This window comes from Dipodomys merriami, unplaced genomic scaffold (genome assembly GCF_024711535.1).
Source record: "Dipodomys merriami isolate MVZ:Mamm:240054 unplaced genomic scaffold, mDipMer1.0.p SCAF_10, whole genome shotgun sequence".
In the NCBI taxonomy this organism is placed as follows: Eukaryota; Metazoa; Chordata; class Mammalia; order Rodentia; family Heteromyidae; genus Dipodomys; species Dipodomys merriami.
This window is the reverse complement of record NW_027202271.1, coordinates 21,149,532-21,266,843: the sequence shown is the minus strand read 5'-3', so window position 1 is coordinate 21,266,843 and position 117,312 is coordinate 21,149,532. Positions and strand designations below refer to the sequence as shown.

General features: G+C 46.7%; 6 protein-coding genes and 1 non-coding gene across 10 annotated transcripts; 6 read left to right on the top strand and 1 right to left on the bottom strand.

Annotated features, from left to right (window-relative positions):
• The first annotated feature begins 6,279 nt into the window (after positions 1 to 6,279).
• Myo1a (myosin IA) lies at positions 6,280 to 28,355 on the top strand. The gene is made up of 28 exons (XM_069987002.1): positions 6,280 to 6,502; positions 9,290 to 9,423; positions 9,932 to 10,047; positions 10,313 to 10,407; positions 10,630 to 10,734; positions 10,895 to 10,941; positions 11,056 to 11,119; positions 11,597 to 11,695; positions 14,240 to 14,343; positions 14,461 to 14,608; positions 15,055 to 15,173; positions 15,274 to 15,360; positions 17,584 to 17,649; positions 17,786 to 17,890; positions 19,806 to 19,868; positions 20,070 to 20,270; positions 20,423 to 20,649; positions 20,986 to 21,186; positions 21,301 to 21,394; positions 21,643 to 21,792; positions 21,887 to 21,955; positions 22,265 to 22,339; positions 25,474 to 25,608; positions 26,494 to 26,600; positions 26,896 to 27,028; positions 27,290 to 27,442; positions 27,622 to 27,749; positions 28,078 to 28,355. The coding sequence occupies exons 2-28, from the start codon at positions 9,310 to 9,312 to the stop codon at positions 28,199 to 28,201; spliced, it is 3,129 nt and encodes a 1,042-aa protein (XP_069843103.1). The 5' UTR covers positions 6,280 to 6,502; positions 9,290 to 9,309; the 3' UTR covers positions 28,202 to 28,355.
• A 6,759-nt stretch (positions 28,356 to 35,114) lies between these two features.
• Tac3 (tachykinin precursor 3) lies at positions 35,115 to 42,161 on the top strand. The gene is made up of 7 exons (XM_070036508.1): positions 35,115 to 35,245; positions 35,774 to 35,892; positions 38,203 to 38,308; positions 38,501 to 38,530; positions 39,179 to 39,232; positions 39,527 to 39,601; positions 41,911 to 42,161. The coding sequence occupies exons 2-6, from the start codon at positions 35,779 to 35,781 to the stop codon at positions 39,598 to 39,600; spliced, it is 378 nt and encodes a 125-aa protein (XP_069892609.1). The 5' UTR covers positions 35,115 to 35,245; positions 35,774 to 35,778; the 3' UTR covers position 39,601; positions 41,911 to 42,161.
• Positions 42,162 to 47,987: 5,826 nt separating this feature from the next.
• Positions 47,988 to 57,072, top strand: Zbtb39 (zinc finger and BTB domain containing 39). Its single transcript, XM_069986990.1, has 2 exons — positions 47,988 to 48,088; positions 50,420 to 57,072. The coding sequence occupies exon 2, from the start codon at positions 50,464 to 50,466 to the stop codon at positions 52,597 to 52,599; it is 2,136 nt and encodes a 711-aa protein (XP_069843091.1). The 5' UTR covers positions 47,988 to 48,088; positions 50,420 to 50,463; the 3' UTR covers positions 52,600 to 57,072.
• Positions 57,073 to 60,162: 3,090 nt separating this feature from the next.
• Positions 60,163 to 69,920, bottom strand: Gpr182 (G protein-coupled receptor 182). 3 transcript variants are annotated; one of them, XM_069986961.1, is made up of 4 exons: positions 69,757 to 69,920; positions 62,424 to 62,479; positions 62,093 to 62,260; positions 60,163 to 61,647 (listed from the first exon to the last, which is right to left on the bottom strand). In XM_069986961.1, the coding sequence occupies exon 4, from the start codon at positions 61,626 to 61,628 to the stop codon at positions 60,438 to 60,440; it is 1,191 nt and encodes a 396-aa protein (XP_069843062.1). In that variant the 5' UTR covers positions 61,629 to 61,647; positions 62,093 to 62,260; positions 62,424 to 62,479; positions 69,757 to 69,920; the 3' UTR covers positions 60,163 to 60,437. The 3 variants fall into 3 exon arrangements, with proteins under 3 accessions (XP_069843062.1, XP_069843048.1, XP_069843054.1); XM_069986947.1 differs by having other exon boundaries at positions 60,163 to 61,644; XM_069986953.1 differs by having other exon boundaries at positions 60,163 to 61,644; positions 62,093 to 62,228; positions 62,424 to 62,476.
• On the top strand, positions 65,931 to 78,773 carry Rdh16 (retinol dehydrogenase 16). Of its 2 annotated transcripts, none has more exons than XM_069986980.1 (5): positions 65,931 to 66,012; positions 68,816 to 68,904; positions 75,082 to 75,340; positions 76,550 to 76,713; positions 77,196 to 78,773. In XM_069986980.1, the coding sequence occupies exons 1-5, from the start codon at positions 65,960 to 65,962 to the stop codon at positions 77,408 to 77,410; spliced, it is 780 nt and encodes a 259-aa protein (XP_069843081.1). In that variant the 5' UTR covers positions 65,931 to 65,959; the 3' UTR covers positions 77,411 to 78,773. The 2 variants fall into 2 exon arrangements, with proteins under 2 accessions (XP_069843081.1, XP_069843075.1); XM_069986974.1 differs by lacking the exon at positions 65,931 to 66,012 and adding an exon at positions 70,388 to 70,744.
• Positions 78,774 to 92,033: 13,260 nt separating this feature from the next.
• Sdr9c7 (short chain dehydrogenase/reductase family 9C member 7) lies at positions 92,034 to 98,850 on the top strand. Its single transcript, XM_070036495.1, has 4 exons — positions 92,034 to 92,334; positions 94,252 to 94,510; positions 95,088 to 95,251; positions 98,633 to 98,850. The coding sequence occupies exons 1-4, from the start codon at positions 92,034 to 92,036 to the stop codon at positions 98,848 to 98,850; spliced, it is 942 nt and encodes a 313-aa protein (XP_069892596.1).
• A 17,828-nt stretch (positions 98,851 to 116,678) lies between these two features.
• On the top strand, positions 116,679 to 116,742 carry Trnaa-ugc (transfer RNA alanine (anticodon UGC)). Its single transcript has one exon. It is a non-coding gene; the product is annotated as a tRNA-Ala (tRNA).
• Positions 116,743 to 117,312: the final 570 nt, after the last annotated feature.

The window sequence follows — 117,312 nt, the reverse complement described above, 5'->3', positions numbered from 1 at the left end:
TTCCTCAAGCCTAGCACTCTACCACTTGAGCCACACCTCAATTTCTGGCTTTTGGGGGGTTTATCGGAGATAAGAGTATCATGGAGCCAGGTGCCAGTGGCTCATGCCTGTAAACCTAGCTACTCAGGAGGCTCAGATCTGAGGATCTCAATTCAAACCAGCCTGGACAGGAAAGTCCCCATAACATTCTTTAATCTTCAATTAGCCACTTGAAAAAAATGGAAGTGGCCAGGCACAGGTGGCTCAAGCCTGTAATTCTAGCTACTCTGGAGGCTGAGATCTGAGGATGGCAACTCAAAGCCAGCCTGGGCAGGAAAGTCCTTGAGACTCTTATCTCCAATAAACCACTCAGAAAACTGGAAGTGGCATTGTGGCCCAAGTGGTAGAGTGCTAGCATTGAGCTGAAGAGCTGAGGGACAGCGCCCAGGCCCAGAGTTCAAGCCCCATAACTGACAAAAAAAGGAAGTGGAGTGGTGGCTCAAATTGGTAGAGCGGGGCTGGGAAGGTGGCTCAGTGGTAGAGTGCTTAACTTGCATGCATGAGGCCCTGGGGTTTGATTCCTCAGCAGCACATAAGCAGAAGAAAAAAAAAACCTGGAAGTGGCGCTGTGGCTCAAATGGTAGAGTGCTAGCCTTAAGCTGAAGAGCTGAAGGACAGCTCCCAAGCCCAGAGTTCAGGCCCCACGACTGGACCCCCTACCCCCCCTAAAAAAGTGGTAGACCGCTAGTTTTGAGCAAAAGAGCTCAGGGACAGTGTCCAGGCTCTGAGTTCAACACCCCCCCCGCCCCCACCCCCCCCACAAAGGGTATTAGGGACTTTCCTGACTGGTCTGGCTCTGAATTATGATTCTCAGATCTCAGCCTCCTGAATAGTTAGAATTACAGGCATGAACCATAGTGTCCGGTTTTGTTGTCCTTTTTTTTTTTTTTTTTTTTTTTGTAGGTCGTGAGGCTTGAACTCTGGGCCTAGGTGGTGTCCCTCAGCTCTTCAAGGCTAGTGCTCTACCACTTGAGCCACAGCGCCACTTCCAGCTTTTTCTGTTTATGTGGTGCTAAGAAATCGAAACCAGGGCCTCATGCATGCTAGGCAAGCACTCTACCACTGAGCCACCTTCCCAGCTTCTATTGTTCATATTTTTAAAGACAAAATTAGTAAAATAAGAATTATACAATATGTAGACCATATGTAAATTTATGTAATTAATGTGCACTGGTGACATCTTTTCTCCCTTTTATAACTACTAGTAGATAATTAAGGAGGCATAGGTGATTGTTAATTGTTGAATTAAAACTTATTATTAGATGTGCTACATAGCAGGGTTTTAGGATAGAAAAAGATTAGGATGTGTAAAGCCATTCCCCCATTTTAACAGACATAGGAATTTTAACATTCTGGAGAATTTGTTTAAAATGTAGATTCTAACAGGACTCTAACCATTCTCACATGGTGAAACCAAAGAAGGTTACTTTTAGGGAAGGAACACAAAGTTGTAAAACCTATGTGCCTCTGATCATATAAAATAATATTTATTGAAATGAACTCCAGGAAATGCAAATGGAGTTTTTTTTCTTCGTTGTTGTTTTCTTTTTGTCTTAGGAGGGCAAGGGGAAACACAGAAATTGAGGGACAAATGGTGAGCAAATGCAGCAGTGGTATTCACGACACTATGTTGAACTATACCACTTGTGGGTAAGGACAGGAGGGCAAAATTTGGAGAGAGCAAGGGAAAAGGTGACATTGTCCAAAAAGAAATATATTCATAGCCGGGCGCTGGTGGCTCACGCCTGTAATCCTAGCTACTCAGGAGGCTGAGATCTGAGGATCGCGGTTCAAAGCCAGCCCGGGCAAGAAAGACCATGAGACTCCTATCTCCAATAAACCACCAGAAAACTGGAAGTGGCGCTGTAGCTCAAGTGGTAGAGCGCTCGCCTTGAGCTGAAGAGCTGAGGGACAGCGCCCAGGCCCAGAGTTCAAGCCCCACGACCGACAAAAAAAAAAAAAAAAAAGAAATATATTCATTTCTTGACTTACATAACTGTAACCCCTCTATATATTACTTTTTTTTTTGGTCAGTCATGGGGCTTAAACTCTGGACCGGGGTGCTATCCCTCAGCTCTTCAGCTCAAGGCTAGCACTCTACCAATTGAGCCACAGCACCACTTCTGGTTTTCTGAGTGGTTTATTGGAGATAAGAGTTTCCTGCCTGGGCTGGCTTTGAACCATGATCCTCAGCCTCCTGAATAGCTAGGGGTACAGGCCTGAGCCACTGATGCCCGGCCTTATATATTACTTTTATAATAACAATAAAAGAATATAAAAAATTATAGAGAATAAAAATATAGATCCTTTTTGTTTTTCTGGTCATGAAGCCTGAGCCCAACTCTCCCCTGTCTTTTTGCTGGTTATTTTTTTTTTGGGGGGGGGGGTCCGGTCGTGGGGCCTGAACTCTAGGCCTGAGCGCTGTCCCTCAGATCTTCAGCTCAAGGCTAGCGCTTTACCACTTGAACCACAGCACCACTTCCAGCTTTTTTCTTTTTTGCTTATGTGATGCTGAGGAATCGAACCCAGGGCCTCATGCCTGTAAGACAAGTGCTCTACCACTGAGCCACCTTCCCAGCCCTGCTGGTTATTTTAGAGATGTAGTCTCTTGAACTTTTCTGTACAGGCTGGCCTCAAACTGAGATCCTCTAGACCTCAGCCCCCTAATAGCCAGAAATATAGATGTGAGTCACCAGCACTCATCAGAATTTTGAATTTCTACTAGCCTTTGTTGATTTAGATGCTGCTGGTCTGTGGACTTCATTTTGAATAGCAGGGAGGTAAAGCACTTTACTAGTTGCCTGGCACATTATTTCAGGCTGACCTCAAACTTAGAATCCTCCTGACTTCTAAGTCTCCTGAGAGCTGGAATTATAGGCACGTACCACCATGCCCACCTTAACATGTAGCATCTTTTTGTTGTTGTTGGTTGTGGGGCTTGAATTCTGGGCCTGAGTACTGTCCCTGGGCTTTTCTGCTCAAGGCTAGTACTCTGCCACTTTGAGCCACAGCTCTATTTCCAGTTTTCTGGTGGCTAATTAGAGCTAAAGAGTGTGTATGTGTGTGTGTGTGTGGGGGGGGGGCTGGGAAGGTGGCTCAGTGGTAGAGCGCTTGCCTTGCATGCATGAGGCCCTGGGTTTGATTCCTCAGCACAACATAAGCAAAAAGCAAAAAGCCGGAAGAGGTGCTGTGGCTCAAGTGGTAGAGTGCTAGCCTTGAACTAAAGAGCTGAGGGACAGCGCCCAGGCCCAGAGTTCAGGCCCCACAACCCGACCCCCCCCCAAAAAAATATTGGGGCTGGGAAGGTGGCTCAGTGGTAGAGCACTTGCCTTGCATGCCTGAAGCCCTGGGTTCGATTCCTCAGCACCACATAAGCAAAAAGAAAAAAAGCCGGAAGTGGCGCTGTGGCTCAAGTGGTAGAGTGCTAGCCTTGAGCTGAAGAGCTGAGGGACAGTGCCCAGGCCCAGAGTTCAAGCCCCATGACAGAACCCCCCCCCAAAAAAAAAAAAAGAGTATCATGGACTTTCCTGCCCTGGTTGGCTTTGAACCACAATCCTCAGATCTTCTGAGTAGCTAGGATTACAGGCATGAGCCACCAGCGCCCGGCTCTAAAAGTTTTTTAAAAGTTAATATCTCTGGTAGTGAATTAATAATAAAAGTTAATAATAAAAGTTAATATCTCTGACTAGTGAATTGTTCAGACTTCTGCCCTCTCAATGTTACCAGAAATCAGTACCAACAAATTTGGAATTATCATTATTGTCTTTTTTGGTCAGATTTATTGAAGTGTAGTTTATATAATAAAATTTATCTACTTTAAGTGTATAGTTGTACTGAGTTTCAGAAAGTAAAGTCAGTTGTAAAACCACTACTACAATTTTGATAAACATTTCCCTCATCATAGAGCTCCCTCATCCCCACTGTATGGACTAAGCATCTCCCCGACACCCCTGGTTCTGGGGAATCACACCAAGGCCTTGCGCATGCTAGGACAAACACACTACCACTGACTACCCAATCAGTCCTGGACTAGCCATTTCATTTGTGGACTAAGAGGGTTATTTAGAAGTTGGTCAGAGAAATAAGTTAATAAGCTCTGGTTACTCTAGTTTTATGTGAAAAGCAGATTGTAATGCTGCGCTTTCCCATCATGCCTCCTCCCTACCTATGGTACATATGGTACTGAAGTTTGAACTCTGGATACAGCTTTCTGTGTGGCTCTACTGCGGAGCCATGCCTCCAATCCTCCCAGAGAGGCTTTGACATATCTTGAAATCCCACTTAACTTGGCTATGTATGTCATACCTTGTTAACTTAGTATGACCCCTTATTCAATTTTTCCCAGGACTTTGCTAGTTTCAACACTCAAATTCACATTTGGAAGTGGGTAGGAACCCACTATGGGTTATAGTTAGTAGCCAGAGCTTGATGTTCAGGACATTATTTTATGGCCTAAGGTTGCCATCTTGGTTTAGAGACTTCTATGAATAAATAGGAGGCAATCCCATGAATGAATTGTTAGGCACAGATAAAGCTTAAGTTGCTACAGATTCCTGGCCAAGAGAACATGAGATCTAGTTTCTGCCAGATTTTCAGTGGTATGACCACAGGTAAATTCTTTTTTCTCATTCTCATCCTCTGTAGTCACTCTGCATTTGATATGATGTTAAACTCAAAGCTTTGTGCTTTTGCTGGGATTTCTTTTCTTTTCCTTCCTTCCTTCCTTCCTTCCTCCCTTCCTTCCTTCCTTCCTTCCTTCCTTCCTTTCTTCCTTCCTTCCTTCCTTCCTTCTCTTTTTTCTTTTGTGCTGGTCCTGGGTCTTGAATTCAGGGCCTGGGCACTGTCCCTGAGCCTCTTTGTGCTCAAAGCTAGTTGAGCTACCACTTGTGAGCCACAGCACCACCTCTGGCTTTTTCTGAGTAATTTATTAGAGATAAGAGTCTAATGGACTTTTCTGTCCAGGCTGGCTTTGAACCGAGATCCTCAGATCTCAGCCTCCTGAGTAGCTAGGATTACAAGCTTGAGCCACTGGCACCAGGCTTGCTGGGATTTCTTTTGCTCATGGCCTGTGTTCTACCAATACAGCCACACCTCCAATCCTATAAGATTATATTTTGATGTTACTTGCACTCAGCTTTCTCTTTCTCTTTTCCTTGCTTTCCTCCCTTCAAATACATATAATAAATTATGTAAAGGCAGGTTGATAATGGAATTGCTGATGGACCAGGTTTATGCCAAGTGCTTCTGCTAGCGCAATAGAGCTTGGACCTTCAACCAAGCAGCAGTGGCTGAGAGCTGGAAAATTGCGTCTCTATCTTAGTTAAGTATCTGTAAATTACCTAATTTGTTCTTTGTGCATGGCTGGGAGAGAGGATGGTGAGCAGAGGGGTCCTGCTGTTCAGGAATTTTCCTGTCTAGATGAGGAGTATTTGGGAAATTGGATTTCATAAGCTATTTGTCTTATAAAAGAGAGATTTTTTTTTTCCTGCTGGGCTAATGCCTAGCAAACAGTATCTCAGGGTCTTATTCAGTATCCTAATACTGAAGGATTAAAATTAGAAACCTCAGACTTGGGCTACAATCTATGGCAAACTTAGGGTCAGGAAGCTGTATTCTGTTCCTAGTTCTGACATATGCTAGCTGTGGAAATAAGGGCATGTAACAACTGTAACAACTGAACCAGGTGTTTGCCTCTAATTTTCCCTTTGGATGGAGTATGTGCATTGCCTGCTCACAGGGAGGGGCTGCTCATTGAGACAGTACAAGGAGAAGCTCAAAGAAACTGGGACATCCATACAAATGGGAGGTATTATCACCACCAAGTCTAGTCTTTGGGTCTTTGTGACAAGCACTGATTGACGGGGGAAGAGCAGGGGACAGGATTTGGAAATTTTGCTTAGCTCTCCAAGTAATCTTATTATCCTCAGACTCCCAGTAAACTAGGAAAGGTAGGTTTAAGAGAGGTGCTGTCTCTTTCCTAGGAAGAAACCTTAGACTGCCTTCCTCCTTGGCAGAATTCCTGACCTTAGAAAAATCTTCCTTGGTGATAAATTCTATTCCTCCTGCTCTCATTTCCCAATTTTTTGGAGCAGTTAAAAAGCCAGCCACATACCCTTGACTTACCCAAAGGCAGACTGAGCATCTCAGATGTGTGAAGGGTTAAGTGAGCCACACCCTCAGCAGGAACAGCCCCGGACTTTGTGCTGAGCAGCCATCTCTCTGGTCTCCTGGCCTGACTTGGCACAGGCAGTCTGGGCTGGAGAAGGCAGCACAGAGGAAGGTCAGAGGAGTGGACACTGGCAAGAGGAGGGCAGCCTGGATTCCCCAAACACCATGGACAGCTCCCATTAACTAAGACCCTTCACCTTGGCATTGGGGATTTCTATGTCTCCTTCCTGTCAATTGGGATTTCATCTCCCATTCTCCAAGGGACGCTGAAGTTACATCCTTGTTCCAGTGTTTGGTAAGTCCTGCGTTGATCTGTCACTACTCTTTCATACTTCAAGGTGTCCCGTTTGGAAGTCTGTTTCTATTTCCCCTTCCCCTTTCCCAATTAATCCCATTCCCATTCTTCTCAAATCCAAATCCAAAGATGCCTTCTCCCAGCCAACTCTGACTTCTCTCCCTTCCCTGCTAAGTTGCTTCAAAGACTTGGTCTTTCAAAACTAATTCTGAAAAATGTGAGAGAACAGTAGTACCTATTTCATGGGAATACTGTAAGCATCAAATGAATTAGTATTTGCACAGGGTTTAGAGCCCTGGCTAATTGCTACATGATTTCTAGTGATTGCTATTATCAATATTCTTACTGCTTCCTTACAGGAAGTCATTGGAGCTTGGGAAAGGAGGCTGAGTGCGGGGAAGAAACCTTTTCCCACCTTCTTCCCTCATCTTCCAGTCTTGCTTCCTTCCCTCCCCTCCCCCACTGAGTTTTAAAGATGGAGGAGAGACTGTGTGTCTCTTTTATTCCTGCTTGGGAGTGGCAGTGACCATTGTACTAATGCTGCCCTGTACCCAGCCACCCTGCTTACTCAGATCCACTAGAAAGAACGGGGTGAGGGAGTGGGAGGGGGCTGGACTTCCTGCTCAGGAAACACTTGCTATGTGTGTCCTGAATGGGGCAAGCCTTTCAACCCCTTCTGCAGCCGTCCTTCTGACCCATTCCCACCAACTACTAAAAAACTGGGTGTGTACCTCTGGGCAAAGTCCACTCCTGAAGCATACGGGAATAGGTATAAGATCTGGAGGTAGAAAAACAAGGGCAGAGATGGTCAACATCCAGAGGCCCTGACAGTTGGGCAAACAAACTACACTTTTATTTCCTTTTTAAAAAATGTTCTTATTAGCATGTATTGTACCAAGGGGTTTTGTTATAATAGTTCCATGCATATATATATAATGTACTTTGATTACATTCATCTCCTCTGTTACTCTTTCTCACCCCACCCTACTTTTAAAAACAATTTTAATAGATTTCATTGTTCTATTTCATATATATGTATGTAAGTATAAATAAAAATATATGATTGTAGTAATCATATTCACAGCCCTTTTACCCTCTCTTTCTTCCCACTGGGTCAAACCCACAAGCATGAGAAAGAGATGGCCTTCCAAGTGCAAGAGGCTTTTTTTTTTTTTTTTTTTTTTGCTTTTGTACCACTGTTATGAGACTCTTGGAATACCTGTGAAGCAGCCTTTATTATCTCAGAAGATTGAAAACAAAATACTTCATAAGTATATAGGAATTATAAATGGTATAAGGATAAAATTTATTGCATTAAGATACATCATATAAGCTAGGTACCGGTGGCTCATGCCTGTAGTCCTAGCTACTCAGGAGGCTGAGATCTGAGGATCTTGGTTTGAAGCCAGCCTGGGCAGGAAAGTCCATGAGACTCTTATCTCCAATTAACCACCAGAAAACCAGAAGTGGTGCTGTGGTTCAAAGTGGTAGAGCGAAAGTTTTGACCAAAAGGAACAGTGTCCAGGTATAAGCCCCAGGACTGGCAAAAAGAAAATACATTATATAATCTGTATGTGCAAGTTTTTTTGTTTGTTTGTTTGTTTGTTTGTAACTCTACTGGTACAAAGGGAGTTTTAATGCTCCAGACATCCCACTTCCATTTTCTATGGGGATTTCAAATCTTTTTTTCTGTTTTCTTTTTGTTGGTTGTGAGACTTGAACTCTGGGCCTGTGCACTGTCCCTGAGCTTCAGCTCAAGAATAGCACTCTACCATTTGAACCACAATGCCACTTTCAGCTTTTTCTGTTTATGTGGTACTGAGGAATCGAACCCAGGGCTTCATGCATGCTAGGCAAACACTCTACCACTAAGTCACATTCCCCAGCCCTGCTCTGCTACTTTGAGCCACAGCTCCACTCTAAGTTTTTAGGTGGTTAATTGGAGGTCAGAGTCTCATAGACTTTCCTGCCCAGACTGGCTTCAAACCAAGACTCTCAGATCTCACCCTCCTGAGTAGCTAGCATTATAAGCATAAGCCACGGGCACCTGGCTGTTCTAATGTTTTATGGATGACTCTTGCTTTCTGACTTTTATGGATGACTGTGTTTTCAAATCCATTGCCTTGTTCAGTCTCCATTTTAAAAAAATGAAGCTTGCAAATTAACTATGTAACTTAAGAGTAAGGATAGGAGGGGGGAGTGGAGGAGAAAAGAAGGGGTGATGTTGACAAGAAGCATTGTACTCATAACCTGATTTGTGGAATTGGAACCCCTTTGTAAAACTACTTAAGAATAATAATATTAATAATAATAAAGAAAAAATAAAGCTAGAAATTAAAGGAAGAAAAGATCTCTGAAAGAGCTCCTGCTAGGGATAAGGGGGAGTAGGGGTTAGGTGACTGAAATAGAGGCTGTGGGAGGTAGAAGGTTGAACAGGAACACAAAGCAATCCGGGGAGTCTGGAAACTGGCCAGAGCCTCTGAACAGGAGGAAGGAAGCTTTCAATACCTGGCTGCTGCCTAAAGCTTGGCTCATACTTCCCTCCCAAGCTTGCTCTCTCCTTCAAGCCCATCTCCTTGCTGCCTACTGGTGTGGTCCTTCCCCAGATAGGCAGAGACAAGTGGTCCTATCCCACCCCATCCCACATTAGGGAGTGGAAGACTCCTCTACCTCCCTGTTGCTCTGGCTGGCCCAGAGGCTTTTGTAGGTAGGGGACTCCTCTTGGTCCTTCTGCCCTCCTCTGCTATGTTGAGCAGATGTTAGCAATTTATCTTCTTTTCTTCCTAGGATCTCCAACCCCTCTGGATATGCCGCTATTAGAAGATACTGTGGGAGTGGAGGACCTTGTCCTCCTGGAACCCTTGGAGGAGAAATCTCTACTTGAGAACCTTCAGCTTCGCTATGAAAACAAGGAAATTTATGTGAGTGTGATATGGGTGAGCAGGCTCTGGGCACGTCTAGAAAGCTCACATCTCCAAGCTGGGTGCTGGTGGCTCATGCCTGTAATCCTAGCTACTCAGGAGGCTGAGGTCTGAGGATTACAGTTCAAAGCCAGCCCAGGCGGGCATGTCCATGAGACTCCTACTTCCAATTAACCACCAGAAAACTGAAAGTGATGGCTCAAGTGGTAGAGCTCTAGTCTTGAGCTGAAGAGCTCAGAGACAGCACTCAGCCCCAGAGTTCAAGCCCTACAACTGACCAAAAAAAAAAAAAGAAGGAAGGAAGGAAGGGGAGGAAGGAAGGAAGGGAGGGAAGGAAGGAAGGAAGGAAGGAAGAAGGAAGAAGAAAAGAAAGAAAGAAAGAAGGAAAGAAAGAAAGAAGGAAAGAAAGAAAGAAGGAAAGAAAGAAAGAAGGAAAGAAAGTTCACACCTTCACCTTCACCGTTCATGTCCACCTCACTCATTTCCTTCACCCTCTTCCCCTTTCCAGACCTACATTGGGAACGTGATAATCTCAGTGAATCCCTATCAACAGCTACCCATCTATGGCCCAGAATTCATTGCCAAATACCAGAACTATACCTTCTATGAGCTGAAACCTCATATGTGAGTAAAGAAACCCAGGGAAGGCCGAGAAGGTCCCATCTTTGTGATGATGAAGCATTCCTGTTTCTCTTATCCCTTTTCCTAAAGAGAGCTCTCTAGCTGTGCCCCTATTCCCCTGGCCTTCTGGAGGCTCCTCACGAGGCCTAGCCCTTCTTGCCTAGTCTGTCCTGTGTGCAGAGGGTAGATGAACCCAGTGCTGGGGATTGAGTAAAAGGTGGTACTTGGCGCTGGCTCATGTTAATCATTGCCTACTCCTCCTTTCAAGCTATGCCTTGGCAAATATGGCATACCAGTCACTGAGGGATCAGGATCGAGACCAGTGTATCGTCATCACAGGCGAGAGTGGCTCTGGAAAGACTGGTGAGACACCTGGCTGGGGCAGTCATGAAGTCAACTCTGGAAAGCATCTGCTTGTGTCTGTTCCAAACCAGGCCTAGCCTTGTCCCAGGCATCAGCATTTGCTCCTTAGTTTTTCTGAGTTCTGAGGGTATGGTCTGAACTGCTGGGGTGCAGGGAATTGAGGAGGGAGGTGGATGGTGTGTGTCCGGCCTGGTTGGGGCTCCTTGAGTTTCTTGTGCACAGAGGCTAGCAAGCTGGTGATGTCCTACGTGGCTGCTGTCTGTGGGAAAGGGGAGCAGGTGAATTTGGTGAAGGAGCAGCTGCTCCAATCAAACCCAGTGCTGGAGGGTGAGCATTTTGACCTCTGCCCTCTCCACTCTTCCTGCCCCTGGTCCCCCAGAGTCTCTCAGTCCTAGACTCTCCCATTCAGCCTGCTTCCCATGACCTCCCTCCCCTAGAATCTTATGGTCTCCACAGCCACCTTACTTCCCCTTCCTGATCTCTGCAGCTTTTGGCAATGCCAAGACCATCCGCAATAACAACTCTTCTCGATTTGTAAGTGAACACATTTCCAGTCTTGGGGCAGGGCGGCTGGGAGGAGGAGTACAGAACTTCAGACAGGGAGATGAAAAGAGCTGGGAACAAATCCTTTCTCTGGTCTCTCTGAAGGGAAAATATATGGATATTGAGTTTGACTTCAAGGGATCCCCCCTCGGTGGTGTCATCACAAACTGTACGTGTCTCCTTCACATTCCTCACCAACTCTTGCTTGTTCTACCTGACCATGATTTCCCTTTCGGCTTATCTATTTTGTGTGTGTGTGTGTGTGTGTGTGTGTGTGTGTGTGTGTGCATGTGCATGCGTGCTGGTACTGGGGCTTGAACTCAGGGCCTGGGAACTGTAGTTTTTAATTTAAGCCTAGTGCTCTACCATTTGAGCCATACCACTTCTGGCTTTTTGGTGGTTAATTGGAAATAAGGATCTCAAAAACTTTCTTGCCTGCAGTCCTAAAACTGCAGTCCTAAAAATCTCAGCCTACTAAGTAGCTAGGATTATAGGCATGAGCCCCTGGAGCTCGCCACATCTACTTTTGAAAAAAGGAAGAGTATTAGGACTCCAGGAAGCTTCCCAGTAGAAACAACAAGGTTGAGGTGGAATTAGAAGGATCTGCCTGATGTCTCAGGGAAGTTATTTTCTAATTCTCTGTCAGATCTGCTTGAGAAATCCAGAGTGGTGAAGCAGCTCCAAGGAGAAAGGAACTTCCATATCTTCTATCAGCTGTTGGCTGGAGCAGACGCACAGCTGCTGAGTACGTGCCTGCCCTGGACATGTGAAAAGCATCCCCAAACTCCATTCCACCTACAGAAACCAGACCAATCTGAGGCCCTGCAGCCTCCTTCCTGAGGCCACCCAGACTTCTCTGTGCTTATATTCCCCATCAGGACCCTCACAACCCATTATTAGGTTTGAATCTCCCAAGTATTCTGTTCTTGTCCTTTGATGGGACTGACATCCAGGGACATACCTTTCTTGTTTTATTTATTTATTTAGTTAGTTATTTAGTTAGTTAGTTAGTGCTGGTACTGAGGCTTGAACTCAGGGCATGGGCACTGTCCCTTAGTGATTTTGCACAAGGCTAGTTCTCTACTACTTAAGCCACAGCTCCACTTCTGGCTTTTTGGTGGTTAATTGGAGATATGGATCTCATGGATTTTTCTTACGAGGATGGCTTCAGATCTCCATTCTAATCTCTCATCTTCCTGAGTTTCTAGTATTATATCACTAACCAGAACCTGCCTAGGGCTATGCCTTTCTTGTCTCCTTGCTGCTCTCATCTCCCTGTCCTGTCTGGATTTCTCTTTTGTCTGCTGGCTTCAAATATGGAATCAATCATCTGTCTTCCTTCCTACTTCCAGTTTGAGTGGCTATAATGAGAGTTCAGCGGGAAAGCAGGCAGGATGTTATAAAAGTGTTTAAGAACTTCCTAGGAACTCTAGTTGCAGCTATCCTGGACCTGTATCTTCCTTGCCGAGCACTATGTTCCTGGCTTTCTCTTCTTAAATAACTCTATGAACGTTTCATCCACTCATTTATTCATCCATATGCAGCTCTGATCAGTCATTGTGCTAGTCTGTTGGTACACAGAGTTGAGTAAGTCATGGATCCTGTCCTCTAAGAACTCAGATTTCTGGAAGAGCATTTCAATGCAAGTGTGATTAGTGCCAGTAGCCTGTGCAGGTGGCTAATGAGCAGAAGACATAGAAACCCTTACCTTATTCTGGAGAAGAGCCCAGGCCAGACTGGAAGCTGGACTGGCTAAAGGTAGCTCTCAGTGATGCTCACTACAGGAGTCCAGTGGGACTTAGGCCTTGCCAGAGTTTACAGTTCAATCTCCTCTCCAGCTGTGAAAATGGGTTTCTGGCCCCTAAGACTGTCCCTTTGGTTTGTTTTTGTTCTATGCTGAACCTATGTCTAACTACTTCCTTCCTGCTTGAGATCTGTGTGGGTCAAGAGTCCCCACAGGTCATCACCTTGACCTTGTTAGGTCAAAATGATGTTCAAGGTGATGCTCAATTTGTTGAAGTCATAGGTTCTAGAGTCTATCACCTGTCAGTTTAAGCCAAGTCTGAGGTTTCCTTGGTATTAATATCCAAAGGATTTCTGACTCATTTTCCCTTCAACTTAGCAGGCTCCTGTTTCAAGATTTGTGTGCTTAATCTGGGCATCTAATGTGTTTCATGCCTGTATTTCTACCTATTCAGGAGGCTGAGATCTAAGGCTTGAGCTTTAAAGCCAGCCAAGACAGGAAAGTCCATGAGACTCTTATCTCCAATTAACCACTAAAAAGCCAGAAGTGGGTCTATGGCTTAAGTGATAGAGCACTAGCCTTGATCAAAAAAAGCTCAGGGATAGCTCCTAGGCCCACTGTACAAGCCCCACAACTTGCACAAAAAATTTAAATAAATAAAAATAAGGTTTTAGTGCTAGAGGGAACTGCAGTTAAACTACAGTTTGAGATATATTCCATGATCTCAAGTAATTTGCCTAAGAGATAAATAATACCCTCAAACTCCAGGATTAGACCAGTTCTTCCTATCATAAACACTTCTGAATATTTCCTTGATGCATTTATTAAAATAAAAGATCCTGCTTGTTAGCCAGGCACGTGGATTATGGAGATGAGAAACAGTTCCAACTGACAACTTGCTCATTTGTGGGAGAGCTAGAAAAACCAAGCCCTAGCTCATGTGATAGGGGCTGGGATAAAGATTTACCACACAGGGGGATGCAAGACCAGTGATTGAGTTCAGTCCTTCAATATCAAAGGAAGCATTCCACAGGAGGTGTCAGGGCCAGGGAACAAACTATCTCTTATTTTGTTGGTACCTAATGAACAAACAATGAATCAACCCAGACTGAAAGTGAGTTAGGTGCTGAGGCTGACGTGGGTAGGAAGCACTGAAGTCTGAGCAGGATGAAGAAGGTTTTTTTTTTCTTTGTTTGTTTTACTGTTTACATTATTTAGAACCTGGAAGGTTCTATCTTTTTTCCACTTGGATCCTGGAGGGGTTCAATAAAGCTTTTCTTTCATAGTTGTTGTGGAGAAACTCCAAGCGTGAGTACCCAAACCCTAAACTACTTAAAATTGAGTCTATCATTGTAGAAATTATTATCTCCTAATCCAAAAAACAGGGGAAGGACTTAAACCAAAAATGGTTCCTTTGATTAAAAGAATGAAGCCACTCAGAGCAAGGCTGTTGAGGTGTGAAGGCTGGGGGGAGAAGGTGTGGAGAAGGGGGGCAGGCAGGGGAGAGCAGGTACTAACCTTCTTCCTCCATTTTGACCTTCCCAGAGGCCCTGAAGCTAGAGCAGGACATAAGTTGTTATACCTATCTGAACCCTGAAGTGTCCAGAATAGGTGGTATGGATGATGCCTCCAACTTCAGAGCTGTTCAGGTGGGTGCTCAGGGCAGGGCAGGCTTGGGTTCTTAGGCTCTTCCCCATGTCCAAGCTCTGGCTTTCAGCATTGGACTGGTACCACCAGCTCACTTGATATCTGCTTTCTTCCCTAAGAGGGCAATGACCGTGATTGGGTTCTCAGAGGAGGAAATTCGACAAGTGTTGGAGGTAACTGCTCTGGTGCTGAAGCTGGGGAACGTGGAGATGACTGACGAGTTCCAAGCCAATGGGATACCAGCAAGTGGCATCCGTAACGGGAAAGGTTTGTGGCACCCTGCCGAAGCTCCACCCTGAGTCTCCTATTTTGAGTTCTTGTACCATGTCTAGTGTAACCAGCCTCACTCTGATCATTCCCATGTGGCCCACTCCTGAGGTCTTCCCTTGGGAAGCATTCCTTGTGAAACATTTTGGAACAAGATTTTCAAATTTGATAGACCTAGGTCTGGGACTTCTCAGCCTCTCAGTTGACTCTTCTACAGTGGGGGGTAAGCACATTTATCAGGAGATTTAGAGAGTGTGTAGTAAGTGCCCAGATCTACCTACTCTGCAGCATACTTTCAGCCCCTGTTCCTCTAGGGCTGTCAATGTAGTCTGAATCAACTACAATGACTTCCCCACCAAGACCGGTGGCAGTTCCTTATCAGACTTTCTCTCCTACCAAGATAAGGACTTCTCTTGATACCTTGTTATATTTCCTCATCACCTCAGGTATTCAAGAGATTGGGGAGATGGTGGGTTTGAATTCTGAGGACCTAGAGAAAGCCTTGTGCTCAAGAACCATGGAAACAGCCAAAGAGAAGGTAGTCACTGTATTGAATGTCATCCAGGTAAGAGAGGTCCTGTCGGGACTGATTTTATCTGTTTTGTGACTGTCACAATAACTAGGTAACACATATCCCTCATCCTCCAACTGTGCCCCCCACTCAGGCTCAGTATGCACGGGACGCTCTCGCTAAGAATATCTACAACCGCCTCTTCAACTGGATAGTGAATCGAATCAACGAAAGCATCAAGGTGAGCCCTCTTTCTCTATTCTTTGACTTTCACCTTCTCACCCTGGCCATCAGCTCCTTCCTTGGTTTCTAAGATTAAACAGAGAGAGGAAGATGAGAGGGAAGGTGCCTTCTAGTAGTTCCTTCTGGTAGTAAGTTTGAAAATCTGATCCATTTATTTCTCAGCCATGTCATCATTCAGTTTCACAAAGATGCTGAGCCCCAGTTTCTTTCTTTCTTTCTTTTTTTTTGGGTCCGGTCGTGGGGCCTGAACTCTGGGCCTGGGCGCTGTCCCTCAGCTCTTCAGCTCAAGGCTAGCACGCTACCACTTGAGCCACAGCACCACTTCCGGCTTTTATCTTTTTGCTTATGTGGTGCTGAGGAATCGAACCCAGGGCCTCATGCATGCAAGGCAAGCACTCTACCACTGAGCCACCTTCCCAGCTCCTGAGCCCCAGTTTCTTGATAGACATGATCACTAAAACAAAAAACACTAAGGCTCACCTGCTTCCCAGAATTGACTACAGATCGGATTAAAATGATGCACACAGTTGCCTAGGTATACATCCAAGAGAACTGGAAAAAGGTATCTTCACAGAAACTTATATACAACTATTCATAGAAGTATTATTCATAATAGACCAAAAGTTAGGAACTACCCATGTGTCCATCAGATGAATAGGTAAGCAAACTGTGCTACAGAGTACTATTTGGCAATAAAAAAGGTCAAAGTTCTTATTTATGCTGCAGCACTGATGACTTGACAACATTATGGCTGTCACAAAAGACCACCTTTTATATAATGCTGTTCACATGAAATGTGAAGAGTCAGCAAATCTACAGAGCTAGGAAGTAGATCAATGATTGTTAGAAGCTTGGGGAGAAGGAAAGGAAGAATAGCTACTAATGGGGATAAGATTTCTTTGGTGGAGGGCTGGGAAGGTGGCTCAGTGGTAGAGCGCTTGCCTTGTATGCATAAGGCCCTGGGTTCAATTCCTTAGAACCACATGGCAGAAAAAAAAAAACCGGAAGTGGTGTTATGGCTCAAATGGTAGCATGCTAGCCTTGAGCTGAAGAGCTGAGGGATAGCGCCCAGGCCCAGAGTTCAGGCCCCATGACTGGACCCCCCGCCCCCACCAAAAAAAAAAAGGAAAAAAAAAAGATTTCTTTGGTGGAATGATGAAACTGCTCTGGAATCAGGTGGTGGTGAAGGTTATATAAACTTCCTGGTTAGTGTCATTCCTTTTACCCTCTCCTTCATCTCTCCCAGTTCCTCCCAGCTCCTCAGTTTTCCTAGTTTCATAGGCTGTGCATTCAATATTATGATTGCATTCTCCCTCTGCTTCCTCTCTTTATATAAACTTTTGGATAACTTAAAAAAACCCACTGAATTATACCTGGTATATAAGTTATATTCAATAAAGCTGTTATTTATTTATTTAAATTTTGTGGAATCCAACTCCAGGCTGCATGCCTGTGAAACATATGCTGTGCCACTGAGCCATCCCCCTAATTCCAATAAAGCTGTTAATAAGCAGTTATCTACAAGAAAATGGCATCTATTTCGAAGGTATCACTGAAAGGTTTCTGGATAAGATAGGGTCTGAATTGAAGATGAGGTAAATGCCTTTTCTTTCTGCAAGCTGATTATTTTTATCTGTACAATGGGAATAAATACCTTATAAAATTACGAGAAGCTTATTAAATGGCATGGATTTAAAAAAAATATGCTACAAATATTAGGAATGATTGTTATAGTTTCTTTTATTTTTCTGAGTACTGCGCCTTAAACTTTGGGTCTCATGCTCACGCTTGGCTTTTTCAATCAAAGCTGGCACTCTACAAGTTGAGCCACAGCTTCACTTCCTGCTTTATGCTGGTTAACTGGAGATGAGAGTTTCACGAACTTTCTTGCCCAAACTGTCTTTGAACTTCAGTCCTCAGATGTCAGTCTCCTGAGTTGCTAGGCTTACAGGCACGAGCCACTATTATCCCAAGAGGATTTTAATGTTTTCTAGCCTCAGACAATGGGAACACCATCCTGGAATCTATTTACATCTCTCCTTCCCTCCTTCCTTCTTGCTTGTCCTAGAAGAGGAAGAAGAGCAGACACTGTGGCTTCTTTTCAGCTCTGTCAAGCTCACGTTAGCTGTTTGCACCTCTTCTCACATCATCTTCCCAAGAGAACCCTTGCCAGGTGTGCCCAGGGAATCTGTTCTAAGATTTATCCTTTGATTTTATTTAGGTAGGCACTGGAGAGAAGAAGAAGGTTATGGGGGTCCTGGATATCTATGGCTTTGAAATACTGGAGGTGAGAGAGCCTTGCCAAATCTTACCAGCCTGCTCCCCTAGATTTTAGGGGATACAGGCTCACAAGTGGAGGTAAGAGAGGGGGCCATGAGGGGAGAGAGGTCTCAGGTGAGTTGGTCTCTCTCTTTGATCCTCAGGATAATAGCTTTGAGCAGTTTGTGATCAACTACTGCAATGAGAAGCTACAGCAGGTATTCATAGAACTGACCCTAAAGGAAGAGCAAGAGGAGTACAAGAGAGAGGTAAACCATGTCTTCTCCCTGCTCACCTTCTTAAACCACCCCCAGACGTATCCCAGGTCTTCCTTCCTCCTCCATCACAACTTCCTCTAAATTGTCCCCAGATGGAACACAAAGGACAAAGTTGCCATCGCACAGCTGAGCATTCAGCATTACTAAGTAGCCAGGACGTTCTGCTCCCCAGCCTCCCACTCTAGGCCAGGCCAAGCAGATGACAGATTGATAGAAGGGTGTGTGTGAGGAGAGTCCTGACAAGAGTGAAGTGACAGCTGTACTTGGCCTATGGCAGACTGTGAGCCAAATTTAGAAGGGATATTTCTCCTGGGCTTGGCACCCTACCACATCTCTGACTATGCCCTTCTCCAATATCTCAGAATCTTTTGCCTCCTCCAGGCACTAGCTGATGTTGCTGTCCCCTTTTATAGCACCCTGAATCCAGACTCCTTCACAGGAAGTGCCCTTGGCTCCAAATTTCCACACTCTTTCCCTGATTCAGTGCAAACTTCAGTTGTGTATGGCTAGGTGTTACTTAGAAAAGCTCTCTGATTGAGCTAATCCAACCGGAAGTGTTAGTGGCAGAGAGTCTTACTCATTAAAACCCTTCCAGGGATGTTCCCTCGTGTACTCTCAAGAATCTGTTATGGCAATATGGCCCCAATATTTTCACAATTTAAATTCTCAAATAGATAATACATTCCCATGTTCCAAGATTCAAAGAACTTACAAAAGTACACAGATAAAGGTCTCCCTCCTACCTCTGCCTTCAGCCTCCCAGTTCCCCTTCTCTTCCAAAGGCAACTAGACTGGGCCTTCTTCCCGAAGGTCTTTTGCAGGTGCACAAGCAAATATGTAAATAAATTTTTCTATAAAGTTTAGACAAAGGCCAGTACATGCTGTCTGTTAGGGACCTTATCATTCATCAGTTAACAAGAGCTCTCCCATATCAGTATATAAAGATCCTTTTCACAGCTACATTGTAAGGATATCATATTCATTTAACTGGTTGAGGTATTATGGGGATGAAGTGGGAGGGAAACTTTTTCTCTAAGGGTCAGTGAAGGAGAAAGAAAAGCAAAGTTTACACTTCCCAGTCACATTTGGGAATAGCCCCAGCCTGAGACACCTAGAACCTTGGGAGCAATGAGAAGCTATCCTGCCTGTGGACCTGGTGTTCAGTACGTTCTCAGAGCAGAGAGCAATTGTCTCTGGGTCAATTGTCATCTTTTGTACAAAGCTTTTTAAAAAATGATGTAATGCCAAAGTATGGTGTGAATCAGTGGTTCTTAAAATGTGGCCCTGGACCAGTGGTGTCAATATAATTTGGGAGCATATGAAAAATGTAATTTCCCCAGCACTATCCCAGAGCTGCTGAATTAGGAGGGTGAGGTAGGAAGGAAGACTCCCACCAATCTAGGTTACAGTGAGTGCATTGTGATGCATTCTTAAGCTTGAAAATCACTGATGTAGATAGAGCTCTGGAGACACATCAAATTGGCTAATTACTTGATGAGAAACTCTTTCATGCATTATAGTTTTATAGTTTATTATCAGAGTGGTCATCTGCTACATACACCTGGGTCCCTCCCCAGTCCCACACTAGTGTTCTGTCTGTGCCAACCTCCACTTGACACATTACATTTCTCTCTAGCTCTATTACACCTACAGAGCTTTCTGCATTGTCTCATCTTCATTCACAGGTGCCCTGGTTCCCCACACATGTCTATTTGCCCATGTCACAGAATTTCCACCCATTTTGGAGGAATGGATTTTGAGTAGAACCAAAACAAGGATCCTCTGAACTATGGGATTTTCTGATGGTTCTTTGTAGTGAAAGTGGCTAAAAGGAAGGCTGGGTCTGATGAAGTCTTTGGAGACTTGACTTGGACTTGCCCTTGCAACTGATGTCTCCCCTTACCAGGGCATAGCGTGGACAAAGGTGGACTACTTTGATAATGGCATCATCTGTAACCTCATTGAGCATGTGAGTGATCTTTCTCTTACCTCTGGGAATCTCCCTTTCCAGACTACCCAAACATCCTTCTTCTGTTTCCCTCCTCCCTGCCCCACTTGGTAAAGATGATAAAGGAGAAAAAGGGCAAGAGCAGGTTGATGAAGCAACAGCGAGAATGTGTACATCTTGAAAGACCAGATGTATGTTGCACTCATCTTGTTCTTGGCCTAGAACCAGCGAGGCATCCTGGCTATGCTGGATGAAGAATGCCTGCGCCCTGGAGTGGTCAGTGACTCCACTTTCCTAGCAAAGCTGAACCAGCTCTTCTCCAAGCATAGTCACTATGAGAGCAAAGTTACCCAGAATGCCCAGCGCCAGTACGACCATACCATGGGCCTCAGCTGCTTCCGTATCTGCCATTATGCAGGCAAGGTAATGTAGCAGGGCTCAGGGCAATGACTAGGGCCAGGGCACAAACTGAAGGCAGTGGGCAAGATGCTACTGAGGATACTTTAGAATGCAACTGGGAGGACCAAGCAGAACAGGACCATGGGGGTCTCCAAACCATAGATATTCCTCTACAGGTAACATACAATGTGACTGGCTTCATTGACAAGAACAATGACCTGCTCTTCCGAGACCTGTCCCAGGTCATGTGGAAGGCTCGCCATCCTCTCCTTCATTCCTTGTTTCCTGAGGGAAATCCCAAGGAAGCGTCTCTCAAGCGCCCTCTGACTGCTGGGGCCCAGTTTAAGAGTTCTGTGGCCATACTCATGAAGAACTTGTATTCCAAGAACCCGAACTATATCAGGTGACAAGCTGGGCACACAGGGGAACATGCTTCATGTCTGATGGCATGTGCAAGGTCTATGGGCTGTAGAACATGTCCAGAGGAGTAACTCTGGAAAAGGGTCTTGGAGGCCCATTCTTGGAGTCCAGTGAGGAGCTGAGTATCCCAAGGCTGGGAGGAGAAGCATTAGGGTAGTAAGTAAAATTGGGAAGGCCAAGGGGTGAGATTCTGCTCTGACTGAAAATTTCTAGTAAGGGAGCAACTGTGTACAGATTGGGGTATGGAGATCAGGATAGGGTCTACCAGCAAGGTATCCACTCCTGAGCCCCTAAGCCTTTCCCCCACACCCCTTCCTAGGTGCATAAAGCCCAATGAGAATCAACAGCATGGTCAGTTTTCTTCAGAGCTGGTAGTAGTCCAGACACGGTACTTGGGGTTGCTGGAGAATGTACGGGTGCGCCGAGCTGGCTATGCCTTCCGCCAGGGCTACAAGCCCTTCCTGGAAAGGTACCGACTGCTGAGCCCGTGCACTTGGCCTTACTGGAATGGGGGAGACAGGTAAGACCCAGTGGGCTGAAGCCCGTGGATGGATACTTAGGGAAATGAGAATTATGTTTCCAGGGCTGGAAGGACATAGGGGCTTTTCAGCAGCTTTCTCCCATCTGCCTGTAGGGAGGGGGTCGAGAAGGTCCTGGGGGAACTGAGTATATCTTCAGAGGAGCTAGCCTATGGAAAGACAAAGCTCTTCATCAAAAGCCCCAAGACTGTGAGTTGGGGAGAACACACGTGTGGGAATGGGAGGAGTCCAGGGCCCACATGGGGAAGAGGCCGGAGGGGAAGAGAGTATCTGGAATAGGGAGTGGATGGGAAATCTCTGCCCCTGGGAACTGAAGGCTTGTTTCCACTCTGCCTTCTTCAGCATCATCTAAGATGCTGGCTAAGAGAAACTGCAGCCCTGCGGGCTACAGGAAGAAAGAAGCTAGCTGTTTCTCTCCACGCTTCTTCCTTCCACAGCTTTTCTACCTGGAGGAGAAGAGGCACCTGAGACTCCAGCAACTGGCTATCCTCATCCAGAAGGTTTACCGAGGCTGGCGCTGCCGTACCCACTACCAGCTCATGCGGAAGAGTCAGATTCTCATCTCTGCTTGGTTTCGGGGTAACAAGGTGCAGTCAAAGTCCCATTCTGTTTACTCTTATTACAGTGGGAGAAATGGTTCGGGATGTGGATTTTTCTACCAGGCCCAATCTTTTCCTACAGCAAAAGAAACACTATGGGAAGATGAAGGCATCGGCATTGCTGATCCAAGCTTTTGTGAGAGGATGGAAGGTAATGAGGAGTAGCAGAGGAGTTTCCTGTCCACATATGACCCCTTGTGGGTTGTGCTTGCTACTGGGTGGGGGGGGGGGAGCCTAGAGGACTAAGACCTACCAACACCCTTCCTTGAGGATGGCCTGTGTGTGGGTGTGGGATGAGAAGACTTGTACATGTGCATGGGTGTGCCTGTGCCTGTGCTGTAGCTGCCCTCCTTTGGCATCTTGTCTGACTTTATGCCCTCCTTCTCAGTCTGTTTTAGGTATGGTTGAAAAAGTGGCAGAACCTCATCTAGAATCTGTCTTTTCTTTTTGTTCCTCCCAGGCTCGTAAGAATTATCGAAAATATTTCCGGTCAGGAGCTACCCTCACCTTGGCAAATTTCATCTACAGGAGCATAGTAAGTACTTGGGTTAGGATGAAAAATGGAGAGGTTGAGGTGGTTGGGACAGGTTTGGGAAAGGAAGAGGTGACCTGAAACTCCCTCTGAGAATTTCTCCAAACCTGAAAAGAGGGGATGAAGCAACAGTTTTGGGGGAGCAGACCCCGGAGTCCTTGGGGTCCAGCACAGACTAAGAGAGCATTTTAATTTGAGTGGACATTGCTAGCTGGCATCCTGAAGCAGGAAGGAGTCTTAGCACTCCCACCATCTTGGCCATGGGCAAATAGGCTGGAGGAGAGTTTGAGGCTGAGCATTTAACAGCTATCGGCAGAGGGATAACTGTCTAACCCTCCAAGATCCACTTTGGGATGGGTCTAGAGAAATCCTATCTTCCCTCTATTCCCTCTGAACCCACAGCAGGCCAAGGGAGGAAATTAATCAGGTAGGACTTCTCCCAATTCTAGAGGACTTAAAGTGAGAAGGAAGAAGCTAAGCCTGGGCTACACATTCAAACTGTGGGCAGCTTCTAGCGGAGGAAAAGAGAGTTAGAGTAGAATGAATGATTTCTGGAGATACCTATCAGCCAGTAAGGGTGCTTCCCAAGATACACTGGGGAGAGATCAGTGAGGCCTTAGGAAAGGGAAGGGAACAGAGGGAGGAGCAGGGCTCTGGCCAAAGGACTGCAGTAAGTTATAACTAACCCCCACTGATGGCATCTGACAGCTGATAAGACCCACCATATATGGGGCCACCATGAAGAGTCAATGTTCTTCTTCTTTTTTTTTTTTTTTGCTGGTCCTGGGGCTTGAACTCAGGACCTGGGCACTGTCCCTGAGCCTCTTTGTGCTCAAGGCTAGTACTCTACCACTTGAGCTGCAGCACCACTTTAGGCTTTTTTTTAGTAGTTTATTGGAGGTAAGAGTTTCACAGGAAATTTTTCTGCCCAAGCTGGCTTCAACCATGATCCTCAGATCTCAGCCTCCTGAGTAGCTAGAATTATAGGTGTGAGACACCAGCACCTGGCTATATGTTCATTCTTAAATTTTTATTTTAGTGTTTATTTATTTAGTGATGGTCCTGGGGCTTGCTCAAGGCTAACACTCTACCACTTAAGCCACAGCTTCACTTCTGTGTGTGCGTGCATATGCGTGCGTGCACTTAATGGAGGTGTCAAGGACTTTCCTGTCCTAGCTGGCTTTGAACTGTGATCCTCAGATCTGAGTAGCTAGGATTACACATGTAAAATTATCTTTAAATAGTTGTATAACATTTTGAGTACAATGCATCTTGAGGCACTTTCATTTGAGCCCTTGGTTGTCATCAGTAATGCTTGATCTTTCAGCTGACTTAAATGAATGGGAGGCCTAAAGCTGGGACCTCATTGCTTCCCAGTTTTTGCTTCCTCCTCGGTTCCCCAAGGCAAGTTCCTTCCTCCAAAACCTCCTCCTGTCCTGGCCTCCTGTCCCACTGGCTCCACTGTGTCTGCCATTGCAGTATACATGCTCTCTTGCTACATACCTGAGACCTCTAATCTGATTTTGTGCTTGACTCCTGACAAGCACCTGGATTTTATCAAGTAGCTGCTGAATATCAACGTAGGATCCCCATAGAAACATGCAGGGGGCTGGGCACAGATTTCTTCCTCCAGTACTTCTGACTAGTCCATAGTTTGCCAAAGCCTTGCCTATATCTGAGGCTAGGGCAGTTAGCTTTTCAACACTTTCTATGTGCTAAGTTGTTCTCATGTTTAACTTTTTTTTTCACCTGCCCTGGGGTTTAAACTCAGGGCCTGGTACTGGCCCTGAGCTTCTTTTGCTCAAGGCTAAAGCTCTTGAGCCACAGCTCCACTTTGGCTTTTTGGTAGTTTATTGGAGAAAAAAGTCTTAAAGACTTTCCTGCCCAGGCTAGCTTTGAACCACAATCTTCAGATCTCAGCATGAGTCACTAGCATCTGACTTCACATGCTTAATGCATAAGGCTTTCAACAACCCTGTGGCATAGGCCTTTTGCTTTCCCCATTTTATAGGTTAAGCAACTTGCCAAAGGTCCCACAGTTGGTAAATAGTAGAACTGGAATATGAAGTATGGGACTCAGAGCTTTTATCCATTGCTTAAGATTATACCAACTAAAAGGAGTCAGGGAAACTCATTATCCTAGGCAAGGAGAAAAAAAAAAACAAGCTAAAATAAAACCCTCAGGAAGACCTGTACTCCACACTAGTGGGAACAAAAAGTACTATGGGAGAAGCTTAGGAATATTTGTTGACTCACCTGGGCATCCAGAGAAGGCTTTGAGCTGCTCCTGCGAAGATGAGCAGTGTCTAGGTTGGTGGAGCTGTGCTAAGCACAGCATGAGTGGGTATGAGCTATGTGTAGGCCATGGCACGGAGCCTGTGTGGTTGGTGACTGGGAGTTCAGGGAATCCTGTGACTTGACCTTGGGATCCAAGTAGAGGACTTTGAATAGCAGGCTGAAGTGTTTGGCTCCACTGGTCAAAGAAGTGGGCAGATTTGGTAAACAAGCCAACAGTACCTAGCACCTCTAAGCACTTGAGAGCTGAGAGAATAGAAAGCTTCAGGAACAATTGGTTGAAACTTACTTTGATTAATATTTATTTATTTATTTATTTATTTATTTATTAGTGACCATCGGGTTTGAATTCAGGACCTGGGCACTGTCCCTGAGCTATTTTGTTCAAGGCAATTGCTCTACTACTTTGAGCCACAGATCCACTTCTGGTTTTCTGGTGGTAAATCAGAGATAAGAGTCTCACGACTTTCCTGCCCAGGCTGGCTTTAAACCTCTATCCTCATATCTAAGCCTCCTGAGTAGCTAGGATTACAGGCATGAGCACCAGTGCCTGGCATGAAACTTACTTTTATATTGGCTCATTCCACCTCACCAACCTGCTTGGCTGGCCTCTGGTTGGAGATAATCCTCTCCCATTCCTGCTCCTACCTCCCAGCCTCAGACCTATTCTGCCCATTGATAGAATGCCAGAGAAGACTCCCTTCCCTCTCTCCAGCTCTGCTCTGGCTTCTTTCTCACCAGGAGTGGCCTTCCCCATTGTCAGCGGCAGGATCTGGGCATGAGTCTGCCTGCCAGGAAATGGCTCTTATCATTCCCCCTCCAATCCCCTGCTTCCAACCCAGGCACAGAAATTCCTGCTTGGCCTGAGGAACAATTTGCCATCCACCAATGTCTTGGACAACAGGTGGCCAGCTGCCCCTTACAGTTGCTTTAACACAGCTAATCGGGAGCTGCAGCAGATCTTCCGCCAGTGGAAGGTGAGACCTCGCACCTCTCCCCTCCCTTCTGGCTTTCCTCCTCCCTCTCATTTCCCTCCTTCTTCTATTCTCCCCACTTTTATCTTTTACTGTGATAAACTATAATAATATTTATCATCAACCATTTTTTGGGGGGTCCGGTTGTGGGGCCTGAACTCTGGGCCTGGGTGCTGTCCCTCAGCTCTTCAGCTCAAGGCTAGCACTCTACCACTTGAGCCACAGCACCACTTCCGGCTTTTTTTTTTTTTTTTTGCTTATGTGGTGCTGAGGAATTGAACCCAGGGCCTCATGCATGCAAGGCAAGCGCTCTACCACTGAGCCACCTTCCCAGCCCCCCATCAACCATTTTTAAGTGTGCAGTTAGTGTTATTTAGTACATTCAGATTGTTGCATGATCATCACCACCATCCATCTCTGTACATTTTTTACTTCCCCCTCCAAACTGAAATGCACACCCATATACTACTCTGCCATGACTGTCCATGCCCCCACCTAACCACAAATCTATTTTCTGTGTCTATGTATTTGACCAATGTAGATATCAGCTATGATAAGTGGAAATTGTACAATATTTGTCTTTTTGTGCCTGACATATGTTACTCACAGTGTTCTTTCACATCTAGGAAATACTTGTGGAGCCCCTCTATAGGCTGGGCATATGCCCTCAGGGTACCTGCATTTGCTAGTTTCCATTCATCCCCCATACTTCTCAGTTCTCTTAGTCCTACTCACTCATCCTCCAGCTGGCCCCTGCCCTCTCCTGAAGTATCTAGTGCATTACTGTCTCTCTGTTCCCCTTGTGTCCTCTAGTTCCTATCTTTATTTCCCTCCTCAACCTTTCCCTCTTCCACCATGATCTTAACTCCTGTTCTTTGCTCTTCACAGTGCAAGAAGTTCAGAGATCAGCTGTCCCCAAAGCAGGTGCAGACACTGAAGGAAAAGCTCTGTGCCAGTGAACTGTTCAAAGGGAAGAAGGCTTCCTATCCCCAGAGGTAAAGGCCCCTAGACTACTACCCACACAGCCAGTTCCATCCAGTGGTCATTCTCAAGCTTGTGCTGCATCAGAAAATTGCCTGGCAGGATTGTGAACCCCAGATGCTGTGTCCCCTCCTGAGAGTCTGACTGAGTAGGTGGGGGGGGGGTCCATCCTGTGTGAGACTGATGGTGTTGCTCCTGGACCATGCCTGTGACTCCCTGAAACAGGAGGGAGCAGAGTACTAGGAGGGACACTTGGGAAAGGAGGAATAGGGCCTTGTTCCCCACTGTACACCTCCTGTGTGTCTTCAGTGTCCCAGTTCCATTCCGCGGTGACTACGTTGGGCTTCAGGGAAATCCCAAACTGCAGAAGCTGCAAGAGAGGGATGAAGGGCCTGTTCTGATGGCAGAGACTGTGAAGAAGGTCAACCGTGGCAATGGCAAGGTGAAGAATTACAGCTTAACCCCTCCCCACAGGGGTTTCCAGGCCTGGATGGGCAGCACTGTGTGTGTGTGTGTGTGTGTGTGTGTGTGTGTGTGTGTGTGTGTGTGTGTGTGTGTGTGTGTGCGTGTGTGTGCGCGTGCGTGCGTGCGCATGCACGCGCACATGTGCATGCGTGCTATACAATATACGGGGTACATAAGTGAGGATTAATTCTGACTGTCCCTCATTCTTTCTTCTTCCCACCATTCTCTTTTCTTGTAGACTTCTGCTCGGATTCTTCTTCTGACCAAGGGGCATGTGATTATCACAGACACCAAGAAATTCCAGGCCCAAACCATCATTGGGCTGGACAGTGTGGCTGAAGTGTCAGTCAGCAGCCTCCAGGATGGGCTTTTCAGCTTGCATCTGAATGAGGTAGCAGAATGGGGGGGTGCAGTGGGGCCTCTGCTGGAGAAGGAGATGGGCATCCCAGGGGTGGGGCAGACTAAAAGAGCTGGGACCAGACCTCTTACTCTGGGCCTTTGATGTCACTCTGGGTGCTTCTAAGGAGAAAATAAATGAATCTCTTTCCTACTGTTTTCCTTCTTCCTAAGATAACATCAGTGGGCTCCAAGGGAGACATCCTGTTGATCAGTGACCATGTGGTTGAATTACTGACGAAAATGTACCAGGCTGTTCTGGATGCCACACAGAGGCAGCTTTCTGTCACCGTGACTGAGAAGTAAGGCCATGAGCTGGTGGTGAGGGACAGATTGGGACAGATGACCGGGCTCATGGTCATTGTGACCGGGGAAATCATGCGATCAGAAAGTGAAGCATACTGTGTCAGGGCAGGGCTTGGAGGTGTTTCTTGGTCGCCACCCAAGTTCTCTGGGGCCTTGAGTCATCTGACAGGGTGGAGGGGTGGGGAGTGGGAGGATGGGGGTGGGGTGGGAGGATGTACCATGTGCTTGTTTCAGGGAGGAATAGGAATCCATTGTTGAAACTCTGGAATAGGAGTGAGAGGATGCAGATGTTAGCTTCAGTTCTTCAACTTGTTCTCCCTCTAGGTTTTCAGTGAGGTTCAAGGACAAAAGCGTGGCTGTCAAGGTTATCCAGGGCCCTGTAGGTGGTGGGAAGAACAAACTAATTTGCAAGAAGAAGGGGAGTCACCTGGAGGTCACTGTGCAGTGAGGGGCTGGCTGCTGCCCCACAGAGCTGCAGCATCTTTCTCCCGGACCAGCATGAACCCCCTCTGCCTGCCCCTCTGCCTGGGGTAGGGGTGGGGGGAAATCTCATGTCTAGCCCCTCTGATGGTAAGGTGAAATAAAGAGAACACTTAAAATGCCATGTTTCTCCCTGACCCTTCCAGAACTTTTCTTCAAATACAGTGGTCTCAGTCTGTTTGTCTACTAATAAAGATCATGTCATTCAGAAAGGTCTGGTCAGTGTGGGTGGGTCCCTGTTCCCCTGTCTCCTAACCCACTTGCATTTAGACCCTTCTTCTCCATGCCCTTTTCTGTCCCTCAGGCTCCTGGGAGCCAGCTAGTACAGATAATAAGGGAAAAGAAAGGAAATTGTCTCTGGGCTCCTTGACCGGCTGAGCTCTAGCTGGGTTTTGAGAGACCAGGATGGAGGGTAGGAGAGCGGGAGTCGGGGATAGGGCTCAGGTCGCAGGTGGCCAATGGGCTGATTCATTAAGTGTGTCCCTGGAGGGAAGAAGTGAGGATCCCTGCAATGGTGGAGACTGGGATTCTTTGAAGATTTAGCCTGAAAAGAGGCCCAAGACTGGAGGGCTCATGCATGCAAGCTGAGGTGAGCTGGGGAGTGTAGGGTCCCCTGTACCCAGGAGCTCCATCTCCCCTCCACTCAGCAGTGGGCTGCATCTCACCTGCCTCCTGAGCATTCCCTGGCTTTCCATGTACCTGAGATGCTCAGCTGCTGCCAACAGTTATCTGGCTAATCACAATTCCCCACCTGAGGCCTGTAGCTGGTGGCAGGCAACAGACTCCTCCACGCAGGCTCTGGCATTCCCTGTGACTCAACCCCTGTCTTCTGTCACTGTCATTTTGTTTCTCCGTCTCCAACTATCTCACACCATCTTATTGTCCCCCATTTGTGTGGGCTCTGAATAATATTAATATGTAATCATTTTTTTTCACTCTCCTCCAGAGCGATTTCCCCATAGACACTGCCTTGTCTCACCATCGCTCTCTCTACTTCGTGAGGGAACACACTGCTTCTACATCCGCAGTGAAATTTAGATCAGCTGTCTGTGAGGGCTTACAAAGGGCTGTCATTGTTACCGGTTCTGGAAGTCCCTTCCTCTTTTCATAATCACTCCACTTCTTCCCTGCCTCCTCTGCTGAGCTCTGAGCTCCGCTGTGTCTTAAGGCTGGGGTCTCCCTCACCTCGCTTCCGGCTTCCATCGGCAGGCAGCTCACGGCCCCAGGTAATCATGCTGGCTGGGAGACCTGATTAAACTTGCCTCCTGCCTGCAGATTAATCTCATTCTCTGAGCTCAAGCCCCCTGCTTCAGCATACCCTGCTCGGAGCTAAGATGGGACCCAGGCATGAGCTCTTCGTAGGTGGGCGAGGGACTAGAACTTGTTGTGAGGGGGGCCATCTAGAGGAAGAGTCGCTCAGATTCTGGCTAGCCTCCTTCCTGACAACTCCCCCATCCTCAGCTTCTCAGAATCAGGCCATGAAGATCCTGTCTGGCTAAGAGGCGGGTGGTGACCTGAGCCCAATCGCCCCCGCTCTCTGCCTCATCTCCTGCTCCCAGGGCCCAAATTGTCGTCACTTTCCGACTGAAGTGTCTGGTCATTTTCAGAAGCAATTTCAGGAGAAAATGCAGCTGCTGCTCCCTATCCTGCGTTTCTTTTTCCAGGGCTGAGGGCATTGCCAGCTCCCAGGGTAGGGGTGGGAGTAGGGAGAGAACCAAGTCTCCGGCCTTCCTACCTTGGCCATGTGGATGTATTCCTGCAGGAGGGGCTTCTTGCCTCCTTTACCCTTCTATCTCTACCTTCTTTCTCCTGATTGCCTTTTTTATTTCTTTCTGGAGTCTAAGAGTCTGAAGCCCATAGGGCTCAGTTTCCCTGCACATAACCGGGCTAAAATTAGCTTTCTCACCATGAGAGAGGAAGGAGGGAGTTCTGCCACTGGCTCTTCTCTTCAGGCTTTGAGGGGGCGCGGGCTGCCCTGGGCCCCTCAGCCTCCACAAGGAGCCATTCCTGGCACCTCACAGACTAATCCAGCTTTGGTGCGGTCCTCCTGCCTCAGTGGATCTCTTCCCCAGGCTCTGAGGGACTCTCCCCATTTCTTTTTTTTTTTTTTTTTTGTCGGTCGTGGGGCTTGAACTCTGGGCCTGGGCGCTGTCCCTCAGCTCTTCAGCTCAAGGCGAGTGCTCTACCACTTGAGCTACAGCGCCACTTCCGGTTTTCTGGTGGTTTATTGGAGATAGGAGTCTCACAGTCTCTCCTGCCCGGGCTGGCTTTGAACCGCGATCCTCAGATCTCAGCCTCCTGAGTAGCTAGGATTACAGGCGTGAGCCACCAGCGCCCGGCTTCTCCCCATTTCTTGTACTGTGAGTTGTTCTCAGCAGTTTCTTGGTTACAGGACATGGCTGGATCCAGAAACTGTCCTCCTTTATTCATCACTGGCATCCCTCTACCCAGTGTCATTTATGGCTTTCCCTCACCTCCAACAACTCTCCAGGGTATTGAGAGGGTCCACAAGTCAAACATGGGATGGATGTGTGCAGGTCATCTTTGTGTACACAGCAGGTGCTGGGTCAGCCTTCACCAATAGCCCCTAGAGAAGAGCTGCCTAACCTATCTCTCTCAGCAACTAAAAACACTTTTCTGGCATCACTCAAGAGGCCATGAGGGGAGCTGCGAGGGTCTCTGGATTCCAAGTACCTACTCCTCTTAGCATCTGGGATGTGGCTCAAGTATAGCATGGATGCTCAAAGAAAGAAACACCTTAAATGCTTCTGTAGCTGCAATGGCACTTTAGGTGTTATTTGCATATGATTTGTGGGCAAAAAGAAGCTGCCTGCTCAACTCTTCAAGGCCTCCACCTTGATCACCTCTCCAGCTTAGGTTAGCATCAGCTGTTTCAAGTCTTTGCTAATCCCAGAGATCAAGAGGCAAGCACTTCTGGCCATCCCTTTGCTCTCCAGAGCCTTGACTCCTGCCATCCTCTGTGAGCTGCCAGATCATCAAAGGACATTATTCATGGAGAGCCTTTGCTGAAGCCCTGCTTCCCTGGTGTCAAGGCTTGGAAGCAGGGATGGATAGGTGGGGGGGGGGGCGTAGTTGATGCAGAGTGGTCTCATACCTCCTGCATTCCTAACTCCCTCTGCCTGCCTCACTTAGACTTCCATTTCCAGATCAGTAGGAGGAGGAGAGAGGAGAAGGAAGACGAAGAAGATAGCTAAATGCCATTAAGAACCGCACCTGGGCTTCTCAAAAGAATGAACCTGTCAGGTCATTTGGGTGGAAACAGCCTTCGATTTCTATTCCTCATACCACCAAATGCTCCCAGTCCTGGGTCCTCGCCCATGTTCTTTGCCCACACAGTCCTGCAATTAGCTGGGTAATGAGAAGCTTTTAATGAGGCCTCATTAGCCTCTCACATAATAAAGAGGCCTTCATACCCAGCTGCTGCCCTCACTCCGGGGTGACCAAGGGCCCCGTGCAGTTAGGGCAACTTCTATGAGTATGGCCCAAGTCCCAGGGTGGCTGGCATGGGAAGAAGGTGTTTTAGGACCCTAGCAGTGCTTGAGAGGGTCCATGTTTGAGGCTAAGATAAAACAGAGAAGCTCTGGCTTCTCTTTTCATTTTACAAATACTTCCATTGAACATATAATATATGCCAAATACTATAAGATGAGGGATATTAACAGCAGACAATTTTTACCCCTGTGGCTCCTACATTCCTGGTGGAGCTGGGATGTTTGGTAAAGAGACAATAAGTAAATACCCTCTTGCTATAATAATGAATGCAGGAGAAAACCTGGAGGGGATGTAGAGTATTGGGATGGTTTTTGTTTTGTTTTGTTTTAATTTTTTGGTGCTGGTCCTGGGGCTTGAAGTCAGGACCTGGGTGTTGTCTCTGAGCTTCTTTGCTAAAGGCTAGCACTCTATCATGTGAGCCACAGCTCACCTTGAAGCTTTATTTATTTTTTATTTTCTATTTTTGGTAGTTAATTGAAGATCAGATCTCACGGGCTTTCCTGTCTGGGCTGACTTCAAACAATGATCCTCAGATCTCAGCCTCCTGAGTGGCTAAGATTATAGGAATCAGCCACCAGTGCCTGGCTTGGGGTGGTAATTTTAAATAGGTTGATCAGGAAAGCCCTGCTGAGCAGTGTCTGTAGCAAATAAGGGGATGTCTTCATTCTAAGAATGGAGGGTCCCAAACCTACCGTCTCAGCTGGGCCATCTTCTCCCTCAGGGAGTACTAACTGTTCTGTCTCAGGTCAGCCCACACAACAAGCAGTAAAAGGAATGGGAGATTTGGGATGAGGTGAACCTGAGTTTTTGGCTCTTCATCACGGATTGGAAACTATGTGTACTAGAGTGAGTGACTGACTCTCCTAGGCTTCAGTCCTCATAAAAAATTTTTTAAAAAGGTATTTTCCTATGTACATGTTGGAAATACAAAAGTCAAACAGATCCCTCTATGAAAGGGTATCTTCTGAACATCAAACCCAAGCCCAGCCCCACTGGGGGAACCCCTCAAAAGAACAAGCTGGTTTTCTTTTCTTTCCTTTTCTTTTTTGTCAGTCATGGGGCTTGAACTCTGGGCCTGGGCGCTGTCCCTGTGCTCTTCAGCTAAAGGTAAGTACTCCACCACTTGAGCCACAGCGCCACTTCCAGTTTTCTGGTGGTTAGATGAAGATAAGAGTCTCACGGTCTTTCCTGCCCAAGCTGGCTTTGAACCGTGATCCTCAGATCTCAGCCTCCTGAGTAGCTAGGATTACAGGCGTGAGCCACCAGTGCCCGGCCTAACAAGCTGGTTTTCGCTTTCTACCTCCCCTATCTCTTCAGCATCCTGTCTGTCTATCTATCTGTCACCTCTCTCTGGGTGTCTGATCTTGCCACGGTTTTGCCCCTGGGGCTCTTTCTCAGACAGAAAAAAAAGGGAAGCATTTAAGAAATCAATGTTGTAGGGGAGGGATGGAGAACAGCTCAGCCATCCTGTGTGGTCCTCCTCAGAGAGGAGGAATGGAAGGTAGAACTCTAGAAGGATGCAACTGGATCAGGCTGATTCGGGGTCAGGAAGGAGAACAGCAGGAGGCAGGTCTAGGGGAGAGGGCTTAGCACTGGTGGGGAGGAGGGGAGCTGACTGAGTTTTCTGCTCTCAGCAGTGGAGAAGCACTGACGCTGGATGTGAAGATAAGAATGGTAAAGCAGCTCAGTAGGAGGAGAGAATCCATATGCAATCCTTGTTTGTTTGTTTTTTGTCTTTTTGGTTTTGTTGTTGTTGTTGTTTTCCACACCAGTCCTGGGGCTTGAACTCCAGGCCTAGGCATTGTCCCTGAAATTCTTTTTGCTCAAAGCTAGCATTCTACCACTTGAGCTACACACTCCCAGCTTTTTCTGAGTAGTTTACTGGAGATAACAGTCTCAGAGAGTTTCCTGCCCAAGATGGCTTCAAACCAGGATCCTCAGATCTCAATTTCTTGAATAGCTAGGATTACAGGCCTGTGTTTGTTTTTTGTTTTTGTTTTTGGGTCCGGTTGTAGGGCCTGAACTCTGAGCCTGGGTGCTGTCCCTCAGCTCTTCAGCTGAAGGCTAGCGCTCTACCACTTGAGCCACAGTGCCACTTCCAGTTTTCTGGTGGTTCATTAGAGATAAGAGTCTCACGTACTTTTCCTGCCTGGGTGGACTTTGAACCACAATCTTCAGATCCCAGCCTCCTGAGTAAAGGATTACAGGCATAAGCCACTGGTACTGGGCTCTTGTTTTTTTTTTTTTTGTCGGTCGTGGGGCTTGAACTCTGGGCCTGAGCGCTGTCCCTCAGCTCTTCAGCTCAAGGCGAGCGCTCTACCACTTGAGCTACAGCGCCACTTCCGGTTTTCTGGTGGTTTATTGGAGATAGGAGTCTCACGGTCTCTCCTGCCCGGGCTGGCTTTGAACCGCGATCCTCAGATCTCAGCCTCCTGAGTAGCTAGGATTACAGGCGTGAGCCACCAGCGCCCGGCTGGGCTCTTGTTTTTTATACTGTTTTATTTGTTTGTTTGTTTTTTTTCTTTTGGGAGGGAATGGGATCAAACACAGGATGTTGCTCTTACTAGGCAAATGCTTTGCCACTGAGCTACATCTCAGCCCTCACCTACAGTCCTCTTTTTGGCAGGAGAACCTTAGCCAGGACTCTGGCAGTGGCAAAGAGGAACCTGCCTGAGCTTGAATTCAGGGCCTGGGTGCTGTCTGTGAGCATTTTTGCTCAAGGCTAGTGCTCTACCACTTGAGTCACGCTTCCACTTCCAGCTTTTTTGATAGTTAATTGAAGATAAGAGTCTCTCAGACTTGGGGGGGGGGTGAGTGGAAGGATTGGTGTGTGTGTGTGTGTGTGTGTGTGTGGCTTCAAACTATGGTCATTAGATCTCAGCCTCCTGAATATAGCTAGGATTACTGGTGTGAACCACTGGTTGCCGGCCAAGCCTAAAGGTTTAAAGGGTAGGGAGCTGATGAGTGAACATGGAAGGAAAGGCCCAGAGGACATACCTATTGATCTAGACCTGTATGGTAATTTTTGTGACATGCCATACACAATAACATACCTTAGAGTGCCTGCCTTACATACCTTTGGAAAGTAGGCTGTTGAACGACTCTAGTGCACTGCTGGGTCTGGAGAGAGAGAGAGAGAGAGAGAGAGAGAGAGAGAGAGAGAGAGAGAGAGAGAGAGAGAGAGAGAGAGAGAGAGAGAGAGAGAGAGAGAGCACGTGCCTATGAGTCTAGGTGCATAGCTGCAGCCCTCCCATTCCCCCAACTCAGTCTCCCCCTCCTTCCCTCCAGCCACCTTGGGATTGGTGATTCTCAGCCCCTCCCCTCAGCTCCCCATACCCTCCCAGAGCCTTTATCAGGGAGCTGGGACGGAGTTTCTGCCACCTTCCACATACCCTCCACTCTGTCTCTCTCATCACAGCAGCTTCAGCGTGTGGAGTGTGGGGAGTGCTCCCAGGCAGCTCCCGGATCCTGCCAGGCCAAGCTCAGAGCAGCTCCACAGGTAGGCTCAGGGGGTGAGGGACAATGCTTGATGGACGGAAGCTGGCACCAGGGTCAGGGGTCCCCGTTCGGAAGAACAGAGGAGATACAGCCCTTGGTAAGCAAGCAGCTTACTGGGTGAGTGTTTGGAGTCTGTAGCTGCAGACTGATTTTTTCCTCACCAGAAAGTTTTCCTCAAGTCTTGGGGTTATTTAGTTCTGGAAAGCAGCATCCAGGACCCCTCCTCAAGGCAACTAAAGAACAAGTGCCTGTGTTATAAATCTGTCATCTTCCTTATGAGCTACAGGCCCAGGAACCATTGCTCATTGCCGGGGGGCATATCCTGGGATCTATCTAATGGGAAAGAAGGGAAATTGAGCTCCAAGAATGGACCCCTTTTCTCAGAGATCCCTTCCATCCTCTGTAGAATAGGACTTGCCTAGGAGAGTTTAAGGCTAGAAAAGCAAGGTGGAACCTGGCTGCTGGTTAGGAGGGTCTACACTTCCACACGTTGTATCTTCCCCCACCTCCCTGGCCTTTGCCTTCCCAGGAAACATGAGGACTACCTTGCTGTTCGCAGCCATCCTGGCTCTCAGCCTGGCTCCAAGCTTTGGAGCTGTCTGTGAGGAATCACAGGAGCAGGTGGTACCCAGTGGGAGTCACAGCAAGGTAAGGCACCCACTGGCAGAGTCCTGGAACATCACAGGGACCTGGATTCTGCCTGTTTGGACAACTGTGGGGAAGAGGAGGGTGGATGGGGTTGGGTAGGTGGTCTAACCAAGGCATTTCATCTTTCGATGTCTCTTCCTCTCTGGTCTTCTCACATTTCCATCCTCTCCAGGGTATGTCTGAACTATCTCTGGCTCTCTGTGTGTCTTTGTACATAAAAGATGTCCTACATATGTTGTTGGGGTGGTTGATTGTTGGGTGATTTGGTTATTGGATGGTGCTGTGAAGGGGTAAGGTAGGGTGGTCTGAGGTTTACTACAGTCAGGTTCTGTCCCTTGGTGGGCAGGGGCCGAGGGGGGGAGTGCTCTCTACTCCCTGGATAATAAAAACACACAGTAAAAATTTTCTCTCCCAAGTGGTCATTTGCATGTTATTTCACCTATCAGTTATATGGGTTCTTTTCTTTTCAAGATGCAAATACATTCTCTTATCATCTGCGTATCCACTGTCTGTAACTTTAGGTGTATCTATGACTCTGAATCTTTATCCTTCTTCTCTTCTCTCCCTTACCTGACCCCCAGCCTTGTTTACTCAGAATGGCAAAACGAAAAGGAAAAAGAACAAGAAAAAAGTCAGGTTGAGCCCTGATTTTCAAAGTCCCTCTAAGAAAAAGAATAGGAATTGTCATGGTGTGTGCAGGAGGAGTGCAGGAAGGAAGTCTTTTCAGGGTTTTGAGATGACAGCAATTACATTGGTACAAATGCTTTTAAGATGATTACAGGTGGGACTTATTACAAATTCAGTGTGTGAAGTCTGACTGCTTCTCCACTTCCAATCTGTTTAGCATCTCATTACAGGAGGTAGGCAAAGTATTGGAACAATTTGGGAAGAGTGGCTGCCAGGAAACTGTGTGGTTGGCTCTGTGTGTGTGTGTGTGTGTGTGTGTGTGTGTGTGTGTGTGTGTGTGTGTGATCATCAGGGCAGCTTGCAGGTGGCAGAAGTTGCACCAGATCCAAATAACCAGTACCCATCCAGAAAGGCCTAGGGTGTGCCAAATACAGGCTGGACCTTGTGTGTGGAGCCATACAATTTCAGCCCAAGATGTCTGAACATCTGAGACAAATCTGCTACAGGACCTTGAACAATGAGATGGCCCCTCTGTCAGGTTGTGGTCACTGAAAGAGAGACCTGTTTCCTGTGAGGACAAGGAAAATCCATGCAGGAAGAGGGTAGGATGCCTGGGTGCCTAGGAATTGGGTTGGTGTGTATGGTACATTTTGGGTAAATGCATGTTTGTGCATGCACAGAAGCTCACGGACCCCCTGGGCTCTGGAAAGAGGCACTCTTAAAATTCCAGGTGAGATTCTCCAACATAATCACCAGCATTGTCTTTCTACAGCATTAATTTAGGTGTACACCCTGCTGTGGCCACAAGTTTCTAGGGGAAAAAAATCATGAGGACAATGCCAAGCCCCCTGTTTCATAGCTGCAGAATTTGGGGTGCTGATTGTGGGGGAGTTTATGTTATATTGAGCATGTATCTTCCTTGAAAGAAATTCTAGATCGAGGGCAGGAAGGGTGTGTGGGCGAAAGAGTAAAAACTAAGGCAAAAGGACATAGCGGGGAGAAAAAAGAAAGAGGGGGGGGGCAGGGAAGAAACATGCACAACATGGCACAGAGGAGGGGAGTCTCAGGTTTGCAGGTTGCCCTGGCTGCCTGCTGTCATCCAACCCTGGGACTTAATCCTGTCTGTGATTCCATCACAGCGTACAGACTAGAGGATACTTGCTCTTTTTGACGAGGCCTTCCTTGCTTTGGGGAAATTCATGACTCATCCATAGGTAGCATATTGGTTCATGATATGCCAGGGAGAAAAGAACCTATGGCCCTTGTCACAGAAAGATGACAGAAGCTGAATGGGGCCCTAGGGAACGATCGCCCTTGAGCTTGTGAGATAGGCAATAACTGTGTCAGTTTAAGAAAATTCTGGATTCCTGGAAGTCTTTCCAGTTCTGGCAATCAGGATGGTCAGCCAGCCTGCCTCCCCCACCCCCTCAAACCACACTGTCCAAGTGAATTAACTGTGAATGGGGTTCAAATGCAGGTTCTTGGGTAGAATCTGTGTTTCTAACAAGCTCCCTGCAGTGCTGGTCCACAAAACCACACTTTTGAGTATCCACTTGTAGAGCAGACAGAGGAAATCTTGGATGCAGCTGTGAGGGCTTCAGAAGAGAGTTTTATGTGGGAAGAGAGCAAGTGGGAGGGATGTTAGTTTCCCCCGCTCACCTCTCTGTTCCTCTCCCCTGCAAGGACTCAGACCTGTACCAGCTGCCTCCATCCCTGCTGCGGAGACTCTACGACAGCCGCTCAGTCTCTCTGGAGGAATTACTGAAAGTTCTGAGCAAGGCTAGCGTGGGTAGGGCCAGGCCCCGGGGAGAGGGGTGAGGGGAAGGATCCTGCAGATGAGATAGACTTCCACGGGCAGGGGGCAGGGGGACACCAGAAATGACTTAGTGAATCTATCAGGGTTAGTCATCTGAACTGCCCTTGAATGATCAAATCATCACTTCCCACCATCCATTTCTCAATTTTTTTTTTATTTTTCCAGATTCAAAGGAATCATCCCTTCCCCAGAAACGTGAGTAGCTTCTTCTCCCTCCCTATCTTTGCTGACCACTTGCCCAGAGCTCCATGGGCATGGGGCCCATAGGCCATTTTGGCTGGCTCTATCTCAGCTGGTACAGACAATATGCCAGCTGCAACTGGTTGGCCAGTGTTTCTGAGTAGGAAAGGCCACCAGGGCACAGGAAGGAGGCAGGTGTGAGGGGTATGGGAGATTTCCTCTACTGGTGAGTCATTGAAAACCAAGAGATTTACAATGGCACTGGAGATTCAAAGCCAAGGCACCTGCTGTAGAGAACTCTTGAAATGGAGGGGGCGGGATGGGACAAGAGTACATGCCTAATAATGGTGGGTTATCTTTGTATCTTGCTGGGGCAAGATACAAAGACTAGATAGGCATGGTTCCTGCAGCAGGAGAATCATAAGTTCCCAGGGCTACATAGGAAGATCTTATGGGGGGGGGGGGAGAGGGAAGGAAAGAGGAAGACAGAGAGAGAGAGAGAGAGAGAGAGAGAGAGAGAGAGAGAGAGAGAGAGAGAGAGAGAGAGAGAGAGAGAGAGAGAGAGAGAGAGAGAGAGAGTGGAGAAACCATCTCAGAAGTTGTAACACTGTATGTGGAAAGCATCTCGAGCTCTCCTGTTGACAGTGTTGACCTTTTCTGCAGGTGACATGCATGATTTCTTTGTGGGACTTATGGGCAAGAGGAACAGCCAACCAGGTAGGAGTGGGGGGAGGGGGTTCAATGGAAAGTCTTAGAGTGCTGGTGGTTTTAACAAATGCTTCTTGGCCTCTTCTTCCCAAGCAGCTTGGGTTTACAGTTGAGTCCTCCTGGAACTCAGAGTAGGGCAACTTTCTAAAATAGCCCTGCTACAGACGCGAGAGGAATAAGGACGCTGTGCTTCCTCCAGCTCTGTCTTCTAGCTTTGCCTCTCATCACTAGCCCTTCACTATTGAGGCAGATTTTAGTTCCCATTCAGAAGAATCCTCCCAACTGTTGTTTATTTCATCCCAGCCACTCCTACCAAGGTGAATGGAGAGAACATCCCCAGCTTTGGTACTCTTAAGTATCCTCCCAGTGCAGAATGAGGTAAGGTCCTTGGCTGGGGAGAGGAGAGGGGACTATGCATTGGGATGAGATGGCAGCGGGGGGAGGGGGCAATTATCAGATGTGCATGTTCTCAGTAGCAGCACAATGATACCCAGAGACAGGCATGTGTGCATGCATAGATACCCACCCTCTTGTCTTCTCTCTTTCCTTTGTAATGGACTCCCATTGCTTATTCAGCAAAGGTGAATGGTGGAAAATAGGGAAAAAAAACTTTCCAGGGGCTGGGAAGGTGACTCAGTGGTAGAGCACTTGTCTTGCATGCATGAGGCCCTGGGTTCGATTCCTCAGCACTACATAAGCAAAAAGAAAAAAGCTGGAAGTGGCACTTTGGCTCAAGTGGTAGAGCGCTAGCCTTGAGCTGAAGAGCTGAGGGACAGCGCCCAGGCCCAGAGTTCAGGCCCTATGACCGGATGCTCCCCCCCAAAAAAAGAAAAACTTTCCATAGGGCTTTGCTAGAGGGTAGCTTCTGTTGTTTGGACCTTGTTCTCTTGTGACCTGGGCTAAGGATGGAGAAATTATCACCCAATTACTACAGGTACCACATCCTGTCCATAGGTATAGCATTTGCTTTCTGGACAGGTGGAACCTTTCTGCCTAGCATCCTGTGTTATCAGCACAGAATTCAGCCAGAGCAGAGTGATTGAGGAAGAGATAGAAGCTTAACAGGACTAGCTGGAAGCTGCATCTTAGTCTCTCTGTGTGGTGTAATGGATTCAAGCTTAACTTTGAATCCTGGATCTGCCAGTCTCCAGCTGTGTCTCCTTGGCCTCAGTTTCTTCATTTGAAAAATGAAGGTGACGATAGATCTTCCAGGGTTGGGTTTTGAAGATGGAGCCTAGGGAAGGTGTTCAGAACAATGCCTGAAGCACAGTGCTGTGAGTCAGCTATATTATGGCTCTTCCAGCCCAGGAGGTGGAGGGGGGGGGATGTCCTAGTGTGTCTCCTGGTTGGCTCTGGTCTGTCTGCTGAGAGCCTCAGGCCTGAGTGCGCTGACATATTCTTCACTTGTCCATCAGTGTGACAGTCCCCCAAGGCAAGAGCTAGTCAAAACACAGACTCTTTTCCCTGATACCATCTACCCACACACGGTGTTGACAGCTCAATGGATGGTTTTCTTTTCACTCACTTCCAAAGAAAGTGGGGGGGGTGACAAAAGGAGGGAGAGTCCAGGAAGCCTCAATAATCACACACAACACCAACTCTCTCCTTGTGCCCCCAGAAGCCAAACTCACTGACCTCAAGGTGGCAAGTCTGAGACCCAAGGAGCTAGCTTTTGATTCTGCTTGTATATGATGACTCCTTGGGACCAGACACAGGCCCTGGCTCCTCCCATTTACTGCTGGGTGAGAGGGCACAGAGGTCTGTAATAACTGTAACTCGCTGATTATATGGTACTTACTGTATCATTTTGCTCTCATTAGATGGTTATTTCAGTCCTGCCGATGGCCAGATAATTATATGAGCAGTTATATCTGGATGGCATACTCTCCAGCGTTGTACACCAGCCATAAAGATAATTACAGTGCAATTTTGCCATAGTATTTTATACAAATGGCAAAAACAAGTGCATTGTGGAAGTCTACTTTTAATGTTTGCTGGTGAATCCAAGCTCTTTCAGAGGGACCAGCCCATAATTGCAGCCTCTACAATATCACCACTATGGAGAATTCTCAACCTGTTTGTGGTGCCAGGCAGGATTGGGACATAAGGTCCCCAAGGGCTAGCATTTAAAGAAGATCAGAGGAGATGGATGAAAACAGATCATTGTCTCATCTTGTTTCATTCATGTGAAACTGTTGAAAATGGAAGGAATCCTGGGGCTGTCCTTCCTCGGCGGGGGGCGGGGGGTTCTGAGAAAAAAACGGGTCAGATAAGGCAGAGATGGTATTTAGAACTAGGGTGACCTGGATGGGCTCTGTGTGTGTGTGTGTGTGTGTGTGTGTGTGTGTGTGTGTGTGTGTGTGTGTGTGTTGTGTGTGTGTGCGCGCGTAGTGGGATCCTGGGGTGGTAGATATGAACTGGGTCACTATGCTTTTCTGTGTGGGTCCTGTGGAGCATGCCACAGGTATTCATCATGATACACATCGCGGTGGGAAATGGGAAGCACTTGCTGTTAGGATAACAGCCCTCAAGCCCGAAGGCCGCAGAAATGACTGAGGGTGAAGATATCCTTATTCCTTCTTTGCTCACGAGTGCCCTTCCTGGCTCCTGTGCTTCCCTAGGGGGTGTAGGAAACGAGGGTTTATAGGACAAAGATGTGATATTTTTTGTGTGTGTTTTGTCTTCAGCACTCCGCTTCTGGACCCCTGGTCATGAAGAGACTGTCCCCTGTCTGGATCCCAAGTGCACGCTCTCCTGTTTCCCCATGCTTGCAACATTGTTATGTTCTGACTCCTTCCCCACCCTTCTCCCTGAACTGGCATAGACACTGCATGGTGGATCTCCTAAAACCCAGGTGCATTGGCTGTCAATTCTACAGACTGCTATAGTTTCCATAGGGTTCTACATTAAAAATACAATGTCTCTCTATTCCCCAGTAATAAAGGATTTTTACATATGAGTGATGTGATATATTGTGGGATTGGTGATCAGGGAGTAGGTTTTTCTTTCCCTTGACTCTTCTAGTTACATCACAAATGAATACATACATAGATATATATGATACACAGATGATCATTAACTAGAAATACTTTTATTTTGTACGCACACTGATTGCTCCCAATAGTACCTTTACACAGTGTTTTGCACCATTAATGTCAGCTTGCCTCAGTGACTACAAAATTGACTACATGAATTTAGAAAATAATTTCTAAACTGGAAGACTTTTCCAGATCAGTATCATATAAAGAAAAAGTATGTATTTTAAAAGCTGGCCTGTACTTCTAGACCTCAATATCTGAATCTGACCCTACTTAATTAGAGAGGGAGCCGGGGATTGAAACTGGGCAAAGACTCTGCCACAGAGAGGAGGGGCCTATAGCCCTGTGCCAATCTCTGACTCTAAATGTCAGGCATGGGTTCTGTGATGACAAAATGGTGGCCCACATTCAGATTTTATAGTCCAGCAGGGCTGCAGACAAGCAAATTATAACTTGACCCGACCCCCCCTCCACCCCCAGGATGAAGGGTAGACAGGAAAGTTACTGCAGAGGCCAACAAAGAAAGTCTTCAGTTTTAAATGGCTGTCCCAGATTTTTTTTTCCTTACTCAGGGCATTGCTCTTAGTAGGCAGGTACTTTGTCATTTGAACTATCTGGCTATCTTAGTTATAAAAAGCAAAAACTAGCCGGGTGCTGGTGGCTCATGCCTGTAATCCTAACTACTCAGGAGGCTGAGATCTGATGATCATGGTTTGAAGCTGTTAGCTTCAAGTCTGTGAGACTTACCTATCTCTAATTAATCACCCAAAATGCCAGAAGTGAAGTTGTGGCTCAAGTGGTAGCCTTGAGCAAAAAGCTCAGAGACAGTGCTCAGGCTTGGAGTTCAAGCCCAGGGACTGGCACCAAAAAAAGAAAAAAAGAAAACATAGCCAATTACCTGTAGTTTACATCTGTAATCCTAGGATCTGAGGATTGTGGTTCAAAGCCAGGCCAGATACGAAAGTCCGTGAGACTCTACATTCAATAAACTACAGCTGGAAATGGAGATATGGCTCAAGTGGTAGAGCACTAGCCTTGAGCAAAAGAAGCTCAGGGACAGTGTCTAAGCTCTGAGTTCAAGTCCTAGGACCAGCACAACATACACACACACACACACACACACACAGTTCAGGGAGGACAGGCCCAGGCCTGAGCTCAAGTCCTAGGACTGGCACACACAAAAAAACAAAAAATAGAACTATACAACTTGTGGGTGGGGACAGGAGGGAAATACTGGGAGAGAGTGAGGGAAGGGGTGACATTGTCCAAAAAGAAATGCACTTATTACCTGACTTACGTAACGCCCCTGAACATCATCTTTTGAGTAATAATAAAAATAAATAAAAATAAAACTTTTTTTAAAGCAATAATGGGGCTGGGAGTGTATGTGGCCTAGTGGTAGAGTGCTTGTTTAGCATGCATGAAGCCCTGGGTTCGATTCCTCAGTACACATACATAGGAAAAGCCAGAAGTGACCATGTGGCTCAAGTGATAGAGCGCTAGCCTTGAGCTGAAGAGCTCAGGGACAGTGCCCAGGCCCAGAGCTCAAGCCCTACAACCGACTACAACAAACAAGCAAAAAAGCAAAAATATTTACTTAGATTCTATTTTGCTTCTGTTGCCAGCTTCTGCAGCACTGGCTCAGTAACGTGTAGAGGCCTTAAATACCTATGCATATGCTTGTGGATATCTTTTATTAATCCTCTGTGTCAATGGTCACAGTCCATTGACCCAAGGGTGTTCTGTAACCCCAATGAAACAGCCTGGGAAATCTTCAAGCTCCCTAATCTTAGCCTGGTGCCAGGGCTTGATTTTGTCCTAAATTACACCGATAGAAAGTCAACACTCAGCTCTTCTGAGACAGTGTCAAGGCAGGTCTTGAGCCAAAGTCCATTTCCTGAAGTTCTTTCACCCCAGTGAAAGTGCTGTTTCCAAGAGCTTTGGATTTACCCAATGCAGGGTGAGGAAAGGCGAGAACGCTCACCTTCATAGTCAAAGGTCAAACTACATTCCGCATCCCAAGCCCTAGAGCCAAACATCCCTTTGACTTTTCAAGATTAGCTATCTATAATATAGAAATGTATAGACATTTTTGCGGAGTTTGAAGGATTTCTTTTTTTTTTTTTTGTCAGTCGTGGGGCTTGAACTCTGGGCCTGGGCGCTGTCCCTCAGCTCTTCAGCTCAAAGCGAGCGCTCTACCACTTGAGCTACAGCGCCACTTCCGGTTTTCTGGTGGTTTATTGGAGATAGGAGTCTCACGGTCTCTCCTGCCCGGGCTGGCTTTGAACCGCGATCCTCAGCCTCCTGAGTAGCTAGGATTACAGGCGTGAGCCACCAGCGCCCGGCTGTTGAAGAATTTCTTGAGGTCAAGAAAACTACAAGAGTGCAGTCTGCTTACATGTCAAGTCACGAATATATGTGGAGGCGAGACAATGAGTATAAATGCAGAAAGGTTGCTCTCTGGTGGGGCTGACAAAAATTGCAGTACCAGGGTAAACAAAAATAAATTTTAAATCAGATTCCCTCCCTCCCTCCCTTCCTTTCCTTCCTCTTTCCTTCTTTCCCTTCCTTCCTTCTCTCTCCTTTCTCACATTGTCCTTTCCTTCCTTCTTTTTCCTCCTTTTCTCTCCTTTCCCTTCCTCCCTCCCTTTCCTCTCCCTTCCTACCTCCCTTTTCTCTCTCCCTCCTTTCCTTCTTCCTTCCCTTCCTCTCCCCCTCTTTCCCTCCATTCCTCCCTTCCTCTCTCCCTTTACTCCTTCCCTTCTTCCCTACCTCTCTCCCTCCTTCCTTCCTTCCTCCTTCCCTCTTTCCTTTTCTCCCCTTTTCCTTCTTTCTTTTTCCCTCATTTTCTGTACCCTCCCTCCTACCCTTCCTTCCTTCCGTCTTTCCTCAGGGTCTTACTATGTAGCCCAAGCTGGTCATGAATTTGCTATATAGCCCTGGCTGGTCTTGAACTACCAATCTCCTGCTTGGACTTCCAGAGTACTAAGATTTCATGTGTGCACTACCATATCTAGCTTCTCAGATTCCTATTTCTGGGCTTAGATGTGTGAAGGGATCTAGACCCTCCTTATCCTGTTGTAAAGAGGTTGATGCCTAGGGGGCTGGGAAGGTGGGCTCAGTGGTAGAGCGCTTGCCTTGCATGTCTGAGGCCCTGGGTTCGATTCCTTAGCACCACATAAGCAGAAAGAAAAAAAAGGCTGGAAGTGGCGCTGTGGCTCAAGTGGTAGAGCGCTAACCTTGAGCTGAAGAGCTGAGGGACAGCACCCAGGCCAAGAGTTCAGGCCCCATGACTGGAGCCCCCCCCCCCAAAAAAGAGGTTGATGCCTAAGGAGACTGATCAAGATTTCCACTATATTCCTACTTTCCTATCTAGCTTTGTACATATATGTCCTTGTGATTGTATACTGATCTACTCTGAAAGACTTAAGTGTAAACAGTATAAACTTTCATCTACACCCTTCAGGTGGTTTGTTAGCTCATGAAGTTCACTGGGGTGAACATTCCAAAGACAGCTAAAGCAGGTGATTAGAAAGATTGAACAAGCCAGGCACCAGTGGCTCATGCCTGTAATCCTGAGATCTAAGGATCATGGTTCAAAATCAGCCTGGGCAGGAAAGTACATGAGACTCTTATCTTTAATACCCCCTCAACTCCAAAAAAAAAAAAAAGCTGCAAGTGGAGCTATGGCTCAAGTGGTAGAGGGCTAGCCTTATGTAAAAAAAGCTAAGAGATAGCACGTAGGCCTTGAATTCAAGCCCTAGAACTGAGTGTATTTGTGTGTACACACATGCACACAGACAGACAGAAATATTGAACAGATATGGACCCTGCAAGTAAGCCATGCACTTCATGACTGTGTGAGCCAGGCTGGAGGCTGGTATGACATTCACCTCACACAGCCTTGGGGGCTGGGCCTGCCACATCATGTCAGCTCCAAGTGACCTTTTCACTATAAGGACAAAGTAGAACTGCCTACCCCCAGACTCTAAGAACAGGTCTTTTAGCCTTTTTTGTGACTCCTTACTAATAAATGGTACATCTTTGGCAGCATTTGCTAGAGTGTGTGCTTTAGATATCATGTACCACCAGTCCTGAGAGGGTGGAAATGAAGACACACGATCTTCCAAAGCGAAGTGACCATCACTAACTTAGATCATTGACAACATCTAGTGCCCCTCCTTATCATTGATCCATCAAAGAAATACTGAACCCTACCACATGCCTGTCCGAGGTAGGTGTTGGTAGTGGGCTAGCTTCAAGCAGAGAATGGGATGGGAGGGGAGGAGAGGGAGGGCAGGGGTGAAGAGGAGAGGGGAAGAGGGAAGAAGGGGTAAAATGGTAGGGTTTGGAACATGAAGGCTTCTTCCTTTTTAGAAGACAGAATGTGGGTAACTAGGACCTCACATGTCTTGGGGAGTGATGTAGGGGCCTGCAAGGGTAGGTAGTTTTAGCTCGATGACGATTCTTGAGCAGCAGCATTTGATAACAAACTCTGGGAGGAGATGGAGGCAGAGAGACTTGAGTTGTGGAGAGTCAGGGACTGGCCTAGGGGGGCCAAGATGCAATGGATCCTGTGTCTGACTAGACCTGGCTGTTGAAGAGGAAGGAGGGATGGCAGTGGATTACCAAAAGGATGGTTTGCGGGAACAAATGTAGCAATGGTACTCACTAGACACTATGTTGAAAATGAACTATATAACTTGTAGATGGAGATAGGAGGGAAAAACTGGAGTGAGGGGAGGGGGTGACATTGTCCAAAAAGAAATGTGCTCTTGGGCTGGGAATGTGGCTCAGTGGTAGAGTGCTTGCCTAGCACACATGAAGCCCTAGGTTTGATTCCTCAGTAGCACATAAACAGAAGAAGCCAGAAGTGGTGCTGTGGCTCAAGCAGTAGAGTGCTAGCCTTGAACAAAAGCAGCTCAGGGACAGTGCCCAGGCCTTGAGTTTAAGTCCCAGGACTGGCAAAAAAAAAAAGTACTCTTTACCTGACTTATGTAACTGTAATTCTTCTGTATGTCACCTTTATAATAATACTTTTTTCCTTTTTTTGGGGGGGGGTCCAGTCGTGGGGCCTGAACTCTGGGCCTGGGCGCTGTCCCTCAGCTCTTCAGCTCAAGGCTAGCACTCCACCACTTGGGCCACAGCGCCACTTCCGGCTTTTTTCTTTTTGCTTATGTGGTGCTGAGGAATCGAACCCAGGGCCTCAGGCATGCAAGGCAAGTGCTTCACCACTGAGCCACCTTCCCAGCCCCCACTTTTTTTTTTCCTTTTTAAAAAGGACATTTTAGCCCTCAAGCGCTCCTTCATTCATTCGTTGACACAGACTTTGTTAAGCACCTAGCACCTGTGCCAGGAATTGGCGTGCAAAACCGCGGCTCCCTGCGTCCCAGGAAGCCCACCGTGGTGGAAGAGACAAGTGAGCCAAGCAACTTGGGGCCGTGACAGAGGGAGAACAAGGGAGCTGACTTGGGACCGGGCTCTGCCCATCCCAGGTGGTGCAAGGATCAGGACGGGGTCGGGGACCAGCTCCGACTCGGCCTGCTCGGGGCTCGTGCGCGGCCCCGCCGTGAGGGGGCGCTGCCTCCTCCCGGGCGGCGGGGGGCGCTGCGGCCATGCGGCGGGGGGCGCTGCCTCCTCCGGGACGGCGGGGGGCGCTGCGGGCCGGGCGGCGGGGGCGGCCCGGGCCGGCGCGGCGAGCGGTGCGGCGGATGGAGAGTCTGGCCGCGGCCAGCGGCGCCGCCTCCTCGTCGGGCCGGGCACGGCGGGCCGGGGCCTTTGTGTGGGAGCTGGCGGCGGCGATGGTGCTCGGGACCCGCGGAGCCGGGTAAGTGCGGCGGGCCGAGGGCGGCCCCTGGCCGGGCACGACCCCGGCCCGGCCTTTCGGTCGCTCTCGCTGGGCCCCTACGGCCCGCCCGCCCCCCTGGGGTCGGCCCCGTCCTCTCGCCCCGCGCGCCGCCCGGCCGGCCCCGCCGCCGCGCCGGGGTCCCCGCGCCGCGCCCCGCCCCCCCACCCGGGTCATCGAGGGGACCGCCGCGCCCTTGGAGGCGGGGAGGGGGGGGGAACCGAGGCGCCTGGACACCCCCGCCTCTCCCCAGGTGGTGGATCCAATGCTCAGCCCTCGGCGGACCCCGACCCTTTGGAGGGGAGCCCCTTGGTTGTTGCGGGGGGGGGGTGCTCCTCCTTGGAAGTTCCGAATGTCCCGCCCCCCCCTTCCTTCCCCCCTTTGGAAGCTGCCCAGAGCCCTGACCCTCCCACCACCGCTGAGCGGCTCCCAGGGAGATGCGTACTGGTACTCAACCATACTCGAGCTTGCTGGGCCCCGGAAAAAGTTGGGACTTGTTGGTAGAATCCGGTGAAATGCAGAGGGTCTGGGCTGCCCTCGGCGAGGCGTGAGCCCCAGCAACTCACCGTTCTTCCTGGGAGCAGCAGGAGTTGAAAAGGGGCGCGGGGGGCGGGGGGGGCAGGGAGTGATGTTGAAGGAGCTACCTTCGTGATAGATTGGCTTTCGGAAGGGATCCGATTTTTGTTGGTATAAGGTCAACATTAAGCACAGACCCTGAGCAGAGATAAAGACAGATCCAAGTAATATTAAATACCACAGCTGTGTTTTGCTCTGTTTTCTTCTTTGGTCTTAACTTCACAAGACTGAGACAGTGTAATCAAGTAGCATGGGAAACGAGTCCAGGTTACAACAGGACAAGCATTGAGTGTAGGTAGGGAGAGTGGGGATTCAGATGTGTGAGGTTATTTAGGACACCGCCAAATGTTTCTTCTGTTAAATATTTTTAATTTTTTATTTAATTTATTTTTAAATAGATGCACAAAATTGCCATTTTACAGATCAGCTTATGAACACAATGCATCTTGATCAATGTCACCCCTTTTCATCATTCTCCCTCATCCCTCTCAACCGCACTCCTCTCCTTGAATTTCTTTATTTCATAAGATATGCATTGAACGTTGTGACTGTATTCTCCTCACTTCCTCTCTTTATTCATCTCCCCTCTCCCCTTAACCTCTCATCCTGCCTTTCAGGAAGCTAGAACTAATTTATAAATGTACAAGTAAACAAATATAGAACTGTGTGCAACTATACCCGAATGTATTAACCAAAGTATGGTATTTGCAGGAGAGAATTCAAAGGTTGTAATTCCTTAGAAAAACTAACCACCCAACAAAATAAATACCAAGAAATTGGCATTTGATTAATGTGTCTTCTTTAGTAGCCAATGGAGGTTTGATCATTTGGATTCAGATATATTTATGACAGTTGGCATCGCAGTAATAGATTCAATGAGATAGGAAAGCATGTATTTAGGAGGAAATTAATATGAGAAGACACAGTGAGGCAGTGAAATCAAGGATTGCATTAGGTAAGATGCTTTCAGCTTGGCTCTAGGGCACTAGCTTGAGGCTACACCCTCTCTCTCTCTCTCTCTCTCTCTCTCTCTCTCTCTCTCTCTCTCTCTCTCTCTCTCTCTCTCTCTCTCTCTCTCTCTCTCTTTCTCTCTTTCTCTTTCTTCTTGAGACAGTCTCCTTTGTGTAGCCCAGGCTGTCTTTGAACTCCAGACCCACCTCCCTAAGTGTTGGGATTACAAAAGTATACCACCACACCCAAGCTCTTCCTAGCTTTTATACCAAACTAATCAGATTGTTTTTCACTCCTTCTGGTGTGTGCATGCATTTGGGGGTGTGTGTGTTATTTGTGCTGGTACTGGGGCTTGAACTCAGGACCTAAGCATTGTCCCTTAGCTTTTTCTACTCAAAGCTGATGCTTTACCACTTGAGCCGTAGCTCTACTTCTAGAGCTGGTTAATTGGAGATATGGGTCTCACAGATTGGTCTGCCTGACCTGACTTCAAACTTCTACCCTCAGATTTCAGCTTCCTAAGTAGCTAGGGTTATAAGCATGAGCCACGAGTGCCTGGCCTCCTTCTGTGTCTTGTCATATAACTATGAGTTTATGCAGGGGGACGGGTCACTGTCTCTCCATTGTTGCTGTCTTTAGCCTCAGCAGCATGGAACAGCCTCTATGTCTGTTCATTCCCATTCCCTGGGGCCTGGCCCTATTCCAGATGACAGCATATTCTCCTGCAGTGTTCTTGTCTTGCAGGGATGTGTTTGGTCACCCACCTTTTGCTCTTGCTATCTGCAGATTAACTGTGCTGGTAAGGAGGCAACTGTACAGGAGCTGCTAAGATGGGCATGAGGATCAAACTGCAAAGCACCAACCACCCCAACAACCTGCTGAAGGAACTCAACAAGTGCCGGCTCTCGGAGACCATGTGTGATGTCACCATTGTGGTGGGGAGCCGCTCTTTCCCGGCCCACAAGGCCGTGCTGGCCTGTGCGGCTGGCTACTTCCAGAACCTCTTCCTGAATACTGGGCTTGATGCCGCCAGGACCTATGTGGTAGACTTCATAACTCCCGCCAACTTTGAGAAGATTCTCAGCTTTGTCTACACATCAGAGCTCTTCACAGACCTTATCAATGTTGGGGTCATCTACGAGGTAGCTGAGCGGCTGGGCATGGAGGACCTGCTTCAGGCCTGTCATTCCACCTTTCCTGACCTGGAGAGCACGGCTGTGACCAAACCCCTGAGCAGCACCAGTGACAGCCAGTATAGTAGTCTGACTTGTCCCGCAGCAGATCCCACCCATCCCCTTGGAGAACTCCGGGGTGGTGGGGAACACCTGGGTCCTGACAGACACTATGTGTTGTCCGCCGATACTGGAGGAAGCTACAAAGAGGAGGAGAGGAATGTTGCCAGTGATCCGAATCACCATAGCCAGCCTCTGCCGCAGCCACCTCTGCCGCCAAAGACAGAAGACCACGATGCCCCCGCCCCGTTCACGTCTGTGCCTCTAATGACCCAGCCAGGCCTAGGCACTGTCAATGCGGGCATCCAGACCAGTACCAGCTCTTGCCAGCCATACAAAGTTCAGAGCAATGGAGACTTCAATAAAAACAGCTTCTTTACTCCTGACAATGCAATAGACATTACCACTGGGACCAACTCCTGTCTGAGCAATAGTGACCACTCCAAAGAGCCAGGCTTTGGGCAGATGGATGAGCTCCAGCTGGAGGATCTGGGGGACGATGATCTGCAGTTTGAAGACCCCACTGAGGAGATCGGGACAGCTGAGGAGGTGATTGAGCTAAGTGATGACAGTGAGGATGAGCTGACTTTTGGCGAAAACGACAACCGGGAAAATAAGGCCATGCCCTGTCAGGTGTGTAAGAAAGTTCTAGAGCCCAACATTCAGCTGATCCGGCAGCATGCTCGGGACCACGTGGATCTGCTGACAGGCAACTGCAAAGTGTGTGAGACCCACTTCCAGGACCGAAACTCCCGGGTGACCCACGTCCTGTCCCACATTGGCATTTTCCTCTTCTCCTGCGACATGTGTGAAACCAAGTTCTTTACCCAGTGGCAGCTAACCCTTCACCGAAGGGATGGAATATTTGAGAACAACATCATTGTCCACCCCAATGAGCCCCTGCCTGGGAAACTAGGTATCTTTTCAGGGGCAGCCTCCCCAGAGTTGAAATGTGCTGCCTGTGGAAAAGCATTGGCCAAAGATTTCCACGTGGTCCGGGGCCACATCCTCGACCATCTGAACTTGAAAGGCCAGGCGTGCAGCGTCTGCGACCAGCGCCACCTCAACCTGTGTAGCCTCATGTGGCACACGCTCTCTCATCTGGGCATCTCAGTCTTCTCCTGCTCTGTCTGTGCCAGCAGCTTTGTGGACTGGCATCTCCTGGAGAAGCACGTGGCTGTGCACCAAAGCCTGGAAGATGCCCTCTTCCGCTGCCACCTGTGCAGCCAGAGCTTCAGGTCTGAGGCTGCCTACCGCTACCACGTCAGCCAGCACAAGTGTAACAGCAGCCTCGACTCGAGGCCTGGCTTGGGGCTGCAGCATCCGGCCCTGCAGAAGCGGAAGCTGCCAGTGGAGGAGTTTCTGAGTGAGGAGCTGGCTCTGCAGGGCCAGCCCGGGAACAGCAAGTACAGCTGCAAGGTCTGTGGCAAAAGGTTTGCCCACACAAGCGAGTTCAACTATCACCGGCGGATCCACACGGGGGAGAAACCCTACCAGTGTAAGGTATGCCACAAATTCTTCCGCGGCCGCTCCACTATCAAGTGCCACCTCAAGACACACTCAGGGGCACTCATGTACCGCTGCACGGTGTGTGGCCACTACAGCTCTACCCTTAACCTCATGAGCAAACATGTCGGGGTGCACAAAGGCAGCCTCCCGCCTGACTTCACCATTGAGCAGACCTTCATGTACATCATCCATTCCAAAGAGGCCGAAAAGAACCCGGACACCTGACTGAGTCCCAGCAGAGCCAGTGGGAGCTCCCAGGCGGCAGCCAGGATGGTGATTTTTCTAGAGGCTGTTGGTCCCTCCCCAGCTGAAGCTACAGTTTTGCCTTGCTAGGATTTCTCTTCTGTGTTGTGTTTGAAGAAGAAAGAAGAAATAGCACATAAGCTGTTACTGTTCCTGAGCAGCAATGGCCCTATCACGTTTACCTCCATACCTGTTCTTGCCCCAAAGGGCTGTGTTTTTGATTCTCTCAAGGCTGGTTTGGGGATCTAGTCGAAGCAGATCAACTAGATCCCTTCCCCAGCCTCTCTAGTTTTAGTTTACGGATAGGTTTTATGCTGCTAAGAATCCAACCAACAGCCTCACTGGATAGAGGAGGCGAAGAGGTTTTCACTGTGGGTGTTACCGCCAGATCTCTGATGGGATAACCAGCGATGAGAAAGATTTGGGGATTGTGGTCTCTCCAAAAGGACTGGCCAGCAGGGCACTTCACCTCAGTGCCGGGTTCTAGTGCCAGCCCTCATTCAGCAGGGAAAAGGTATCAGGGATGGAGGGGACCTGCTTGTTCCAGGGCTGACTGGACTGTGAAAATCTTTGGGCATCTCGAGCCAAACTAAGGACCAAGCTTCCTGTTCAGGATAGAAAGCTTTGGATCATTCCTTGCTGGCAGAAGGGGTGTCCTGTAGTGCCACCAGATGGGATCACCTGGATGGACAGAAGAGGCTTCCCTTTTCTCATTTCCAAAGAAACAATATTGTGGAGTGAAGGCCCAGGGCATCAGGCCTTCCCTGAAAGACAGGGAGCCACTCTGATACGGTCATCTGTCCTTTCTGGCCTCCTCCAGTGACCTTGAGTTTCCTAGTGGAAGTGGAGGGGAGGACTCTGACAAATAGCAGCCTTGCCTTAATTTACATCCAGTCTCCCACCCAGAAGGGTTTGGCCTGTAGTGTGGGTATGAAGACCCTGTGAGGTGGTGGAGTGGTAGACTGAGAGCCCTTTAGGATGAAAGGGCCTGAGTGACCCCAAAAGTGTAGCAGGGTATGCATTCTGACCATCCCAGCTTCCAACTATCCTAGGCTGGTAACCTATTGTTTACTTTGTGCTAAGTGGGAGCTTTGGCAGCTCACCTTTGACCTGCTGGAATCCATCCTGGTCTGTCATTGCTTAACCTCCAGGGGGTGCTGTTGGATGGCAGCTGGTTTAGGCCATCCTTCCCTAGGTGGCCCAGTCCACATGGCTGTTTGGCTGCATTCTTATTTGGTCTTTGAAGGGATCTCACCCAAAGAAGGCTGGAGAGAGAGAGGGCCTCAATCTTGCATACTTACAAGTGTCACCTCAGTAGCTTATACTACCTCACCCTGCTCAGGTGAGCTCTGGGAGTCCCTAGCCTCAGCCCTGTCACTGCAGCACCCCGGGGCTCAGTTACAAGCAAGTGGTTTTGATTAATTCACAAAGCCTTTTTGGATATTTATTTATTTTTTTGTTTTTGTATACATATCACCCAGCATCTCTTTTGGATAAGAAACTTTAGGAAAACGAGTTTCTCCCCAGCAAGTAGTCATACTCCACGGGCCGATCCTCACCACAGATTTGAGGCACAGGGGAGGATCTATGGGGAGAATGAGTCAAATCTTTTAAGCAAGTAAGTTATCTTTTCTCCACATTAGTCTGTAGCAGAATAAATCTGGTAGCCCTTTAAGGCAACAGCTGTAAGTTTTGAAAGGTTGGGGCCTGTTAAATTTCTAGACGGCTCACGAGGCTCACTGGCTAAACCCCACCTCTTTGGGTATTCCCCGTATTCACAACTGAACTCCACCTCCATCTATGAAGTTGTGTCCTGCCTTCATCCTGTGATGGAAGTTGAGAGGATCAAGCCACAGGAAGTGCCTCTTTTCAGCTTCTTATCCTAAACATAGGTGGCCTCCTGTCTTTGCCTCAATTAAGACACACGGGCAAACCAAAGTTCCATTCCTGATGGGCTCTTTAGTCCCCTATCAAATGACAAGACTTGTACAGTGGCTACTTTTCATTGGGGATAATCTTGTCAGGAAATCAGTGCTAATTTCTCATTCCTGTCACACTGACCAGTAAGAATTTAAGAAGAGAGGCAGGTCACTGGTGGCTCACATCTATAATCCTAGCTACTCAGGCTGAGAAAAGAGGATCATTGGGGCTGGGATGTAGCTCAGTGGCAAAGCGCTTGCCTAGCAAGTGCAACGTCCTGGGTTCGATCCCCAGTACCAAAAAAGAAAAGACAAAAAAAAATACAGTTAAAAAAAGAAAAGAGGATCATTGTTCAAAGCCAGCCCAGGCAGAAAAGTCTGTGTGACGTACCTTAACCATGAAACAAGCTGAAAGTGGAACTACAGGTTAAGTGGTAGTGTTAGCCTTGAGCAAAATAGCTAAGGGACAACATCTAGGTCCCAGTACTGGTACGCTTGTATATGCGTATATGCACGCGCGTGCGCACGCACACACACACACACACACACACACACACACACACACACACACACACACACACACACACACACACACACACACACACACACACACACACACGAAAAAACAAGAATTTAAGAAGGGAATGAACAGACTGCATGCTTTTCAAGCCTAAGGGATCCTCCCAGACAGTTGATGAGGCTCAGCTGTTGAATGGTCAGCTTGAGAGGAGTGGTACTTACAAGAATCCAGTCCGTAGGAGAGTGAATAAACATGCTGGAGAGCCCCTTTTCCTTAGCAGGACATAAAGGATGCTAGGTGGTCCGTATACTTAACTGAAACTGTGAAGTTTTCCCTTCTCAATCAGCAAACCAAAAAGCAGAACCTTGAATCTTTGCCCTTGAAACACTAAACAAAAAGCTGTACTCCCTGATTCTGCTTGAGCGTAAGTGGTTGATCAGGGAGACTCAGTTGGTCTCAGTCAGACATGTAGCAAACAGGATCTGTAGTTCCTGAGGCTCCTTGACCAAACCCTGCCCCTCTGTGCACCCCCGTATTCACAGCTGAACCCTGTATCCTTGTGAGATTGTTTGCTTTCTCTGCCTCTAGTTCACTGTTTGCTGAGTTGTTTTACTTGAAACACTATATTGTAGAGGGCATCTGGTGGAAGGTTGTTTTGTTTTTCATTTGCCAACCTAATGGCTGTTTGATTTTTTTTCCCTTCCTCTCTCCTGGAGGCCAGTTGAGCACTGTCCTGCTGAGGAGTTGTTGGACCGTTGAGTGGTCAAATAGTGCTTCACCTGTTTTCCTTTCGTGTTTCATCCTCAGGGCCAGCTGTATAACTGTAGAACATTCTTGTTCACAGCTGTCAGGAATTTCAGGATGGCAATTGTACAGCATTAAACCAAACTTGGGGCACTCCCATGTGTAAGGAAACTGTAACACTTGTCTGAGACTTGGATAAAAAGCAGGTTCTTGTGCCCCAGGTGCTGGTGACTCACCCCTATAATCCTGGCTACTCAGCAGGCTGAGATCTGAGGATCGTGGTTCAAAGCCAGCCCGGGCAAGAAAGTCCACCTTGAGGCTTATCTCCAATTAACCACCAGAAAATCAGAAGGGTGGCTCAAAATGGTAGACCACTAGCCTTGAGCAAAAAAGCTCAGGGACAGCACCCAGGCCCTAAATTCAAGCCCCATGACTGACAAAACAGCAAGTTCTCTGGCTGGAAGGGCTCAGTGCCCTGGCATGTGGGTGCTCTGCTGATCCTTAGTATTTGGTCCTAAAATTGAAGACTCCATAGAGTCCCCACAGGAAGGAAGGACCAGATAATCCCTAAGATCCAGGAAATGGATATAAGTTACTTTTCATTCTTCTATCTATCTGCAATCCTTTGTCTCCAGAACAAACATTTGGGCTTAAGTATCTTTTTCCCAGTCAGGTTTTTGCTACTGATAATTTTCTTCCTCTTCTGGCTTCCTGCTGTTCCTGTTCCCCTCCCCCCACCCCCCACTCCACTCCCCAACCCAGACTACTCAACTTTGAAATTGAAACCTTTCTAGATGGACACTGATGAGTTGGCATGGAAGTGGGCTGTGTGGAGCAGGGTGTGCCCATCAGGAGTGCCCACGGGTCCTTTCTCCTGCATCCTGTGGTGGGCCAGGAGACAGGCTATGAAACGTTACTTTCAATGTGACTCTATTAAATGCGACATCAGAATGAAAAGGAGACTTTCGGTTTTGATGTTTCTTTAACACCCTCCCCTGTCCAGTCCACCCACTCCTACTAGTTAAAAGTCTCTTAGGAAACCCAGAAGAGTTATTGTCAACTCCTTCCATTAAATTAAGAAGTACTGACCTCCTAATATTTAAGTGTTTACTATCTATTGCTGTAAAGTTTTGTATATTTTGTAAACTTTTCCCCCCTGAATAGTAGATGTCTAAAATCGTTGTACATCTGATTCTTTTATATTCCATTGTTCAGCACAAAGTGTGTTTTTTATTTAGAATAATAAAAACAAGAAGAAATTTGAAATGGGAATTGTCTTCCTGTGGGCTGTGAATCCATTCATAGCTTGAGTTCAGGGACACCTGGCTCATCTTTCTTTTAGGAGATGCCAGGATTCTTTCATAGGCTCATTCTCCTTTCCTGTAGCTGGAATTCCCCTCTTCCCCCCACTCCCCCCCCCCACTTGTTGACAGGATGCTAGTGGGAAATTAAGTTCCTTTGCAGGGGACATTCCTGCGGGGTCTTCTGTCAGAGAAGGGAGCATGGACTTTTGCCATGTCCACTTGGCCCCAAGTCATTATGTGAGGGATTTGGCCACATATCTTGCTATAATTATTTATGCTATGGGGAGCTGTGTGCCTTTGGAGGAGACAGATGGGGAGACAAAGTGAGGAAAAGAGCAGTCAGGGAAGTGGCAAAGGTTACATGCTGATAGGGTGTTCCCACAGAGACAGACAGACCTCTGCTCCGTCTCACAGAGCACACAGCCTACACACAGCCTAGGCCCAGCTCAGGAAAGCCTTGTAGTCAGCATAGCCAGTTCCCTCTCTTTTGTGGGCGGAAAGACTAAGGGTGATAACTGGGCCCGGGGAAGGGCCTCTGTGGTGATCCGCGAAGTAACAAATGGAAACAGGTTTCCTTCAGAAAGCTCTCAAGTCAGGGAATGTGGTAATAGGGCATGAAGCTTTGGTTTGCTAAATGGGGACAAGGGAAGAATGTCTTTCTGGTGCAGTGTCTGCATTGTTAGGGTGAACCCTCACTATAGCCCCCAGTCACAACCCAGAACTGTGGGGCACTGCTGGCTTATGCCTGAAATCTAGCTGCTTGGGAGGCTGAGATCTGACAATCCTGTTTCGAAGCCTACCCGGGCAGGAAAGTCTCACAGACTTCTCTCCAATTAACTATGAGGGAACCAGAAATGGAGCTGTGGCTCAAAGTAGTAGAGTGCTAGCCTTGAGCAGAAAAGCTCAGGGAGAGTACTCAGGCCCTGAGTTGAAGCTCCAAGACTGACCAAAAGAAAAACTTGAGCAGCTGTCAGGTTTAGACCCAATTAACAGGAGGAGATGGTAGACACTGGCTTTCCCTCTGTAACCCTGATAAAGCCCTGGGTTTGCAGTGAGTTTTTCATGAACCTGTCAAGTGCAGGCTGAAATTTCTAAAAGCAGACTTCCTGCAAGTGAGTGGTTGTTCCAGTGTATCCTTGCAGGCACACGGTTCCTGAGCAGGACTGGGGACGAGGGACCATGGAGAGGTCAGCAATTACACCTGCAAGCCCTCTGCTCTCTGCAAGCAGGACTACAAAGGCCAAGTATGTAGAACTGGAAACTAGCACCTGCTCTTAGGCTTTCACGACAGATTCTTCTCTTCATGTGCCTGGTGCTAGTTTTCCAGACTGATGAATGTACCTACAAGAGGAACCTCTCTCCCATCTGTTTTATTTGTTTGGTTTTTTGGGGGGGTCCGGTCGTGGGGCTTGAACTCTGGGCCTGGGCGCTGTCCCTCAGCTCTTCAGCTCAAGGCTAGCACTCTACCACTTTAGACACAGTGCCACTTCCAGCTTTTTTCTTTTTGCTTATGTGGTGCTAAGGAATCGAACCCAGGGCCTCATGCATGCAAGGCAAGCGCTCTACCACTGAGCCACCTTCCCAGCCCTGTTTTATATTAAGAAACAGAAGTTGCTAGACAGAGAAATCTTGGTGAAGATACTTGGTAAAGGAGAACTGATTTAGTGCCACAGCTCTGGCCTGTGACCGAAATCAGAAATTTCCACTTTGGCTTTTCCCATCACAGAGCAGGGAACAAAGGCAGAGGAATAGGGCTACTCTTGGTTCCTGTTGCTGCCTTTCCCTAGGTTGCCTTCCAGAATGAATGCCCCTGATATTTCCCTATGATTTGGAGAGAGAATCAAGGGAGGAGGGTGGCAGAGGGATTTCTGAGAGCCCTATCTCTTTAATATATGGTGTCTTAGGCCAGGCATAGTGGCTTACACCTATAATGGGGAAGACTGAGGTTCAAGGCCAGACTGGGCAAAAAATGAAACTTATCTCAAGCAAGATGTGAGCAATGATTCATATCTGTAATTCTAGCTATAAAGACAGAAGCTAGGCCACAGGTAGAAAACAAAACCCTATGTGAAAAATAACCTAGGAACTGGATATCACTCAAGTGGTAGAGCACCAGCTCCTCAGAATGCTGAGATCTGAAGATTCAGGTTCGATGCCAGCCCAGACAGAAAAGTCCACAAGAGTTTTTTTCCTTCATTAAACTATCTCCCCCAAAACCCAGAAGTGGAGCTGTGACTCGTGGTAGGGTGCTCAGAGACAGTGTGCAGGCTCTAAATTTGAGCTCTAGGACCAGTACAAAAAATCCAAGCAAGAGTGCAAGTTGTGAGTTCAACCCTAAGGAACAAGCCCCCCAAAAAAGTGGGGGAGGGGAGAAAAAGAAGAGAGAGGGAGGGAGAGAGAAAAGAAAGCAAAGAGAGAAAGGGGAGAGAAAAATAACCTAAAGCAAAAAGGACAGGGTTGGCTCTAGTAGTGAGAATACCTGCTGAGCAAGTGTGTGGTCCCAACTTCAAACTCTAGTACCATTAAAAGAAAAAAAAATAGTGTGTCCTAGTTTTGGAGGTGAGGAGGTTCACTGTGAGGAACACAGCTTGCCTGTGCTTGGGGGTTGGGGTGGGGGTGGTAAGGGGTAGAGAGCAGGATGGACAAGGGGAAGGGAAGGGTATCAGCAAGGAAATGGAGCCATGTTTCCTGGATGTCAAGGGTGAAGAGACCATCCTGCTGACCCAGCTGCCAGGGTGTCTGAGCCCCAGCTTTGCCCCACCCCCTCCATTTATCGGTGCACTGAGGATGCACTGGCAGGGAGTGGCCTTGTGAGGCCTCCGGGTTCCTTGGCCTCTGGCCTCTTGTCCTCACAACTGCGCAGTGAGATAGATCAACAAGCACACAAACACAAAAGGAAAGTTTTGTGAGGTTCCTGTGGGACTCACTCTTTCCGGCTAGGGTGATTTATGAAATGAGGACATCTAGTTCACTCTGCAGCGCATCCCTTCAGCCCAAGCTGCCTTCCCCAGTCCAGCTGGGTGTGAAGAGGTCTCAGAAATCCAGAACCATGGCTGTCTCTATTATTTATTTTGCTTCCCCGCTCCCTGCCCGGCCCCCGACATAAAAACCCAAGCAAATAGTACATCACCAAGGAAGGACTTGTTTTTCTTTGCATTCCACCCTCTCCCTCTCCCCACCTCTGTATTTTAAAATAAATTTTAAATTCCGATTTTCATTTAATTAAAAGTTCAATCAAGGTTCTCTGTCTCTGACACTGCTTGGCAAATCGAGTCTCACCTCCCCTTCCTTCTGCTTTCTGGATCCAAACAGCCTGGAACTGATCTCAGCTGGCTATGCCATGGCAGAGTCCAGAGTTGGGGGCCCAGAGGACATCTGGGAGTTTGGGTTGGGGAGAGGGTGGGCGTTTGCTAGGGTGAGCGGACTGCCTTCCTTGGTGATGACGATGGAGTGCTGCGTGGAGGAGGAGGAGGAGGAAGCCTGTGCCCCTGCCCTGGCCTGGTCTTTAGGCAGGTAATGGACCACCACGCTCTGAAGCCGGCTTCGGAAAGCAGGGCTGAGAAAGTTGTACAGGATGGGGTTGGCGACGCAGTGCAGCATGGCAAAACAGTCGATGATGTCATAATAGAAGTAGAGCAGGTGGGCCAGGTAGCAAGGGAGGGAGGTGTAGATCCCTTGCACAGTGAGCATTAGCAGAGTCACGTGGTAGGGCAGCCAGCAGATGACAAAGACGGTGATGTAGCCACACACCAGCAGGCTGTAGCGCCAGCCTTCAGACTGGCCTTGTCTCCGAAGCCGGCAGGCCAGGAGCACATTGAAGATGGCGATGAAGGGGAAAGGCAGCAGGAAGCCCAGGATGGTGGTGGACAGGGATACCACCTGAGTCCAGGTGTTGTATGTCTCCAAAGGCAGAAAGATGCATAGGGGCTCGGAGCCCTCCAACAACTGGATGTGTACCACCTCTGGCAGTGGCATAACAGCCGCAAGGAACCAGACACCTGTACACACAGCCCGTCGTATTCGATGCTGATGGCACTGCCAGATGGGAGAGTGACAGGTGACAGTGACATAGCGGTCCACGCTGAGGCACATGAGGAAGAAGATGCTGCTGTACATATTGGCAAGGTAGAAGTAATTAGTGAAGCGGCAGAAAAAGCTGCCCCAGAGCCAGGTGTAGTCCAGGGTGACCTCCAACATCCACACGGGCAGGGACAGGATGATGCACAGGTCTGCCACTGCCATATTGAAGATGTAGAGGTTTTGCAGCCCTGTCTGGCCCGAGTGGCGCCAGTTGACACATATCACCAAGAGGTTCTCCACCAGCCCCACCACAAAGATGGCCAGGTAGAGGACAAAGAGGACCACCCGCTTGATGTTCTCGTTGAGATCCACGTGGCACTCAGACAACGTGTGATTGAGAAAATTCAGCAGCTCAGTCCAGTTGTGGATCTCTCCCAAGTCATGGTGGGGCCCTGGAGTGGGACCCTCCGAGGGGCCCAGCCCAGAGCTGAGGTTGACTGACATGGGGGCCAGCTAACACCTGCTGGGAAGAAGGGAGGGTTGGAAGAGAAGGGAAAACAGCCCAAGAACTTGGGGGGGTGAAGGGGAGGTGGAAGATTCTGGGGCTAAAGGGATGAAAAGAGAATGTTTAACATGCACACTGAGCAGAGACACTGTCTCTTCAGTGCTGGCAGAGATCTGGACTGTTTGCACCTAGCTCCAGCCAGTTTTACCTTCACTTTCAGCCCAAGTGTTGCCAAGCAGTTTGTGTGAGTGCTTCACTCCTGGGTATGCTTTTGGAGCAGGGCTACGTGAAGGGTTCCTGCTTTGTCTTGTCTTGCTATTTACACACACACACACACACACACACACACACACACACACACACAATTTGCCTCTGGGAAGAATCTCAGGATCCTACACAGGAAAGCCATTTGTCTCCAAACCCTGATGCCCTCCCATCTCTCCCAGGAAAAGGTGACACTTACCTGAATCTCCCTTGGGAGCACTTCTCCTCTGGCAGGTCCTGTAAGTCAGCGCTGTTAGCTGCCAGGAGACTTCAGGGGCTGTGGCTTTGGGGGGGCAGGGGGAGGATTGGCTTTGCTGCTGGCTTCAGGGGCCGCCCTTCATCCGGGAAGTAGAGAAGCTGTTACTGGCTGAGGGGTGGAGGAGAAGGCTGGGATTTTTCCTGCATTCTCCCAATCCAGCTAGAAGGGGATGTCTCAGCAAAAGACCCAGCAAGGGGGGCCAGGGGGGGGGGCAGGGGGAGTGGCACTGGTTGTAAGCATGCAAGCATTAAAGCCCAGATCCATCACTCACCAGCTGCACGAATGGCCTCTTGAAGCCTTTGCAAAGTGAAGATGCTATAGTATCTGCTAAGAGGGAGGTTGTAAGGTTTAAATGAGCCATCAAGGCAAAGTATTCAGCACTCAGTGTTCAGCACAGGGACAGCCATGGAGGCCAACATCTTACCCAATGCATAACTTGCTTTCTCCCCACTCCCCCATTTAGCTAGACTCCTACACAATAGAACTTGAGGATGAGGTTGGAGCTAAATACTAACTTGAAAATTAGGCTCTTTTGGTTGGGGGAAGTGCTGGGGTTTGAACTTAGCCTCAGGCTTGCTAGGTAGGCACTTTACTACTTGAGTCATACTTCCAGCCCTTTTTGCTTTAGTTATTTTTCAGGTAAGGTCTCAAGTTTGTGAGACCTAAGCTAGGCTGGCCCTCAAACATCAATTCTCATACCTACAGTCTCCTGCAAAGCTGGGATGACAAGCTGAACCACAATTCTCCTGATCTTTACCTCCTGAGTAGCTGAGATTATAGAAATGACTTACCATGTTCAGCCTAATAACACTAGCATCCTTACTGGTTCACATTCACCACCTACTGACCCCTACTGATCCTCACCTCCCCTAATAAGATTTCCAGCTTGGGGCTGGGAAGGTGGCTCAGTGGTAGAGCGCTTGCCTTGCATGCATGAGGCCCTGGGTTCGATTCCTCAGCACCACATAAGCAGAAAAAAAAAGCCGGAAGTGGTGCTATGGTTTAAGTGGTAGTGCACTAGCCTTGAGCTGAAGAGCTGAGGGACAGCACCCAGGTCCAGAGTTCAGGCCCCACGACCGCCCCCACCCCATAAAAAAGGGATTTCCGACTCTCCCACTTCATTTTGTGACCAGAGGTGAGACTATGAGGAGAGAGTCTGAATGTGGGAGGGAGTAGGGGGCAGGGGTGGGGGTGGTCCTCAGCTTCAGGGAGACTCCAGGATGGCAGAGAAGAGAGAGGAGAAATCTTAAATCTCCATGGGAAGGTGTGGTATGTGGCTGGATGGGATGGCAACTCAGAAAGGGACCAGACTTCTCTTCCTTTCATGACTTCTGTGAGCTGAACTGCTGGACTGTCCAGCATGTTAGCCCCATGGACCCTCAGGAAGTTGTCTTTGTGGGAGGGCGGATAGGCTCCTTCATACTCTTTGGGATCCTGCACAAGCCCCTGCATGTGGTAGAGCCACTTGGACCTGGGATGCTGGACTAAAGGTATGGTGATAGATTTACTCCAGCTGGATTCTCCTAACGAAGCCACCTCAAAGTATATAATTCCCTGGCATTTAGTACAGTCATCATATCATGAATCTCTCACTTCTGCTTAGGCCCTGAATATTTTCATTACTCTAAAGAAAATCCTGTACCCATTTCTAGCCCTTGGCAACCACTATTTTTGTTGTTGTTTGTTGTTGAACTGAGCCTGGGTGCTGAGCTCTTTTACTCAAAGCTAGTGTTCTACCACTTTGAGCCACAACTCCACTTCTGGCTTTTCGGTGGTTAATTGGATTTAAGCGTCTCATTGACTTTCCTGCCAGGGCTGGCTTTTTTTTTGGGGGGGGGGGGGGGAGGAAGGGTCTGGTCGTGGGGCCTGAACTCTGGGCCTGGGCGCTGTCCCTCAGCTCTTCAGATCGAGGCTAGCGCTCTACCACTTGAGCCACAGCGCCACTTCCGGCTTTTTTCTTTTTGCTTATGTGGTGCTGAGGAATCGAACCCAGGGCTTCAGGCATGCAAGGCAAGCGCTCTACCACTGAACCACCTTCCCAGCCCTGAGGAATCGAACCCAGGGCTTCAGGCATGCAAGGCAAGCGCTCTACCACTGAGCCACCTTCCCAGCCCCCGGGGCTGGCTTTAAATCATGATCTTCAGATCTCCGCCTCCTGAGTAACTGGGATTACACCGATGCCCAGCACATTCCTGCCTTCTTAACCTAGTTGTCCTCCACAGTGCCCTTGATGGAGCAGCTCAGCTCAGGTAAGTCTAGGGTGCCCAGCATGTGGAGCCCGGTGGCACTTCTTGCATGTGTGGGACACCAAGTGTGGCCCTCCCCAGGCCCATGATCCTGGAGGGCCTGATCTTCAGGGTGGCTGAGAGCTGGCAACCACCAGCCTGCCTTCCATCTCCATGGCTTCATCTCCTCCGGGCAGTTAATGTTTCTTATCCACCTTGTAGCATGTGTCTGTACTTCGTTTCCTTTTGTGGCAGAGTAATGTTCATGTCACATTTTGTGTATCTACTGAACAGAGGGATTCTTTCAAGTTTGCAAATGAATTTTTGGCATAGTACTAGGGTTTCAACTCAGGGCCTTGTGCTCTCAAGGAAGGCAGTCCACCACTAAACCACATCTCTAGTCCTTGTTTGTGATGATTATTTTTGAGGTAAGGCTGTACTTCTCCGGCAGGTTCCGGCCTGAACTGAAATATCCCTATTTAGGCTTCCTGTAGCTGGAATGACAGGAGGGTATCACCATGTTCAGTTCCCTTCATTGAGATGAAGTCTTAAGGACTTTTCTGCCCAGTCTGGTCTGTAAATGTGATCTCCCAATTTGTCTGCCACATAGTTTGGGATGACAGACTAATATCATTGTACTCAGTTATAAGCTATGAATGGGTTTCACAAATTTTTCTGCCTGTAAGATGTCCTCAAACCACTATCCTATTTGTAGCCTCCCAAGTAGCTGAGACTAGAGGTATGAGCTAATGGTGCTTGAGTTAACCTTTTTGTGATAAAAATATACAAATATCACCATTTTAACTATTTTATGAGATACAATGCAGCGGCCTTAAGTGCATTCATATAGTTATGAAACCACTAACCCCATCCATCTTCACAGAAGGGAAGTCTTTTAATTTGTAGTGTGGCTTATATGTATGCAAGCACTAATCCTGGACCTTGAACTCAGGGTCTGGGCACTGTCCTTGAATTTTTTTGTACAAGACCAGTGCTATACCTCTTGAGTCACACAACTTTGCTTCTGACTTTTTTTTCCAGTCTTAGGACTTCAACTCTGGGCCTGGACACTGTTCCTGGGCTTTGGTGCTCAAGGCTAACACTCTACTACAGCTCCACCTCTGCTTTTTTTTTTTTTTTTTGTAACTTAGTGGAGATAAGAGTTTCACAGACTTTCCTGCCTGAGCTGGCTTCAAACCACTATCCTCAGATCTCAGCCTCCTAAGTAGCTAGGATTACAGGCAAGAGCCACCAGCACCCAGTGATCACTTCTATCTTTAATTGGAGGTAGGAGTCTCATAGACTTTCCTGCCCAGACTGACTTCATACCACAATCCTCAGATTTCAGTCTATGAAGTAGCTAGGATTACTGATGTGAGCCACAGGAACCTTGCTTCATTTTGCAGTTTTCTTAAACCATACTTTCACCTATGAGATCACTTCTAGATCAAGACATTTATCATGAGCTATGACAATGTGAAGTGTGGCTTACTTTGATATCCCCCTTCATCTGCCTCATTTCTGCTCACTGTAGCCCCTGCCTGTGCCCAACACCCACCACGCATCTGCAGCACCGGAAGTCATGGTGGCTCCTCCTGGCAGAGCCTCAGAGGGAAAGTGCTCCCACAGGAAGCAGTAAGTGAGAACTTTGCATTTTTAGTGTGACCTTCTTTTGTGGGGTGGAGGGCAGCTGAAAAGAGGGGGGGAGTGTGAGGAAGGGGAGGAAGGGACTGGGGGTAGTCTCTTTGCCAGCTGGGGAGAACACACAGTTTTTCTCCAAGCAGCAGTTGTAGCCGCTTTGAAACAATTCCTGGAAATTTACTCCTTCTCCTTCCCCACACCCCAATATATGGACCAGACATTGTGATCCACAATGGGAAAGGAAGGAAGGTACCAGGGAGGCGATAACAAGACACATGAAGGAAGTCTGGAAGCTTTCCAAGGCTGGGTTGGGGGTAAAAGGCTGGAGCGTAGACTCTGGAGAAGAAGTAAATGAGGCTGTTCCAGAAAACTCCCCTGACTTTCCTCACCTGCAGGAGCAGGTGGAAGGTAGAGAGGTCAAGGCCAAAGAGTTTGGCAATGACTATACTCCCATTTTCAGCAGCAGCTTCTAGAAGGTCACTGAGTAGAAAAGGCATGTGTGGTCATCCTACCAGGAGAAAACCAGCCTATCTGTACAGTAGCCCAACACCAGGCTACTGTGTTGGACGGGGGGGGGGGGCCCTCAGACTCCCCCAAGAAGGGTTCACTACTCTCCATGGCTCCTTGTGCTCAGCTCTTTTCTGACCACTCATCCTTCACCAGACAGAGTGAATAATAAGTTTGAGGAACCAGAACTGATTTTGACACTTTGTTCCACTACCCAGTTGGCTGTGTGACTTTGGGTTAGTCACTTAACCTTTCAGTCTCAGGCTGCTTGTATACGGAGTGAAGATAATGATGATAGAGTACATGCAAAGGGCATACACATGAGCATGCCCTTCCCCCACTGCTTCAATGGAATGAACCTTGAAACACTGCCCTCTAGTCCCACTGACTGCCATCTTTCTCTGAGTTGGACCTGTGTCCACTTCCTCTTTGGCGAGTGAAACATTCTCAACTGCCACTATGAGTCATCACAGAAGAGATAATATTCGTTGGACATCCACCATTTGTTGGACACGGTTATAAGGGAGATGAATGACTACATTTAATCCTCATGACAAGGATGAAGTGGCTACTATCACATGAGGAAACTGAGGCATAAAGAATTAAACAACTTTCCCAATTAAATTAAATTAAATTAGTCATTCAATTAAGTCTCTAGTAAGGATTCTTTTTTTTTTGTCTTTTCTTTTTTTGGTACTGGGGATCGAACCCAGGACATTGCACTTGCCAGGCAAGCGCTTTGCCACTGAGCTACATCCCAGCCCTCTAGTAAGGATTCTTAACCAGAATTCCTTGTATCTAATAAAGTATTCCTTGTGAATCCCCTACAAGGTGCTATATAGGAAATGTTATGTTGTGAATGTATTTTTATGCAGATTTAGGGCCTTCATTAGGTTCTCAAAAGGCCCTACAAGGTTATACATAATGATTGCCCTTGAAGAGCTTCTAAGAGATACTCTTTATTATAAAGATGGGTAAGAAATACAGGTGAAAGTGAGGAGTGAAGCCAGATGTTGTATTTTTCTGCCTCTTCATTCACCGCTGCTAGATGTGAGGTACAGCCAGAAGGAAGCCAGAAACAGGAAATGGGGAAGAGTTAATCCCTCTCCTCAGGGAGCTGTGATTCCACCGAAGCTCTGTGTTTGGCTCTTTCAACACATGAGGGCTGGATGTGGCAGTAGACACATAATTCTAGCTGGGTGAAAGGCATAGATAGGAGGATCAAAGTCCAAGCCAACCCTGGCAAGAACACACCAGACCTTTGTAAATATTAATGAAACCAAAAAGGGATGCAGGTGTGGGTCAAAGTAGCTAGACCTGTCTAGCTAGCGCAACATATTGCTTTATTCAAATGAAACATGTTGCTTTATTCAGGCTTAAACTGGGGCTTCCAGATTGATATTATTTTTCTTCTCTGAAAAATGACACTGATTACTGAGAAATGTGTAGATCTGAGGAGGAAGGTCCAGAGGTATAGGTTCACTTCTATGACCTTTCTCTGGGTATGACCTCTTAAGATTCTAATCTCCCTGGACAGAAATTACAGGTGCTGTTCCACCAGGCTATGAGCTATGGGCCTGTCCTGGTGGAAGGAGACCCACATGAACACAGAAGTCTGATATACTTAGAACACCAAGTCCTCTCAGACCTCGGGCTGCTCTACTCCCTCTTTTCCTGGTCCATTCTAGTGGATCTGAACAGGGACTGGAGCTCCGTCCTGTCATTGTGTGTGGGCACCACTAGAAAAAAGAAATTCCTACTTATCACTGTGCTGGCCTTTCTAAGAGCAGAGAGTAAGTGGCTCCCACTTTCTTCCTCCCAGATCTCCCATTTCTGACAGGAAGGGGTGTGTCTTTTAGGTTTGAGTTTCTCTGTCTGGCTTAGAATGTGGTTACATGCTCTGGAGGGCTAGGAACAGGTTTGCATCAATACTTCATGTTTTTACCAGCCAGCACCGTTTTCCACTTTTCCTCTGAAAAGCTCCAGAGGAAGGACACCCTATAGCAGAAACAATGCTATTAAAGGAATAGAGTGGAGTCCAGCCAGGGTGGCAGATTCCAACCTAACACCTGAGCCAAGACTGCAATACCTCAAACTAACCAGCAGGAGGACTGGACGTTTCATCTTCCCTTAACTAAACGACAGAACTTTGGGTAGAGGCGAACAGTAGGGGAAATACTGGCTTCTTTTCTGTTCCTTCCCACTGCCTTAGCTCCCTACCCCTCTTTATCCTGCCCTCTGAGAACCAAGGATATATTGTACAATCTCTGGCCCTGTCTTTGGTCTTTAGAGAGGAAGCTCCTTCCTGTGTGCCTATACAGAGCCCACCATGCCTGGCTGAAGATCAAGACACCCTGCTGTCTCTGTGGTCCTTGTTCAGTGAGTCTTTTTGCTTTTAAATCATCAGTGTCTGAAGGGGAACAGATTCTCGATGTGTGGCCTGACAAGAGAGGACCTTATTGCAAAGGGCATGAGACAGGTACCCAAGGTTGGTGCTCCACAACCCAGTACTCATGTAGGAAGACTGCCACCAAGGTGCTGTGAGATATAAGCAGCAGGAGAGGAAGACAGATAGAGGGTTGCACTACATGCAATTTACTGGGGACTTGTGGCCAGAACTATGGTCCTAGATGGTAATGATTTGCATCAATTTGGATCAGAAAGAGAAATTTGTGTATATATGGGTTAGGACAAAAAAAAATGCCATCCTGGCTGGAAACCCCTGGTTTATCTTAAGCTGGTATCAAGGAATCAGGCATATCCCTACAGCCAGGGATCTGTTGCAAAATTCCACATACCACTCTTAAGTTTCATCTAAGCCAAGTGCTGGAGGCGTGTGCATATCTTCCTATCTACTTAGAAAGCTGAGATCTGGGGATTGCAGTTTGAAGCCAACTCTAGCAGAAAAGTCTGTGAGACTTGTCTCTCCAATTAACCAGCAAAAATTCAGAAGAGGAAGTGTGGCTGAAATGGTAGAATGCTGACCTTGAACAAATATAGCTTAGGGACAGTGCCCAGGACCTGGGTTCAAGCCCTAGTACTAGCACACAAAAGGCAGTTTTATCTAGAGTTTGCTGGGAAAGTATGTGGGGAAACTGGTTAGGGTAATTATGGCAGTTACAACTTGAGATCCCTGCAGCTTGGAAAAGATCAGCTTCAGCAGGTAGAAGGCACTCTCTTTCCCTTCCAGTAGCTCTGGGAGTTTGATTCTAGCCCCCATTCCCTTCTTACCTCTCTTTCCTTGCTTCTCAAGTCAGACTCCCTGTTTAAGGTCTCTTGCTCTATCATTCCAGACAACTACTACACCAGGAAGGCACTTAAATCTTCTGTCCTACTCCTTTGGCTTTTTCCTGTTGTTCTGCAGAAAATGACAGGGACTTCATTTTCTCAGGAGTGATTCTGGGTGCCAAGCCAATGAGAAACCCCACAGTGAAGGTTTCACTGTGTGTTTTGGCTCCAAGACTAAATTCTCATTACTACCTAATGTGTAGACAAAGACCATGATAAGTATTAGCATGTAAGGCACACAAAGGCAGTGCGAGTCTGGAACTTGATCAGAGTAGGGCATGTGATACATAGAGTATGTGGGTTTCTATGTGGCCACAAGAAATCACAGAGCAATCAATGAAATAGTGTGATTTTGTAATTGTGTTTTGCTTATGGTCATGACTTGGAATATCCAAGGGCATTTAATGCATCAGTACAATCAAAACAATTCAAAGAGTAGAAAGGTGGGGCAAGGTAATAATTAAAAAAAAAAAAAAAGGTTCCAGAGAGTCAGTGATCAGGCAGAGTGTGAGAACGCTACCTCAGAGACCTGTAAGCTTCCCTGCCTGCCACAGCTCTCTGTTTTTATTGGCAGACTTGTTTAACCTCATTGTGTCTGCGCCTGTCCTCTCTAAAGCCATGTGGCTCTACTTTGTGGTCCTCGTGGGTCTGTACTACGTGCTGCGTTGGTACCGAGAGAGGCAGGTGGTGAGCCACCTCCAGGACAAGTATGTCTTCATCACAGGCTGTGACAGGGGCTTCGGGAACCTGCTGGCCAGACAGCTGGACATGCGAGGCTTGAGGGTGCTGGCTGCATGTCTGACGGAGAAGGGGGCTGAGCAGCTGAGGAACAAGGCATCAGAAAGGCTGGAGACCGTGATCCTAGATGTCACCAACACAGAGAGTATTGCTGCAGCCACCCAGTGGGTGAAGGAGCGCGTGGGGGACAGAGGTACTGCCTGCATGTCTGTTGGTTTCTTTTCTGTGTGGACAGAGGACTTCTGTGTGCTCCCTGGCAGGATTCCTTAGAGGTTTGTTGAAGCCTGAAATAATAACAACTTTCTCCCCCTCCCAGCCTGTCCCTTTGAGACGCTTTTTTCCTCCAGCCCTCTTCCATTTTGAGATCTCTCTAGTCTTGGTAACAGGATGTTCTAGAGAGAGTTTATTCTCCAAGATTCATTTTTGTTCTTTGCCTTCCTTGAAAGTCTGAACTGCTGGATACTGAATACTAGGTTAAGAGCCCCATGCCTTTCTAGAAGAGAGGAAGTTCCTGTGGCCCTGGGGTGCAGGGAGCTGTGTGTTGCTGGCATTACAGCTGCTGGAGAGGGATTCATGCATCAGCACTGTAACTTGTTCTCGCTACCCACCTCTCGTCCTTCACCTATACCAGAGCCAAGACCATGCCCATGTTTACAGCAGGACAGGACAAAACTAGGAGGGAGGTTATTTTCTTTCCCTTCCTTCCTTCCTTCCTTCCTTCCTTCCTTCCTTCCTTCCTTCCTTCCTTCCTTCCTTCCTTCCTTCCTTCCTTCCCTCCTTCCCTCCTTTCTTTCTTCTTCCTTTCATATTATCTGTGTTTTGTGAGGTAAGAAAAGAACATTAATTTCTTTTATCTAGGAATAAATATAAAATATGATTTTTGTTGAAAATCTTGGAATGTATGAAGTCATAACAAAATTCACCTGAAGTCTTACCTGTCAGAGATCAATGCTATCAATACTGTGACCCAGGTATTTAGTTTAGTTCATGTATTTATTTATTTTGGTGCCACTATTAGGGCTTAAACTCAGGACCTAGTGTTGTCCCTTAGCTTTTTCATTCAAGGCTGTATCTCTACCACTTGAGCCATAGCTCCACTTCCTGCTTTTTGATGATTAATTAGAGATGAGAGTCTTAAGAACTTTCTTTCCTGCCTGGCTGGCTCCAAACCAGAGTCCTCAGAGCTCAGCCTTCTGAATAGCTAGGATTATAGATGTGAGACACTGGTGCCTGGTAGGATTATATTTAATTCATAGTTTGTATCTTATTCTTTTTTTTTTTTTTTTCGTGGTCATAGCGCTTGAACTCTGGGCCTGTGTGTTGTCCCTCAGCTGTTCAGCTCAAGGCAAGCGCTCTACCACTTGAGCCACAGGGCCACTTCTGGTTTTCTGGTGGTTTATTGGCGATAAGAGTCTCATGGACTTTCATTCCTGGGCTGGCTTTAATCCGCAATCCTCAGATCTCAGCCTCCTGAGTAGCTAGGATTACATGCGTGAGTCACCAGCACCTGGCTCTATCTTATCCTTTTCATTACAAAGGGGGGTAGGAGGAGAGGCTAGAGGTGTGGCTTAACTTCATTTAAGTGCAACCACCAAAAAAAATTAATAAATAAAACAACAATAGGCCAGTATCTGGTAGCAAACACCTGTAATCCTAGCTACTGAGGAGGCTGAGATCTGAGGATCATGGTTTGAAGCCAACCCAGGTAGGAAGGTTCTTTAAACTCTTATCTCCAATTAATCACAAACAACAACAACAACAAAGCTGATAGTGGAGCTATGACTCAAAGTGGTCTAATGCTAGCCTTGAGCACAAAAGCTCAGGGACAGCACCCAGGCTTTGAGTTCAAGCCCTAGTACTAACACATCCCCGCAAGCGCACCCGCGCACAGACACACAGACACACACACACACACACACACACACACACACACACACACACACACACACACACACACACCCTAGTATTAGCAATTTTGCCACCTACTGAAAATTTCTTCAAATAGTGTTTAATAATTTAGAACATTCCAGCCTTTGACATATCCCTACTTAATTTTTTTAAACATCTCTAGTGGTTGGATACAGGAACTGTTTTGCACATTTTTGTTTTTAAGTTGCTTTATTTTAATTGTGTGTGTATGTGTGCATGTGTGTGCGTGCGTGCGTGTGTGTGTGTGTGTGTGTGTGTGTGTGTGTGTGTGTGTGTGTGTGTGCAAGTTCTGGGGCCTTGAACTCAGAGCCTAGATGCTATCCCTGAGCTTTTCTGCTCAAAGCTAGCACTCTGTCTTTTTAGCCACAACTCCACTTCAGGCTTTTTGGTGATTAATTGGAGGTAAGAGTCTCATAGACTTTCCTGCTCAGTCAGGCTGGCTTTGAACCACGATCCTCAGTGCTCAGCCTCTTGAGTAGCTAGGATTATAGGCTTTAGCCACTAGCACCTGAGGGATTTTAATTTTTTTGTTTTTTGGTTTTTTTTTTGTTGTTGTTTTTTGCCAGTCCTGGGGCTTGACTTCAGGGCCTGGGCATTGAACTTCTTTTTAGCTCAAGGTTAGCATTCTACCACTTGAGCCACAATGCCACTTCTGGCTTTTTCTGTGTATGTGGTACTGAGGAATCGGACCCAGGGCTTCATGCATGCTAGGTAAGTTCTCTACACTAAGCCACATTCCCAGGTTTTAAGTTTTTGAGAAAAGTCTTGCTATATAGCTCAGGCTGGATTCAAGACCCTCATCTCTCAGCTTCTCCAGTGCTGGGATTGTAGGCATGCATTTCTTACTTTTTATTGTTTTTTTTTTTTGGGGTGGGGGTCCGGTCATGGGGCCTGAACTCTGGGCCTGGGCACTGTCCCTCAGCTCTTCAGCTCAAGGCTAGCGCTCTACCACTTGAGCCACAGCACCACTTCCGGCTTTTTTCATTTTGCTTTATGTGGTGCTGAGAAATCGAAGCCAGGGCCTCAGGCATGCAAGGCAAGTGCTCTACCACTGAGACATCTTCCCAGCCCACTTTTTATTGTTACAAATGGCATCTTTGTAAAGTTCTATTTGTTTAAATCTCTCTTTTTTTTCTTTTTCTTTTTTGTTAGTCGTGGGGCTTGAACTCTGGGCCTGGGCGCTGTCCCTCAGCTCTTCAATTCAAAGCTAGCACTCTATCACTTGAGCCACAGCGCCACTTCTGGTTTTCTGAGTGTTTTATTGGAGATAAGAGTCTCAAGGACTTTTCCCGCCCCAGCTGGCTTTGAACCGTGATCCTCAGATCTCAGCCTTCTGAGTAGCTAGGGTTACAGGCGTGAGCCACCAGTGTCCAGCTTTGTTTAAATCTCTTTAAACACAGCACTGGTGTCTGGCTTTCCAGAATGATTATACAAAGATCAGTGATCTGGGATGGGAGATCAGGGAGTAATGGGAGAACAGCACTGTGAAAGAAAGAGAGCACTTCTGGAGTAGAACTTGTATGCTGTTGGTAAAACAAGGAGGTCCTGCCTCCTCTCTGAAGCTGCTGTTTGCATTTTGCAATTGCTTCTTCCAGAAAGTTGCTCAACAGCTCTGCAGGGGAAGTTTCAGGGCCAGTTTTCTGAGGACACACACAGCACTGTTTTCCAAATTCTCCCCAAACTAGGCCTTTGGGTTTCTGTTCCCTAACTAAACTACCTAAATGTAAGTTTTGCCTTTTCTTCCTTTTTCCCTTTTGTATTCTTCTTTTCCTTTCTCCTATCCTTCTTTTCTCTCAATAGATAGTGTGGAGTACTCTGTATATGCTCCTAGAAAAATCTGGAAGTTGAAGTAAAAGGATAAAATGTCTGTAAGGATGACATTAATGTATAACCCCTCCCACATAGTTTGTTCTCAGACTAATGAATGCACAGTATCTCCAGCACACCTATCAGCCTTGAGGCAGTGGGCCGGAGCAGGAAGAGTCACAACGGGAGGAAGAATAAGGCATTGGTGGCTCACACCTACAATGCTGCTACTCAGGAGTCTAGATCTGAATATTGCAGTCCAAAGACAGCCTGGGAAGACAAATCTGAGAGGCTCTTATCTTTAACTAACCAGCAAAAAGCCAGAAGTAGAGTTATGGCTGAAGTGGTACAGTACCAGCCTTGAGTGAAAAAGCCAAGAGAGAATGAGAATGTGAACCCCTGAGTTCAAGCCACAGTATCAACACACACCACATACACACACACACACACTCATACACACACACACTCACACACACACTCTCACACACACACCACACACACACATACACACACTCACACACACTCTCACACACACTCACACACACACACACACCACACACACACACACTCACGCATGCACGCACCCCAAAAGCAGGAGGAGAGATTTGTCAGTCATACCATCCAGAATCCACACCCACAACCCTACAGCCTCATGTATTTGTTCTACCTGCTCTCAGTCCAGCACCTGTCAACATGTTCTGCATCTGGCTGAGTGTGAATGTGAGCCAGACCTGTGTCCACCTGCACAAATCTAACACAATGTCATCCTCTCTCTTATTTTCCCCATGTCCCCAGGACTCTGGGGCCTGGTGAACAATGCAGGCATCGCCGCTCCCTGTGGCCCCACTGAGTGGCTGAACAAACAGGACTACGTCAAAATTCTCGAGGTCAATCTGTTAGGGGTCATCGAGGTGACTCTGAGCATGCTTTCCTTAGTGAAGAAGGCAAGGGGCCGCGTGGTCAATGTCTCCAGTATCATGGGCCGCATTGCAACTTTTGGTGGTGGCTACTGTGTCTCCAAGTTCGGCATAGAGGCCTTCTCAGACTCCCTCAGGTACTGGAATACCCTGGGGGAGCCTTTGGCAAGATGTCTTGTTTGATTCCAGTTTTGGCAGCCTTGATTTGGAGAGCCTTCTTTCTCAGTTTGTTGTGACTCTATGATCCTTTTTCTGGATTTAGGTAATCATTTATTGAGAACCATCTTTTCAAGTCCTGGTTACAGGGAGGGGATCCCAGGCCTGAGTTCAGTTACACTCACCCTGCCCTAGATGAGGATCATAGTTGAAGAGTCTCTGAGCAGAATTGGGATGGAGATAATTTGGGCCCAAAGCCCAGCCCCATGACCTCAGCTTCATAAAGTTCTTGAGGTGGGCTGAGCATCCTGCTCAATTCAACAGATCCATGTGGGACTCTTGTTTGACTACACAATAACTATACCTGAGCTCAGCATTAGGGTTCTGTCCCTGACCTAAAATCGCTGGCAGCTGGATAAGGGAGAGACAAGACAGAGTCATCATTGCCATTGTTTACACTGATTGTGAGCAAGTCAGCTGTGGTGACCATGGTAGCCTTCCATTTCTGGATGGTCTTAAAGAAAGGATCTGAGCCAAGAGAGGAAAAGCTGAGCTTAGTACCTGGGTAAAGAAGGGTGGAAAGAAAGTGTCATGTGTGAGAAAATGTCATCAGCCCAGACCCAGTGAGAGCTTTACTATCTGAGCTGCGGGGGTGCCTTGGGAAAGGCGAAAGCCTGGTAGAAAGGAGACTGGGCAGGTGGGTTTCTGCCCAGTTATGTAAAGCATGCTGTTGGGAGCGCAGCCTCTCACTTGGGCCAGTCAGCATCCAAGATGGCTAAAGGGCACATGAATGGTGGCTCCTACTGGCAAGGAGTGAAGATGAAGGAAAGAGATGCTGCCTAGAAGAGAGTTGCAGGAGCCCAGCTGAGAGCTTCCTGGGGTAGGAGCAGGGAAGGAGAGCCCAAGGAGTATGGAGATGGTAACATGGGCAAAGCCTGGTTATCCATTACATGTGAAGGAAGTGGTAAAAGGTAACTCTTAAATTGCTAGGTAGGATTTAGAGCTGGTCTATGCAAAATACTTGCAGTGACATTCAGATGTACAGATGCAATGCTTGCTTTATAACTTTTAGTTTCAGATCTCAAGCTTTTGAACTTTTCTCTCCCAGTCTTTCATTGAGTCATTATTGTATTATTTCTTTTTTGAAAAATTCCTGTGAAATCCTTGCTTTCTGCCCATTTGTCTTGCAGGAGGGACCTCTTCTGTTTTGGGGTGAAGGTGGCTATTATCGAACCTGGTTTCTTCTACACTGGGTTAACCCAAAGTGATGTATTATCGGTGAGCTTCAAGGAGCTATGGAACAAGGCCAGCTCTGAGATCAAGGAGACCTATGGCGAGGAATTTCTGGCATCCTGTAAGTGAGCTGTGGACAGTGGGAAACTTGTACCCTCATCCAGAATCCTTAGTCTATTGTAAGGACCTCTGATAGTATATGGTTTGCCACAGGAGAGCTCCTTAGAATCATTGACCTAAGACAGGATTCTGATTCACCAGAAGCTGGGACTGGAAAGTGAATCTGGCCAGGAAAGACTGTGCGTGCATGTGAACTGGATGGAGAGACTGTTTCCCATCTGTTCAGCTTTCCTTCTATTAAGGATAGAGAACTTTTGTTGATGTCCTGCCCACATTCCCAGGAACTGAGGCAGAATGTGGAACAATTGTTCCTTGAGGATGGGTTCTGGTACTTCCAGAGTGTTTGGATAGATTAGGTTTGGACCTGGCTTCCTAGGGTGGGAGGAATGAGGTCTTAGGAGACACTTCCCTTCTGCCATTGATCCCAGAGCAGGAGTGATGGGCGGAAGACAGACACCTGAATCACTTTCTCATTCTCCACAGACCTGAAAGTGTTATCAACGTTGCCCCAAAAGTGCACAAAGAACCTGTTCTTGGCGACAGACTGCATGGAGCATGCTTTGATTGCCCGTCATCCTCGCACTCGCTACACGGCTGGCTGGGATGCCAAGCTCATCTACCTCCCCATGAGCTACTTGCCTACCTCCCTAGTGGATGCCATAATCAACTGGACTTCCATAAAACCAGCCAGGGCCTAGGAAGCCAACAGTTAGGTGCACAGTTGGGGGAAATTGGGTTGGGTACTGTGAGAGATGGGACACCTCGGGAAGGGAGAGTACTCTCATGTCAGGAAAGTTCCTATTCAACCTTCTTCATCCAAAGAATTCTGCTGAGATATTTATTCTTCAAGACTAATGAGGTAGCCAGGCACCAGTGGCTCATACCTATCTATAATCCTAGATAGGCAGGAGGCCAAGATTAAGGATCACAGTTTGAAGCCATTCCAGGCAGGAAAGTCCAAGACACTCTTATCTCCAATTAACCACCAAAAAGTCCAAAGTAGAGCTATGGCTCAAGCACTAGAGTGCTAACCTTGTGTGAAAAAGCTAAGTGACAGTGACCAGGCCCTGAGTTCAAGCTTCAGTACTGGCACAAAAGTAAAAGGCCTGGTGAGTTTAGGAAAAAGGAACCAAGGAATAGGGATTCCATTATACTTCCTGAGACCAGCTGACTTAGGCAGCTACCCAAGGCTCTGAACATCATGGCATATTATGAGTAATCCACGATTTCAAGTGTTTTGGCAGATACTCAATCGACTCTTCTGATCGTGCCCTCCTCCTCTGTGCACGCGTTAGCTCTGGCTAGTTTACACCTTCCCACAACATGGAATGGCCTAGAGACCCTCCTCTTCTGAAATTTTAATTGGCACCAGCGGCAATCTATACTAGGCCTAGTCTTTGAGTGCCAGATCAATAGGCACTACTATCAGTAGGTTTTGGATAGAAAATTGTATTCCTGGAATGAATCCTGCCAGATAATAGCAACATTAATTTCTAGTTTCTCCCTCCATCCCTTTTTAAATTTTCTTTCTTTCTCTCTTTATTCTTCCTTTCTTCCCCCTCTCCACCTCTCCCTTCTTTCTTTCTTCCTTCCTTCCTTCCTTCCTTCCTTTCTTTCTTTCTTTCCTTCTATCTACCTTTCTTTCTCCCCCACCCCTCTCACTTAGGTTTGAACTAAGGACTTCATACTTGCTAGGCTGGTACTCTACCAGTTGAACTACTCATATAGTAAAATTAATTGGAGAGGAGGCATTAAAACTTTTGTTTTTTTTAATCTTTAAGTAGTTGTACAAAGATGTTTTGATATGTCAGCTTATAAGTTCCACATCTTGATAAATATGTGATACTCCTGCCATCAATCTCCCCTCCCACCTCTCCCAACCCCCATTCACCCCTTCAAGTTGCCCAGCTCAATTGTCATCTATGCTTGCTTATTGAATGTTATGACTGTTTTTGCTACTCTTTCTCTCTTCATTCATCTGCCTACTCCCCATGCTCACTGCCTTCTGACTAAACATGTTTCAGTTGCCTCAATAAAATCATTTTTTAAAATGTCTTAAAACCAGGGTGGGTTATCTTGCCCATGTAATTGTAACCCCTCTGTACGGTATTTTCACAATAAAAAATAAATAAATTAAAAAAAAAAAACCAGGGTGGGAAGGTGGCCTCATGGTAGAGTGCTTGCCTAGCATGCATGAAACCTTGGGTTCGACTCCTCAGTACCACATACACAGAAAATGCCGTAAGTGGTGCTGTGGCTCAAGTGGTAGAGTACTAGCCCTGAGCTGAAGAGCTGAAGGACAGCACCCAGGCCCAGAGTTCAAGCCCTACACCCGACAAAATAAATAAAAGCCATGGCTTTCAAATATAGCCCTTGGGACTACTGCTTAATTTACCAAGTGGTTTGAAAGCCTGCCAGCCTGATCAGGACTCAGAGATAGAACTCTGAAGGTTAAAGCTGCCCATTGGGGGCATGAAGGAAGGGACTAGGTGAGCTGGAGCTGCACTAGAGCTCCACTGTCAGGAGACTGGACATGGCAATAGCAGCAACCCATTGGACTGTGATGACCACATAGTCAGAAGCAGGCTCAAGTGGGAACCTTGAAGTCACAAACAGAGGTGGCTCCTTCTCCCATGTTTCTGTACTGTTGCAGTAGGTCTCTCCTTCCCACACATGTATGCTTCAGGGAGGCTTCTCAAGTGATGGGGGAGGAAAAGCTTGAGCCTAACTCCAAGATGGATCAGCTTATTCCTTTGACTCTAGTTGAAAATAGATGCCACCCTATCTGGTTCTTTCCTGCAGAGATCTTGGGTAAGAAGTTATTTCTTTACTCTTGTGTGTGTGTGTGTGTGTGTGTGAGGTGTTTGTGTGTGTGTGTGTATGTGTGTGTGAGAGAGAAAGAGAGAGAGAGAGAGTTGGGGGCTTGAACTCAGGGCATGGGCTCTGTCCCAAACTCTTTTGCTCAAAGCTAGTATTCTACTACTTTGGGCTACTGTACCACTTCCAGCTTTCTGGTTAATTGGTGATAAAAGTCTTATAGAGCCGGGCGCCGGTGGCTCACGCATCTAATCCTAGTTACTCAGGAGGCTGAGATCTGAGGATCACGGTTCAAAGCCAGCCTGAGCAACAAAGTCCATGAGACTCTTATCTCCAATTAACCACCAGAAAACTTGAAGTGTTGCTGTGGCTCAAGTGGTAGAGCACTGGCCTTGAGCTGAAGAACTCAGTACAGCACCCAGGCCCAGAGTTCAAGCCCATGACAGGGAGAAAAAAAAATGGTCACTTGGACTTTTCTGGCTGGGCTGGCTTTGGACTTTGCTGGCTGGGCTGGCTTTGAACCTTGATTCTCAGACCTCAGCCTCCTGAGTAGCTAGGATTACAGGCATGAGCCACCAGCACCCAGCTTTGGTGTGTTTTTTTCAAAAATATGTAAGTACACATTACTTTGTTTTTAGTGTTTTTTGAAAACATAAGCATATTACTTTATCATACAAATGGTTTAAAATTACTTGAGCCCCTTCCCTAGTCCTTTTACTTATGTTACAAAACCTAGTTTAACAATTTTTTTATTTTTTATTTTTGTCCAGTTGTGGGGCCTGAACTCTGGGCCTGGGCGCTGTCCCTCAGCTCTTCAGCTCAAGGCTAGCACTCTACCACTTGAGCCAGAGCGCCACTTCCGGCTTTTTTCTTTTTGCTTATGTGGTGCTGAGGAATCGAACCCAGGGCCTCGAGCATGCAAGGCAAGCGCTCTACCACTGAGCCACCTTCCCAGCCCTAGTTTAACAATTTAAAGGCAATTTCAGAGAAGTATGTAATAGATCAACATTTGGAAGTAGTTATTTTCATTATAAAAGAATCTGTTTAGAAGCCAGGAGCTGGTGGCTCATGCCTATAATCCTAGCTACTCAGGAGATCTTAGGATTGCAGTTCCAAGCCAGCTCAAGTAGGAAATGCCCAATAAAACTCTTTTTTTTTTTTTTGTCAGTCCTGGAGCTTGAACTTTGGGCCTGGGCTCTGTCCCTCAGCTCTTCAACTCAAGGCTCACCCTCTACCATTTGAGCCACAGTGCCACTTTCAGTTTTCTGGCGGTTAATTGGAGGTAAAAGTCTTATGGACTTTCCTGCCCGGGTTGGCTTTGAATTGTGATTCTCAGATCTCAGCCTCCTGAATAGCTAGGATTACAGGCGTAAGCCACCAGCGCCAGGCTACTCAATGAGACTCTTTTTTTTTTGGAGGGGGGGTGGTCCGGTCCTGAGCCTGAACTCTGGGCCTGTACACTGTCCCTCAGCTCTTCAGCTCAAGGCTAGTGCTCTACCACTTGAGCCACAGCACCACTTTTGGCTTTTTTTTCTGCTTATGTGGTGCTGAGGAATCGAACCCAGGGCCTTATGCATGCAAGGCAAGCGCTCTACCACTGAGCCACCTTCCCAGCCCCCAATGAGACTTTTATCTCCAGTTAACCATCAGAAAAACTAGAAGTGGCACTATGGCTCAAAGTGGGAGAGCACTATCCTTGAGCAAAAGAGCTCAGGGACAGCTCAAGGCCCTGAGTTCAAACCCCATGAAAGGAAAAAGAAAAAAAATCTTACGTTACTAGCATGCTCCTGCCTAAGAGAAAATATGCCTGCCCCACCCCTCTTGTTGATGTTGAGACATTGCTTCCAGAACATACTTGGAAAAAAGAAGCTTTCTCCTTAGCTCCTCCAAATGCCAAAATTCCAGGGTAGTTGCTCTGCCCAATGTCTTGCTTAGGAGGGGTCTCCTAGAGAAGGAAAAGAGTGCTGATGGGAAAGCTGGAATAACTTTGGAGAGGCAAGAGTGTGAGGTTTAAGGCTAGGCTTGCTGGAGACTGCATGGAGGGAATAGAACATACCAGGCTGGTTCCCTGGCCAGAACTAGGCTGAGATCTCCTCTGATTCTTCCCCAAACCCAGCATACCCTGTGATATACTAAAGGGATGCTTGACTTGTTTTACTGAGTAATAAAATATGTGAAAATTATTATCAAAGGACTATTAGTACAAGGATGATTGTCATGAAAAATAATGCTGACATGGCCAAAAGTCAATGCCATAACATGCTGACAATTACAAAGCAAGTCACTCGCTTGGCCCTTCTTGTGTGATGACAGCTTCCATTCATTTAGAAACACCTACCTTTCATTATCCTAACAAAGCAGATGGAGTTCCAAGATTTTTCAACCACACTATTTTACCCAACAGTATTTTCACTAAAAGGCTTTCAGAGTTAATCAGCAATAAAGAAGCTTAATAATTAGCAAGAACACATGCCTGTTGTAAGCAAATTTGTCACATAAAACATAAGTCTTGCCAAATATAAAAATGCATTAAAACATTAAAAACAATTCAAATGAAAGACACTGCTTGGCCCATTAAAAAATTTCCACTCCAAAGTGAGGTAAACCAAGCTCAGAGAGCCAAACAGCATGTATTTTCTCTTATACGTGGAAGCTAGATCTAAAATACGCTGGGACATGATAAATTATACAGGATGGTAGGCATTCACACAGGAGGGACCAAAGGCGGATACTCTTAGGTGATAAACACAAAGACGCCATGCCTATGTGCATCTGATCCTATACAATAATATTTATTGACAAGAACTCCAGGATATGGAAACAAGGTTTTTCTCTTTGTTTTTGTTTTCTTTTTGTCTTGTTTGTTCATTTATCTGTCTTCAGGAGGGTCAAGGGGCACAGAAATGGAGTGACAAAGGGTGAAAGGAATGCAGCAGTGGTACTCACTAGACACTACGCTGAAAATGAACTATGCAACTTGTGGGTGGGGACAGGAGGGAAAAACAGACACAGGAAGGGAAGAAGTGTTCTTTTTACCTGACTTATATAACTGTAGCCTTTTTGTAATAACAATATATATATATATATTTTTTTAAACCCATGGTTGGGCCTGGGAATGTGGCTCAGTGGTAGAGGGCTTGCCTTGCATGCATGAGGCCTGGGTTTGATTCCTCAGCACCATATAAGCAGAAAAAGCCAGAAGTGGTGCTGTGGCCCAAGTGGTAGAGCGCTCACCTTGAGCTCAAGAGCTGAGGGACAGTGCCCAGGCCCAGAGTTCAGGCTCCACGACTGACAAAAACAAACAAACAAACAAACAAAAACACATGGCTTTGATTAGTTTTTTTTTTTTTTTTAGAATTGAGGTTTAGAAGTTCATCCATGCCCAGTGAAAAGCCTAGAGGAGCAGTGAGTGTGGACCACTGGAGAGTCTGGTGACTTCATGGAGGCCAGGAAGAGAGAAGAGACCTGGGAAGAGTTTAGAAAGGGGAAGTCACATTACCCTTGCCCTCTCTCCCAGCCTATCATTTCACAGAAGTCAAGGGCATTTTTTTTCTCTCTCTCCTCCAAGATTTCCAAATAGCCTGGCTCATAAGATTAGGCAAAAGAATAGGAAAGCAAGGAGATGGCCAGAAGGAACTAGCAGGCCCCAATACTTTCCTGGGAACTGAAGACCTCCCCTTTGAAGCCAAATGACTGGCCCTCCCTTCAGTTATGGGATTCCATCCTAGGCTGTTTCTCAGGTGTCCCTGCACCTCTGCTCCCTTCCCATACCCCTCAATGGCATGGAGTGAGACTCACATCTGGACACATCATTTTCTATTCAAGTTGCAGGAGTGCCCTTGTGGTGACCCTGCCTTTTGAGACCTGGCTCTATATATTGTCAGCTACATATACTTTGCAGAGAGTGGTAGAGATGCCTGGGATAAGGACAAATTTGAGTTAAGGGATACCTCCCTAGCTATATTAGTTCTTCTTCCTCAGTTTAAAAATGAAGATTTAGGACCAGGATTGGTAATTCCTTTCTGTAATCCCAGTAACTTGAGAGGTATGAGGTAACAGAATCATGACTTGTGATTTTTATGTTTTTAAGTTTTTATGAGACTCTATCTGAAAAACAGACTAAAAGGACTGAAATTGTGGCCCAAGTAACAGAGTGCTTGTAGCTAGTGTGCCCCTGAATTCAATCCACAATCCACACACACACACACACACACACACACACACACATAATCAGAAATAGGGGGAATTTATGGAAACTGGTGTCACTTAATAATGACTATGCTCATTGTGCAAAACAAAGTAATACCCATGGTTGCAGAGCCATTTGTTTAATGTGTGTGTGTGTGTGTGTGTGTGTGTGCGTGCGCGAGCACACCCGCGTGCACGCACATGCGTGCAGCTATACTGGGGCTTGAACTAGGGGCCCAGGAGCTGTCCCTGAGCTCTTTTGCTCAAGGCTAACATATTAGCACTTGAGCCACAGCTCCATTTCTGGCGTTTCATGGTTAATTGGAGATAGGAGGCTCACAGACTTCCCATTTACATTGACTTCAAACCACAATCCTCTGATCTCAGCCTCCTGAGTAGCTGGGATTACAGGCATGAGCCATCAGTGCCCAGATCTGTTTAATTTTAAATTGATAAATAAAACATTTATAACCATGCATATCAATCGTGAGATGACGTTTCAAAGATCATCCATTTTAGTACTTGTTGTGAGTGCTAAGTCCAACATTTGAAGGCTGAGGAAACAAGGATGATCAAGAAGAATTCTCAATGAACTTCTGTGCTGAGCTCATTCAAGATCAATCCATATTGTCCCTTCAGAAGCAGAGTAAGCGCTTGATAGTCATTCTTTATAACTTTTTAACCCTCTCTGCACGCACAAGTAACACCTCCTTCCTCAAGAACCAACATGCGGGGCTGGGAAGGTGGCTCAGTGGTAGAGTGCTTGCCTTGCATGCATGAGGCCCTGGGTTCGATTCCTCAGCACCACATAAGCAGAAAAAGCTAGAAGTGGTGCTGTGGCTCAAGTGGTAGAGCACTAGCCTTGAGCTGAAGAGCTGAGGGATAGTGCTCAGGCCCAGAGTTCAGGCCCCACAACCAGCAAAAAAAAAAAAAAAAAAAAGAACCAACAACATACACCAAATCCCTGTCCCTGTGCAAGGCTTCACTGGAGGTAAAACTCATGCCAGATCTATGGCCCCTATGAACTGTGGCTCAACAATGCTACTTTGGTCATGATGGAACAACAATGGTCTTAAAAGATATGCATTGTAAAGCAATCCAAATCCTCACCCCAAACCCAAACTTCCTTTTCCTTGTAGATTTCTTTTGTGGAGGGGATGGACTGAGACAGACTGGTGGAGGGACTGGAGCCCAACTCACCAGAGTTCATAGGACACAGGAGAAGCTCCCTCACTCCTTCCCTTTGCCATACAGAACACAGGGCCACGGAGTCCCAAATTTAAGCCCCCAATACCCAGAACTTTGGCTTCTCAGGTTATAGGTGTCCCTTCATTTTAGTCCTGCAGAAGCCCGATCATCCTAATGCTGAAAACAGTGCTTACTAAGTGGCTGATTTGGGTCCTGTCCCAGCAGGTGACTTTGCTACCAGAGCCACAAGGGCACATGAGGGGATTGGAGTGTGCAGTTGCTCAGAAGCGCAACACTGAGCCGGGTGTGGTAGAGAGTGAGAGGGTTATGGTTCATGTACCTTCTTCTGGGCAAAAAGTTCTTGGGACCCCCATCTCAAGCAATAGCTGGGTGCAGTGGTGGAATATACTGTCAGCTGTACAGGAGGTATAAACAGAAGGGTCACAATCCAGGAAGATCCTGGCATAAATGTAAGACCATATCTTTAAAAATAACAAAGGCAAAGGGGCTAGGAGTATAACTCAAGTGCTAGACTGTCTTCCTAGCAAGGCTGTGAGTTCAAATCTAAGCACTACAAGAAGAAGAGGAAGCCGGGCGCCGGTGGCTCACGCCTGTAATCTTAGCTACTCAGGAGCTGAGATCTGAGGATCATGGTTCAAAGCCAGCCTGGGCAGGAAAGTCCATGAGACTCTTATCTCCAATAAACCACTAGAAAACCGGAAGTGGTGCTGTGGCTCAAGCGGTACAGCACTCGCCTTGAGCTGAAGAGTGCAGGGACAGCGCCCAAGCCCAGAGTTCAAGTCTCACGACTGACAAAAAAAAAAAAAAAGAGAGAAAAAAAAGAAGAAGAGGGAGGAGGAGGAAGAAGAAGAGGGAGGAGGAGGAAGAAGAAGAGGGAGGAGGAGGAAGAAGAGGAGGAGGAGGAGAAGAAGAGGAAGAAGAAGGAGGAGGAGGAGGAGCAGCAGCAGCAGGAGGAGAACAAGAAGGAGAACAAGAAGAACAAGAGAAGAGGAGAAGGGAGTGGCCCTGGTACTTGGATAAACCAAATTCTCCCCCAGGATGCTAACAGGGAGTGGCTTTTCATAATCAGGGCATTTTGTGCAGGAATTTCTCCACCCAGTCTGTGCCTTTGTGGATTTTTCTTCTGCCCTGTGGGTCCAGGTGAGAAAATCACACCCAGGCTCCTTCTCTATATATCTGGAACTTCCAAATATTGCTCCAACAAGTCCTGGGAAGTCACACCCAGTAGGTATGAGTATTGGAAAACATGACTTCGTGGATGGCCCTTGAGAATTCAAGGTTGATGCAATTTGTAGTCACTAAATAAAAACAATCTGCAAATTTGTTTCAAGTCAAGATGACTTGAGCAGGGAGGAGGAGCAAGAGAAAAAAAAATCCAGAAAGAGAGGTTGGGGAGGGATGCAAGGACTTCATGCCAGTGACCTGTAGGCTGCCCTGCCCGCCACAGCTCTCTGTGTTCTTACTTTGTTCTATCCCTCCATCTCCCTCATTTCACCCCTCTGTGTCTGCGCCTGCCCTCTGAAAAGCGGGTTCTACTTGGTGGCCCTCGTAGGCGTGTGCTACCTGCTGCACTGGTACCGAGAGTAGCAAGTGATGAGCCTCCTCTAAGTCTTCATCACTGGCTGTGACTCAGGCTTCGGGAACCTGCTGGCCAGACAGCTCGACATGCTGGCTGCGTGTCCTCAGCTGAGCAGCTGAGGAACAAGACGTCAGACAGGCTGGAGACTGTGATCCTAGATGTTACCAACACAGAGAACATTGCTGTAGCCACCCCATGGGTGAAGGAGCACGTAGGGACAGAGGTACTGCCTTCATGTCTGGTTTCTTTTCTGTGTGGACAAGCGATATCTCCTTCCTATGTGCTCCCTGGCAGGATTCCTGAAACTAGAGGGCCTGGAAATGTCACCATCTTTCTTCTCCTTACCTATAATGCTAACTTGAGCTTGATAGGAGGGAGGCTAGGTGGGTGGGTACGGTTGCAGAAGCTGGGCTGAGAGTCTGGGTAGCTTCCTAGGGCAGGACTGGGGAAGAGGAAAGAAAGAAACATGGAGGAGGTTAACAGGCAAAGTCTGATGATCCACTGGATGTAAGGGGAAATAACAGGAGTGAGTTAAATGACCCATTGAAGCAGAATGTATAGGATTTAGAGCAGTAGGCCAGTGCATGCAAAATACTTGAAGTGATATTCAAACATGCATGCTGTGCCATCATCCTGCTGCCCCGGACTTCTAGCTGATCTTGCTCCAATCTTGTCTCACATTTCTTTTTTCTTTCTAGTAGTTTTTTTTAATTATCATTTACTTTATTGTTATTATAAAAGTTAGGTAAAGAGGATTACAGTTACATGAGTCAGGTAATGAGTACATTTCCTTTCATACAGCGTCTTCCCTTGTAGCTCACATTTCTATCCGATTTATTTGCTTTATTGTTTTGCTTTCCAAGTCCCCTGAAATCCTTGTCCTCTGCCTGTCCATTTTTGCAAAAGAAAGCAATCCTGTTGGGGGTGAAGTTGGCTGATCCCAGTTTCTGATCCTAGTTTCTTCGAAAGACTGATATAGAGCCAGACAGAGGAGGTTCACTCCTGTAATCCTAGCTACAAAAGAGGCTGAGATCTGAGGATCACGGTTTGAAGACAGCCCAGGCAGCAAAGTCCATGAGACTCATCGCAAGTAAACCACAAAAAAGCCAGATGTGGAGTCATGGCTCAAGTGGTGGAGAACCATCTTTGAGTGAAAAAGCTAAGGGACAACACACAAGCCCTGAGTTCAATCCCCAGTATCAGCACACACACAAACACACACATACACACAGAGTACACATATACACACAGACAGATGATCTTCAAGAAGACATGGGAACAGGACCCGGTGGAGGTAAAGGAGACCTATTTGAGAAGTTTCTGTCATCTTATTACTAAGCAGTACACAGTGGAAGAGAAACAAACTTGCTTGGAGTCCTGGGTCCCTCATTTGCACCTTCATCATTATTGGGTCCATCCTGCAGGCTCTGACTCCCTGGCAAAATGAGGATGTTTAGCTCTACATAAGCTAGCCACTAAAAGAGGCTTATTAGACTGGGAATCGCTGTCTTATGTGACTCTCTGCTCCCCAAATTTTTAAAAAAATCATACTGGGGTTTGAACTTATGTTTGCCAAGTTGGTGCTCTATCACCTAAACCACATCCCCAGCCTTTTTTTTTACTTTAGTTATTTTTCAGATGGGGTCTCACTTTTTGCTTTCATATCTCAGCCTCCCTGAGTAGCTAGAATTACTGGTGTATGAGCCACTAATGCCAGGCTCCAAATTTTTTTTTTGTTTCTTTTCTTTTTTTGGGGGGGGGGGGTCCGGTTGTGGGGCCTGAACTCTGGGCCTGGGTGCTGTCCCTCAGCTCTTCAGCTCAAGGCTAGCGCTCTACCACTTGAGCCACAGCGCCACTTTCAGCTCTTTTCTTTTTGCTTATGTGGTGCTGAGGAATCGAACCCAGGGCCTCTGGCATGCAAGGCAAGCGCTCTACCACTGAGCCACCTTCCCAGCCCCAAATTTTATTTTTTTGATACAGAGTTTTGACTTGAACTCCTAAGCTCCAGTGACCCTCCTACTTCAGTTTCCCAAGTAGTTGGGACTACAAGCACATACGAACAGGCCTGGTTTCACTCCCTCTCTCCATTTATTTATTTATTCATTCATTCATTCATTCATTCAGTTTAAAGTCTGAAACTGGAACTTGAATTTGGTATCTGCCACTTTCACTCATTGATTAGCACTCTACCAACTGAGCCACACCTCCAGCTCTTGAATCCTCAATATATATATATATATATATATATATATATATATATATATATATATAGCCAGATAGTCAGATAGTCAGTAATGGGTTTGAACTCAGGGCCTGGGTGCTGTCCCTGAGCTCTTTTCCTCAAGGCCAGTGCTTTACCACTTTGAGCCACAGTGCCACTTCCAAATTCTCAATATTTAAAGAACTAAAGCCAGAAAGAGAAGACACTCAGCTGTTTGGGGGATGTAAGGTTTGGGGTCCACCTTGAGAAATCTGAGTAGATTTGATTTGGGAGTGTATTGCTGGGGCGGGGGGCTAGGGAATCTTAGAAACTTTCCTGGTAATTTGGAATTGTTACAAGAAGTAGAAAATTTACATTAAAGATTTTTTTTTATCCTAAATAGAGCTCAACATATACAAAAACATTTTGGTAAAGACACAAGTTGACTTTGCCAGGAGCAATAGATTACACAGACTGCCGAACATCTACAACTGGTAAACAAATGTCTGGAACACCCTACCACCCATGAGCTACATACCTACCTCCCTGGGAGATGTTGTAGTTGACTGGAATTCCCCAAGGCTAGTCCAAGGCTCTGTGAAGTCAAGATTGGGATATGCGTATAGAGCTGGTGGGGTTCTAGGTAAGGGACAATGTGTTGTGGGAAGGGAATCTCTGATCTCCAGGGTTTTGTAGGCCTCTTAGCTTCTCCCCTTTGCCCCTAGTTTTTCCTGGGACATTGGGTCAGGATTCTGGAACATGGGGGGAGAGGGAGGGGTTGGTAAGGGTGTGGGGGGGGGCGTAGAAGAGAGGAAGGAGGACTCTGTCCTCCTATGCTTAAGGTCATAGAGTGGGGCAGGGGGGTAGAAGGGCACCCTCAGCCTGATTTCTCAGGCTCAAAATGGCAACTCAGTAGGGAGAATGTTATTTCAGAGTTTGTATGTTAGAGGGTCCCCTGGCCCTGCAGGAAGCCCCATATTCCTGCTTCAGTAGCCTGCATTTTTACATTTGAGCTCAGGACACTGTGTTAGCCAGACTCAACAGAGAGGCCCAGGAGGTGGCTGGGCTTGGCCCAGGTCTATGTTGGATTAGTTCTAAGTCATCTTTCTCTAGGGCCAGAGCCAACCTGTGACCTCAGGAATTGAGAGGCCCACTGTCTCTGGCCTTGTTCAGCCCTTGGTTTCTCGCAATCACAACTTCCTTGTTTCTGTACCCCAGAGGTTAATAGAGATGAGGGATGCCTGCCAATCCAAGACAGGCTGGGCTGTGCCTTGGGGAAAGAATGAGGTGCACGTGTTTACCTTCCACCATTCAGAGAGGGGCTCATGCTCTCACAACCCCCCCAGCCTGCCTGCAATACCACCCTTGTCATATAATGACCCCTTTCTGAAGTGACAGTGTTTTATCTGATTCTAGAGAGCTGATGAATCATGGAGCAAGATTATGCAACCTTTGCCCATCCCCTGCAGGAAATTTTGTGACCCCAATCTCTGTGTGTGTGTGTGTGTGTGTGTGTGTGTGTGTGTGTGTGTGTGTGTGTGTGTGTGTGTGTGTGTGTGTGTGTGTGTGTGTGTGTGTGTGTGTGTGTGTGTGTGTGTGTGTGTGTGTGTGTGTGTATGCTGATATTAAGGCTTGAACTCTGGGCCTGGGCATTGTCCCTGTGCTTTTTTGTTCAAGGCTAGTGCTTTACCACTGAGCTACATCTCCACTTCGAAGTGTGAGCCACCAGTGCCTGGCTGTGACCCTATTTCTGTGTCAGACTCTTTAAACAGGAAAGATACAATCTGGTGAGGAGACTCATCCTGCGGAATGGTGACTCTGGAAATTAAGCCACAGAACCACTCTACACCCCAGCATCATTCTATCCCTGCTACCTTATGTAATCCTGGGTGGGGTCCCTCTCAACTCATACCTGGCTTATTTTCCTATGCTTTAGCAGGTTCCTCCTACCTTTCTGTGAGTTATCTGCCTGTCACCTAGAATCTCTCCTTCCCTTGCAAGTCCTGACTCTGACATTTTTCCAAGTCTTGGCCCTCAAATGCAATAGCCTCTCCCATTCCTACATCTCATCCTTTTCAATGCTTAGGACTCTACCCAGGTCTTCCTTTCCTCAGTTGCTGTGAATTCACCACTGGGCTGGACCCCAGTCTTAGTGATGTTCAGACCAAAACCAGCCACTTTCTGTCTTCTTGTCCCATAAATACCAAAGTTTCATGCCTCCTGATTTCTCTTACCACCTGTGGGTCTTTCTGCCTCTCATTGGCTATATCTTTGAGTCACTTTGACTGTTAGCCTTTCTTCCTTCTGAAAATCCAATTAGTCACAGCATCAGAGGCTTCAATAATCCCTTCCTCCCAGGTTTCCACCTCCCTCCAGGCTTCTTAGCCGGCTCATTAGACCACCTAAAATGTGCCTGGTCCCCAAGATGAAAGGAAGATGCTCTGCTTGGGCCTTTCCTCTGCCTGGGAAAGCTGGTGTACTTTTAGCTGTCTCCCTATTGGCCTGGTCACCAGGAGCTGGGGTATGGGGAAAATGTTGGACTAGTTAGGAGTAGACTGGTCCTTGCTGGTATCCTAAGTCTCACTCCCAAAGGATCCAGGTCCTGATTACCTCAAGTCTTTCTATTTTCTGAATGTTGGGACTCTCATTTCCAGAGTTCCACATAGTAGGCTACTGCTGTCTCTGACATCAACACCCAGTCTGGGGAAATCCTGTGTTTTCATCACCTCTCCTAATGGAGAGACTTACTTCAAATCTCCAAAGAGCTGATAATCTGAGCTGTCTTTCTCTTGGAGCATGGAGGGTACAGTCTGATTTTTATTTGTTTTTGCATTAATGGATTCATCTTAATTTTCCTCTCATAATAGAAATCAGTTTAAGTGCCTACACTGGTGACAAATGCTTTTGATTTCTAGGCAGGAGATGAGACTAGGGTGGGGTTTTTTCCCCCTAGAAGGCTGTGTGGACTGAATCCTCTTCTCATTCATCCTCTCTTGCCACTTGGGTGAATGACCCTTTTGCATCCATGTTGCCATGAGCTTTCCCAGCTTGGGTCCCTTCATCCATCAGGGAAAATGGTGAGAAAAAGGCAGTCTCCAGGACTGTCTGAGGTGGCAAGGCTTCAGGTTGGACTTGAATTTCTTGTATCTGAGCTAATTGGTGTGGTGATGCATCTACCTATAAAATTATAGAGTGGCTCACCCATGGCCTTGCATCTGTTGCAAGGACTAGAAACTCTCCTTCCTCCTGCGTTCCAGCACACTGTCAGCTAGCTCCTAAGGACCAGCCTCTCTGGCTGTCTCTTGAACCATCAGCTCCCCACTGATCCATGGCGGCACTCACAGACTTCTCTTTTATGTATCGTTGGTTCAAGAACTGTAATCTGGTTCGCAATCTGTCAGAGAAGTATGTCTTCATCACTGGCTGTGACTCGGGCTTTGGGAACCTGCTGGCTAAACAGCTGGTTGATCGGGGCATGCGAGTGCTGGCGGCTTGTTTAACTGAGGAGGGAGCTCAGAAACTTCAGCAGGATACTTCCTACCAGCTACAGACCATCATCCTGGACGTCACCAACACCGAGAACGTCAAGGCAGTGGCCCAGTGGGTGAGGGACCAAGTGGGCGAACAAGGTGGGGTGACTTTTTCTATTTAATCTCTCTCTCTCTCTCTCTCTCTCAGCATCTGACAACACCAGGGACATTGATGTCTAAATGAAGTGGTGGCAGAGGCGATGTAGGAAACACTCTCGGAGGCTGGGGCAGTGGGGTTGGAAACCACTACATGGCTTGGCATTTTCCCATGCTGAAGCAATTACCAGAGGAAGGTATCTCTTCCAGACATTCAGAGGGACAGAGCAGAAGTCTCAGTAGGAGTTGAGGCTGGGAAGATATGTTCTGGAAGTCCAAACCTTTGAAGATGAAAGTGTTCCTCGGAGGCTTAAGCCCTACTATCAAACTGGGTGGGGTGGCTTGAACCTATAAAATGAGCTCCTCAAGATGCTGAGATCAGAAGGATCACAGTTTGAGGCCAGATGAGGCAAAACGTTCATGAGGCCCCAAGCTGGGTATGGTAATGCATCCCTGTATCCCAGCTACAACAGGAAGCATAAATTGGAAGATCATGGTCAAGGCTGGCCTGGGTGTACTGTGAGATTCTTTTGAAAATAAATAAATAAAGCAGAAAGGATTGGGAATGTGGTTCAAGTGGTAGAGAGCCCACCTTGTAAATATATGCCCTGAGTTTAAACCCCAGTATTTAGAAAGAAATAGTACTATCATCAGCACTAAAGAAGTACAAATACATTTCTTTTTTCTCTCTCTCTCTTTCTTTCTTTCTTTCTTTCTTTCTTTCTTTCTTTCTTTCTTTCTTTCTTTCTTTCTTTCTTTTTTGCTGGTATGGGGCTTGAACTCAAGGCCTAGGCACTGTCTCTGAGCCTCTCTGTACTCAAAGCTAGCACTCTACCACGTGAGTCACAGCACCACTTCTGGCTTTTTCTCAGTAATTTATTAGAGATACGTCTCATGAACTTTCCTGCCATGGCTGGTTTTGAACTGCAACCCTCAGATCTCAGCCTTTTGAGTAGCTAGAATTACAGACCTGAGGCACCAGCACCTGGCATGAATATATTTCTTATAGGGATCAGGCTAGGGGCAGGGGCAAGGGAACAAAAGGCCGGATCCAAGTGTAGGAAAAAGGAAAGGCAGATCTCTTCCTTATGTCACAATGGATGCTGCCACCTCCATCCAAGTGTCTGCTCCATTGGGAGCTGAGATCTGAGGATTGTAGTTCAAAGCCAGCCTGGGTAGAAAAGTCTGTGAGACACTTGTCTCCAGTTAACCACCAGAAAACCAGAAGTGGAGCTGTGGCTCAAAGTGGTAGAGTGCTAGCCTTGAGCAAAAGTACTCAGGGACAGTGTCCAGGCCCTGAGTTCAAGCCCATCACTAACCAAACAGGAGGAGGAGGAGGAGGAGGAGGAGATGGGGGGGGGAACAACCTATGGGCGAGGGCCAGACCAAGATTGTGTGAAGACCAGAAGACTTCTAGCATACAAGGTGTGGACAAAGGATAGCAAGGATGTAATAAGAAGGAACAGGATAGGTCTGCTACAGAAGCAGCAGCCTGGTGGGGAAGTCTTCACTTCTAAAGGAATAAGGCTGAGTAGGGGAAAGAGAGCCCTGGGATCCAGAAGGAAACCAACAGGAGCTCTTTGCCTTTTTTTCTTCCTTAGCATTTATCTTTTTCCAATCTGTAATGTATTAAATCTATTTCAAAAAATTCTTTATCTGTTTTCTCTACTGGAATAAAAGTTCCACCTAGGAATCTCAATACATAGTTGTTGAATGAACCAATTAAGGAATAATTCAGCCAGGGTGAGCCCCTCCTCTTTCCACTATGCTGTCCTAGCCTGCTCCCTCCTCTTAGTTCTGGACTATTCTTGGTGGCCTTGAGCTAGTAGGTAATGGTCCCTTGTGTTTTTCTGGAGATGCTGCTGATTCTTGTGTGGTTCTTTCTCTCTGTGTGTGTGTGTCTCTCCATCTCACCCCCAGGCCTCTGGGCCCTAGTGAATAATGCTGGTTTGGGCCTGCCCAGTGGTCCCAACGAATGGCTGACCAAAGAAGACTTCGTAAAGGTGATCAATGTGAATCTAGTGGGACTCATCGATGTCACCCTTCACCTGCTGCCTCTCATCAAGAAAGCCCGGGGCAGAGTGGTCAATATGTCCAGCTCTGGTGGTCGTGTAGCTCTCATTGGTGGTGGCTACTGTGTCTCCAAGTTTGGTGTCGAGGCCTTCTCTGACAGCATCAGGTGATTGGGCCCTGGTACCACACTGCCTAGGTGGTGACCTTGAGGGGAGGGGCTGGGGCCAACCCAAGAAAAGAGAGCTGAGGGAGGCATCATGTGAGTACAGCAGCTATGGAGAGGAAAATTAAAAAAGTAAAAGAAGGAAGACAGACTTCAGTAAGCTTTCCCCAAGGATCAAGACCTGAAGGGATGAGAAGGCTGGATGGATGGCCCTCTCTTGAGCAGGCATAGAATGAGGGAAACTGCCTTACTCCCCCAGGAATGAGAGAGACACATTCCCCAAACAGACACTGTGGTCTGGGGGCAGAGGTGCCTGGGATGGATGGAGTCCAGTGGGAAGGAAGCTGTGGGAGTCAAGACCTTGGTGTAGATTGGCACTGATTGTCTTTTTGCTGAGTCTGCCTAATGCAGATTGCACAAATTACTGGATTTCCAAAGAGACTGAGGCCCAAAGGCAGACTTGTTTACATGCAACAGCTGTCAGAGCGGGGAGAGGTACCGTCAAACTCCTAGAGAGGGTGACTCTCCCTGGTAACTGTCATATTGAATGTCTGGACTGATTGCACCTCTCATTTCCCAGACGTGAGCTCCATTTCTTTGGGGTGAAGGTGAGCATCATTGAGCCAGGGAACTATCGGACGTCCATTCTGGGGACGGAGGGCATGGAATCACGCATGCAGAAGCTCTGGGATCGGCTGCCTCAGGAGACCCGGGACAGCTATGGAGAGGAGTATTTCCATGCCTGTGAGTCCCGGGATGGGAGCAGGGTTTACCAGAGAGCCAGGGTTTAGGAGGCTGAGGTCTGAGCATCACGGTTGAAAGCCAGCCTGGGCAGACAAACCCAAGAGACACTTATTTCCAATTAACCACCTATAGGCTAAAAGTGGAGCTTTGGCTCAAGTGCTTGGAGCACAAAAGCTAAGGGACAGAATGCAGGCTCTGAGTTCAAAAGCAGAGCCAGCTCAAAAAAAAAAAAAAAAAAAAAAAAAAAAAAACAACCTCGCTGGGCACCGGTGGCTCACGCCTGTAATCCTAGCCACTCAAGAGGCTGATATCTGAGGATCGAGGTCCAAAGCCAGCCTGGGCAGGAAAGTCCATGAGATTCTTACCACAAATAAACCACCAGAAAACCAGAAGTGGCTGTGGCTCAAGTGGTAGAGTGCTAGCCTTGAGCTGAAGAGCTGAGGGACAGTGCCCAGGCTCAGCGTTCAAGCCCTACAACCAAAAAACAAAAACAAACAAACAAACAAAAAACAAGGGCAAGGGACTGGGAAGGTGGCTCAGTGGTAGAGCACCTGCCTTGCATGCATGAGGCCCTGGGTTCGATTCCTCAGCACCACATGAGCAAAAAGAAAATTTTAAGCCGGAAGTGGTGCTGTGGCTCAAGTGGTAGAGTGCTAGCCTTGAGCTGAAGAGCTGAGGGACAGCGCCCAGGCCCAGAGTTCAGGTCCCACAACTGGACCCAAAAAAAAAACAAGGGCAAGAAGATCTTGGGGTCACCATCTCCCTTTCAGCTTTCAGTTGACAGAGCCAGAGACTCCTAGGATTTCAGTATCTGAGGCCATACGGCAGTGAGTAGTGGAGGGCTGAGGTTTAAGACAACAATAGCTACTGGGGTGGTAGGAAGGTCTGCCAAGAATCTGCTTAGGCCAGGCCCCTGCTCCCAAACATCATGTGCCGGTGAGTCAGGTGAATAATACACATGATAGTTGTGTAGAAAAGTGATTAAATTCATGGCTGCTGGAGCCAGGATGCCTGGGTTCAAGTCTTGACTCTGTGGCTTGTTTGCTTCCATTTTCTCATCTATTAATGGAGCTAATACGGGTGCCTGCTTTATAGGTTACTATGAGGGTTAGTGTGTGAAGCTTTTAGCACAGCACTCTTGTTAAATAACAAGGAAAGTAAACACACAGGAAGGTCCCCTGGCAGCTTGCTTCCTCTCCCTGAACTAATGCTGTCCTGTGAAAGTTGGGGCCATGGAGGCTGAAGGAGGGATGACTCAGCTGTTTATTGAGCATCTAGACTGTGCCGCACAGTTTGGGGATGACTGGAGTCCCTGCCCAATAGGGAATGTGAGAGGACATGGCATTGAGGAAGAATGGCCAGAGGTTGGATACATCCTTAGGAGAGAGACCACAGTGAGGACTAAAAGACCTCACATTCCTTTGGAGCATCTAACCTCAAAGCTGGGCTAGATGGTTTGAGGAAGAAAGAATGGATCCATCAGACTTGCTAGGTTTTTTCTTTTTACTTGTGAGTGTGGGGCTTGAACTCAGGGACTAAGTGAGCATTGTCCTTGAGCTTTTTTGTTTAAGGCTAGCACTTTGAGCCACATCTTTACTTCTGTTTTTTGTTGTAGTTGTTGTTGTTGTTTTGTTTTTGGTGGTTAATTGGAATCTCATGGACTTTACTGCTCAGGCTGGCTTCAAACTGAGATTCTCAGATCTCAGCCTCCTGAGTAGTTAGGATTACAGGTGTGAGCCACCAGCAAGCACCCAGCCTCACTTGGTCTTTTTGAATCATAGTTTCTAGGGCTTGAGGAACCTCTAGAAGCCCCCTCTGTGGTGGCAGAAGCCAGCTCTGGCCCAGTTAGCCAAAGTAACCTTGATAGGCATCTTTCTTCTCCAGTTGCCTATCTGGTAAGGAACATGGAACTCGTACTGTGCTTGTCTAAGAGTCTCCCTTCCTGCATAGCAAAACAGCTGCGCACCCAGCCTGTCCCTACCCCCTTTAGGCCTCAGTAGCCTAGAAGGAGTCTAGGCTGAATTTCCCTGAATTATTGAGTTATTAATTGAGTGGTCCAGAATATCCCTAATCCAGTTTTCTTTATCTATCTTCCTTGGCTGCATAAGCATGCCCAAGAAGCAAGTTTCAATCATGGGTAAGCTCAACTCTAGGCTGCCCATGTACAGCTTATCTACTAGCTTTGGGCAAGTTACACAACCTTTCTGTTTTCTCATCTGCAATTAGTTATGAGAATTAAACATAGATCCCCTGAAGATCAATCGGAATTACGAGTTTGTGGCAGTGGTGCCAAGCAATCCTTTTTTGGGGTGACGTTAGGGTGTTATCTCTAGTTTCTTCAAAAGACTGATAGAGAGTTGGGTACAAGTGGCTTGTGCTTATAATTTTAACAACTCAAGAGGCTGAGATCTGAGAATCAAGGTTTGAAGCCTGCTCTGGCAAAAAATGTTTGTGAAATTCGTATCTCCAATTAACCGCTAAATAACCAGAAGTACAGCTGAGGCTCAAGTGTAGAGTGCTATCTTTGAGCAAAGTTGCTCAGGGACAGCAGCACTCAGGCCTTGAGTCCAAGCCCCAGTATCAGTGCACATGCGTGTACCTGTGTGTGTGCACACGTGTGCGCGTGCGCACGCACACACACACATTTTGTCTGCTGATTCTTCCACCCCCTACCTGGGAAAATTCTCTCCATCCTCTTGGCCCTCAGGAGTGCCAGAGCCCCGAGCACCCTGAGCCTGACCTTGCTGGTGGAAACCTAATTTCAGGTTCAAGGTCAAAGGCATCCTCAGACATTATCAATCACAAACAACTCTGGCTTTCAGCAAGTGTGACTGTTTTGAGGACCCCAAAGTATATATAGCTTGGTGTTTTCAGTCCAGTGATTATTGTCTCCAAGAAGCAGCAAGGTGATTCCTCAGAATGTGGGGGTAAACATGTAAGTGCCTCTGGCCTGTCCTCCCCAACCTCCTACAACTGTCTTGACCCTGAGGAGATGAGTTTACTGCCTTTCTGGACCACTCCAGTCAGGACAGCTTCTGCTCCTAGTTTTAATCCTTTGTCAGGCAAGTCTGCCTCTCAGACCCTCACTGAAATCTGAGTCTCCCCAATTTGTCCCAGAGTCCCAAGGTAGGTCCTGGTGAGGGGTTGTATGGCCTGTGAGTCCTAGCAGGCTTGTACCACCAGTGTACTCTACCCTTGAAGGTCTCTACCTCGGAGCACAGTATAAGCAGAAGACCCCTCACCCATTGGACCCCTGGGTGGGTTTACATCGTGATGTCCTTATGACCTAGGACTGGATGGAAAGGGGAAAGCTCAAAAGAAATCATCTTTTATGAAGACTAACAGGCTCTCATTTCTCTCCCCAACTATGCCCTGAAACAGACACTGACAACTTAAAAACCTTTGCCCGTCAGTCAGAACCGAGAATCAGCGATGTCACCAATAGCATTGAGCACGCCATCGTTTCCCGGAGTCCCCGCATCCGCTACAACCCTGGCCTGGATGTCAAACTCCTCTACCTCCCACTGGCTAAACTGCCCACTTGTGTGACGGATTTCTTCCTCACCAGATACCTACCAAGGCCAGCGGACAGTATCTGAACCTGGGAGGCTCAAGGGGCAATCAACAGAGTGCAACATGGGGGTGGAAGGATTGTGGGGTCCCAAGAGGTAGAATCAGACACCCCAGGGGTATTGACTGTGAAGGACACTGTCCTTGGCTGACACTCACTGGGACAAATGACGCTTCCACCCACTGGGGCCCCCAGAAAACTGAGATGGCCTTTATAGCTTTAAAGACATGTGGCATAGCACCAGCTATCACCCAGGAAGGGTATAAGTTTTTTCTGGACCTAGAAAAATCAAGGAGGGCCAGAGACTGGTGGATCATACCTGTAATCCTAGCAACTCAGGAAGCTGATATCTAAGGATTAGTGTTCAAATCCAGCTCTGGCAGAAAAGTCCCTGGGAAACTCTTATCTCCAGAAGTGGAGCTATGGCTTGAGCTCTAGCCTTAAGCAAAAGAGTTCAAGCCCCATAACCACCCCAAAACAAACAAACAAATAAGAAGAAAGAAATATGGAGGGCAAAATTGGCTTCTGCTGAATCAGAAGCTGTCACCCTCTGAGAAATTCTATGAGAGAGTCTAATCCATGAGGGAACCTCACCCCTTTCCATAGACCTCTCAGATATACTAACTTAAAGCACACTACTACTATGAAGCACATAGTAGGGTAGCCAGAAGTACGAGCACATCTGGCAAGTCTAAAATTCTTTCTTTCTCTTTACACTTGTCTATTGTAAGTGACTGGGACCCACATGAAATCACTTATTTAATTGCCATTGATTAATAAATCAAATATTTTTTGAGTAATCACTACCTATCAGGCACTATGAAAGCTCTGGGGGGGATATGAAGATGGTAAAACCAGTCTTGGTTTTGTATTGTTTGTTTTGTGTGGTTTTGTTTTAGCACAATGTGTAACCACAGAGATAAGACACTGGTGAAGGAACAGAAACCAACAAACAAATATTTAAATGGAACTGGGGTGCATCTTGCAGTAGTTCCCAAGTTGGCTGTGCAACATAGGTACCCAATTAGCTCAAAGTATCTATGGGCCCCAGTGATAGAAAATCAGATTCAAGTAACCTGAGATAGGGCGCAGATCTGGGTATTGGTCTCAAGGACTAAATGCTTAGGATGCACCTGGGCACCTGGGAGTCACTGATAGTTCCATAGAAATAACTAGTACTGAAAAAAAAAAAAAAAGAAGGGCTGGGAAGGTGGCTCAGTGGTAGACTGCTTGCCTTGCATGCATGAGGCCCTGAGTTTGATTCCCCAGCACCACATAAGCTAAAAGAAAAAAAGCCGAAAGTGGCGCTGTGGCTCAAGTGGTAGAGCGCTAGCCTTGAGCTGAAGAGCTGAGGGACAGCGCCCAGGCCCAGAGTTCAAGTCCCACAACCGGACCCAAAAACAAACAAACAAACAAAAAAAGAATACCCAGAGGAGGAAGTGATCTACCATCCCATTCACCCCAGTCTCTGAGTTCAACAGAGTTTAACAGAGTTATTTAATAACTCAACAGAGTTATTTTTTAGTTCAAGTAAGTGGTAGAATGTGTGTGTGTGTGTGTGTGTGTGTGTGTGTGTGTGTGTGTGTGTGTGTGTGTGTGTGTGTGTCTGTCTGTCTGTCTGTCTGTCTGTCTGTCAGTCTGTCTGTCCTGGACTTAAACTCTGGGCCTGGGTGTGGTCCCTTAGCTTTTTCACTCAAAGCTGGCACTCTACCACGTGAGCCACAGCTCTACTTCTGATTTTTTTTTTGGGGGGGGGGTCCGGTCGTGGGGCCTGAACTCTGGGCCTGGGCGCTGTCCCTCAGCTCTTCAGCTCAAGGCTAGCACTCTACCACTTGAGCCACAGCACCACTTCCGGCTTTTTTCTTTTTGCTTACGTGGTGCTGATGAATCGAACCCAGGGCCTCGAGCATGCAAGGCAAGTGCTCTACCACTGAGCCACCTTCCCAGCCCCTGATTTTGTTTGTTTTTATTTTTAGTATCTTTCCCAATAAAGTGGGAATAAATAATGTTTTCCCAAGGGGCAAAAGTAAATCACACATGAGATAACACACATGTCAAGGAGAGGTAGAGCCAAAAAATGGAACTGGGGACTCATAGGCCAAGGTAGAGAATTGGAACTTTTGACTTCTATGCATTAGAGTCACCACATTTATATAGAGAGGGATTTGTTTCCTTAATCTCTCCCACATGTCCTCTGTCTGTTCTAAATCTACCTAATTTCTAGAATTCTAGGTCTCTGTGTATTGGTTAGCATCCAGAGACTTTAACTGAGAATTCAAAGAGAACTTGTTGACAAGTAGCTGCAAATACCTCAATGATCTCTGACTTTTTAAGAGGAGGGAACCATGAAAAGCTATTAGGTTGGATTCTCTGACTAAATGCTTATTTTGGTGGTGCTGCTTTTGCATAACAAGCCATGTTTGCCTTTCAAAGGATGGATGAGTGGATGGATAGATAAGTAGATAGATTGTGGGGGGACAGGTAAAAATCATAGATCTCACCCAGCACCACTGGCTCATGCCTATAATCCTAGCTACTCAGGAGGCTGAGATCTGAGGATAGAAGTTCAAAGCCAGGCTAGGCATTAAACTCTGTGAGACTCTTATCTCCAGTTAACCACAAGAAAACCAGAAGTGGCTCCTGTGGCTCAAGTGGTAGAGTGCTTGCCTTGAGCTCAGGGACAGCGCCCAGGCCCAGAGTTCAAGCCCCATGACTGACCAAAAAAAAAAATCAGCTCTAGAATCAGACTTCCTAGATTTAGATTTCCCTGTACCATTTATTAACTGTGTGACCTGGAGCAAAGTTTTAATCCTTTTTTCTTCTGATGAAAAATACATAATAATATTATCCATTTCATAGAATTGTTAGGAAGAGTAAATGAATTAATATGAGTAAATAGATTAAGACATTGACCTTAGTAAATGTTATTCTATTATCATTTTATTTCTGTTTTCTATTGACTTGGGGTGGCTTAGAGCCCAGGTTATGTTTTGAGAAATCTCCAAACTGCCATCCAGAGTCATTGTACTAGTTTACATTCCTTTTCTCCATAGCCCTCTAACATTTGTTAATCTTTCAAATGATCAATGTTGGACAATCTAAGTAGGGTAAGATGGAATCTCAATGTTGTTTAGATTTGCATTTCTTTTCTGGCCAGGGATACTGAACGTTCCCTCATGTGTTTATTTGCCATTCTTACTTCTTTTTTGTGGAGAAGGTTAATTTCTTGAGCTCCTTGTATATTTTGAAGAAAGTAACATGTAAAAGTTGTTACAAATCAACAGAAAAATTAAAATGGTATACTAAAAAGTGTTTAAACATAGGAACTATCAGTTAACAAGAACAAAAAGGATATGAGATTTATAGAAAATAAATAGCAAAAGTGAAAGAGATAAGCTAACCACACTGGTAATTTTACTGCTTTAAATGGACTAGACATCCTAATGAAAAGTTAGAAATCTTGAGCATGGATATTAAACCAAGACCCAACTGTATACCATCTATAAGAGACATTGTTTATATCCAAAGCCATAGACTTCAAGCAAAGGTATTAAAAAAGAGGGGCTGGGAAGGTGGCTCAGTGGCATGAGGCCCTGGGTTCGATTCCTCAGCACCACATAAGCAGAAAGAAAAAAGCCGGAAGTGACGCTGTGGCTCAAGTGGTAGAGTGCTAGCCTTGAGCTGAAGAGCTGAGGGACAGCGCCTAGGCCCAGAGTTCAGGCCCCACGACCGGACACCCCCCCCCCAAAAAAAGGTATTAAAAAAGATACATTATAAAAACAGGAATTGTCAAAGAGCTTCATCTGATATATTGTTGTGCCCAGGTCCCAGGACCCCCACCAAGAAGACCACTGAGAGTCAGACTTTACAGCTGTTTTAAGGTTTTATTTAGATGGGCTGCAGCTTGGGCCTCGTCCTACACACCGACACAGCGGAGCCTAGGAGGAGAGCCCTGAGCTAAGGATTTGCAGATCTTATAAAGGCACACAACCAGGTGGTTTAGCACCACCTGGTTGCTCTGCTATAAACAAGCAACAAGTGGTCACTGCCTCAAAACTTTAACCCTTCATTCCCCCCCTTGACTTATGGTCCTGAGACACAATCTTGTGGCTCTGGCCCAAATCTAAATTCCAACAGCTTTTGATCTTGAACGGGTATAGTCCCTCTCTGACCTTAACCATACTATTAAACAACAATACCAATAACAATCAGTCCATTTTTCTTTTCTTGAGGCGTATGCAGAGTGGTTGAGTAGGATGCTTGGAAACTTCCCATGTTTTCCCACGGCCATCCAGGGCAAAGGGGTCAGCAGGTCTGGCATAGGAGCAGTGGATCCAAGCAGCAATGCTGTCCACCTCAAGGGCAGTGAGTGTAGCCAGTAGCACCATGTAAGGTCCCTTCCACCGTAGTTTCAGAGATCTCAAGTTGTGCCTTCGAACAAACACCCAGTCCCCTGGTTTAAACGAATGGGGGGCGGGGGGGGGGGGGAGAAATAGAAGCAGAATCATATAATGCAAGCAATTCAGTCTGAAGGCTAGGGATAATGGGTGGAGGTTGTCCATATATTATTTCAAAAGGAATAAAGCCAAGCTGATAGGGTGAATTTCTTACTCTAAACAGGGCAACAGGAAGGAGCGCCCAGTCTGCGCCAGTCTCCAAGGCCAATTTAGTTAAGGTCTCTTTTAGAGTCCGATTCATTCTTTCTACCTGCCCTGAACTCTGGGGTCTATAAGCACAGTGCAATTTCCAATCCATCCCCAGTGCTGCGACTATTCCCTGACTTACTTTTGAGACGAAGTCCAGTCCATTGTCCGACCCAATGGTGGATGGGAAGCCATACCTGGGTAGGATTTCTTCCAGGATCTTCTTAGCCACGACGTTCACAGTCTCATGCTTTGTTGGGTAGGCTTCAACCCATCCTGAAAAGGTGTCTACAAAAACTAGCAAATATTTATATCCAAATTTTCCAGTTTTAATTTCTGTGAAGTCTACTTCCCAATACACACCTGGCCTATCTCCACAGAGGCGAGCTCCTTTTGTAACCGGTTGATTAGGGGCATTGGTGAGCTGACAGGCTTTACAATTTTTAACAATGTCCTCAATGAGTTGATTTCCTTGCCTAATTTTTACTTCTGAGTGTCAGAGCAAGTCCTGCATTCTTCGGGTTCCATGTGAGAGAATCCCCTTGCCCGATCTTTGTGGCAAGATAAGTTTCCCCTCACCAGTTTTCCACCAGTCTTTGTTTCCTTCTCTGTCCGGGGGTTTATAGGTCATGGGAATTTTCTTTATCTGCTCCAAGTCTTCTTGGGAGTACTGAGGCTCAGGAGGCAAAGCTTGTGGCCCTGGGTCTACTAGAGTCAAATCTGCTCGGTGCTGGAGGGCTGCCTCCTTAGCTGACTGATTTTCCAAGTTATTTCCTTTGGTTATAGAATCAGTTCCCTTTTGATGGCCAAGGCAGTGCATAATGGCAATATTTGCTGGTTCCCATAAGGCCCGGATGAGGCTTAAAATTTCTTGTTTGTTTTTAATAGTCTTTCCCTCAGCTGTCAGCAGCCCCCTCTCTTGGTAAATGGCTCCATGGACATGCACAGAGGCAAAAGCATACCGACTGTCCACGTAAGTGTTTAGTCTCTTCCCTTTTCCCATCTGTAGGGCTTTGTTAGTGCCACTAGTTCTGCTCTTTGTGCAGACGTTCCCTGGGGGAGTACTTCTGCCCACACTATGTCAGTGTCCGTGGTGACTGCTATACCTTTTTCCATCTTGAATGAAACTGCTGCATCTGTGAACCAGGTATGCTCGGCATGCGATAGTGGCGAGTCCAACAAGTCTGGCCTCTTTTCCTTGGCCTGGTCTCTTTTCATGCTCAATTTCTCGTTCTCTGTCCTTCCTTTCCTGTCTTTGCTCCTCTGTCTCTCTCTTATTGTAAACCTTTTCCGCCACAGCTACTAGATCCCTAATAGATGTTTCACCAAGTCTTTCTAGAGCCTGCAACTTTTGCTTTATGTCTGGTGCAGCTTGATTTATATAGGCAAACATAATCATCTAAGCCAACTCCTGGGTCCCTCTCAAATGAAACTGCTGCCATCTGTGACACAGCGGGGTTCCAAGGACCCCCGACCCACAAGAGGATCTGGGATGTCTCTCAGTTCCTCCAGGGTTGTCATGCAAGCGCGTCCGCTTCAACAACCCTTTACGAATCGGAGCGGCCATCCTCACAAAGAAAACTGAAAGTAAAACAGACAAACGACAGGACAAGACAAATTCCAAAAAACAAACAGTACAAACAAAATACACACAGGCCTGACAGTTACGAAAAAAAGCCTACGAAGTAGAGATCTCCGGAATTGTCTGCTGACCCCTGTCACAGCGGGGTTCCACACCCACACCCCACAGCAGAAGGAGCGGACCCACAGTGGGCAAGTTGGGCCTCGGTTAGGAGGCTCTCTTGGTCAGTTCCAGCCCAACACTGAACTGACCTCTGCCCCACAATTCACACGGTGGGGTTTCAAGGACCCCCGCCCCACAAGAGGATCTGGGACGTCTCCCATTTCCTCCAGGGTTATCATGCAAGCGTTTCTGCTTTGACAACCCTTTACACAATATAAATTAGAGTGGCAGTCCTCACAAAGGAAAACAAAAGTACAGACAGGCAAACGACAAGACAAGACAAATTAACAAAAAACAGCGCTGTTTTACCTTTGGAGTCTGAGGTCTTGGGAGTCTGTGGGGGGATCCCAGATGAGCCCCCACTAATATGTTGTGCCCAGGTTGCAGGACCCCCACCAAGAAGACCACTGAGAGTCAGACTTTACAGCTGTTTTAAGGTTTTATTTAGACGGGCTGCAGCTTGGGCCTCGTCCTACACTCCAACACAGACACAGCAGAGCTTAGGAGGAGAGCCCCGAGCTAAGGATTTGCAGGTCTTATAAAGGCACACAACCAAGGGCTGGGAAGGTGGCTCAGTGGTAGAGCGCTTGCCTTGCATGCATGAGGCCCTGGGTTCGATTCCTCAGCACCACATAAGCAAAAAGAAAAAACCGGAAGTGGCGCTGTGGCTCAAGTGGTAGAGCGCTAGCCTTGAGCTGAAGAGCTGAGGGACAGCACCCAGGCCCAGAGTTCAGGCCCCAAGACTAGACCCAAATAAATAAATAAATAAAGGCACACAACCAGGTGGTTTAGCACCACATGTTGCTCTGCTCTGAAACAAGCAACAAATGATCATTGCCTCAAGTACTTTAACCCTTCAATATTAATGGATGTAAGAAAAGTAATATTGTTAGAGACATTTTCTGATGATAAAATTGTCAAGGCTAGGTGTCAGAGACTTACACATGCCATCCTAGCTACTCAGGAGGTTAAGATCCAAGGATTTTTGCTTGAAGTTGGAAAGGGAGGTATGGTTCAAGTGGTAGAGTACTTAAGCAACAAATCTGTACATACAAAAAAAGTGTCAATATTCACAATATTCACAAAAGATTGTGGTTCAAAGCCAGCCTGGGCAGGACAGTCTGTGAGACTATTTAACCTCTAAAAAACTGGTAGTAGCACTGTAACTTAAAGTTACAGAATACTAGCCTTGAGTAAAAAAAGCACAAGGACAGTGCCCAGACTGAGTTCAAGCCTTACAACCAACCAAAAACAAAAAATTATAATGTATAGGCACCTAATGATAGCTCCCCAAATTACATAAAGTAAAATAAAGAGATTATAAGGAAAAATAGATATAATAATAAATAATTACAGAGATATCAACATTCCTCTCTTGATTAGTGATAAAACAATTAGAAAATTAATAAAGACATAGGAGACTAGACTGGAACTATTTTGACCTTAGAGCACTTTACTCAGCAGCAGAATACGCTTACTTTTTAAGCATGCATTGAACATTCTCTAGAACTGATTATATGCTAGGCTCTAAAAGAGTCTCAATAAATTTTAAAAGATTAAAATCATAGCCAGGAGTTGGTAGCTCACACCTGTAAACCTTGCTACTTAAGAACCTAAGATCTGAGGATCAAGGTTCAAAGCCAGTCTGGGCAGAAATGTCCATGAGATTCTTATCTCTAATAAACTACTCAGAAAAAGCCTGAAGTGGTGCTACGGTTTAAGTGGTAGAACACTAACCTTGAGCACAAAGATGCTCACAGACAGCACCCAGGACCCAAAGTTCAAGCCCAAGGCCCCCCCCCACACACACACAAAAGTTAAAACATATAAAGAAACTCCAAAAACTGGATTTTTTCCAAATTGAAAATTAACACATATTTAAATAATTGAGGTTTGGTGTGTGTGTGTGTGTGTGTGTGTGTGTGTGTGTGTGTGTGTGTGTGTGTGTGTGTGTGTGTGTGTGTGTGTGTGCGCGCGCGCGCGCGCGCGCATTGGCTCAAACTCAGGGCCTGAGCTCTGTCCTATATTAGCCTTTTCTGCTCAAGGCTGGTGTTCTACCACTTGAGCCAAACCTCCACTTCTAGCACTTTGGTTAACTGGAGACAAGAGTCTCACAAATTTTACAATCCTCAGATATCATTCCCTTAAGTAGCTAGGATTGCAGGGGTAAGCCACCAATGCCTGCCTTAGGACTCTACTCTTATGAATGGATTATTCCATTCATGTAACTGATGGTTGGATGGATGAGTGAGTAGATGGGTGAATAGAATGGGTTATACTGAGTGGGTCTGCTGTTAAAGCCACTTTTTAGTTTCTTTTTTTTTTTTTTGTCGGTCGTGGGGCTTGAACTCTGGGCCTGGGAGCTGTCCCTCAGCTCTTCAGCTCAAGGCGAGCACTCTACCACTTGAGCTACAGCGCCACTTCCGGTTTTCTGGTGGTTTATTGGAGATAGGAGTCTCACGGTCTCTCCTGCCCCGGCTGGCTTTGAACCGCGATCCTCAGATCTCAGCCTCCTGAGTAGCTAGGATTACAGGCGTGAGCCACCAGCGCCCGGCTACTTTTTAGTTTCTTGCCATGTGATATGACCAATGTCATGAAGGCTCATGTCACTTCCCAGATGTCACAGAGTAACATGGGGACAGTGATGTTTTGTCTCCTCACATTGCTACTGGGTAAAATAAAGTTCATCCGCTTTGTGTGTGTGTGTGTGTGTGTGTGTGTGTGTGTGCACTTAAGTGTGCTGGTACTGCGGCTTGAACTCAAGGCCTTACAATCTTGCTTGACTTTTTCACTCAAGGCTTGTACTCTACCATTTGAGCCATAGCTCCACTTCTGGTTTCTTGGTGGTTAATTGGGGATAAGCTTTTCATAGATTTTTCTTTTTGGGCAAGGTTTGAATCTTGATTCTCAGATCTCAGCCTCCTGAGTAGATAGGATTATAGACATGAGCCACTAGTACCCAACCCAGGCAGATCTTGAACTCACGATCTTCCTGACTCTGCCTCCTCAGTACTGGGGTTGCACACATACCCTTCTCTCTTTTTTTTTCTTTTTTTATTTTATTGTCAGTCATGGGGCTTGGATTCCGGGCCTGGGCACTGTCCCTGAGCTCTTTCACTCAAGGATAGTGAGCTAACATTTTGAGCCACAGCTCCTTCTGGTTTTTTTGGTGGTTAATTGGGGATAAGAGTCTTAGTGAGACTTTCCCCGCCCTGGCTAGGTTTGAACTAGGATCTCAGATCTCAGCTCTTTGAGTAGCTAGGATTGTAGGCATAAGCCACTAGTGTCCTGCCCTTCTCTTCTCTTTTTTTTTTTTTTTTTTTTTTTTGCCAGTCCTGGGGCTTGAACTGGGGGTCTGGCTCCGTCCCATTCATAGCCTCTCTGTACTCAAGACTAGCACTCTACTATGTGAACCACAGTGCCACTTCTGGCTTTTTCTGTTTATGTGGTACTTAGGAATAGAATCTAGGGCTTCAAGCATGCTAGCAAGCACTCTACCACTAAACCACATTCCCAGCCCCTTCTGTTTTCTTTACAGAGCATCTACTGAGGAAGTACTCCATAGCCCCTCCCAAGTGAGGTGGCTGATCTCTCACCTCCCACAGCCTGCATGCTGATTATTTGACACTGCCATCAGCCCACATCTTCTGCACCCTTATTGTGGAGGGAGGGTTATTGTTTTTCATTGTACTGATGGCACAATGCTCTGCTCACAGCAAGCACTCAGTAATGTTTGTGGGATGGATGAATGCTACAGAGTAACTTGCTTCTAGAAGGAAAGAGGGTATTAATCAGCATATCTTCCCTTATAAAGACCTAGTTTATGTTGTTCCTGAACAGACAGATTAAAGGAAGGACTTGATCATCACTTTTTTTGTTATTAGTAGGGTCTTTTTTTATTCAGGAAAAAAAAAGTTTTCCAACCACACACAGGAGGGGAATGGGTAGGGAGGAGATATCTGCCCATCCAGCCCCTGCCCCCAGCCCAGGTGGTTTTGGCAGCAATAAGGGAAATTGGATAATAGCCCCAAAATAAAAATGGTATATGTGTGTGTATGGGAAGGGAGGAGGGTACAAAAGCTGTGGGGAGTGGTGAGGGGAAAGGATGGACAAGGACAGTACTGGGAACGCGGAAGGTGGGAGGCCATTTCATAACATTTCTTATAGATCAAACCGCCATGGACACCTTCCTTGCTCATCAGCAGGACTAGCGTCTTGGCAGTCATGGTGACAGTGACTGACATTGAAGGTAGGGGCTCCGCCAGCACTCTAGGCACAAAGATCCATGGTGAATTCTCGGTCTTGTAGCAGTGAATCCCGGATCCCAGAGCATTTCTGGCCCCTACATGTCAGCCCATCCACAAAACACAAACACAAACAAAAAACAACTTGACCGGTCTTTGCCAACCAGGACACCAACGTCAGCCGGCGTGATGTTGACGAAGGTCTTTTCAGGGACGGTGGCCCAGACGGAGGCCTTGTCCTGACAGGTCCCGTCCGCCAGGAGGTGGCGGATGTGGGCGTTCCCCCGGACGTGGCGCTGCTTCCAGGGCCGCGGGCTGGGCTGCTCCGGCTGGCGGGCCGGGAGCCCTGGGCACGCGCTGCCATCCGGACCGCGGCTCTGCTGCCTGTGCAGCAGCCCTCGCACCGCCACTTCCTCTTGATTATTATTTTAGTAAGCTTCATTGGTGGAATAAATGCTATAGTTCCCCTTCTTTATCTATGTTACCATTCACTTTGTAGCTAATGAACAAAGATTGGGGTCGAAGTGGTAAGAGTGTTTGCCTAACAAGCTTGAGGCTTTGAGTTCACACCCCAATACTACACAAACAAAAAATTAATGTACAAGCAAATATATATATATATGTGTGTGTATATGTGTATATACTTATACATTTGTTTTTGTTGTTTTCCTTATTAGATAAGTAATTCATGCGCATTGTAAGACATTAAACACACAGTCACACAAATAATAATAAACTTAATTCTCCTACTAAGAGAGAACCACTATTTATATTTTTGTGACAATAATACAGATTTCTTTTTTCTGTCTGTTGTGGGGCTTAAACTCAGGGCCTGGACACTGCCTGAGCGCTTTTTTACCCAAGGTTAACCTGTTAATTAATTGGCTCCAGATTTTCTTAATGCACATATATGCTTTAAAAATGAGTTGGATGGGGCTGGGAAGGTGGCTCAGTGGTAGAGCGCTTGCCTTGCATGCATGAGGCCCTGGGTTTGATTCCTGAGCACCACATAAGCAAAAAGAAAAAAGCCGGAAGTGGCACTGTGGCTCAAGTGGTAGAGCGTTAGCCTTGAGCTGAAGAGCTGAGGGACAGCGCCCAGGCCGAGTTCAGGCCTCACGACTGGACCCAAAAAATAAAAAATAAAAACATAAAAATGAGTTGGAGGCCAGGCACTGTAATCCTAGCTACTCAGGAGACTGAGATCTGAGGATTGTGGTTCAAAGCCAGCCCAGGCAAGAACATCCATGAGACACTTATCTCCAATTAACCACCAAAAAACCGGAAGTGGCACTGTGGCTCAAGTGGTAGGGCACTAGCTTTGAGCTGAGGGACAGTGCCCAGGCCCAAAGTTCAAGCCCCATGACCGACAAAAAAAAAAAAAAAGCTGGGCACTGGTGGCTCATGCCTATAATCCAAATTACTCAGGAGGCTGAGAAAGCCAGCCCAGACAGAAAACTCTAATCTCCAATTCATCACAGAAAAAGCCTGAAGTGCTTCTGTAGCTCAAGTGATAGAATGTTAGCCTGGAGCAAAAGGAGTTTAGGTACAATGCTAGGCCCAGAGTTCAAGGTCCAGGACTGGCAAAAATAAAGGAGGGGGCGCGGGGTACAGAAGCTTATTCCTATAATACTAGTTATTCTTGAGAGTGAAATGTTAGGATGAGCCTCAAAGCCAGCCTGGGCACATAAATCTGAGGAACTTTTATCTCTAATTACCTAGCAAACCAGAAAAAAACTGGAAGGGGAAGCATGGCTCCAGCGTTATAGAGTGTCAGCCTTGAGGGGAAAAAGCTAAGCAAGAGTGTAAGGCCCTTAGTTCAAGCCTAGTACCAGCCCCTTCCCCCCAAAAGTGGGTCATAGTGTTCATATGATTTTGCTCTTAGTGTATATTTATATATTATATGTATTTTATATCATGTTTAGAACATCTTTTTATTGCATGAAGTTCCACATTTTGTTAATTTTGGCTGGCTGGATTGTTTCCAATTTTTAACAATTATCCATAGCACTGTGAGGTAGTTAAACTTATAAGTAATTATTTTATTATAACTTAGGATACACTTTTGAAAATTAAAATACTAATGTATATGGCTTATCTTATGTGATTTTAAAACTTTTCTTTTTTGTGCAAGTCCTAAAGCTTGAACTCAGGGGCTGGGTCTGTTCCCTGAGCTTTTTTTGCTCAAGGCTAATGCACCCGGTGCTACAGCTCCAATTCTGGCTCTTTTCTTAGTGGTTAGAGCTAAGAGTCTCATGGCCTTTCCTTCCTGGGCTGGCTTCGAACCACAATCCTCAGATATCAGCTTCTGGAATAGCTAAGATTACATGTATGAGCCACCAGTGCCCAGCTTAAAGCTATTTTTATTTTTTAATAAGCTACCAAATTACTCTTGGGCCTCTAAGGCCAGAAAAGAGATGGTCCTTTCTCTGTCAAATGTCCCTCATCAATACTCCTTTTAGATTAAACAGAGAAAAACTATGTATTTACTTGATCATAGCGTTACATGGTCATAGTTTTACGTGGGGAGCTTAAAACCCAAAGCTTCTGGGGGGCTTATGTGTTTGCTTGCTTAGGTTCAGTGAAGGCAGACAGCCACTTTGATGTCAGCACATGTGACTAAACCAGAAGGGTCTGAGCTAGTGCAGATAGATTGAATGGAAATCTGTCCAGATTTTTTAGTCTATAAGACTCATATCAACCGGGGAATTGGACATGAGCACTTGTATGATAGGAAACCTAGTATACCCAGATCACAGCTCAGACACACATGTTGGCTGAAAAGGAAACCCTATCTCAAAGGTAACCACAGAAAAACAATTCTAGAAGCATGGCTCAACTGTAGAGCACCTGCCTAGCAAGCACCAGGCTCTAATTTCAAGCCTCAGTACCCCCCCCCCCCCCCCCCCACACACACACACACACACACACACACACACACACCAAGAAATAAAAAAACAAGCTAGGTGGTAGAAGGCTTAGGCCAGAAGATCATTGTCTGAGGCTGACCCCAGGCAAATCTGAAAAATAAACTAAAATAAAAAGGGCTGGAGTTATGGCTCAGCGGTAAAGCATTGCAAGTAAAACCTGCAAGCACAGACACCTGAGTTCAAACCTTAGTGGAACAAAAAGAAGGATGGGGGGGGGGAGGAAGGAGAAGGAGGGGGAAAGAAAGAAGGAGAGGAAGAGGGAGAGGGAGAGAGAGAAGGAGGAGAGGGAGAAGGAAGGAGGAGAGGGAGAAGGAGAAGGAGGAGAATGATTAATAAGTGTAATATTTGATCTCAACCTCAAATTAGAGGGTTGGTTTTTATTGTTTGTTTCTGTTTGGCTTTGGGTTTTTTTTCTTTTGGCAACAGTTTCTCTGTATATAATGCAAACTGATCTAGAACTTATTACATAGCCTAAATTAGCCTTGAGTATCCAGTCTCTGCCTCTGCCTCTGATTCATAAATGCTTGGATTATAGGTATGTATGACCACACCCAGGGCAGATTAGAGTTTTAAAAATCCTCTCCAGGCAGGAAGCGAGGCCTGGGGATTGCTACCAGACTGTGCCTGTCACTCCTGTAGAACTGGATCACTTTTGGCCTTCTCAAGTTCCCCAAATATCTTGGGGTTCTTGGGCCTACCAGGAAGTGACTGGCATCCTGCAAGGCACCACCTTCCACAGGTAGCAGCACAGTTCCCAGGGAGGAAGCAGGATGCTCATTTCAATCTCCTAAATGCAATGTAAACAGGACATCCAAAGTTCAGGTGATGTAACCAGTGTTCCCAATTGTTTTGTTGCAAAGTGGATAGACTTGTGAGCAAATAACCATATTGCCACAACAATAAGAAGATTCTGTGTGTCTCTAGAGAGTTTTTGAAGCACTTATATCAGCCAGCTAGTATCTTGTCCTAGTGGTAGAATTCTAATTCCTTTTTTTTTTTTTTTTTTTAGGGGACTCTCTTTGGAGTATATAGATTCAAATAACCCTAGTCCTGAGTAGCAACATTCCTTGTAGTTTCTGTTTTTTTGAAAGGGGTGGGGGGATCTGGTCATGGGGCCTGAACTCTAGGCCTGGGTGCTGTCCCTCAGCTCTTCAGCTCAAGGATAGCGCTCTACCACTTGAGCCACAGCGCCACTTCCAGCTTTTTTCTTTTTGCTTATGTGGTGCTGAGGAATCGAACCCAGGGCCTCATGCATGCAAGGCAAGCATTCTACCACTGAGCCACCTTCCCAGCCCTCCTTTTATTTTCTACCTCCATAAAATCAGATTTTGTTCTCCTAGTTACTGATTTTAAAAATTCTTTAAATTCTTTCAACTAAAATAACTTGTGTGGTTTTCTGGTTTTCTTCTTAGGTATTAACTGATCATTATACCCTTGGTCATTCCGATATACTTACACACTCGGGAAATTAGGCTTTTTCCCTAGATGAGAATCGTTGCAGTAATTAGGGTGACCATATTGTTAGCAGTTAAGTGTGGCAGACACCCTTAGGAACAAATTCCTATATTAACTCACTCTCAAAATGTCCTTTGTTTTGGCTGCAGCTAAAACTTTGGGGGGTAAGTAGCATCAGCCATCTATAACACAAGCTAAATGTATCCAGAAGATTTCTGGTCTACCATTTTTTCTTTTTTTTTTTTTTTTTTGGTCCGGTTGTGGGACCTGAACTCTGGGCCTGGGTGCTGTCCCTCAGCTCTTCAGCTCAAGGCTAGCGCTCTACCACTTGAGCCACAGTGCCACTTCCGGCTTTTTTCTTATGTGGTGCTGAGGAATCGAACCCAGGGCCTCAGGCATGCAAGGCAAGCGCTCTTACTTAGCCACCTTCCCAGCCCCTGGTCTACCATTTTTTCTTCTTGAACTATGACCTTAAACTGAGCATGTTCCATGATGTATGTCTTGAATTGAGCATGCTTGGGAATGTACTCAACTCCAACGTGTTTTCCTATATGAATATGTATAAGCTCCCTGAATGAAATCTCTGTTTTATTTGTTGCAAAAATGCATTACGTTGAAAATGAGCCCTGTTCTCTCCATACCTACATGTAGTAAATTTCTTGATCATATGCCCTCAAATATTAAACTCAGAGTAGGTTACTTGCTACAATTTCTTAAAATGAACATACCAAAATAAAAAATATCCAACCATAGAAAAAGTATTAAAATAAATACAAAGCCAAAGAATGCCTTCACTGCCAAAAAATTAAACACCACAAACATATCTAATTTTATGAGATTTGGCTCAATATTATATGCAGTGAAGTTAATGAGGCCAAATGACATGGCTGCTTTAGAAAAACAATTGGTAAAGTTAAACATAGAGTTATTCTATAGTTAGTACCCCTGGGTATTGAAAGAGAACCAAAAATATGTTTACATAAAACCTGTGCACAAATATCCACAGTAGCCTACTCATAATGGTAAAAAAAAAAAAAGTGCAACCCAAATGTCCAGTAACTGATGAGTGAATAAGTAAAATGTGACATGTCCATATGACATACATAATTCAGACATAAAAATAAATGGAACACCGGTCAGAATGTCCCACATCCTCAAGCCAGCCAATGACAAATGCTAGAGGGGATGCGGAGAAAAAGAAACCCTATTACACTGCTGGTGGGAATGTACACTTATACAACCACTTTGGAAAGCAGTCTGGAGGGTCCTCAAAAAGCTAAATATTGACCTCCCTTATGACCCAGTCATACTACTTCTAGGCATCTAATTTGAACAACAGGAACCAGTATACAAGGACACATGCATCTCCAAGTTTATTGCAGCACTGTTCACAATAGCCAGGATATGGAAACAACCCAGATGTCCCACCACAGATGAACGGAGCCAAAAATTGTGGAATCTATACACAATGGAAAATTATGCAGCTATTAGAAATGACAAAATAATGGCATTTGCAGGGAAATGGATGGAGCTAGAAGAAATCATGTTGAGCGAGGTAAGCCAAGAGCAAAGAGACAAACAGTACATGTTCTCCCTGGTAAGTGGATGTTAAATCCAAAATGTTAGGAGATACGACAAAATTAGCAGGACTTACGAAACAAAGGACTTCCACTCATCTGGTTGAATCACTACTAAATAACCCATGCTGCTGATCACATGTATGGTATACATATATACCAGGAACCAGGAAGATGACACAGAACTAGAGGGAATCAGGGAAAAACATATAACAGTGTGACCCATCAGCTGCACTGGACATTGACTAAAATGAACTAAGCAACTCAATGGCAGCGATGGGAGGGAGGGAACAAGTGGGAAAGAGGGAACAGCTGATGCTAGGCAAAACAAAAGAAATGTACATATCACCCAATGTGGAAGAAATAACGGTATCACAAAGCTCATAGAACTCATAAATGTTATAGACCGTGATAGACAATTTGCTCCAGGAAAGTTAGAATGTGTTTGTGACTTTAACTGAGCATCACTATCTCACAATACTGTGAAATTTGGGAAATTAGGTAACCACTTAATCACAATTTAAAAAATTTGAAAAAAAAAATGGAACAATGAACCAGGCATGGTAGTTGACACCTGTAATCCCAATACTCGAGAGCTTGAGGAAGGAGAATCTGTGTCACTCAAGGCCAGCATGAATTATATAGTTCTAGATCAACCTGGGACATAAAGATACCCCCTCTCAAAAAAATAAAAACAATAGCTTGGCACTGGTGGCTCAAGCTTATAATCCTAGCTACTCAGGAGGCTGAGATCTAAGTGAGGATCTTGGTTCAAAGCCAGCCTGGGCAGGAAAGGGAGTGAGATTTTTTTTTTTTTTTTGTCCATTGTGGGACCTGAACTCTGGGCCTGAACACTGTTCCTCAGCTCTTCAGCTCAAGGCTAACACTCTACCACTTGAGCCACAGTGCCACTTCAGGCTTTTTCTGCTTATGTGGTGCTGAGGAATCAAACCCAGGGCCTCATGTATGCAAGGCAAGCACTCTACCACTGAGCCACCTTCCCACCACTCCCCGAGATCCTTATCTCCAATTAACCACACGAAAATGGGAAGTAGAGCTGTGGCTCAAAATGGTAGAGCATTGGCCTTGAGTGAAAAAGCTCAGGGACAGCTCCTAGACCCTCAGTTCAAGCCCCATAACTGACAAGAAAGAAAGAAAGAAAGAAAGAAAGAAAGAAAGAAAGAAAGAAAGAAAGAAAGAAAGAAAGAAAGAAAGAAAGAAAGAAAGAAAGAAAGAAAGAAAGAAAGAAAGAAAGAGGGCTGGGAAGGTGGCTCAGTGGTAGAGCGCTTGCTTTGCATGCATGAGGCCCTGGGTTCAATTCCCAGCACCACATAAGCAAAAAGCTGGAAGTGGCTCTGTGGCTCAAGTGGTAGAGCGCTCACCTTGAGCTGAAGAACTGAGGGACAGTGCCCAGACCCAGAGTTCAGGCCCCACGACCGGACCCAAAAAAAAAAAAAAGAAAAAAAGAAAGAAAGAAAGAAAGAAGGAAAGAAGGAAGGAAGGAAGGAAACAATGATCCATATTGTAATATGGATGAATTTTGAAAATATACTAAGTGAAAGAAACCAGATATAAAAGGTCAATATTAATTCTTCCATTTGTATGAAATATAAAGGCAATTCAAGTCCATAGTAATAAAAAGTAAGTTAATATTTGTCTAGGGCTAAGGCAAAGAATAAGGAGAGGCTGCTGATGGGTACAGAGTTCTCTCCTGGGTAGATGGAATGTTTGGAAGACAGCTAATTGTAATGTTTCCTCGATGTTGAAATAAGCTAAAAAACAACTGAACTATACACTTTGGAGATTGGATTTTACAGTATGTGAAATAGATACCAGTTTAAAAAGTAAGCAGAAAGTGGGCTGGGAATGTGACTTAGTGATAGAGTGTTTGCCAATCATA

Bases quoted from the DNA above. Each gene is read 5' to 3' on its own strand.
- Gpr182 (XM_069986961.1), bottom strand. From the start codon at position 61,628: ATGTCAGTCAACCTCAGCTCTGGGCTGGGCCCCTCGGAGGGTCCCACT.
- Sdr9c7 (XM_070036495.1), top strand. From the start codon at position 92,034: ATGGCGGCACTCACAGACTTCTCTTTTATGTATCGTTGGTTCAAGAAC. The intron at 92,335-94,251 runs GTGGGGTGACTT...TCTCACCCCCAG, and splicing joins GGACCAAGTGGGCGAACAAG to GCCTCTGGGCCCTAGTGAAT. The intron at 94,511-95,087 runs GTGATTGGGCCC...CTCATTTCCCAG, and splicing joins GCCTTCTCTGACAGCATCAG to ACGTGAGCTCCATTTCTTTG.
- Tac3 (XM_070036508.1), top strand. From the start codon at position 35,779: ATGAGGACTACCTTGCTGTTCGCAGCCATCCTGGCTCTCAGCCTGGCT. The intron at 38,531-39,178 runs GTGAGTAGCTTC...CCTTTTCTGCAG, and splicing joins ATCATCCCTTCCCCAGAAAC to GTGACATGCATGATTTCTTT. The intron at 39,233-39,526 runs GTAGGAGTGGGG...ATTTCATCCCAG, and splicing joins CAAGAGGAACAGCCAACCAG to CCACTCCTACCAAGGTGAAT.
- Zbtb39 (XM_069986990.1), top strand. From the start codon at position 50,464: ATGGGCATGAGGATCAAACTGCAAAGCACCAACCACCCCAACAACCTG.
- Rdh16 (XM_069986974.1), top strand. From the start codon at position 70,432: ATGTGGCTCTACTTTGTGGTCCTCGTGGGTCTGTACTACGTGCTGCGT. The intron at 70,745-75,081 runs GTACTGCCTGCA...CCATGTCCCCAG, and splicing joins GGAGCGCGTGGGGGACAGAG to GACTCTGGGGCCTGGTGAAC. The intron at 75,341-76,549 runs GTACTGGAATAC...TTTGTCTTGCAG, and splicing joins GCCTTCTCAGACTCCCTCAG to GAGGGACCTCTTCTGTTTTG.
- Myo1a (XM_069987002.1), top strand. From the start codon at position 9,310: ATGCCGCTATTAGAAGATACTGTGGGAGTGGAGGACCTTGTCCTCCTG. The intron at 10,735-10,894 runs GTGAGCATTTTG...TGATCTCTGCAG, and splicing joins ATCAAACCCAGTGCTGGAGG to CTTTTGGCAATGCCAAGACC. The intron at 27,443-27,621 runs GTAGCAGAATGG...CTTCTTCCTAAG, and splicing joins TCAGCTTGCATCTGAATGAG to ATAACATCAGTGGGCTCCAA.